Raw genomic sequence first — 144179 nt, 5'->3', positions numbered from 1 at the left:
GCGCAAATAGTTTGTGGAAAAATGGCATCGCCACTAGTGTCAAAAACTGTCAAATGCCGCGTACGATTCAACAATAAATCGTCGAGTTTATTTGAAGTGTTTATTGAATCCGTGACAGCTGTTTTTTCGCACTTTTTTCATTTACAACGGCTGCTTGCCTTCGCTCGCGTGCAATATAGCGCCTTTCGCTCAATTTCGTTGGTTGTCTGTCGTTGACAGTCGATTTTTGTTTGTCGTTTCCCATTTGGTGTGCGAATCTATTAGCCGTGGTGCCATGGCGTTTGACGTCGCGCGCAATGTCGCTGTGCAAATGTTTGTACAACGCGTATGCCTTGCTCTTCTCACGCTGAGCGCGCGCGCTGGCTGCTAGTTCTAGCCTTAATGTTGACTCTTCATTGAATGCATTGTGACAATTCATCTTTTTACTGGTGTCAACACGTTTGGACAACGAAGAGTGAGGGTCATGAAATTGCTGCAATGCGAGCAGGTGATATGGCGAAGACTTTGATATTCATAGTTTTTAAGAATGATGTTCGATCTTTTTTTTTATTGTGAATGAAAATTTCAGCAATTTTTCTTATATGTTCAGTAACGATTTTTAAAAGGTCTTGAGGCTTAATTAGCGAATATAACATTTACGAGGTTATAGCAGAGTTTACAACCGCGGAGGCTCTTTTCTTATTTTCATTGGGTGCTTTTTACGTGGCGGGTTCCAAATCCTGCGCATAACCCTGCGGAGAGATGTTTCGCCTTCTGATTTTAGCTCGCTTTCAAAGTGATGTTTTTTGGCTACCCAAACGATACTTGGTCTAAGAACCGAAGTCGTGAGCTGCTTGAGCCATATGTACAAGTAAAAAAAAATCGATTCTAAGCACTCCCAAGTGAATGGCGCTCATAGCACTTTCCTCACTTGCGTGAACTTCAACACATGATTCTATCATCACTTTGAGATAAATATACAAGTATTATGTTCGATTAATGAAATTAATATGGGTTCGTTTTTTATTAAACTTGATTTTAATATTTAAAGTTTATTTTTTACAAAATTGTTCAATAATTTATTTTACCAAAAGTTTGAATTTAACCTGCTCAGTGCTCGTCCGCTTGTCGACTGATTGTGTTTTTTCAATAGTCTTCCCTACATGTTGTGTTTTTTTCTCGCTATTCGATGTTTTTCTAAAGTCAGTACTGCATGCCACTGTCCGTACGTAGGTTCACTTCTCTTATGTCCCATTTTCGTTCCCACATTAAGTATAAAGATCATCAGGATGACGAAACGATTTTAGTTCCGGATGTCTGTCCGTCCATTCCTCCGTGGTAAAACTGGATGGAACTTCGTGTCTTGGTGCTCTGAAAAGCTTTCGGTTGCACCGAACCTAAAATATCCTTCACAAATACAAAATATTCTTTCTAAGAACTTAATGCCTATCAATTACTTTGTATGTCAGATATATACTATAATGGTCTGAGGTTTGGGATTCTTGGGGAGAAAAGGATATCAAAAAAACTGTGGCTGCTCAGCAAACTCAAACGACCGGTGCGGGGAAACCGTTTTGAGTCAATAGAAGACTTTAAACGTGAATCGCTACGCATATTGAAGGCTATTCCGGAAATCGATTTGAATAACAGTTTCGAGAATTGGAGAAAACGTCGGTCATGTGGTTGGGCCAAGAAGGGATTATTTTAAAGAGAACGACATAGATTTTGAAGAATAAATTATGAATGTTAAAATTATGAACAAAGTCTCACTATTTTTTGCTCTAGCAGTACATATATATGTATTTTAGCTCCTGAGACCTTTATAATAGGTTTATTGTTAACTCATAAACCACTAAAGCTATATCAACCAACTACACTAAGAAAAGACCATGCTCATACAATGGTTATGTCGAAAACTTCAAAATTTGCGTTAAGACGATGAAGTACAATATCAGAAGCATTAAATTTTACAGCCAAGTTCGGAAGAGCTTCATTGGAATCGATAATGCGTGTGATACCGCCAATTTCTGAGTGACAAATTTCGTGCGTAACATTATGTTAATATCCATGGGAGAAATCACCAAATCACCAGGCTTATAGCCCAAATAACATAATTTTGATTTACATATGATCTTAATCACGCACAAATGAAAATATCGAAGGAAAAATGTCTAAATAACCTCCACCATATTATATCCCACTACCAAAAATGCCTGAAATCTGATTATAACTTCTTAAACCTTCAGCGATTTTGTGAACCTCAGTGCATATTGTTTTGTTTTCAGCAAAAATAGCGATCAGTCGCTGAAATGTATGGTATATGTAAAATTCAGAGAGCTCATTTCCAGACAAAAAAGAGAACTTGCGTCAAAAATGGATAAATAGGGAAAATAGTTCTCCTAGCCTCCAAATACTCTCAATAGACATAGATATTGTCGAATTTCTCGTTATCTATGGTATACACCGTATATAAGCATAAGTCAAGTTGTACCAAATTCCAAAGAATCAGCAAGATTTGGATTTGGTATCCTTTAATTTCGAGAACAGGAGATTTTTCATTACACATTGTCATGATTAGAAAGTCTGTTTGCGCAACAAATTCCTAATAAATTAGCCAAACTTATTTACCTATCAGATGGTTCTCTTAAAAATTACGGTATTAAATAAACCAATATTACTATAATTTTTTTAATATATACAGCAACAAAAAAGAAGACTTTCGTACATTTTTCTTAAGGCTCTGATTTAAACTTACTTTAAAAGAGCCAGCACTACATAATTTCCATTTGTTACCAATTGATGGCAGGCGTGTAAACAGGGAGCAAATGAAACAGCTGCTACATTAAAGCGCTAGGTTGATCAAGGTCGAAGGCGTTGGTGCACAAAAACATTTAAAATCAAAAAGAAATACAAGTAGATTTATCTAGGCATTTGTACATAATAAATTTTGGTTCCTTTAAAATTGGCACAGAGTTGCCACATTCTATCAAATAGGCTAACAGTAATTTAATTTATTTTTCTATAATATATGTAGTTAATTATAAATATTTTTTTCGAATTACGAAACTTAGAAAATATGATGACTGGTGAGCTACATAGTTCGTAGGCTAACATAAAAAATGTTTTGATACAATTTAATTTTGTCATTTATTATAGTTAACTTTAAGGGTAATACAACGATTATAGCGGTTAAAAAGATAATAAAATTTGCCTTTAGCCTCAAAACAAGCTTAAAGGTGAGTGCCCTCGGCTGTCTGTCTGAATCAGCTGTGAAATGAATGGAGCTTTGTTTCATCCAATGTCATACACGAGGTTTGACAATTAAGTAGTGAGACTGATTTTATTGCCACGCTTGTGGTAAACCTGTGATCTTGAAATATGTACCATCGCTCTAGCTTATTTATTTCGCCTGCTGCGTCAAGTTGAGTAGACGTGTGTTTGTAGCGCTCGTCACGAAAATGAAAAAATGAAATCAAAGCAACGCCTCGCGATAAAATTTTGCGCTCGATTGGGGAAAACAGCTTCGGAAACGTACGCTAAAATTGTAAGAGTGTATGGTGATATTGCTCTTAGACCCGGAAACCAAACGGCAAAGCTCACAATGGTTGTCCACCGGGGAAAACTGTGAATCAAGTCTACTACTGCCAAGTACTCCAAAGATTACGAAAATGAGTCAACAGCGTGCGCCCAGACATCGCTCGTAACTGGATCCTTCATCACGACAACGCGCCGTACCACACCGCCCTCAGCGTGTCCCAGTATTTTGGCCTCTAAAGGGATAGCCGTGTTGCAACAGCCACCTTATTCGCCTGACATGTCACCCTGTGACTTTTTTTGTTTCCTAAAACAAAATCGGTAGTCAAAAGAACTCATTTTGAGTCGGTTACGGACATCCAGGCGGCCGTGACGAGGGTTCCAGAAATGTTATGAAGCATGGAAAACGCGCTGGAATCGCTGTATAGCTGCCCAAGGGGAATACTTTGAAGGGGATGGCAGAGTTGTAGAATAATTTTCAAATATACGGTTTTTATGGAATCAGTCTCATTACTTAATTGTCATACCTCGTATCCACGCATGAATTAAAATTAAGTTTTTTTAAGGATATTTTTTTTATTTGACAAGATATTTGGGCGAAATTTGGCGCTATAATATTCGGACAGGTTTTTGGAAACGAACTCTATAGCAAATAGCTTTTATACAAACTGAACGATCAAAATCATATCCTGGTATGGAAAACGTTTTAATTTGACAATATATATTCAGAAAACGAATTTCAGTTTCCAAAGAAACGATTTAATCTCCGAAGAAATTGACCACTATAGCATTTGGCTACAATACAAACTAATTAATCAAAGTTCAAGTTTTTGTATGGAAACCTTTGAATTTGTGAAGGGAGGAGCTATAATATTGTGTAACCGAGGTTAACGGTTTTCTTGTCTTACCTCTCTTTTGTATAGGTGTGTTCTTGATCTCCACGTTAGACAATTGAAACTATTTTATTCTTCATAATAATGAAAAGTATGTGTGAAATTGAAGAACGATGTTGTATTATATTCAAGGTCGTTTTGAGAAATTCAATAACAAATATATTGCTGTATATAGTGTATTCGATGCAGCTCGTATTAAATACATTGTGACCCGAAAATTTATGTGATGGCCTTCAGCGAATTTTGTTTTACCTCTTCGATCGACTGAAAATGGATTCTACGGAGCTACAATTTCAGTTTGGGAACAAGAAAAAATCACAGAGAGCATACGGTTGTTCATCGATGTTATTCTTTACGTACTTTAAATTCTGGTCAATCGCACTGTTTTTGAAATAAATTCAGCTTTATCGGGAGGAGTCGAGCAAGTACCCGTTTCATACCCAAAATATCCACCGAAACCATTCGAATGGGCTCACGGAAGGTGTCGAGCCCATTTGCCATTTCTCTAATACTTTCCTGACGATTTTCAAGGACAAAGCTATATCAAGCAACTAGGGTTCTTACTGAGTATTTCAGTCCTCAATCAGAATAGTTTACACTTTTAGCCACCTTTGTTTGATTGTCAAACATTACTTAATTTGAATTGCTTTTTGACATGAGATTTGCGACATCACTCCTGGCTTTCGGGAGTAGCCACGTAGAGTTTTCATTAAATTATAAAAAAACATTTTTTTTGTTTTAAATAAAATTTTTGCAAGTTGGCAACACACTTTCAAAGGACTTTCTTTTGAATGTCTATGCTTTCGGACACCTTCGTAGTGCCGACATTATCTTTAAATGATTTGCTTACTTGCACCAAATAACGTACACAAATGCGACGGACAGACGTTGTAAGCTTTCGGAACACACTAGACCGTGGCAAAAAAGTAAAGAGTAAACAAGTGCAAAAAGAGAAAAAAGAGAAGCGGCGTGCTAAATTATCGCAAATCAATTGCACGTACTGGCAAGTAGCAGGAATGTACAAGAATTGGGAAGGAGTTGAGGGTAGAGTTATGAGTTCGAAGCAGTTAGGCAAACGACCCTTTACAACAATAAGTGTAGCATCTGTTTTCGTTTTTACGACGAGCCCAACTTTTTCTTTCATTATACTATTTTTGTTGTACGCCGTTTTTATCGCTTGCCAAAGCGAAAACACAACAAAAGTGGCAACAAGGAGGATGGTTGGGTGCAATGCAAAAATTTTCTTGAGGCTTGTTGTTCATATCGATGCTGAGTGTAGGCACAAACCTACAAATGTTTGTTGGATTGAAATCGTGTGGCTGTGGCAAGGCTTTGCCATTTACTGCCACGTTTCATCTTCATTTTTTCGCAATTTAAGTTCCTTATTGCTGTTGTTTTTATTGTTGTTGCAATTTGTTGCTATTGTTGCTCCTCAAGTTACATTGTTTTGCTTTCCCCAGCGCCCATAAAGCAAATTTTATTGAGTTGTCGAATATGGGTTGCAAGCCCACTCATATACACAAAGACCTACACGTTGCAGACACAAATGTTGCACGAGTGAGGCAAGTTTTCTGGAAACACAAGGGGTTTAAGTACGCGCCTCAACATCTATACATGTGTGTGTGTGTTGGGTGCAAGTAAAATTAGCTAGAATGCCAACTTACAGTCAGCAAGGTGCTGCTGCCACTGCCTCAATGTTGCCGCAGTTGTCACTGCTGCCAATGCCACTGCTCTTGATGATAAAATATTTTCACTGTATTTCCCACGATTCGCCAACCGGCTTGCATAGAAGCTAGAGCAAACAAAACTCATCGTTGTTATTGCAAATTCTATTTGCCTCTCTGCACTTTACTGGGGCACACATGCCACCCCTTGCTGTCTCTGCCTTAGATGCCGCGCTTCGCTGCCTTTTTGAACCCCACCCCCCTTGATACCGCCCTAGTATTTTGGGGTATTGAGTAATCGTTTACAGCTGCTCGAATGCGCAAATAATTTGGGGCAAAACGAGTGTTGTTGCCACAGTTGCAACTACGCTGTATCTAGCGCCAATAACAGCTATGCTAGTGCAATAACAATATTATGGCTATGAAAAAACACTAAAATTTCATTTAGCAGCGGTTATATGTTTGTATGTATTTTAACCCATATATGTACGCTTGTGTGTGCGAACTTTGTGTACTCGCCGTTGCTGTGGCCGGTCACCGTTGTGTTGCCAGCAAGCACAAGAAATCACTACTGACGTAATTGTGAGGATGCAAGCAAACCTTCGTAGAGACAGCATCCTCATAAGCTATTTGAGTCACTGCTAACAAAGAAACAAAAACAGTAAAGCTAGTTAAAGCGAAGCAACGCTTACTACAGGAGCGTTTCAAGAAATACTGTAAGCCTTGGATATACATACATATAAAACCTATTTTTTTTTTTGACTCTGGGAACGGGGGGCGCTCTGTTGTATGATGTTGTATTGCTTGAACTGTGCTTGCTAAGTCCCTTTGGCTCTAAAAAAATTGCAAGAGCTATATAAAGCATTTTAATCTCAGCAAAGATCATCTTAAGTTATGTAGTTACTTGGGTTCTACCAATCTGAGCAAATTATACTGGATGCCTTTTTTATAGTATGGGAAAGCATCGAAAGCCGGATTGTTGCACTTAAACCCTTTAAACCTAACTTACTCCCAAATTAAGACTCTTCAACGACTATTTCATGAGCGTTAGACGTATTTGATCTTTTTTCATCTATTGTGCGGACTAACGAACGCTTAATCTTTTGAAAATATCTCAACTTTGTCATTATCAAAGCTGATGCAGTTCTCCATTTCTCAGTGGACTGACATATGAGTGTCAACAAATTTTCGATCGTAAAACTATTTACAATTGATAGATGTTCAGAGTATTGTATATATGTACTCTATACACGCTATTCAGCTCGGACTAATGTCACTGTGGAATCTGCAGAGCTAGCTTGCAACCATGTCGGATGGAAATCCAGGTCCCCATGTTTTCATCTATTCATCATTGGGTATCCGGTATCAGTCTGCGAGTCTAGCCAACTTTGGATGAGGATTGTCAGCGCTGCTGACACATTTAGGTGTTCTTGATAAGTATCAGATGCATGCCCCATTATATGCCGCCATATTTGAATAACTCGGCCGGCAATCCATTGGTCCTCGCTGCTTTATTGTTTTTTCAGACAGATAATTGCTTTTCGAATTTCTTCATGGTTGGGCAATGGAACGTCTGTTCACCGATTGGGGAATCGGGCTCAGTATCACCTGGCGTTATGATTTCGCGCCCATTCAGCAGGCTAGAGTAGTGTTCTCTCCGTAATTTTATAATGCTTTGGGCATCAGTCACTAGATCACCTTTGAGGGTTCTCCAAGAGTATACTTCGGTTTTGAAACTTTCTGTTAGTCGCCCATCTTTTCGTATTCAAGCATTTCGGTCTCTGTCTTTTTTTGTCTGCAAATGAGTATTGCTTTCCTCTTCAACTCTCGGTATCTATCCCATCCCGCACGAGTGGTGAACGATTGCAACACTGCGAGGTAGACAGTCTGTTTTCTCTCAAATGTCACACGGTACTCCTCTTCGTACCAGCTGTTCTTTTGCATTTTCCGAAAACCAATGGTTTCGGCTGTAGCTGTACGTAAGGAGTTTCAAATGCCGTTCCACAGTTCCCTTATACCGAGTTGTTGATGAGTGCTCTCAGATAGCAGGAGTGCAAGTCGGGCAGAAAATCGTTCGGCTATCTGTTGTGATTGCAGTTTCTCGACGCCGAATATTCCTTGTTTTTGTTGACCTGCGTTTTTCGCTGCACAAAGGAAAGTGGTCCGAGTCAATGCTAGGAACTCGGAGTGGAACGATCCGAAGGCAGCCAGATGGCTTGATGAATTTTCCAACGCAGAAATCTTGTACCACATTTCGGTCCTCGCCGAAGTCGATCAGCTTCAACACTAGGGTGATTCAAAAAAATTTTTTTTTTTTTTTTTTAAATTGGTACTCGCAAAAATAGGTTCCTAGACACCTCTAAGAAAGCCTCTCCAAATATGAGATTTTAATTGTAACGGGAAGGTCCTCCGCCTAACGGTTTTGTATTTTTTCTTATTATCAGATAGAAAAATTTATATCTCGCTTCCAACTACTTGAAAAAATATCTTGTTAATTAGGTTTTGTAGGAAATTGAATGCTCTAAAATATTAGTTTATTTCTTATTAATTTTATAACTCAATGAAAAAAAATTATTATGAATGATGAAACTCATAGTTTTGTAGGAAATTTACTGCTCTATAAAAATGGTCTAAAGTAATTTTTCAATAAAGTTAAGCGTTTACGAGATATTCATCGTCAAAAATCAGTGCATATTAGGGTGGATCAAAAAAAATAATTTTTTTTTTTCGTTTGGTACTCTGAAAAATAGGGTCCTAAGCACCTCTAAGTTAGCCTCTCCAAAAACTTATTCGTAATAATTTTTTTTCATTGAGTTATAAAATTATTAAGAAATAAAAAATTTTCCCAAAAATCATCAAATTTTAACTGTTAATATCTTTTAAACGGTTGGGTTTACGAAAAAATCATAAGAAACCATATTTTAGAGCATTCAATTTCCTACAAAACCTAATTAACAAGATATTTTTTCAAGTAGTTGGAAGCGAGATATAAATTTTTCTATCTGATAATAAGAAAAAATAGAAAACCGTTAGGCGGAGGACCTTCCCGTTACAATTAAAATCTCATATTTGGAGAGGCTTTCTTAGAGGTGTCTAGGAACCTATTTTTGCGAGTACCAATTGAAAAAAAATAAAAAAAATTTTTTGAATCACCCTATTCAACACATTTGAGGATGTTTCATCATGGAGGCTGAAATTGTCGACAATTGTGCCAAAAATGCCATTTTTGCCCACAGTGGCGTTAAAGTCGCCAAGCACGATTTTGGCGTAGCGGGGCAGACAATATATGACAAATTCGGTCTCAGCGTCATTCACTTCCATTGGGGCGTAGGCGCAAAGCAGCGATAGGTTGAAGAACTTCGGTTTGACGCAGATTGTTGCTAGACGTTTATCCACCGGCATTTGGCGACGATGCTGGCAGCCTTTACTCTTATGAGGACAGCAACCAGCTGGGCAGCAGCACATTCCAGGTGCATGCCCTTAAATCGTAATCCTTAAAACGTTTGCAGGGGTCGTTATCAAAAGAGGTATCTCTCATCTAAGGCCTTTTTATTGGGGTGCTGGTTTACGATCCTGAATGCTCTTTAGCTATCCAGAGGATATATGATCTAGGACCGAAGGTAGTGAGCTGGTTGGCGCTCAGAAACATCCTTCGTTGAGAAGTACATAAAGCACTTTTGGGCAACGAAAGATTTTTATAAAATTTTGTTAATCGCTTTGAGTCTAAAATTTCGGCATTTTATAACGAGCAATGTTTACAAAAATATATTTTTTTAGGTTAAAATTTCATCCAGAACGTTATTTGCAAGGAATTCGCCTCTTTCGAGCCTTAAACACAGAAGTCGGCGAGATATGTAGTAACCCTTAGGTCTACGCTATCTAGCGCCCTTCGCCGTCCGAAATTGCCATCAACAAGCGAATACACCCCTGTCTTCGTAATTGCACCACTCCAATCATATTCACTTGCACCGCAATCAATCCCCTGCTGCTTGCCCCAATTTAGACTCATTAGAGTGAATCATTATGAGCTTCCTTTCCTCACACACCGCATCCAAGCACTGCTGGCATCGAAGGAACAAATGTAATAAACGCGAATGCGTCGACTCCAATACAAACAAAGGACGGAGAAGAGATTGCTCCACTCGAAGACGGCAGCAGCTTGTGAGGGTGACTACATATATGCATGTGTGTGTGTGTGTTCATTGCACACTTGTCTGCCTGCTTGTCGATGAGTTTGTAATGTTTAAAAAGGGATTTATTTTTTGTTGCCGCTCGTAAGCTTCTAATAATTTACTCGTATTTATTGCTTATGCCGTTATGAGGTACGCAGGCTCCACAGCTCCACCCTGGCCCGACAACCCAGCACAGCTGCCAATTGCCAACTGCTAACATTAGCCAGGATTGTTATTGTTGCTGTTGCTTGCTATGAGCGCGCTTTATTTTCCTGCTGCTGTTATTGAGGCGGCCCGTTACTACATTACCGTTATATGCCATATGTGCTGCGCGCGTTTTCTTTTGTGCTTTCATACGCACCCATTTGTCTTAGGCGGCAATAAGTCGTGTTTCCGCGTTCTCATTACAACAACGTCCCCCTCCCACGATCATTTTGCCGTCTTTTTAGCTCGTCCTAATGAAATAATTTCACCCACGCAAAGTCCATTGCTCCCGTTGGCTTTAATTTGTAAATAATTACGCACGCATTTTAAACTTCGCCCGGTGATTTGTGAGGGAGCGCAAATGCGCGAAGAAGAATCACCAATTCGCCAAACTCCGGCAAACTTGAATATAGTTTTTGGCAGTATGCGAGCATTCGCATAGTTAACGGTGCTGCAACTTTTAAGTGGCAAGGTTGTGTCCTGTCAAAGTTTGCCCCTGGCATCTGTTTGCTCTTTTTTTGCTAGAAACTAACACCTTTCTAGTTTCCACTCACTTTTTTTGTTTTTGCCATGAAATTTGTGCGTTTGCTACGTGACAAAAATGTGTCAGTTTTCGCATTTTGACTGCAATCGTTGCTGATAAAAAGTACTTCGAAGGTGTTATTTGTGGCACTAAGCATGAGCATAAGTCTCGTGTAAGCTTAGACTGTTATGAAAGCTAACAAATTCATAGCTAACTTTGAAGTGAATTAAAGTTTAAATTCAAAATGGTACTCAAATGGTTTTTGTCGTTCTTGCAAAATTAAATTGACAAATATTGTGAGGATTGTCAAATATTTCCATTAAATATAGCTTCAGGTTATTAGTCTATATAAAGGCATGAAATGAAATTATTTTTCAAATCGAGTCAAGTTGGCACTATGAAATCTATTATGGAATATCCAGACCCGTGTTCACACTGAAAGCTAAAAGTTTAAGTAACCAATTATCATCATGTTCATGTTCCGATCTTGAAACCTTTTGTTAGATGTGGCGATTAATTAGCCCTATCGGTCAGCTTGTCAAGCTCTTCGTACTCATGCAACTCGGCCTCTCCCCTCTTTTGCATGCAAATGAGTCTCGCTTCCTTTTTCAACTTTCGGTATCTATCCCATCCCGCACGAGTCGTGATCGGTCTCAGCTTGAAATATACTCTAGTGGTAGGGCAACTTAAAAGGCTGCCTTATGTCTAACCCTGGACAGTATACCCCCGCACCAACTTCATCGTTCATTTTCGAGCCATCCGTCTGAATGTTTGGTTTGTTGCACGTAGCTAACATACCTTTACGACAATCATTTCTTTCTATGTTTACTTTTAATCTGCTTTCCCAGTAGAAAATTGGGATCATATAGCCGATGTTTGCGAAACTGCCTTTACCCACCGAGCTCTGCCCAAATATTCTATATGTAAATTCTCCTGCAGCGATCAGTCGTCTCATTTGCTGCGCACTTTTCAGCGAATAGGTCTATAAGTGGCAGGTTTAGTAACAGTTCAAGAGCCGCCGTTGAAGCTGTTCTTAAAGCTCTCGTTATGCACTGCATCTCTGAACCATTTTAATTGGTTTCCGGCAGGTGGATTTCGGCACGCCAGTCCACCATACTACTGCACCGTAGAGCAGAATTGATCTAACCATAGCTGTGTAGCACCAGTGCATGGGAAAGGGAGAGACGTTGTGCCGAGCATCTGCTTACACGCATATAAAGCATTGCTAGCCTTTCTTACTCTTTCCACAGCAGTTTTCTGTCCAAGTCTACCTAAAGGTACTTGACGCGGTCTTTGCGAGAGAGTAGTATCCCATTTTCTATGGGTTCAACCCAGACCCGTTTGCGATGTCCAATTCTGAACTGTATTGAGAGTGGTGGTCATAATACTGCTAATGGTCTGTAGATACCTACCCGTTATTAAGATGACAATGTCGTCTGCATATGCCACCACCTTAGGAGCTTTGCGTCCACGTTCCTTAGCAGTTTACGTTCCTTGCCTATATAAGCAGAGATAATACTCCACCTCGCGGAGTACCTCTACAGACTTCCTTGGTCATTCTAGTGTCGTTCCATTTTTCTTTTATCCGTCTAGAGGTCAAAAGACTTCTTCTACATTGTTGTGTAGCAGAATAAATACCTATTGACTCTATGCTATTCAGAATAGATTGCGTAGAGACGTTGTTGAATGCTCCAGAAATGTTCAGGAATGCTACAAGAACTTATTTCATATATTCAAGAACTCTTTCGATATTAAATACCAGTCTGTGGAGTGAAATCTCTACTAATCTACCTTCGTATGCGCTTGCTGTGCTGCGCCTTGGAATATTAGTCATCTACTGCCCCCAAGAAAAGGCAAATTTCGATTTTATCAAGAGCGATACATAGATCTGCCAAGTTTTTGTATAAGTTTTGAGAAAATTTTTGCCTCTATGCAAAAGAGGGCTCAGTAAAAACGATTATACATTTATTGTCACTAAATTTCTTTTCGGCGATCATTATTTTCAACTCTGAGGATGAGGGATTAGATTTGGAAAACACAGAGTATTTCCGGAAAGTAATAGGACTGAGTCCGTTTAAAAAAATTTATTCAACCAATACTTACAATTCTTTAAAAACTTTCTAAATAGGCCCCTTCTGCGTTGATGTAGCGCTGCCAAAGCGATTTCCAAGCATAGAAAGCATTATGGAAGGCATTCTCCGGAATAGCCTTGAGATCCGAGGGGTATGGTGCTTGGACCCCTCTGTCGTCTCAAAGGAAAAGGAAGATTGCCTCTTTGTCTCGGGATCATACTAAAAAATTGCTGACTCGTCACCAAAGTACAGTCGTGGAGGAAGAAAATCACTCCTATTACTTTCCGAACAAACCATGTATAGTCATCTTCAGCGAACTCGTCCAAAGATCTTTAACATCTTTTAACAATGTTTTCTTATCCGAGGATATTATCACTTCACTTGATTCCGCTTACAACTATTTATTTCAATTTGGCTAGTATTCCATTCCATGCTTTAAACTGAAATTTAATCCACTCAAGCTCAGAGATGCCTCTCCTAGGTCAATAATATCAACATTTGCGCCAATATTGACAAGCGAAAGCCGAATGCAATTCCGATCTCTAATAGACATGTAAACACGAATGCTGCACTTAAACTGCCTGCTACACCGCAACGGTCAATGTTGCAACAACATGGCGCGTCATGTTGTTATTACAATACGCGGCGAACATACAACGCTGCTGCCGGCGCAACTTTGCATTGCTATATAGCTAAGTGTGCAGCACACATTTGTGGCATGCAACCCGCATTTGGAAAATGCACGAATGGTGACCCAGAGAAGCTAGTATTTAGCTGGAGTGCCACCAAAATATTAAACAGCAGTGAATGCACTGGCAGCAGCATCAACAGCACCGGCAACAAAACAATAGCGGCAGCAGTAAAAATACATGACCAGAAACAACAGTTGCGGCGCTGTCCTTAAACACATACAAGTGCATATACAGTACAAACTTATGTTGCAGGTATGTGCATGGAAAGTGTAAATGTTGCAAGGCCATGAGCGCAGGGCGGTAGGCAGCTTGTTTACGCCAAATATTGCTGTGCTGGTTGCTGAAGACGGCGGGAGTGCGAGTGCAGTGTTGCACCAACAGATTGAGCTGTTCGCCTCGCCACAATGCCGTTACATATAGTTCGTGTATGTGTGTGTGGCGCATTGAACAATTAAATAACAGCTGCTACCTGTGCACGTTGTTGATAAATATCCCGGCAAGTGTGTGTGTGTGTAGTTGTTAACATGCCACAGCGGCAATGTGGCCAACCAGTGTGCCGTGACGATAATTCACCCATTTTGCCGGTGGCAACGCTGCCGTTGGCGCAGCTCTCCCTGAGCGCTGAGCCCACCAAACTTATATTGTGTGCGCCGTCGTGTTGCCGTTGCTGCCACACCGAGTGGCGCTGATAAAGTAAATTAAATGCAACACACTGCTGAATGACCCAGGCTCCCTTAACCGCTGCTATTGTTTTAATTTTTTCTTCTTTGCTCATTGGCCATTTGAGTTTTTTTTTTGCTTTGGTATACCCGATTTTCTCACTTCCTCCTTCCACGGGATTTGTACCCAATTCAAAAACAGTTTCAGGTATTCTTGTATTATGAAAGAATGTTCAGTAAGCTATAATAATGTGAAATTTTTTCGAGATTTCCTACTTTTTTAATAAAAAAACACAGAAACACAGAAGAACTTCAAATTTAATGGAAATGATCATTCGAAAGAACATTCTTTGGCATTTATTTTTGAACATTATCTCTTTCAAATGTTGGCCGCGGATACGTCTGAAATGGTACATCCTTTGAGTGCAACAGGTGAATGACACTAGATATGTTTGCCTGAATCGAAGCGGGATTGTCCGCATAGACTTCGGATTTTACATATGTATCCCTACAGGAAAAATGTTTACGGTGTGATATCACACTATCTTGGTGACCAATCGACCGGCCCAAAACGTGAAATTATCTGCTCACCGAAGTGTTCTCTCAATAAATCCATTGATTGGTGCGATGTGTTGAAACCAAATGTAATCGAGATTCCGAGCTTCAATATCAAGCATTAAATAGTCGGTTATCATGACGCGATAACGGTCGACATTGACGATTACGTTCTCAACAGCATCATTTTTGAAGAAATATGGACCAATGATTCTCCCGACCCACTAACTACATCAAACCATTATTTTTTTGAATGGAATGGCAGCTCGTCATATTGCTCTTTGTCTCAAAATGGGACTCATCGCTGAACAAAATTTTGTTCGCAAATGTCGAATCTTCTTGGACTCTTTCAAGAGCCCATAGAGCGAAGTGATGTCACTTGGGAAGGTCGAGCGGCTTCAAATTTTGTGCAAGCTGTATTTTGTACACTTTCAATTTAAGATCTTGCCGTTAAATGCGCAAAGTTATTCCATAGGTCAGTCCGAGTTGCTGTGAACGGCCTCGGATCGAGTCCTCACGGTCGTCGTGTTTACTGCCAGCTACGGCTGTTATATTTTCTTCACTGCGTGCTGGACGTTGTTTATCTATTGGAAAAATAGGTTAAATATCTTCTATTTTTAAGTGAAAATCAATAGTTTCTTAACTTTTCGTCCATAATATGCCGAAGTGAAATGTCTTGCATTTCAATTATGGCACAATAGTAGATTTTGTAATCTGGGTACTCGACAAAATTTATTGCCAAACATAAAGGCCGCAGATTCTGTGAGAGGCAGTCAAGCAGCCATTCAAAACATTCAAAAGCAGCCGGGTACATTCGTAAGCAAGGAAATCGGGTGTCATATGAAACGAAATGTCTTGAAAGGCTCCTTAATACCACAAAAAGGAGTCATTTTTATCGTTTTGTGACTGTTGATGAAAAATGGGTCTATTACTAAAAACATAAACATAAAAAATCATATGTTAAACCTGGCCAACAAGCCAAATCATTGATAGGATCAAAAATAGGTGAACCATTAATAGGGAATGCTTTCGATGACAGCTTGTCAAATTGAGATGAGTGATTGCTGAGAAAAGTTCGGTAGTCCGACTAAACACGAGGCAAAAAAACTGTATTGTACATTGATGTTCCATCATAACAACGTTCGGTCTCATCTTTCAAGACCAATTATAAGGTATTGCGAGAACAACAGCTGGAGATTATGGCTCACCCGCATTAAAGTCCAATTCTTTTACGTTCTGACTACCATTTGTTCCAATCGATGCTGAAAACCTTAACGTATCAGCAATTGTTTTGATTCATTCTTGACTTCATTCGAAGTGGTCAGTTTGGGATGGAATTTACAAATTGCCAGAAAGAATGCAAATCGTTACAGCTTGCGATAAATTATACTTTGAATAATACTATTGTACACATTTTTCTTAATTAAATGGTTAAATTTTCTTTTTTCCGTAGAACGCAATTTTCAGGTTCGCTTCTATTCAAACGTGTTTGATACCATTAGAATATCGAAACAAGGTTTTCCTTGCCCAAAAATGGATGGAGTTGGAAAAGACCTTCACTTTTCAATGGTACATTCAATAAAGCTAAACATTATTTGATTCCAATCATGCTTTATATCACTCCATACCCATTGGTGATATACGTACTACTATTTTTCTTGTTTTCCTTGATGTCTTTACTTTATTTGCATAAAAATTATCAGCTTTCATTAAAAATATCCAAGGCAGTATAGATTACTTTTAGCGATAATTAAATTTTTTTATACCTTAAACTGGGTATTTTAAGTTTTCATAGTGGTTTTATATTATTTTAACTCCGTTTCGGTATATGGGTTCTAGAATCATTGAGTAGTAGTTGCCACCATGAATTACTGTTTGACAATCTGTCCTAATATTACACGTTACCTCTCCTTCATCGGGATAATCGAGTAATGGAATAAGAATTCCTATATTCCAATAGGAGTTCCGGTTCCTCATCTTTTCTGCAAATAAATCAAGGGTGGTTGAATCCGTGGACTGTATGTTGTTATTTCAACTTTCAAGATTGGCTATTGAGTAATCTGAATGAAAGACAAGCCGAAGTCTTTGCGGGCAATTAATATATACCTCAGTAACAATTAAAGCAATAATCTCACATGACATTGCCTCAAAGAATAACCTTAGCAGCTGGAAATCTGCGTATAAAGTGGCTGCTGGAAAGCGACTGTATTTGTACGGAACCGCAAAGGCGGTCCAGGAAATGAATAGCTGATGAGATTGGCAAAAGTGTCATCCGCTTGACTACTGGATCATTTCAGAAAGGGCAAGTCGCTAAAACCGATACATAACGAAATTTCCGAAAGGCTGACAGATGGAACTGGCTGAGATAGACTTCCTTAGGGGCATGCACAATCGACAAGATCATGTATAATACAAGGGAGCGGAAAACGCAAGTTTTCTACTCAAATGGTCTCGAAAAGACTGCAGGACAATTTTTGGCTTAGTCACAGGTCATAATTTACTGGCAGCTTCTCGGCTTACGTCTGGCCTTATCTAGAACTCGTCTATCTCGATATCTAAGAGCTTCGCAGTTCAAGGGGCTGAATGAAGTACAAGAACTCGATAAGAAGTCTATATTAAACTTTGCAAAAGGCGTTGACGTCTTGCACGACGTAAGCTTCAGTCCAGTTTTCAGTATTAATAAATCTCCATATAATATTACAAGGAACCTGTATGTCCATTGTATTTCTTCCGTCACGTTGATTCCTTTGCCTTCTCGTGGACATTTATGAAACGGACATCTTTAAAACTCGAACGCTTAAGGTTTATTCTATTTCTTTACCGGCGTAGGCACTCCTCTTTTCGCAATTTGTCGCCAATTCGAAGTTCCAAGTGCACTCATGTCCTCCTCTGCCTGATCTCTCCAAAGGAGTGGATGTCTTCATCTACTTCCTCTGTAGAGTACTTTATCTAATACTTTCTAAGCTGGAGTGCTTTCATTCTTACAAATGATTTGACTTCTAGATTTCTACCATCTGCAAAAAATGTTGACATTTCTCACCTTCAAAAGAAAAGTCTCATCGACGACATTGGTACATAACTGAGATGGTGTGTTGGTTGTAAAAAGTTCGATTTCACTCGAACTTGATATTTTACATCTTTACTGTTAACACGTTCAGCTTTCGCCGATTACCGGCATTCCGACTTGCTGTAGCTTCCATGCCACTGCAGGGTTCGAATCAAATCAAAGGATAAAAACAGGAGTGTCGGATGAAGTCTATTAAATAATCGAGTAAACCGGCGCAGCGTTCTCCCTGCAGTTGTTGTTCCAGTGTTGTTGTTGTTCTTGGTAGTGCTATTTTTGTGCCTTGTGTACGTTGTCGTTGTTTTTGTTGTATAAATTAAATGATTCCGCACAACAGGCATTTCAGCAGGTTGCCCACCTCACCTCGGCCCGCACAGCCGCGACAGTGCTCCGCTCGCTTTGAAATATGCTCGTGTTATTGTTTACTACTCGTTCCATTCACTTTACTCCGCCGTTTTGTTTATTCACACCATGTAATTCGGCTGTTTGTTTGTTTTGTTTGTGTGTTTCCTTCTTACACCTTATTTTTACAATGGCACTGCCGTGTGCGGCGTTCGGCGCTGCGTTCATGTTTCAACGGTAATTCGTGGTGGCTATTTGTTTGCCCTTTATCCGCCGCCAACTTTATCGCCCACAGTTTCTTCCTTCGCTTTTAAAATGAAAATTTTCCGCATTCATTTAATGCGTGCGAATTTTCCGACACTAAGTGGCCACATTAGGGTAAAGTGTGAAAAAATCTCCTCGAGCTTTGCCGTACTTTGGCGCTTACACTTGAGGGTTTAGTAAATAATTTCGGTTAATCCAGTTCAGCCAACCGCTGTGTGCGGAAGTGCGGATTTAAGCACTGCTCTTACTGCGTTGATGTTTCCTTTTACTTGCTTACTGTTGTTTATTGTTTTTGTTGTTTAAAATGCTATGCTCACAAGGGAGGGAGCTTACAGCTTTTCAGTTAGCTTTCACCGCTAAGTAGCGCTAAATAGGCGAAAGTTGAAGCTAATGAAATTGTTCTGGCGTATTTGATGTGATTTTCGCGCTTACTTTTAATTAATATACATACACACGTAATAAAATGTATATGGTGTTTGTTCTGGTACTTATTTATCAATTTTTGAGCCATGCAACGAGTTCGACTTTAATTATGTTATTATTATTATTAGAATTTCCAGTTAGGTTATGTTAGGGATTCACATTTATGCAGTTGAAAACCAATTCTGCCGACGCAACTATATCTATCAAAATAAATAGAAAACTTTGTTTTACCATCGTATTTCGCCCTTGCCTTCAAAACAAAAAAAGTGGTCCTCTCCTCTTCTTTGGCACTACAACTGTTAGTCGAGCTGAGTCGAGCACATTAAACTTCGCCAACTGTCTCTATGCTTTGTGAGGTTATGCCAATTGATTGATAGACGCGATCTTAGGTCTATTGTGCCCTCTTATAAATCATGAATACTCACCTAGCCTCAGCATATTGTTAAAGTCAATATACTGCTGGGTGCCAGCGAATCGATGTGATCCCTATTTGGAAAAATTAATCCAAGGGCTTTTAACCTGCGTCCGCAGACTGCTATGCAATCAATTAGCAGGTGTTCTGGTGTTTCAGACTTCCTGTTATAAAATCGATAACTTATGCAAGAAACTAAGCCCATGTAGAATACGGCCAGTATAGTCTGAATTTTTCCCTATGGAGGTTGATTACATATTTAAACCTGCTGCGGTTGTAACCCCCATTAGCAACTTGGCATGATTCACGCCTTGCCAATACCTCTGTTGCCAATACCTCTCTCTGCCTACTCCTTCATCTTTGCGGAGCAGCTCCTTTATAGTATGGGGACTCACCGCAATAAGCGCCTTGGTCCTACCAGGTTAATGGATGCTGCGGAGCGGGGGAGCTCATCAGTCTGTTCATACTCGGCTATACTTTTTTAACCGGGCACCCAGATTGCGTTCCTTTATGTTATACTGCTGCTACAGTAGCGATTTGATTTCACAGCAGTAGCTCCATAGTGGAATAATTTTATTTAGCCTTGCTGCTAAGGGTAACCTTGAACTTAACCTTTTGGTAATGCTGTCCCTTGGGGGAAGGCCAATGGTATGACCCCACTTAATTCTTTCATCCGCTGAACCTTACCTTACCCCTGATACACCCTTATGCTATCATTTGTAGCAGTGTGTGTCATTGCGAGTCATTGCAGCTTTGATAGTTGGAAGCCTAAGCCAAGGTTGGACGATCATGGTGTACAACCACCCAACGAGGTCAGGTTTGAACCCCTTTGTATTAAGTCGATGTGAGTCGAATTTGCCACTGGTTAAGTGTAATAACAATGTCTTCCGCGTAACCTTGACAGCGGATCCCATTGTCAGTTAGCGAAAATAATAGGTCGTCCATGACAAGGCTCCATAACAGGGAGGATAGTACATTGTATTGATTGTAGTGTCGAGAGGAATCCTTGTATCTCCTACAGTTGTTTCAGTTATACTGGTGCACAGTACGTCCTCTATCCATCTGCGCACCAGTGCTGCCACATTCCTGTTTTCCAGTGTCCTGGCTATGCTCTTATGAGACGTGTTGTCAAACTCATCTCGATGTCTAGGAAGGCACAAATCATCACTTCCAATCCTTCCAGCGAACTCTCTATCTCCGACATTAGCTGGTATAGATCAGTATTGGTTGATCTGCCTGCTCTGTAAGCATGCTGATTCACATGAAGGCGTACGCCAATTATAAAGGGTGGGTCATCTAATGCTTTAAATTTGAATTATTTAATATTTCGACATTGGAAACATCAAATACCATTCGGAAAGTGACAGATATTCAGTAAAACATCCAAAATTTACGAAATGGGTCGCTCACTATTCTACAGTTCGCAGATTTTGCAGAAGATCGTTTGACCGAGGATGGTTAATTTTACCGAAAAATCATCTTTTCGGACTAGGCTCATTTCCACCTCGATGGTTACGTTAACAAGCAGAATTGTCGCATTTGTGGCACAGAAAACCCGTCGAGAAGCCAATGCACCCAGCACGAATCACTGTATGGTGCAGATTTTGGTCTGGTGTAATCATCGGCCTATTTCTCTTGGAAAATGTAGAAGGAACCGCCGTAACCATCAATAGTGAGCGATATCGCGAACCGAACCTAATTTTTCTTCAAGCAAATTGAAGACGAAGACTTGGTCAACATTTGGTTCCAGCAGGACGGTGCTACGTGCCATACAGCAAACGCTAAACTCAATCTTTTACGCCCTATTTTTAAATTTAAAATTTTATATGGCCCACCCGTTACGACCTAAATGCCACTATGCACTTGGTCCTTCAATTGGATGCGTGGGCGCTCCTGTTTCCGTTGTTCACTGTTGTCTGGAATGAAAGAGTTGTTCCTTCATTGCAGCAACAAATATAGGCGGAGTCCAACCATGCCCATTTCTCATAAAACTTCATTCCCTCCTACTTAATGTCTTTTATGCCAGATTATTTCACTTGAGAATATAGTAATTTAATGTCCTAAATACATAAATCAGTTCAAATCTTCTTACAGTTGCTATATGATGAATAAACCGATTTCAACTTTCGCTTGGCTTTCATACACATTTTTATATACTCACTGACGGTCTTTTCTCCTTGTGAACCCTGGAGAATCTTTTAAACAACAGGTATATTTAAAAGATTATTCGTATTTTTAAATCGCTCTGGAATACCAATTTGAAGGAAATGTTGATAATGGAATGGAAAACGTCGCGTACAACGGTCATAAAAACACTGTTTCGGTTTCCTAGGTACAAAAAAACCGTTTCAAACGTTACGAAAAAAAGCTCGTTGATATGCGTTATAGAAATTAGCGCAAAAATGCCTCATAAACCAAATTGTCATGTGCTAATCGCTCCCAAGTCGTAATAAAATCATACCATTTATGAAGGGGATTCTTGGTGTTGAAAAGTGGGCCACTTACAATAGCGTTAAGTCAAAACGGTCGTGGAGGAATCACAGTGAATGCGCTCAAATGGGCCAAGACAATATTGACGGTAAGGAAGAGATTTTGCTTGAAGCGATTAACAAATAGTCCTCTACTATGATCTGCTCCATTTGCACTGCCTAAACACCAAAATCCCTATGAACCGACCAGATTGGCCAATAGGAAAGGATATATGTTCCACTCTATGTAGGTCAGCAGAAGTTCCAGGGGTTTGGATGAAAAGTTCTAATGCACACACCTCAGAGTCCGAACCTGCCATCAAAGGAGGGAATATTACTTGTGTTTTTCTATTGCGAATGATTGCTAAAGAAAAACCTATTCAAATCAACAATCCCAGTTTTTTCCCAATAGTGATAAGGATTTCCAAGAAAGTGCCATTAAAATATCGCTGAGTATTTTTTTTTAAATATCTGACATTTTTCTACACATTTCATGACGAAATAAAATGCAAAAATTTAAACCATTTCGAATTAATATCCATTCCAAGTTTCAGACCAGAGTTCCAATTTTCGACAATTTCTTGAAGCAATTTGAGCCGTATGAGGGCGAAATTCAAGGCACACTTAAAGTTTATTTCCATAAATTAGTTAATTTCATTGCCTGTATGCCATGTTGCGAGTTCTTTTTGGAACCGGAGGTCATCCGTATCAACATCCTCTATTTCAGTTGCGAAGAAGTAATTAGTCATGGCCCTCTCCCTATTGACTGTCACATTACGACCGGCTTTACTTTTGAAGAAGTAGGAACCAATGTTTGGCCCATAGAACACACCAAAAACTGAGTTTTAGAGGATATATTGGCATCCCAAAAATGGCTTGTGAATTATCATCTCTCCCAATAGGTTAATTTTGATTATTATGGGTACGTTAAGTTAGCAAAAAATAAGCTCCACGGCAGTATTTAAATTTTTTGCTGAAATCGGTACCATTGGCCATTTCGTTTTGGGCCCACTCATCGTACGTACGATTCGCTTGATGATCGTTTGGTTACAATTCTTGTTTGAAATGCAATTTACAAGCCCGCAAGCCAAGATCCTTCCGCAAATTTTTCTATAAAGCTGTTAGGAACAACTCCAATTGCTGCGCGGAATTGCGGATGCACTCATTCGGGTATTCTTGATTACTCTGTTCTACAGCTGCATAGCGTCTTCGGTGCGCACTGTGCGACAGCTCTGAGAATGCGCATTATCCTTTAGAGTAAACGTGAGACTATACCGATTAATGGTTGCCCGAATTACCGCTGGGCGATTATGCCTGATATCATTGTTTTGAAGTAAATCTGTTTATTATGAAATGGCAAACCAAATTGTGTATAATGCAATAAACAGCTGTCGGAAAACAACTCAGAAAAAGTTATGCCTCATTGGAAACCAGGCGTCGAAAAAGAACCCCCTTATATTCTATAGCGGTCCGATTTCGATGATTACGACAATTGAGCAGTTTCTTGGTACAAAAAAACGTGTTCACATTCTAGTATAAGAAAAAATGTTTAACTGAACTGAAATCTTATCTTTTAGTATACTTCAAATCAAAATGTATACCATATTTAAGTTTTATTTACAAAATTACAAAAAGTCAAGCGTATTCTGCCATCAACGCAACGCTTAAGTTTAAGCGCCGCTATTTCACCAGTTCTAACTGCAATCCGTCATAAGAATAACTGCATACATTTGAAGCAACAAATTGTTGAAGCAAAGCATACAGCACATGTTGCAACAACATACAAGCATACATGCAACCTGAATATCTGTTTGCAGCCACGCACACGAATGCATTAAAAGTGTGCGGGATAAGGCGTGTGCGGCGAGTATGCATAAAAACTTTAAAATTGCTGTGGCATGCTACGCATATGCGAAATTCCCTGAAGGGTAACCAACAGGACACATTGTTGTGTGCGGCAAGCACGGCAGCACAGTCAAGAGACTGATGTAACGGCAAGCAGGTACAAACGCGCAGAAAAGTGGAAACATTAAAAAAATTTGCAACAAAAATTATTTGTGTGGCAAGGTGTCAACCACCTGCCATTTGGCATACTGTGTAGCCACTTGACGCGCAGCAACAACAACAAAGCACAGCAAGGCTACACAATAACTAAGCGGCTGTTGAAAAAGCTGAGGAAGCCATGCGGTGAAGCGTGGGAGTGGAAGAAGGAGGAAATGTCGTTTGTTGACAATAAAGGCAATAACAAAAACTAACAATAAAAGTAGTGAATGGTAATAGGGATGCCAAGATGAATGAATAAAACGACGTGCGCGTCCGTAGCGGCGACTTGAAAGGATAACGGTGCAAACTAAAAAATGCGGCAATGACAAAAAACACAACACTTTACTAAGCAGGCGGCGCAGCAGGGAGTGGTGGTGGGGCGTTGGTTGAGTCAGTGATGTGGTCTTATCAGCATTTCCTGTTGAAAGTTTTCATATTTTCACACTAAGCGCACTTACATACATATTTACACATATCCAAGCCACAGCCACTTCCGTTTCGTTTTTCTGTTTTCGTTTTTTGTCAAATAACGGCGTACGACGTGGCGTATGCGCAACAATGGCTGCAGCTACAACAGGTTGTCGGGTGAAAGTGTTGTGATTTTTCTTGCCGTTTTTGCCACTTTTGCTGTCACAATTTTTTCGAAATCAACTGGGTGTATGCGAAAAAATATTGTTGCTTTTTATTGCCGTTACCTTTGCGTCGCTGTGTGCAGGCGTGTGTATGTGTGGTGGCAGCACAATAATGCAGCGGAAATATTTAAACATTTTTCTTGTTGATCTGAATGGCGCAGCGAATGACTCTATCTGTATTTTTAACGTGCGCTTTTGTGTTACTGCCAGTGATTTTCTGCTGAAGATATTTCGCAAAGTTAAATACAGTTTTTTGTTGACACAGAAAGAGGTCTGTAAACACAATCTGGCAGAGCGTTTGTCAATATTATTCTATACAATATATTCTTAAACATAAATATAAAGAAAAAAAGTTCCACAATCCTAAATGTAAAGAGAAAACAGGACAACATATATGAAATATTCAACTTGAGAATGTTTTGCACTGAAACCAAGTTCGTAAGCACAAAAGTTAAAATTTTGAAAATTTTTAATTTGACACGAAGTGATTGATATAATTTAAGGGGAGTATATGTGTGGAATAAAACATAGAATTACGGTTGTTAGATTAAACTAAAGTTTCCTTTGTCGATTTTTCAATCACCTATTAACTTGGAACTACTGTGCTCCAAATTAATCAAGCCACTGATTTTTTGAGGTTTGGAAACAACTGTCTGTTTCTTGAACTGTGGTTCCAGAAAGTTTTATGGGACCTTTTTTTGGTGGAGAACACCAAGAAAGACCATACCAGCTAAGCAGCTGCAGCGTGCTCAAAGAACGGCCCGGTTGTTGCTGAGTCGACAGTCCTAGGTAGGATAAAAGTTCGAGTTCGTTCCAGTTACGTAGATCCGACTGTCGTGGGAACAGCAAAAAATCGCTCTCATCGGGACTGAGGTGTACTAAGGAAAGTACCAGCATTTACACTTAACGACATTTTACACATATCTGGAAGGTCATTGGCGGCGAAGGCCGCTGCACCGCAGAACATTCTCCTGATGGTTCCTTGCCGGTGTGCATACCTGCGTGGGATTTGTGTTCGCTGCGAAGCCGTTGGAAAAGGGGTGCATATAGCTTTGGATAGATTGAAGTTAAGAGGGAGAGTACTGAATGAAGTTTTCTGTCGCATGCACTCCATCATCTCTAGTGTCAGGCTACCGGAGCACTGTAACGTAAGAAAGCACTGCGTTAACCGAGTGACTCGCTGAATGTGTGCTCAAAATGAGTCAAGGAGTACAAGTTAGTACACCATATTTGCATGGTTGCCCGGTCACAGTGGAATCGCCGAAAGCTACTAAGCCGATGAGCTTGTTAGGGAGGACACAGTTTCCTCATGTTTATTCGATTAAAAGCGAGTAAGTTTTCATCTACACTGATCCTCCAGTGAGCTTAATAACCAAAACATATGCTACTGTGAGCTCCTTCCGGCACACAGTGCACCGTAAGAACTCCTCCTACTGAGTTGCTCTTACCAAAATTACTAAAAAAGAAAATATGTAAACTTCGGTAGCTGAAGCTATTATAACTTCCTCCACAAATATAAAAGATGCATGGCAAGCACAAGGTTCCGAATTTATAACATGCAATATTGATCGAACAATTTCTTTGAAGATTGCATATTTGGAGATTAGGTTACTTTAGGTTAATCTGGTAGGCAAATGAGTCAAGCATAGACAAGTTTTGATCCTTTGTGATACCAGATGAAATTCAGTTACTATTTAGTTCATTAGGAATAGTCATCCTATATGATATCTGCACTTGACGCGAACTTTAACAGACTCTGCGGTTTCACTAGCGATATTTCTTCCCGTGGAGGCATTTCCTGCAGTCTTCTCGATCTATTAGATCCATTCTGCGGACGTGTGTCATCACCAGACACTGACCATTTAGTATTTCGATCATGTACCTACATTCTTTTCTATCGAGGTCCAATAGGAATTTTGTGATTTTTTTAGTTTTGTACATCGGAGCAGAATTTTTTGTCCCATCGGAGCAGAATTGGTCTACAACAGTTGTGTAGCCAAAGCATGAGAGAGGGAGAGCCCACAGGTTCTGCTGAACATCTACGTACACGCATATAAACCATTGCCAGCTTCTCTCACTCTTTCTTCTACGTTGTGTTTTAATTCTGTATTGAGGGTGGTGGTCATAATACTGTTAATGGTCTGTATAAACCTATATATTATGAATGTTGCCGTCCAAGTTCGTTAGCAGTTTATTCGCCACTACTGCCCATAGAATTGAAATTCCATAGAAGCGAAGATAGCACTCCACCTACAGCTACCTCTACAGACTTCCATGGCCATTCTAGCGTGGTTCCATTCTACTCATACCTAGTGTTGTGTAACAGGATCAACATATATTGACTGGATATACTCAGAATAGATTTCGTATAAACATTGTTGAACGCTCCAGAAATGTCCAGGAATGCTCCAAAAGCGTATTCCTTACATTGAAGAGCCTTTTCGATATTAAATACCAGTCGTATATGCGTCCAAGGTTTTCTCTAACATTTTCAGCAGGAAGGAAGTTAAGCTTATAGGCCTAAGCCCTTTTGAGTACGTTTGGTTGTTTCTACCTGCCTTCGGTATGAAAACTACAACTGATTTAAATCCTCATGCCTTGTGATCCTTTCAATCATGCGGTAAGAGTGTCTTAAAGATATTTCATTGCATTTCTAAAACTGGCCGAAATCGAACCATAACTTTTCAAGTACGCAGATATAGAATGTGTGAATCTCAGTGCTTAAAACTGTATTGGTTTTTATCGAAAATAATAGCAATATCTGTTTATATTATGGACAATCAAGGATCAATAAAAAAAAAAAATACTTCATCTATGAATTGTATCTCAAAGGCCTGTGTAAAATTTTAAGGATATCGGTTTAGTAGCTTTTTGAGAAATCTTTTCAACCAACTTCAGAAACACAGTGCGTTTAAAGATGGCGCACTTAGCCTAGCTAGCCTCGAGCACACAAGTTCTCAAGGCTGTACCTCCGAAAACACCCAGAAGGAAGCGTCGGAGACACTATAAAGTATATATATAAATGATCAGTATGTTGAGCTGAGTCGATTTAGCCATGTCCGTCTGTCTGTCCGTCTGTCTGTATATATACGAACTAGTCCCTCAGTTTTTAAGATATCGTTTTGAAATTTTGTAAACGTCATTTTCTCTTCAAGAAGCTGCTCATTTGTCGGAACTGAGCTGAATAAAGCTGCCATACAAAATGAACGATTGGAGTCAAGGGCTTGTATGGAAAACTTTGATGTGGTATCTTCACGAAATTTAACATGGAATACTGCTTAAGGTTACAATATAATCTCCGAAAAAATTGTTCAGATCGGTTAAGTATAGGATATAGCTGCCATACAATCAGAACACATAGTTACTAAAAGAAATGCACCTGTGGAGGGTATATTAGCTTCGGTTCAGCCGAAGTTAACGTTTTTTCTTGAGTTAATCTCGAAAAGTTTTGCTTTAAAAACTCACTTTTACCTGAAAGTGATATTCGCTTTCATGTTTAATTGGCAGTGGCATTGAAAAGCAATGCAATTTATGTTCGCAGTGACACCAAAGCACCGTCGTATCACCAGTGCCCACCAAAACAACTCGGCTTCGCGTATTTTGCGCGGATACGGACGATTTGATTTTCAGCCGCCAACGAGAAGCGATTACACACCTTGTCACACGTACAACTCGAAAACAACAACAATGCATATACGCACGAGGTGATATGGGCAACTTTGAATTGTCAAATAAATATTCCATATGTAACCACACACACACACACGCAAGCAGGTGAACATTTCAATTAATGAAACCTGGCGGTATGTTTTCCAAGGACATTGAGCTCTAATTCCTCGCTCACACCACTGATTTCGGCTGTACATGAGTTTGGTAACAATTTTGGATTGAGTTTTTGTTGTTACAACATTTGTGCTGGTTATAGTTTCAAAACGCCGCCATTGTGAATTCACACCGTGGGGTGATTTTAATTTTCAGCGTGCAACAAACTTTCTAATACAACGAAATATGGTTAGAGGCCGCCGTCGAACATGAACCGCAAATGCGAAACTTGTTGTTGTTGTTCAGCCATTAGCAAATGTTTTATTGCACGTCTACGTTTACATCGGTGCCACATGTGACCTGCCATTTCGAGGACAATTTTGGTGTTCAATCAATTGTATTTCCATTTTATTGCAATTTTTTTTTTAATTTTGTTATGGAAAAATTTGAATTTAATTAGTTTTATTCGGAAATTTTTAAAGATTCTTATTTTCTCAAAAATTTTTTAAATGCGTTGCTTATGTTGGAGAGGAGTTACTATAAGAAGTTTCGTGGGTTCCTGGGTTAAAAAAAAATCGATTTTTGAATTATTTGAATTATCTTCAGAACTTTAGCGCTCGAGGCTAACTAGACTAATTGCGCCGTTTTCCACGAAACAGTGTTTTTGATGTCGGTTGGCAAGATTTCGCAAGAACTTATTAACCGTTTTCATTCTAATAAAATTATTTACGTAAAGGCTAGTAAAATTTTTGCGCCGATTTCAGTTCCTTTGTTACACAGAAGCACATTAGAGTCAGAAATTTTTTTTTTTCGGAATTACAATAGGAGTCCTCACAGGCAGCCATAGGGCACAGTCCACATGTTGGGTTCCTGGGAAGGTACTATTTTTGGACAGTTTTAATAGAATAACGTTATTGACACTCGTTTTATAAACTGAAAAATTAAGAAATTAGATTGAATTTATATAGGGTGATTTTTTAAGAGCTTGATAACTTTTTAAAAAAAAAAAACGCATAAAATTTGCAAAATCTCATCGGTTCTTTATTTGAAACGTTAGATTGGTTCATGACATTTACTTTTTGAAGATAATTTCATTTAAATGTTGACCGCGGCTGCGTTTTAGGTGGTCCATTCGGAAAGTCCAATTTTGGGCAACTTTTTCGAGCATTTCGGCCGGAATAGCCCGAATTTCTTCGGAAATGTTGTCTTCCAAAGCTGGAATAGTTGCTGGCTTATTTCTGTAGACTTTAGACTTGACGTAGCCCCACAAAAAATAGTCTAAAGGCGTTAAATCGCATGATCTTGGTGGCCAACTTACGGGTCCATTTCTTGAGATGAATTGTTGTCCGAAGTTTTCCCTCAAAATGGCCATAGAATCGCGAGCTGTGTGGCATGTAGCGCTATCTTGTTGAAACCACATGTCAACCAAGTTCAGTTCTTCCATTTTTGGCAACAAAAAGTTTGTTAGCATCGAACGATAGCGATCGCCATTCACCGTAACGTTGCGTCCAACAGCATCTTTGAAAAAATACGGTCCAATGATTCCACCAGCGTACAAACCACACCAAACAGTGCATTTTTCGGGATGCATGGGCAGTTCTTGAACGGCTTCTGGTTGCTCTTCACCCCAAATGCGGCAATTTTGCTTATTTACGTAGCCATTCAACCAGAAATGAGCCTCATCGCTGAACAAAATTTGTCGATAAACACATTTCGAACCGAACACTGATTTTGGTAATAAAATTCAATGATTTGCAAGCGTTGCTCGTTAGTAAGTCTATTCATGATGAAATGTCAAAGCACACTGAGCATCTTTCTCTTTGACACCATGTCTGAAATCCCACGTGATCTGTCAAATACTAATGCATGAAAATCCTAACCTCAAAAAAATCACCCGTTAATTGTTATATAAGGGAAGTAGGCTTCGGGCTATAACGATTTTCATTCCACAACTTAACATAACTATGGACGGATAATGTACACCAAGTTTGGTTAAATGTGGTCCAGCAGTTCTTGAGATAAAGGTGAAAACCTAGGGGAGGAGGGTGCCACGCTCGCTTTATATTAGCTAGTGCCAATTTTGATACCGACTCCTATGAAGCCCTTCTCCATCATCTTGATTGTAAAATTTAATGCTAGTGAAAATCCTTCATACATTGAGTTATCGCACTTTTACTAGGTGCCCACTTATCGCAACACCCGGTTTTTATTTGTTTTGACCGTGTGAAAATATTTGTCCTTAGCAAATTCGGTTAATATACCTTTAGTCATCATTTATAGTACTGTGACCAAATTGAAAGTTTTTTTTTATTTATACTTCGGGTGTTTATCGAATCGTTAAATTTTTTTTTGTAAGTTGATGGTACTGTTAGTGACATCTGTGCTTAATTTCATGTCAAAATATTAGGGGTACTCACACGTGTCGTAAAGCATCGTAAAATCATAAAATTATACATTTTTATACTAGTTAAAAAAATTTGGTGTTGGATTGCATACTAAAAATATAACTCTGAACGCTATGTTTTCGGATCGTTCTAACTTATATATGTGAAATCCCTAAATAAATTGGTATTTGAGATAAGCGTCGTTCTGTGAGGCTCCAAAAGTGAATTCTTCGATTTTTACTATGTCTGAATTTACTGAATTATTGAACAAAGAGGTGCGATAATGCACCATCTCACACTGCATTGGTTATTCGTGATCATTTTGCCACATTTTCAACGAATATCGTGCCGCAACCACCGCATTTACCTGATTTACCCTCGTCTAACTTCTGGCTATTCAGCAAATTCACATGACCACTCCTAGGACATCGTTTTAACTCAATTGAGGATGTAAAAGCTGAATCGAAGAAGGCTCTGAGGACCATCAAGACGTAATATTTTTCAAAGTGCTGTGATGACTGGAAAGTTTATTTGCGTAAGTGTTTTGAAGTGGGGGGTGGTGATTCAATGAGATGAAATGGACAAAATTTACCTTTCAATTTGACCACAGTAGTGTATATATATATTGTAATTATATAATCTGTAGCAAAAAAAAATAGTTCTCCTTAGAGTTTGCGAAAGAAAATATATATAATAATTCGTACAAAAAGAGACACGGTTTTGTGAAATGTAATAATGGGTATCACGCTGTCATACGTTAAAAAAATTATGGTTTGCAAATAAATTTCGAAGAGGGTTGTCACCTACTAAAACAGTTTCGTCCAAAAAAGAATGAAGAGAAGTACTAAGATATTGTTTCAAAGCATAAACCAAGATATTTTGCATTTTAACATATTTTTAACCAAGGTTACCACATTTAATAAAAAAAAAATATTTTCGATAAAATTTAATATATATATATAATATTAGAATGTGAACTAACTTAATCAGTTTAAGCAGGATTTTTGTCGGAGATAATTTTGAGAAAGATTGCCATCTATTTCAAAACTTTTAAGACCACCAAATTGACAACATAAACAAACTACTAAAAGATTTACGAATTTCAAGCCAAAATGAAAAAAAAGAAAACTAACATTTACAAATATTTCTGAGTAGACTTGCCACCTGTTCAGTTTTTACTTATTTAATGTACTAAATAAGCAATTGATTAATAGGATATAGCTATGTGAGTATCAAGCCGCTACCGCTTTAAGCATGATTTGCGTCGGATACGATTTTCAGAAGGTTTGCCAACTGTCTGTTAGTTCAAATAAATTGATAAAATTAATCTTATTACAAGGTTTGATGGATGAAAGATATTTAGAGAACTTTTGACAAGCAATAATAAAATCTGATGGGATCATAAATAAGCTTCAATGATACCAATTCATCAGCTATACAATTAAAACTGGTCATTAAGTACAGAAGAAACGAAAAGTGTATACTTAAAATATAAAACTCGAGAATTTTCAGAGAGCTTGGTATTTTTACTTGATTTCTGCAACACGTAGATACTATATTGAGTTGCTACGAATAAGATATGTACATGTGATCCTATTTTGAATATGTTGTAAGCAACAAATTCTTCACTTCCCTTCACTGCCTTTTTGTATAACATGAAATGCATCAAAGCGCATACATATCCTTATTAAGGGACAAATTGCTAGGGTGTATGTGTTCACATGTAAATTGAACATGAGTTTAGAAACAAACTTCATCGTTACCGCTCAACACCTTCATTTGCACCCTTGTGCAACAGCTAAAGTTGTGCTCGTACAATGCTTACTTCCTTTCCATTGTTTGTCTGTGCCTTTGCCACCTGCTCGGTTTTGTTCTGCAACTTTCGCGATATTCTTGAGCAGCTGCGGTAACACTTTTCTCCTGCAAAGACAAATTCAAATGTGAGCAACCAAACGGCGGCGAAGGCAACGGAAAGTCTTATAAAGGGATTGGTGGTAAAGTAAGTGTTAGTAGGAGTAGTACTACTTCCTTTGAGTGTAAGGAAGCTTAGAACCTTAAGAAAATTTGACTAGTTTCCCAGTTTTGGAGACATCAATCTGAAAATTTCAACACATTATTTTCTTCCAAAGAAGTTACACCTTTGTCGCAACAGTAGATATCCGTTCATTATAACATATAGCTGCCAAACTGAACGATAGCAATCAACTTTCTCATTTGGGAATATTTCTTTAAGCAATAATCATGGCCCCAGGCAATTGTACAATATGCGTAGAAATTTTTCTGCTCTACAAACTGAGCGATCAAATCAAGTTCTTGTATCGAATATTTTGTATCTGTGAATCCGATTTCCAATTTTTACCGCGCTTCATGTCATTTTACTACAGGGTTAAGCTAGCAAGCTCGTATCCTTTTATCCATACTCACATATGCAGCTGAGAAGGCGCAACTTTTCTTTGCTAGAAGCTCTTCTTCTGCCGTCGTATGCTAATTGCGTCGTTGAGCTTGCCAAACTTTTACTTAACACCAATTTTATTCGTGATGATACCTTCCTATTGCCTTTACCTGCCTCTTCTTCGTTCTCTACTGTTACTATATTTCTCAAATAGCTAGCTTTTAATCAGTTTAACACTTTCTATTTAAAACGCACATAAATTACGTCTCACTACTTAGTGCTTTTCGATTTTATTTAACTGTCTAAGACATTCTTATTTACATATGTCAACTATTCACCAGCTATACATATGACAGAGCCTAAGCTTAATTAATATTCAATTAAAAACTAGTTTCGCAGTTAATTTACTGCCTACTGTTCGAAAGTGAATGATAAGTGAAGGATTTAAAACATACCACGTTGTTCAAAAAGTTTCATCGTTTGATAAGAAAAACACACTTTTATGATTCAATTCAAAATAAACATTATTATTCAGTATAATCTCCATGAACATTAACACACTTGCTCCAACGATCCTTCAATCTGTGGATCACATTTTTGAAGTGAGAATCCCGAAGTTTTGAAAAATGTGCTTTGACAGCCATTATGATCTCTTCATTTGATGAAAAACGCTTGCCACGCATACATTTTTTGAATTCTGGAAACAAATGGAAGTCGCTGGGGACCAAATCTGGTGAATACGGTGGCTGCTCCAACAATTCGAACTTTAATTCATGGATTTTAGCCATTGTTCACAAATGCTCTTGTGACACGGTGCATTGTCCTGATAAAAAACGATTTTTTTCTTCTGCAAACCGGGTATTTTTTCATGATTTTTTCCCTCAACTGGTCGAAAGGTTTGCCATATTAATCAGAATTAATTGTTTAACTAGCTTGTAAGTAATCCACAAACAAAATTCCTCTCCCATCAAAAAAAAAACTGATGCCATAACCTTTTTGACCGATGACAAACTCGTTTCGAAGCTGAACAACCAGGTTCACACCACTCTTTAGCCTCTTGTTTTGATTCAAAATCATAGTGATAGACCTAAGTCTGATCCAATTCACTTTATCTTTTTAAAAAATGCTCCAAATGTTGCTGAGAAAGTCGCATTCCAATGTGTTTTTGTTCCATTGTTAGCGAATGCGGCACCCATTGTGCACACGACTTTCTAAAACCCAAAACTTAACTTGAAATACTCACACTGCTTAAGGAAATACATATGTAGAGTCTCTACTAAATCTTTCTCTGTCAATCGAATCTTCCAAAACCATATCCTGTATTTTGGCTATGATTTCTGGTGTTGATGCGCTTGTTGGACATCCTTCACGTTTAAATTCAGCAACCCATGTTTCTATAATGCTATTCTAATTGTAGCTGAACAATTATTATATACTATTAACATTCGTTCGTGAATTTCTTTTGGTACTGCACCTTCCAGAAATAAGAATTTTATCACTGCACGATATTAAATTCTTTTAAGGTATATTTAAGGTATACAATTCAGAGAGAATATTTTCTTGATAATGATAAGCCTGTATATCAAAAATAGTTTAAATCGGGTCAATAGTTTCCTGAATAATTAACACAACGATTTTCGAACTTCCTGGTGATTTTATACTGTATCTTTCTGCCAATATGTGAGTTATCCCAATAAAAATAACAATGTGTATTTGTGCCTAAATTTTATAAAATTGGGCGAGAACTTGACCTAACGCCCATATAACTAATATCAAGATTTTCGAACATCCCGCTGACTTTTCTAACAAACCTTATATCAATTGCACCCGAACTTACCTTAACTTACCTATGTCTTGGGTTTTTTGCTTAAAGAGAAATATTTCTGATTGTTTGATACATATTTGGAGCAAGCGAATCCAAAATTTTCTCAAAATGAATCGTCGCTTATTAAAGTACAGTTCTGTAAATGTAGACTAGTTTTATTTATTTGTTCAATAAAATGCTTCTTCAAATACAAAATCACGGAAAAATGTGGTTTTTCCGATTTGAACTTGGATATAACCATGTTTTGAAGTATATCAGTAGAGATCTGAATTTTTATCTCGTCAAATATTATTTATGAAGTTTAAGTTATAAAATCAGATCTTAATATTCTCTATTAAGCATGGCTTTTTATAAATGTAGTAATATATTGTATAAGCTCATAATTGTAACATTTTCATTTAAGAAATTTTACATACTACGATTCGTATTTTCATTGCAGGAACTGATCAACACCGTGATATGCACCCTTCTGTACTTCAACGCGTTCCTCATGCAATTGGCCCAATGGTGTCGGCCGGCGTTTACGGTGTATTCAACTTTTTGGCTGATTTCTCTCATCAAAAAACCGCCGAATAAGGCTGATCTATCACCATGTGACTATTTTCTACTTTCGGAAGTGAGAACCAATATAAAAGTAGTAACTCAAGTAGCCATAACCACATTACAAAAAATTACATAAAATATCTGTGCATGCACTAGTTGATAACGAAACACTGTACTGGGTCTAATGGAACTTATTTTGAATAAATAGTAACCTCAAAATTGGTTTAATGTGTATTTTATTTCGTACTCAAAAATTATGGTTTTATTTAGTTTCTTCCAGTTTTCCGAAAATCCTCTCAAATCCCTTTGATTTGACACCAAAATCATCAAAATCGGTTAAGAATTGGCGATTTTACGAAGAATCGCTATTTTTCATCATTTCTTCCAATTATCCAAAACTCCTCTTCAGCCCCGTCAATTTGACACCAAAACCATCAAAATCGGTTAAGATTTGCCGAAATTACGAAAAATTACTATTTTCCCCAATTTCTATCAATTTTTCAAAACTCCTCTCAAATCCCTTTAATTTGACACCAAAATCATCAAAATCGGTTAAGATTTGCCGAAATTACGAAAAAATAGCTATTTTCCCCTATTTCTTTCAATTTTCCAAAACTCCTCTCAAATCCCTTTCATTTGACACCAAAATCATCAAAATCGGTTAAGATTTGCCGAAATTACGAAGAAAAACCACATCTGGTCCACTTCTGGTTACTTTGGGCACGTTTCCTCAATTTTTCGCAGATTCATAAACATCAAATTCTACCAGGCCACCATAAGTGCCAAGTAGGTGACCGCGGCAAAAAATTTAACTTTTCTGTAGCATACCTCAAAGGCGCAAGATGAACTACGTGACCGGCACATGCAAAACAGCCGGATGTGAAGCATGATACAACGTTTAAGCGAATAACTTCCATAATTCTGCACCAATTTCGACCATTCAAGCACCAGATAAAAGGGCAAGCGTGCAGCAATACAATCGCGTAAAAACAAACATTAAAAAATCACAATGAGGGAATTTTTTTGAAAGAATACGCGAGCAAGCAACACTGTGATGAAAAACTCTAATTCTGCATTTACTAAACAAGATGAAACAATCTTTGTGCTACTAATGGCTTGCGACACCTCTATACGTATAATATGCAAAATCACATCGTTTCATATTCACTCCATCAACTGTAGTGCTTGGTTTTATAACCGCTTCTTTCGCACTGAATTGCAGTGTTTGCGTACAAGATGAAATAAAGTGCACTATAAAATTATATTCTCAAAGCGATTACCTTTCGTTTGCCACAAAAATCATTGAAATCGGTTCAGTTTTACTAAAGATATAGCGAATATGCCGACGGCATTGCACTAGTGCTGCATTATCCACCATTTCCTGTAGATGCGTGGGCGCCTTTGGGGTATGCTACAAAAAATAAATTTTTTTTCGCGCGGCTGCCTACTGGCTGGTTATGGTTGCCTGGTAGAAATCGAGGTTTGTGAATCTGCAAAAAATTGAGGTAAAGTGCCCAAAGTAACCAGAAGTGGACCAGATGTGGTTTTTTTGCGTAATTTCGGCAATTCTTAACCGATTTTAATGATTTTGGTGTCAAATTAAAGGGATTTGAGAGGAGTTTCGGAAAATTGGTAGAAATTGGGGAAAAATAGCGATTATTCGCAATTTCGGCAATTATTGGCCGATTTTGGTGTCAAAATGACGGGGCTGAAGAGAAGTTTTGGATAATTGGAAGAAATGATGAAAAATAGCGATTCTTCGTAAAATCGGCAAATCTTAACCGATTTTGATGATTTTGGTGTCAAAGTAAAGGGCTTTGAGAGGAGATTTGAAAAATTTGAAGAAAATTATGATTTTTCGTAATTTCGGCAATTCTAACCGATTTCGATGATTTTTTTTGTCAAATTTAAGTGATTTAAGAAGAGTATTATTTAATAAAGAAGAAAGCATTGTAAAAATAAAATTATATGCCTAGAAACTGTTAAATAAAGAAAAAAGTACACATTTTTTCTATAAACTTTATTTTGACAAACCATATACTACAATAATTTGGTTATTTTAGGTTATGTTTAGTAAAATTATGTATGTCTTTCTTCTTCTTTTTCAATTTTTATTTTTTTATTGTTTATTTAAACAAAAAAAGTATTAATTGCAACTAAATATAGAGATGTATGTACAAAAGCAATGAATAGTGAAGCGCAGCTTCTCCGCATGCGCCTTGATTCGCGTGTAATTTTTTAGGCAATCAGCGTGCTGCATTACTTATGTATAAGTTAACGTAACGTGTAGCAGCGTGCTATAGAAGGTGCTGTTCCTCTTTTGTGGTGCGTTGGGTTAAACCACCGACGCAATCGGTGCATCCATACCTGCATACATACATACATACCAACGCACCACACAAGAGGAACAGCACCTTCTATAGCACGCTGCTACACGTTACGTTAACTTATATAAGCGAGTGTGAAGAGTTAGTGAATCCGGGTAAGTGATGACGAAACGTTGAGCAGAATGCTCATATTTCAATGCCGGAACATGGTTTACGCGGACGTCAACTCAACGTGCAATGAAACCTTGTGAGCGCATGTGTGGAAAGCTCGTCCAAATCACTTTCATGATTGTCTTCCATCGGCCCGCCTAATATACATTTGACATCCAATTTTGGTATAATTAATTGTGCTGGGGGGGCTCTCGTTTGTCAATACAGTATTCTTCACTTTCTACTGTTCCACGAAAGTGTTGATGGAATCGCACATAACTTTGAAACCGTCAGCGCCAAAGCCTGCGAAGTTACCTGGAATATGTGAAAAAAAAGTCAATCAGTTGTAAAAAAGGATATTATATATGCATATACATAAATAAAGTATATACTCGTATGAAATATATCTATAATAAATACTTTTTATGGCTCAAAAAATCCTAAACGGCTGGAAGGGTATTATCGATAATTTGGGGGTTCTACCGAAAGGAAAATGTTTAGTGCAAGAAACCTGTAATGTGTTTCTTGTGTAATTTGTACCTGTTTCTTACGAATTTCACAGCAATTCTTAAACCCATAAAGTATGGAATATCGACTTCTAGTGACTGCTAGCAGGTTACCACTGAAATCTCACAATTTTAAGAGGTATTCTAGTCTAAGAATAAAAAAAAAACTCGCTTTTTTTATATTATCAAAAAGCAACTATTCTTGTAGACATGTCGACTTTTCAATACTCAAAATATTTTCAGAAGATTTGCTGAACCGACATCCAAAATAGTTAGGCTTTTCTCGAAACTTAAAGCCTTGCGCTTAAACGCGTTTCCCTCGAAGCTGTCTATTTCTCACTATTTCTCTGGTTTTACTGTACCGATTTACCTAAAAATTTTAGAGACTTTCTTTATAGACTTTCTATATATATATATCCCGAAATCTCAATTTGTAATTTTGCAATATTTTTAAAAAATTCGAAACAGACAAAGGGGTAGAAAAATTGTAATTTTTTTCAAGCAGTTGCCATATCGTGAAAAATGTCAACTTTTCCGTGGAAGTTGGAATGATTACCTTTTTTGCGACACTTCTGAAATTACCTGAGAATTCTTACTTCTAGATCAAATAGAAAATACCTTTAAGCATAAATTCGGAGTGTCTACCTGGCCCGCATAAACGGGTAGTTGTGGTATTATCGAGCATTTTCATCTACAACTCTTCTATTTAGAGCCCGATCGTGATCGTTGAGGGCTGTATCAACATGGGGAACGCTGGGTACAAGTACCCTATAATGTTAGATACGATTCGATTATTTGTTATTTTTTTATTTAAAAAATAAAATTCAAATGAAAACATTTGGTGCAAGTGTCCAATAATTTTGGACCCGAATTGACCTTTAAGTATTCGATTTTTATACTCTTGCAACATTTTGCTACAGAGTACGAGTTTGTATATGAGCGCAATTGGACCACTGCCACGCCTACAAATCGCCATTAATCGAACATGTATAAAGTGCCATAACTATGCATTAAAATAATACTCTAATACCCCATATAACTAACAAGCCTTATGTACTTGAAGGTACTTCCCTGGCTTTAATCCTTACAAGTTGCGTGAGTGTAAAAAGTTCGATTATACCCGAACATAGCGCTTCCTTACTTATTTTAATTTAATTTAAATATACATATAGACAACTAAAAGGTAAGAAACTAGGTAATTTATATCGTATTTAATTGGTTGACATATTATTGATTATATTTATATATAATACAAGTATTAATGTTATATTCCCCACTCAATGATATGGGATGATGGGCATAATAGTAGTAGAGCATAATAGTTTTGAAATTAACAGCGATAAACCCTCTGACCATCAATTCAATAATATTTTTAATGCGATCGGTTTTCAATTCAAAGCTACTTTCTTTGATTCAAATAAAGGTCTGTTGAATTAAAACTTGGAAAGGTAAAACTTGTGTCGCAGGCATGTTGGAAACAAAATAAGTGTATAGCTACTTTTCATACTTTCATGCCGAATATAAAAGTATTTGACGATCTGGAAATATTATTTTATAAAATCAGTCAACATGTAAAATATGTTGGCAAAAATAAATGAAAATATAATTTAAAACAAGTAAGGAAGTGCTAAGTTCGGGTGCAAACGAATACTTTATACTCTTGCAACTTGCAAGGGAAGTATTGGCCTGATTCAATTCATTTTTGACATACAGACATACCATTGCCATAGAAGTACTATCCCTGAATTCCAATTATATTATATGACCGAAATTTTCGAATAAAAGTCAACTATAGATACTGGGGACCAAATATTCTGTATCTAGGGGCTTGCAAAGTCTTTATTGGATTTAAAAAAAATTTGGTCATAAGGTAGCACACATTAAATACATTATTCGTTCAAAGTTCTATCCCGTTATACGAGATTTAATCGCTCCTTGATTTGCGTACAAGAAAGTAAAAGAATCGTGTGGAATTTAAAATTGTGCTACATGGGAAGTAGGCGTGGTTGTCATCCGATTTCGTCCATTTTCGTAAGGAAAATATATAGGTTTTCGGTTAATAAGGTTTTGTGGGCGTGGCAGTGGTCCGATTCGCCCATCTGTGAACTCCTAATTATTTTTGTCGTGGAACGTGTATACAAAATTCTTCAAAATATCTCAATTTCTACTGAATATATCGCTTGCATAGACGGGCGGACAGACATACAGACAGGCGGACACTCAGAATTCACCTCATTTTGTTATACTGATATATACGTACATAGAGGCTTTGTCTGAAAAATACTAAGATTGGGTCGATTTAAAAAATGTATTGAACTAATCGTTGCAATTCTTTAAGAACTTAATCAAAATAGGCTTCTTCTGCTTCGATGCAGCGCTGCCAGTCACAATGTCATGAACCACAGATTTTGATAAATTTAACATCTAGCAATTAAATGAATACTCAGGCGACTGTCCGAGTTCAAAGTTTTGCGCATACGAGTCACATTCTTGTTGTCAAAGTCGCAGGTCTCTCAGCACGTTCTTCATCAGCGCCTTCTTCCCGGCCCTACAAAAAGGCCTAGTGCCACCGAAAATTATCACTTCCTGCTAAAGCAACATTTGGGTAAGCCTGCTTGACCATATCAAACGTCTCTGTTGCAGATTTATTGAGTTTCTCAAAGAATTTACTGGGGTACCTCTACTCTGACGAACGCTGCATTTTCGGCTTGAACCACTGACAGAAACACGTTTCGCGAAAATGTTTGTCCTGACTCTCCAGGTGCTCGAAGACAACTGACCAGCTGGTTCGTTAGCTAAGAACACCCTCTACCGAATCCAGTCGGGGCGCGACAGCAGCGGAAGAAAATCAGTCCTATTACTTTTCGAACAAACCCAGTACATAACTCAGTACCTATTCCGGTTAGATTTAGGGGATACGTACAAACGTTAGGTGAACAAAACTATAATACCCGATAATGATATAAGTGATCATGATTATAAAGCATACGCGATTAGAAGAGGGAGGAAGTTTTTCTTAAATAGTTGGAATAACGAATGAAAAAAGATTTCGAGATTACCATTAATCTATGTCGGTAGTCATAAAAAATAAGATCTGTTACACAGACTAACTATGCTTCATTATTGTCTTAAACTGAAAATTATATTAACAGTGTAGCATATTTGCCTCGGAATGGCAATGTAGGTCAATCTAAACAGTGTATTTCTGCCAAAAAAAAATCGACAAATCTTCGCGAAAAATACATCACAAAAAGAAGGCCAAACGTCAAGCAAAACTCCGCTTCAACATCCACATACGCAAATATGCACATAAACTGCCAATTGCACTACTTTTGCCAATTAATAAAGCTCACAATTAGTAGATAGCTCGCAGACCACATTCGACTAACTGCATGCACACTGTTATTTGGCACTTTGTGGACAGTTGTAATCAGCGATTAGACAAAGAATTAGAACTTGACGGTGAAAAATGTGGCAAGTAGCCGGAATACGTTGAACAAGGTTGTCACACTTATGACAAATGGTCAGAGTTTCATAAAATGTAATTTAATTTAGGAAGTTTGTGTGCTTCGAGGTCATCGGGTATATAAGGTCCGAAAGTAAAATCAATCAAATCACAGCTTTACAAATAGAAAAATATGTTTGTAGATGATTACTTGACAGAAGGAGCTGATTTTCCACATATCGTCAGCTAAAATGCAAAATAACGTAACATCACTTTTCATTAGTTTACTGCAAAAGAAAAAACGTTATAATAGAAACCACTCATATTGAAACAAAATTTAAGTTTTGGTTATAAAATGGTTATATAGTGGTTATATATTGGTTATATATTGGTTATGTAATGGTTATATATAGGTTATGCATAGGTTATATATTGGTTATACATTGGTTATATATCGGTTATATAGGACATCGAAAGCTTAAAATTTGATGTTGTGAATCATAAGCAATAAAAGACTCAATTTCGATTTTTTGATGATATATTTTTTAAGTTTTAGTAATGTCTGCTAGATAGGAAATTGATTTTTGAGTTCTGGCAAACTCTGCGTTTTTTGCAAATTTATGTGGCTGCGTATACGCACCGTATACCCCAATCGATTTTACATATCAGGCAGAGAAGCTGTAATGCCCAGTAGAGTTGCTAATTTTTGTTACACACTTTTGTGCATGTATTAAAACTTTTCTTATAATTATTTTGTAGTGAAATAGATCTCACTGGTATCGACCACCGCTTTAGCATTGGGACCTACTTTCGCAGCCATTTTTCAACCACTAAAGCCATCATCAAGCATTTGATGTAAGCAGACCCATCAGCAAGCTAGCATATTTGCCGCACACAAATCCAAACACACACTCAACCGCGAACGCATACCCAAACCAACACAAATAAATATTGAAGGTATGATATGTTGCCACCCACTCTTGCCACAACAGCAGCATTACACAGCCACAACCACAGCATGAATATACCCAACATACATTCACCTCGTACACCGACTAAGTCCCCCTGCCAAAGGCACACCGTCTTTGTCGGCATTCAAACGCATAAGCCACCAAATGCCACCACAGCTTGTAGCAGTTGTCATACCATTTGTCAAAACAGCCGCTTATACTCCTCCTTCATGGCGGCACTGCGCATGTGCTACGCTGCTGTTCACATTTAAAATTACATTTTTGCTGCCCTATTGCAAATTAGCAGAAAAAATAAAGTCCACCACGTGCTAAATAAGCTGCTTGCCACGCAACACGTGGTGGAATGCATGAAGCCGCCAAAATAGTGGTCTCCCCAAAATATGTTCCACAAATTTCGAACTTCGAAGCGTGTTAGTTGCAGCAACGAGGTTCGCGGTATGTTGTACATTCGGCGCTCCAAGTCGAGTATTTTCACTCTCTTCGGCAGCTGTGTACGAGCCGAATGCGCTGCCGAAATGCTAGCCAACGCGTCGTGCGGCATTCGAATTGGTCCAGTCATTGCTGCTGGGCCAATGCGAATCGGATTAGGAAGCTGTGACTTTAGTTTCTGTGCAACGCTGCTGTAAATTGGACGCGTGAAAAGACCAAGGCGGGCGCGTGTGACAAGGCTTAGTGGCATTTTGTGAGATAATTTTGAAGAAATTAGAAAAAAGTGATTAACACTGGTGTGCAAAATATTCGTAATAAATAATATTACATTAAATAAATAAATAATTATAAAAACATAATATTTGAAAGCGAATACCTAAAATGCTGTTAAGATCGCAAAGTTACTTGCCACATTTTGTCATCCGAGTTTTTGAAAACAAATCTCAAACAGTATTGGGAAATGGCAGTGTTCAAAAATCATATACAATATTGTGTTGAAGTAAATATTGCACGAAAGAAATAACACAATTTGTTGGAAGTGTTCAATGACGCCAGTGAAAGCAGTGAAATAAATTTTTAAAATAAAAAGCAAAAGCATTAAAATGAAACTTATTTTGAAAGCTCATACATTTTACTCTCTTGTGCGGTTGATCTGCTATAATGAAAAGATGTCCATCGTGCTACTGCTGATCATTTCGCTAATCAGAGGTAAATAGTGAGCGCTGTGTGTTCCAAATAAATTAAAATACTTCCCAACTTCAGTTTATGAGTAAATCTAAGGCAAATAAAATTTTAGTTCAGACCAAGTGATACACTGCTGTTTTTTGTCAAGCAGACTCTTGACTATCATAAATTCAAAACTTCATAATGATAAAAATAAGTTATTTCTTTAAAGGTAACGATAAAGTGAAAACAAGTTGATTCCGAAGTAACTTTCTTCTAATAACGAAAAAGGAAAAGCTTAAAATTTCTTTTTGTTAATCATAAAATTCATAAAACTCGAGTACTTGTAAACTAAGCTGTTTTCAAAAAGAGTTGTAGTTATGTTCTTAAACTATAAAGTTTAATCCAACAATAACTTATTCGCCAATTGTGGCAAATCTTTAGTATTATAAGTTAATCAATTTTTTTTATATACCAAGTTTATAACGGATTCATTTAGGGGTTTCATAAAGTCTCACAAAATGATAAGTTATAACAAACTCAAAACAAAGCGTTGAGGATTGTAATTTTTGTATCCAACAACAATGTTTTTAAACAAATGTAAAAAGTTATGATTTTATGATGCGTTATGACAAGTTGTGAATCCCCTTATTAGTTTATCGATTCTTAAAGTAATTAATAAAGTTGTTAAGTTGTTTGAAACAACGCTTAAGTACTTAAGTGTTTGATTTTATTTTCAATTCTGTCTCGTTTCGATATAATTCTAACTTTGCCATTTGACATATTCAATAATCTTGTATAAAGATAGAAAATACGATACTCAAGTCCTTGGTGAGTTAGCAAAGGATAACCGTCGTATGCTATAAATTATGATTATAACTTATAATAAAGGTGTTTCTTTTAAGATGTGTCTCATATGAACCTGTTCACTTAAAACAAAAGTTTTGAAAAAAAAAAATTAAATTTTATCGTTGAAAAAGGTCCAAATTGTCGTGGTTGATAATTAAAAAAAAAAAAACAGAAAACAAGTGCAACCGCATATTTTACATATACTCTTGCAACATATGCAGTATATATATGACGAATATCGACCCGATTTTATCTATTAATGCCACAACCTAAAAACATGTTCCGTGGATTTCATTTAAGGTACCTCACATACAATCACACAAGATGTCAAAAGTCAACTATAGATAACCAGGTTCACATATTCGGTACCTTGGGGTTTGAACATTTTTGGTTGAATTTCGGCAAGTTTTGGTCATAAGGCGGGATATTTTAGAGCTCGAATAACTAGCAAAATAGTATCTGGTAATATTAATTGCTTCTTGATTTGTATACTGGAAAGTGAACGAATCAAATGGAATTAAAAAGATTAAAAAGAGAAAGGCGTGGTTGTAGTTCATTTTTGAACTGTGACATAGAAGTATGTTAAGAATCCTACGTACTAAATGTATTCGAAATCGGTCGGTCGAATCCCGAGGTATGTATGTCATTTCCCCAGAGGAGGGCAGTGCCACTCGCATCGTACAATTTTCACACTGGTTCCATAAGCACTCTCCATATCGATGGTAAAATTTAATGTCTATTACTATTGAGTTGATTTATTGCGTTTTTTGTAGTTTTGAACACTACCATTATATGGGGAGTGAGCGGGGTTATATTCCGATTTCATACATTTTCTCACTGTGTGGAAACTTCAATAAGATTCGTACTCAGCAAATTTGGTTGTTGTAGCTTATGTGGTTTAAGAGACATGTTCATTAAACGCTGCCGCGCCCACTTTTAAAAATTTTTGGTCAGTAGTCACCTCTTGCTACTGCGATACCCTGTGCCAAATAATAGTTTTATATCTTATTTTAGTGCTTAATTATGGCACTTTATAAGTTTTCCGTTAATGACGTTTTATGGGCGTGTGAGTGGATCGATTACTCCCACCTATGAACTCGTAATTTTTTTTCCAAGGAATGCGCGTACCAAGTTTCATCAAGACATAACAAGTTTCCTCGATCGAAAATATCGGTATTGTGTAAGATATATAATTGAAATTCAGACAGAATCCTTTGCTGATAATAATTTATCTGTGTGTCAAAAAATTGCTTGAATTTCCTAAATGCTTTTCTGAATAAAATAAGGCGAAAACTCACCCTAGACCCCATATAAACTAACAAGCCTCATGTACAAAAAGATACTTTTCTGGATTTGATCCTTGCAAATTGCAAAGGGATGAATATGTCCTTTCCCACTACGACCTTTCCCTTAAAACCGTATGTTTCATTTTAGTTTAAAATGATTCTGCCATATGAAAGTATCTTCAAGCGGAAGCTGGAGTGAAAATTTAGATACGAAAGAAAATTGTTAATACTGTTAAAGATCTATAATAGGAAATATGTTAATGTGTGCATTAGAAAAAAACAACCGAAAAATATTGAAAATATTATTTAAGAAAATATTTTGTGAACCAGCATCTCAGTACACATGTTCTATAAAATTTAAAGCAACTGTGCGCTTACAGTTTTCCTGTTTAACCAAATTTTATATCTTAAGTGGATATCTCATTAAAGTAGAGAAACTGCGCGCTTTCCATCTCTTATAAACAGATGTAAAATAATATAATTAAAACTTAAATAGTACTTAGCAACAGATATGTTTACTTGTTTTTCTTTCGATAACTCTACGATATTGAAGCTGTTTTTGTAGACTGAAAGTGATTAAATGAATTCAATTAAGCGGAATTCAAATAAAACGGGGCTTAAGGGGGTATTCTGGTCTAGGATTTTGAAAAAATCGATTTTGCAAAATATTTTGAAAGTGTAGACTTTCAAAAATATAACTTTGGAAGGATTTTTCAAAATTCGACTTATTTTCGGAGATACAGCCGATTTTGTGACGTGGCGTCTGTGTTCACTAGACTTGTCTCCTAAACCTTAAACGGGTTTTTCTCGAAACTACTTTTTTTGAGGTGGTTGACATGATATCTCAAGTTCTATAGAACCGCTTGCTTTGAAATTTGGTATATATCTTCTTTATACAATGCTCTATCGTGTCTGCTTTGGATTTTCAAAAATTGTGATTTGAAGTATTTTTAAAAAAGGTCGAAAACATCGGGTCAAACAAAAATTTTTTTCAAGTTAACGCCATTTTGTTATTTTTTTTGAGAATGGTCAACCCGATAACGACATCCTTACTAATGAAGAATCTTCTTGTTTTTTTGTGTTTTAGATCTCTACAAGGGTTGAAATCACGTCAACCAGGACGCACCGTTTTTTTTGAAGCTCCCACTCCACCGGCCCGTATCTCGACGAATTTTGGTTTTTTTTCTTGCAATTTTTTTTTATATTATTAAAATGTCAATAAAAACATATAAAAAATTGGATAGTAAAAATGTTTTTCATTTTTTTTATCCTTGTTTAAAAAATGCCTAAAATTCACGCGTCTAGACCAGAATACCCCCTTAAGATGTGGGAAGCCCATTTTAGTCATATGAAAAACGTATACAATTTCGTATATATTGCGTAACTTATTAGAGGATTTCATAGACTAAACCGAAATTTTCTCCATATATACTTGTAGAAAGTCGACTTTTCTTCGAAGCGCATGGACCCGGTTTGGTTAAGATATCTCAAATAACTATAAAATTTTGAATGCAAAAATTAGCTCCAATTGTTAAAAACCTATGATAATATTTATGTATTTTCATTATTTTAATTTGCTTTATTAAAGAACTTGTTATATAAACAAATTTGTTAGTGTATAATTAATTCTACTGACATTTTTTATACCCTCTTCAGTGTAACTTCAAAGTGATATATGAGATTTTCATATATATTTCAATTAATAGTAGAAAGTATTGCATTCATTAATTACAATTACAAGCAAGAAGATACACTGTTGTGAAAAAAAGTTTCAGTCTGAATTTAATTAATTACTTATTGATCGATAGATGCGGTTTAAAAACAACCGGAATTTCGAAAATTTATTAGGGGTTAAGGAAGATATTAGCACAACTCCCCAAAAGTTAATACTAGAGTTCCCAGACTGATGGATATGTTAGGTTAAAAATAAACCAAAGTCACTGGGATAAAGGTAATTGGTGCCTGGGTCCTTGCAAAATAAAATCCCGATTTCAACAATTCTTGGGCAAAATATCTTAAGGACAAAATTTGTGTACAGTTTTACATTTATTCATTAATATTGTGTTAAACGAGAAGCAGGCGAGGTTATTTTTTACTCATTTGCACAGTATGTGATAGGAATGGTTGGGTAATCTCCAATATAAAAATTGGTAAAGTAATTAATTAGATATAGGACTAAACCTAAAGACCCATTATCTAAAAATTTCCAACCTGCTCGTATAAAGCTGTTCCTATCATTTGTTTTTGAAATTATACCGTTTTAGCGGTATATGAAGAAGTGGTAAAAAGATATCTTCTCAGCAATTTGGGTTGTGTCAGATTCGCGTTTTGGATGACATGTCAGAGGCACGAAAAAATGAGAATTTTCAGTATTTTTTTTGCTATTAAATCATGTTATCTTACAAGAGTAGTAATATGGCATTATTGAAGAAGTTAACACGACTTGAAGTCACGAAAATTTCCAAAAAAAAAAATAATTTCCAAAGTTATAGTTGTTTTTGTTGACCCAGTTCTAAAAAAAGGTACTTGCGGTGGCAACCATAAGTCCTTGGAGCTTCATCTAAAATCTGTCGGACAAAAAAACTTAGTTTTATAAATAGATTATCCTGGGCCTGATCAAAGGATTTTTTTCAAAATTAACAAAATGGCGGCCTCAGGAAATTTTTTTCTAAATTTTTGCGAATAAATCAACAGTTAATTGGTCTTAAAAATCGAAATTTTTGAAAAACAAAAAATCCTTAGATCAGGCCCCAGTTTATTACGTCTACTGAGCGGTTTTCGAGTTACAATTGTCATCAGTTCAAAAATAATAGTTTTGAGAAAAACGCGTTTAAAGTTTCACACTAGCGCTTTGAAGTGCCCGAACTCTCTTTTGTTTTTTGTCGAATAACTCAAAAACCAATTATCGGTTCAACGTGAAATTTTCAGAGAATATTTTTAAAATATTACACTTAACGAATAGGTAAAACAAAAAATGTTTTGAAAATTCTGACTACCCCTAACCCCTTAAACCACATAGTTTGCGGGGCTATGTCAACTTAAAAAAAAAATAGGTTTAAAGGTTACTTAAACATGCCCTAGACACCATATAACTAGTACAAGGTTTTCAAACATCCAGTCAACTTTATTAATTTTATATTGCTGATGGTATGTGAAATACCTTAATGAAACTCAGAAAGCAGAGATACAATGAATATGGTATATGTATTAAGTTTGTCATGAAGTTTCTATATATCAACGAACTAGGCCCTCAGCTTTCGAGTGATTAGTCTGAAATTTTGCTCACGTCTTTTTCACACCAAACATTTTTAATTTGCCCAGCTATCTTCATAAAATTGACCCTTCTAGACTTGACCGAAAGGTTTTTTTTTTTAACTATACGCTGTTAAAAAAACGTAAAAACAGATTTATTTTGTTGTTTTTCCCTTTTTTTCTTGAGAGTTTTGATTTTTATAAAAAGTTATGTATACAAATATTGACTTAACTTCGCAAAAATACCAGCTGCCATTATTCAACCGAAACACAACTGTACTTAAAATAATTAAACTTAAAAAAAAAAACCATAAAAATATTAATAAACTTTAATTATTGCTTTTAATTTCATGGAAAGCGCTCTTATAAATATTTGCATCAAATTCCATAAAAGTATTTTCTACAAAGTGGTTCAAATAAAATAAACATCATTAAAGTGTTTACAGCAAATAACTTATTAACCGTCACACAGCAGTTAAAGCAGCAGTTCGTGGATTGTTGTTTTTGTAAAATAGTTAAAATTTGTGAAATTGATACGCAAACACTTGAACATATTTCACATGCATTGCCAATAATAAATAAATACTCGATTATCTGCTTGTGGATTTGCACTTGCGCATGTGTGGGTATGTGAGTTGCTATGTGTATGAATGCGTGGGTATGTGAGTGTGCGTTGATTATCGCCGATCGGCTGCGCGATGGCGGCTGCGGTTTGACGGCTGCACACGCTGTGGCGACGCCGCAGTTTGCACGTGGCAAGTTGCAATTGGCGTGCACTTGAAATACACACACGCACACACTTGTGTATGGGCGGGAGTGAGAGACAAATAAATAATATGCATGCTTATGAAAGCAATGGCACGCACACTCATGCACACGCACGCACATATTAATGACGCAAATTATTTTATTGCGGCTTAATTGACTGCCATTTAAAATTTTAATACTTTTGTTTATTTATGGAAGTCAAGCGCTTACACGCGCACTCATGCACACACACACACACAAACCTGTAAATGTATTTCTGTGGCTTTGCGGTCGGCGGCAAAACAATTGGCCTGCCCACTGTTAACACATTGTTTTTATTGGTTTTGGTGGTGTTTTTTGTTTTTTTTTTTTTTGAAACGATAATTGTTTATAAAAACCGAGTATTTGATTATACTGATTTTTCATAGCAATAAATTTGATATTTAATTATGCCGATTATTTATACTTTTTTCTGCGGCGTTTTTTATAAATTATGGAAATTTCACAAGCCATTTGTACTGAGGCGTGTATGTTTTCATGGCTAACGCTGTTTACATTGGCGAGTATTTATTACTTTTATATGTTGTTGTTGTCGTTTTGAAGCGCAATATGCGGTAACTTAAACAGCGATTAAATATTTAAACTTTCAACTAATAATTGCCAATTTGTTATCGTTAATTACTCCGTTTGAAATTTCTGCATTTAAATTCACGCAGCAGATAAACTTTATTTAATATACATATATAAATATTTTTGTTGCTATTATTATGCGTTTAAATAATCCTACTTTTGCGCTTGAAAAGTATCAAATATGTTGTTATTGTACTTATATTCATTACTGTATTGGCGAAATGTTGCAATAAAGAAACTATTACTTAGGGAATTGTATGTAATGGGAAGAAAAAAAGCCTTATCTTTTGAATAAGGTTAGGCTGCTTCGACTGGTCATGAATCAGATTACACTTCCACCTGGTCAAATCTGGACTTTATGATATCTATTTTTTATAATGGGTGGGCCATCTAACGTTTTAAATTTGAATTATCTATATTTCAACATTGGAAACATCAAATACCATTTGGAAAGTGACAGATATTCAGTAAAACGTCTAAAATTTACGAAATGGGTCGCTATTCCCTAGAAGAAAGCCGTATACAGTTCGCAGATTGGGCAGAAGATCCTTTGGCCGAGGATGGTCAATTTTACCGAAGAATCATCTTTTCGGACGAGGCCCATTTCCACCTCGATGGTTATGTTAACAAACAGAATTGTCGCATTTGGGGCACAGGAAACCCGCACGAAATCGTCGAGAAGCCAATGCACCCAGCACGAATCACTGTATGGTACGGACTTTGGTCTGGTGGAATCATCGGCCCATTTTTCTTCGAAAATGAAGAAGGAACCATCAATGGTGAGCGATATCGCGCAATGTTAACTGAATTTTTCTTCAAGCAAATCTCAGAGGAAGACTTGGACAACATTTGGTTCCAGCAGGACGGCGCTACGTGCCATACAGCAAACGCTACACTCAATCTTTTACGCCCTATCTTCGAAATTTAAAATTTTATATGTTCCACCCTATATATTACTCAATATATATTGGGTACTCGAACTTTACTTTTCGTATTTCTAATTAAACTCTAACTTATTTTTTTTTATATTTATAACAAACTTTGATGAACCAAATATGTCGCAATTTGGTCGACCACTTTTTGCCCTTTTTCCTCCAGAAACATTATTCCATCAGTGCGAAACTGAACTGGTTTCTAGGCGAAAAACTGCGGCAAGTGATTTCCACAGGCTTCTCTTGAAACCAACTTTATTATATTAAGGGAGTTCTGCATTGACCGAAGTTAATGGTAGTCCCATGGTGCAATATCAAGGCTATATGGTGGATGCAGAAAACTTTACAGCCAAATTCTCCCAGTTTTTGCCGAGTCATCAAAAATGTGTGCGATCTAGCTTTGTTCTGAAGGAAAACAAAGACCTTTCTGTTCATCAGTTCTGGTCATTTTTTTCGATTGCTTGCTTCATTCTCATCAGTTGCTGACAGTAAAATGTATAATAAATCGTTCAACCAGGCTGTAGCAGCTCATAGTGGATGATTCCTTTCCATTCCCACCAAACACTGAGCAAAGGCTTTCGGGACGTCAATCATGGCTTTGCGACCATTATTTGAGCTTCACCACGCTTGAACCATGATCTTTTTTGCACATTACTGCTTTATTTGATCTACTTTTCGTCACCTGATATCATTCGCTTCAGAAATGGCTCGATTTCATTTCGTTGCAGCAAAGAGTCATAGATGTTAATACGGTCCATTAAAGTTTTCACAAATAGTTCATGTGGTACCCAAAGCCTTTTTAAATGCTTCAAAACCGTTTGCTGAAGAATGTCAAGTTCCTAAGCGATGTCATGGCTGCTTTTGTGACGGTCCTCCATAATTCCATCGACTTTTTCAACGATAGGTCGACCAGAGCGAGATGCAACTTTCACATTGAAATTTGCAGAACGGAAGCGAGCTAACCATTGTTGTGCTACACGAACTGATATAGCATCGTCTCGGAAAACTTCACAAATTGCGTTGGAGGCTTGCGTGGCATTCTTTCCTTTTTATACATAAATTTCAAATTATCGCGAGTTTCATTTTTGAACAAATGTAACTTTTTTTCAAAATTTCCGAATTTATTTTTTTTTTGATGAAATGAAGCTTAAGCTACAGCATTTCTCGTAAAAAGGGAACAGAGTGGGGAACGGAACGAGAAAATCTTTAATCGTAAAAATTAGTGATTTTTCGAAGGGTCATACTGAGACGATCTCTTTAGTGAGAGTATATTCTTGAAAGTAAAAATGAATTGCTTGGGTCATAACTGGCTCAATAATACGACTATATTATTAGTGGCTAAAAATGCAGAAGTTAACTTAATTAATTAACATTAACAGTTGTTCTCAGGGAACGGAATGTATTTTGATTCATTCGATACCGTTATTGATAAAAATTAAATCGAAGATTATCTAGATTATACCGGAATGATATCACATAATCATCCTTTGAGAATTGTTCAACTATTATTATTCTCTGAAATTTCAATTCACTCAATTACGGTCCACGTTTGGTAATCAATTTAATTACAGGAAATATTATTGTAGCAGCCAATTTGATTGGAAATTTTAATGGAGAAGTGAACCTCTCGCCTCTTTCAAATTTAAATTGGAATTGAAAATGTTTGTTATTAAAAAACAATAAATATTATTGTTAAAATTTAAGATTGATCTACCAACTTTCATTATCACAAGTATTATCAATATAAAATATGAATATAAATTTAATAGATTCAAAAATCAATATGTGGTAACATATATATGTTGATGCGTGCTTAGTAACAAATCGCAGAAAATTAATGTAAACTATTTTAAAATTTGGAAATAATCAACAGGGCTATTCTTACACCAGGAATAACCTTTTCGTTTTTATTTATAAAAATCGCTCATATTATCAGCATTTAAAATCGGACATGAAAATATGTTACATTAATTTTTTCGTTTTAAGAAGCTGTTTTCAGCTCGAAAAGTACATTTGCATACTTACTCCCTATAAAAGTATTAAAGTACCACATATCGTATGAGTAATTTTTATTTAGTGTAAATAGGTGGCTTTAAATTTGTTACGTATACGCCTCCACGCCATCTATTCGAAATTGATGTGCGTCCCCATGAAAATATATTCTATAACTTCTATACATGTACCGCAAACGTATATATAGCCAAATCATTTAAAAATATTATGGTTGCAGACAATGGAGTCTTTACACCCTTTTAAGAAAAAGAGCCTAGTTATAATTAAAGCGAAGACATGAAAATTAAGTATTTTTCGAATTCTTATATCTTTATATGCGTAATTGTGCATTTTCTCCGAAAATTCGAAGTTGATCCGGCAAATACTTTCATAGAAATTTTCTCAGAGAAGGCTTGAAATTTTCACACGACCTTCGGGTGTCGGGTAATGTTCGAAGGAAAAAATTTTTGATAATAATTTTGATTTTTCAGGCCACTCTGAAGTGTAATTCCATATAACAACCATTTCTACAAATTTTTCGATCATTTTCTGTTTTCATGCCTAGTAATAATATACTTTTTTGATCCAAAATTAAGCAGAATAATCCTTCTCACCGCCAGACAACTTTTTATACTTTTACTTGTACATAGTAAAAATCCGAGAATTCACTTTTAGAGTCTCACAAAACGGACCTTATCTCAAATACTAATGAATATTTTGACGTGAAATTTAGCATAGATATCACTAACAGTACTACAAACTTACAGAAAAAAAGTTACCGATTTGAAAAATACGCGAAATATAAATTAAAAAACTTTTCACTTTGATCACAGTGCATTATATTCCATTATTTAGCGAGTTAAGTCTTGTACTTGCGATTTTTAAGATAAACTACTCTCAGTAATACTCTTTGCTTATTGCTTCTTTTGACACTGATCACAGCCTGTTGGTCTGATTGGGTCACTTGTGGCTCCCGCAGGAAGTCATTTTAATTTCGATTTATTTTTTTTCCTTGATAGGGAGGTTGTCTGATATGCGGACGATCTAGCTGTTAATACGGAGAAAACAAAATGAAAACTTCTATCTTCCTTCATTAAAGGACAGAACTATTTCATTCTCAAGTTCGATTAAATATCTCGGTGCCATCCTAGACAGAAAAACTAAGCTCAAGAAGACACATTGAGAGCATATTTTCCAAAGCCCTTAGAATCTTGAACTCCTGTAGAAAATCCATTGCCCCAAAGTTGACTTTACGACCCCACATGGTTTCATCCGCTCCATACTAACATAACACTGTAGTGATGGATGGCACTATCGAAAATGTGCCATATTAAACTCCTGGGACAATTACAACGGGCTTGCTTGCTGTGGAATACGGGCGCATTGAAAACTACTTCAACATAGGCTTGTATCCTTGCATCTTTTTCGACCTTGTTAATGACCCATGAGGAACTAAACACATCGTTTTCATTTCCCAGTAAAGAAGATCTACATATTCACTGACGGGTCAAAGGATGAAATAGGATCTGAAGCGGGCTTTTTCCGTAGTTATCGATACATGGAATACAGCTTAACAGAAGGTGCCAAGTGAGCTTCTGCTTTAAGCAGCAAGTCCCTAAACATTCTAGTGGATAACCAAGCGGCAATTAAAGATATATGTAGTGCTAATACAAAGGTTCTTTGCAGCAGTAAACACAATTCATATTATCTGGGTACCTGGTCATATAGGAATAGCAGAAAATGAAAATGTAGAAGAGTTGGCCCGTTTGGTTGCAGTCCGGATGACAAAGGACATTTTCCAAGGCTCCCAATAATCGAACTGAAGAAACATTGGGCAGTGGAAAATAATCAAGACTTTTACCTAATCTAAAGTGTTGCTGGATAAGGCTTAAATTGGTTCTCTCCCGGGGGTAGCATGGGCCTAATGTTGGCCTAAGTGCGGGCGCCTGCTGTCCGGCGTATATACGGTTCCCTATTCATTCAACCAAGCTTATAATATAAAAAATTTCATACAAAATCTAGATTTTGGTCTGATATTTTATATAAAATTATGGTCTGATCTTTCTACAGATATTGTACCGTGGTTTTTGGCAAAAATCTCTGTCAAATGTGAAGATCTTCAAATAAAAAAGCAAATGAGTAGCTATGTATTTGGAGAGAAGAGGACGTCAGCAAAAGTTTAGAACAATACCTCAAACATTGAGGAAATAGTTCACATATATAGACAGATGAGCAGTCCTATGGACATACAATCTAAAAGAATAATATAATACGCTATAAGAATGAAAGAAATCGAAATTTGACAACCTCAAATATTTGTGGAGAATCTTGTTATAAGAGTCGTGGAGAGTCTTGTTATTATTCCCCATGATACAACGATTTTTTCATTATATCATTTTTATTCATATAACTAACCTGCAAGGCATTTCAACAAAAATTTCAAAATTTATTCATTAACACACAAAGTAGTAGTAAAATTTAGTTTATGTCGAGTTAAAGTTCTTAAATACTGAGCCGCTATTTGGATATTTGAATTAATTAAAAGTGCTAAGCAAATATATTTTAATAGCGAGTGTGGCAACGTTTTAAAGGCTCATTAAATCTAGCGGCACTAATTTCGCACATTCACTCGCCAATAGCAATGCGCCACAAGGCAAACCGCCACCACATCATAAAATAAACTGGGCTCATTAAAAATTTAACTGCCCTATGCGGTAAACGCGAATTTTTCACATAAATTTCATTTTTTCTTTTTAATTTTTTTAATTTTTTTTTATTCTTCGGTCTTTTTCTCGGCAAGGTGTGCAAAAAGAAGTGAACAATGAGTTGACTGCATTCTATGCGCACAGGCGTTAATGTTTAATTACAAAACAGCAATATGTTGCGAATCACAGCCAAGTCATTACCTGGACCATAAAGGAGATAAACATTTATATTTATTAAGCACGCCGAATAACTCGAAAATAACCCAGCGGACGTAACATCACTTTTCATAAGTTTACAGGCGGTTGAAAAGAGAGAAATCTTTTAAATTGAAAAAAATTGTAGTTTCGGTTATAAAATGGTTATATATTGGTTATGCATTGGTTATATATCGGTTATATCTGACAGCTTTAGCTGAAAATTTTATGTAAATATACATATATATGTATACAATATAAGGCTTTGAGTTTAGATTTAGTATGGATTTATTAAACAATACATGTCTGTGAGTGTGTGGTCTACCTATTCAATCATACATTCAAGGTCCAAATATTTTTACAGCGGATTTTGACCAACCTCTAAAACACACCTACACACACACGCAAGCAACATTATTTGGCTATGGTTGCATCACCAAGTGTTTAATGGTTAGCAACAGACCAGCATTGCATACTTTTGTGCGCAATGCGGGATTGTCGAGCACATACACTCGTACATATTGTTAACTGTACTCACTCATTTGTAGGCATATTTGCATTTTTTCAAACGACAAGCCGCCGACAAAGCTCATAGTGGATATGTGGTCGCTAAATCTGCGCGATCCGCTAACAACGCTTAATAGCCGTCAGCAGAACTGTGCAGTTATATGTGTGTGCATAAGTGTGTACATGCAACTGAATCCACACAGCAATTATAAATGCAGGAATATTTTTCGTTTCGAAAAGCTTTTAATAGTGTCCTTAAACTTGCAAATAAATATTGCTACATTTACCGTTATGTATTTTCAATTCAATTTCTACATAATTTAGTGCTAAATTTGAAAAACATAGACACATTTATCAATAATTCATACAAACACAGTCACAAACAATTAATCATTTAATCGAATTCACAACAAAAGTTCCAAATTGACGCTTAATTATACTAGCTACGTCACTATTTAGCCATAATTAATTTCACACACACATACATACATACATACATACAAAGAAATTTATTTGAAATTATCACAGCTTAATTATTAGTGATAATATTTGTCATAATTGAAAATTATTACATTTCAAACACTTTTCACACACACACGCACACAAACACAAATTTCCGTTAGATCTGCAATTATGTGTCCAAATTTGTTTTAAAACATTGCGTCCGCTGCTAAACATGCATTTGTGCAAATTCCCATTTGAATGGTGGCCTAATGAATGTCGAGCCGATGCCACACGCGGCAGCATTTATTCGACCGCTTAATTTATCTAGTCGCGCTTTTGTTGTTGCTTTATTGCGCATTTCAATGCTTGTATTTGCTGCTTTTAATCATTTTGATGCAATATTTACTGTTTTTATAAATAATAACCTTGTCCCAAGGGTAGCGGCATATTAAATAATATGCGCGAAAAATATAATTTCACAAAATATTTTGCATATCAATTATGAGCCCGTTGGTGTTAGTTTTTCCGGTCATACCGTGCAAAATGCATAAATAACTTATTGACTGTATTCAAACTAGGACCACATGAAGCAGAAATCGAGCTAGTTAGCCGTCTATCTTTTTCTATACAAACAACTGGTGTTTTTAGATGCTGATATACTATGAGATGGCCGCTGTTAGATTTCGGTCAGAAACTAATTTAAAAGAAGTAAAAAGAAAGCGTTGGTCGCTCCTACCTACAATACTCTTCACCTATAATACCTTACACGGGTTTTTGTAGCACAGAAGGCTAAAAAAAGCTCTTTATCCTGATTTTGATCCGCCAGTTTTAATGACAGCTTTTTATTCCAGTATTCCGTTCCAAAAAATATGCTCGCTGCCTTGGTCGATAAATAATCTGTGTTAAATTTTGTGGATATATCTTATCAAATAAATTTAATTCTGCACGTTTATTCTATAGTAGTCTGATATCGCCGGTTCCGATAAATGCGCAAATTTTTTGAATATTAGTAATTGAACTCAAGGGTAAATGATAGTTTAAAAAAATGTAGGCTGGAAAGATTGTCCTGTCCTTTGTCCCAAATTTTGTATTTTAACCAAATTTCACGTTCGGAATCATTTAATTCGGGGTCGAGGTTATCTCTTGGCTATCGAGTGCTATCGGAATGTCACTTTCGTGACTAAAATAACTTGAATATACCCTTTAATCACTAATCGATACAATAAAAATTGAGGCATATATGTATAAGTGAAACAAAAGAAAAAAAGTTACTTACTTGTCGTCTTCTTGCCCTTCTTTCCTTTAGCCTTTTTCGGCGGCTGAAATTAAGCAAGGAAGAATTATATTAATTATATTAACGTGAATTATAATTGGGATTTTTTGTAGGTTGCCTTCAACACCAATATAATATGTACAGTAAAACCCCACTTAAGTATACCCTGCTTGCATAACCAAAATTTTTGGGCTTAGTTCTCGCATGGAAGGATTAAGCGGGTTCTTTTAACATATCAACTGAAAAGTCCCTGACCTGACATATAGACATTGTAGGTAAACTACCATTCAGGCGGACCTAGAATTAAATTTTCAGTTTGTCCTAATCTTCAACAGGCGCGTGTTTAAATTTCACAGCTGTCGGTTGATTAGTTTGTGAATTATGTCATTTTAAGTAAGGCAACTTCTGTTATTGTGAAAAAAGATAAAGAGGAATTTCTCGTGTTGATAAAATATTGCTTTTTGAAGGAGAAAATAAGTTGAAGCAAAAACTTGGCTTCATGACGAGTTTCTGGATACTGCCGTAGGAAAATCAACCATCAAGGATTGGTATGAAAAGTTTAGACGTGGTGAAATGAGCACAGAAGTCGTTCGTAATAGACGCCCAAAATAGTGTTGTTACCGAAGAAAACGTCAGAAAAGTTCACAAAATAATTTTGAATAATTCTAAGTGAAATTTCTAGAGGTAGTAAGCACTCTAAAAATATTAAGTGAACGTATACATCATTTCATTCATGAATATTTGGGTATGAGGAAGCTCTGTGAGCGGTGAGTGCCGCGCGAGCCCACCTTTTATCAAAAACAACGACGAGTTGATGATTCAGAGCATTATTTGGAGATGTTCAGGCATAAAAAATATGAGAGTTTGCACACTATAAACCCCCACCAAACCGTGCAAAATCGCGACAGTTGGCTCTCAAAGTTATAACGTCTATATTTTGGGATGCGCATGAAAACGAAAGGCGACTATTGCAAAGCATTATTGAATCATTTAAAGGACGAATTCGCTGAAAAAACGACGGCAAAAAGAAAGTGCTATTTCACCAAGACAATGCACCGTGTCACAAGTCAGTGACAAAGATTAAAAACACCCATGAATTGGGCTTCGAATTGCTTCTGCATCCAACGTATTCCCAGGATCTGGATCCAGCGACTTTTGCTCGTTTATTGAGCTCAAAGGAATGGTCAAACATTTGTTTTTTGAGAGACTAGTACTATGATGGCAAAAACGAATTATATTAAGAAGGTAAAAATCATGAAAAGTGTAAAATGACTGCAAATACTAAAATTCAAAACGTCGCTGTCTTTTAGATTTAATTTTTGCCGCATCTGTCAGACAAGAATTTCATGTTACTGTCGACTAGTATTATCGGAAGGAAATTAATTTGGAATAATTTGTTGGTTATTGGTATTATAATCATGACTTTTTCAAATAGAGAAATCCTTGAGCAAATAAGTGTGGGGACACTTCGTATTATATTGTATATTTAATGAACTACTATGAGCAAAAATTAGTAGAACTTTGTTCATAACTTTAAAAATCTTAATTTGTTATTCGAAATCTATGTCGCCCCCCTCAAAATAATCCCATCTTGGCTTCAATACACTTATGTCTACAATTTTTCCAATCCTCGAGACAGTTGGTACAATCAATTTCCGGAATAACGTCAATGGCTCCACTTGACTCAAAACAATTTCCTCGCAGCGGTTATTTGAGTTCGCTGAATAGCCAGAAATCACACGGAGCTAAATCAATCAAAATATTTACTTATGGAAAATTTGGTGAAAAACTCCCATCGAAGCAAAAGAGTATGCGCCAGTGCGTGGCGCAAAAACCAAGGGTTGTTGGCCTGCAATTCTGGCCTCTTTTACCGAATAGCTTCGCGCAAACTATACATAACACTATTTGGACGGTCGGAAGAAATTCGGAGTACACCACACTTTGATAATCGAAGAATACTGTCAATATAAACTTGATTTTGGATCTGCTTTGACATGTTTTTTTCGACAAAGATCGCAAGCATAGATCCAAGACTCATCGCCAGTAAAAATACATTTCGAGAACACTTGCTAGTTTGGAAAGTAATGTTGTATGTACACCTATTACGCACAATTAATAGAAGGAGTGTACAGGGTTTGCCCAGAAAGTAATAGGACTGAGTCGATTTAAAAAAATTTGTTGAACCAATCGTTACAGTTCTTTAAAAACTTTCCATCTGCGTCAGTGCAGCGCTACCAACTCCGGAATAGCCTTGAGAGCCAAGGTGCACGCTGCTTGGATCCCCTTCGCTGTCGGAAGATTGCCTCTTTGTCTCGGGATCATACTCAAAGATTCACGACTCGCCCCTGTGAATACATGTTCAAATTTTCTTGGCACACTTCCACTCGCCGCAATTTCTGGTCGTCGGTAAGAACTTTTGGGAACGAACGCTGAAACACCACAGATAAAAAATGCTGCTAACTAAGTTTAGCGACAGAAAGAAGTTTAACAATTTAACCTAAACTACTAACCAATTTACAAAACCATTTCAAAAATAAAACACGCTTAGTTTTCAAAAAAAAAAACCAAAGTTGCTTTGGAAACGACGAGTGCAACTCTTTCAAAACTTCCTGCAATGAAACAAACTGCTAAGCTCACCCAAACAGGAAGTGCTTGAAAAGTGTAAGAAAATCTAAAGCAAAAACGAAATATTTTACACAAATTGAAAATTACACAGAAATTAATTGTGTGTCGTTTGTTAGAAAAAAAGAAATGCCCAATTGAATGAAATTTGTATGCGCGCCACAAATGGCAAACGGCGTACGCCAAATGGCGAATGGTGTAAAGCGAATGTTGTTGCACGACTGTCTAACGGCTGCAAGCAAGCATTACCATAAGGATTTCGGGCGCGAATAATTTGTACCGAGGGGTGGCAGCAGCTGCGCTTGATGTCTTCCGGCGCTTCAACGCGCACGATAGTCAATAGTAATGTGGGCAATAGCTCCCTCTCTCTCTCTTTCGCTTTATATGTATATATATGTATGTATTTATGTGTGTGTGCCAAAATTTAAATTATATTGTCGTACAATTCTCTAACTCTTGCCACGGTATCTACACTTTCAAAGACTTCTGTACGCGCCGAAAGTCATTTCCCACAGTTGCTGTCTGCCGCCGCAATCTACAAATGACTTCGCAGTTTCGCTATTTTAAGACCACGCTGTTGCTTAAAACGAAAAAAAAAGGAATCAAGTGCACTCTACTCATTTACGCAAATTATTGCCGACAAGCATTTTCGCGCAGTATTTATGGCGCTCTTGAAGACATCTTCATTTATGCTTATAAACTCTTCGTGTGTTGCGGTTCAACTTGTATCAAATTTAACGTCTTTCGCGAAACCTTCGCACTTCCAGTTCTTAGTAGCTTTGCTGGTCGAACTCACTCACTCACCTTTGCCAATTTTTCCATTATCACATATCATTGCGGATTTGCACGGCGCACCCACTCCAGCCTCTAATCCGCAATCCGCCATCACCAGTCTATATACAGCTGCAGCTCTCGCTGGTGCCGCAAATTTCATCTCATCTGATATTTATCGCCATAAAAAGGTGTCATGCAGATTTGTATCTCCAACTTACTTATGACCTTAACAAACGAACCACCACCTCCACCTATCGCCCAGCCCCGTGTACTTCCTTCTTCTTATGACCCATTCTACTGCCGACTGCTGTGTCTTATTTTGCGTTTTTATTAACTAACACACCAGTGCAATGCCTCGTTTTAACCTCGACTTTTGCTGCCTATTTCTTTCACTCGCAGATAAATTTCATTTTCCAAATCCCACTTGTCATTCTGTGATTTAAAGTTTGATCCGCTTTTCCACCAACAGTCTGTATTGTTTTTGTAAGTCGTATTTGTATACAGCTTGTTATGTTCCTTTGTTTGTGTTAGTATTTCTAGTTTGATTCCGCAGTGGTAATTTGCCCTTCGACATTTTTCATTTGCCCAAAAAATTGACATTGGCCTTAAGCAGACAATAATAAAACCCAAAGGTGCTCAGGATTTGTAATTCTTGAAATGTTCTTTGGACTTTAGCAAGAAAATTGAAAGATATTCCTTCAATATTACTTTAACCGTATAATGTTTTTGAGTTGATGAAAATAAGAAAAGATGTTGGCTTATGGGGTATAAGGAAACAGATCCTTACTTGCTCATTTTAACTTTGAAATATCCTATCACAAAGAAAGTCATTAGTGAATTGAATCTTGAAATCTCTGTCGAATAACAAACGCACTTACAGGGGGTTCAAAGGGTGACACTCACAACGAAGTCGTAAAGTATTTAAATGCATTTTTCAAAACAAGTTGATCTTAAAGGGTTATATGGGTTTTCTCGGGTAAAAAACAGCCTTTTAAAAAAAATTTTTTTCTCATATAAAAAAAGAAATATTTTACTAGAATTGTTAGAAACATGCAATAATAACAAACAAAATGCTGAATTAAAAAAAAAAAAAAACATGTTAAACTCGGCCATTGCGACGCTATTTCCAGTGACTCTTCGGAAAAAAAACTTACTTAGAACTTGGACGACATAAAAAACTGAAAATTGAATTTTTCAGAGATTTTTACAAAAAATTAAAATTTCGCAACATTTTTTTCAAATAGTTGTATTCGAAAAAAAACCTGCATCCAAGTTTTAAAGAATTGTGTCTAAAAGATGTGTGTAAAATTCCATGAAGATCGATTCAGTAGTTCTCGAGAAATCATGCCAAGCAACTTCAAAAATACAGTTTCGAGAAAAACGTGTTTAAAGACGACGCACTTAGCCCAGCTAGCTTCGAGCGCACAAGTTCTGAAGGCTGTATTTCCGAAACTATTACTCGGATCAACTTGAAAATTTAGGACAATATTTTAAAGGTGTTGTAAAATTTAATAAGATATTAAAATAAATTTGATTTCGTGAAACCCGTAAACCCATGTAATCTCTTAAGACGACAATTATATACAAGTACATCTACATCTTTTTCTAAAGCAACACGTCGAAATTCTCCGGTTCTACGAATTCCATCGACTAACTCTGTTGTTTTCTTAGTTGTGCTATTGAAGTGTTATTTATTACAAGCTTAATAGAGCTAGATAGATAGTAGATAAATATTAATTGAGGTTTTACAGTGGCACCTATGCTCTATTGTGCCCTCCCCTATATCGCATATTTGATCTCATAAGTTGAGATCGGCACTAACCGCTTAACTATCGCTGAGTATAGTTGCATTGGAGATTTATTTCTGCAAACTGACTTACAGGGTTTGTTCGGAAGGAATTGGACTGATTTTCTTTCGCCGCGACGGTATTTCAGAGCGTGCGCGCACCGACTGGATTTGGTAGAGGGTGTTCCTAGCTAACGAACGAGCGAGAACGAACTAGAGTCCGGACAAACATTTTCGAGCGACGTGTTTCTGTGAGTGGGTGCAAACTAAAAATGCAGCATTTTTTGGAGCACAGGTACCCGACTAAATTCTGTGTGAAACTGGGTAAATCTGCGACAGAGATGTTTGATATGATCAAGCCGGCTTACTCAGATGTTGCTTTAGCAATAAATAATGTATTTCAGGTGGAACCAGACCTTTTTGGAGACCCAGGAAGAGGTCGCTGATGAAGACCGTGCTGGGAGAAACACCGACAATGTGACTAGTGTGCGCAAAGTTTTGAACTCACACCATCAACTAAGTATTACTATCGTTTAATTGCCTGGATGTTAAATCTATCAAAATCTGTGGTTCTTGATATTGTTACGGAGCACTTCAACATGCACGAAGAAGATACCAAAAATGCTTACCGACGACCAGAAATTGCGGCGAGTGGAAGTATGCCAAGAAAAGTTGAACATGTGTGAAAATGACCCCCAAGTTTTGAATAACTTAGTCACAGGTGACGAGTCATGGATCTTTGAGTTTGATGCCGAGCAAAAGAGCCAAACTTCCGAGTGGCACTCGTCGGTGAAGGGTATCCAAGCAGCATGCACATCGGCTCTTAAGTCTACTCCGGAGAATGCCTTCCCTGCTGCCATCAGTGCTTGTAAATCGCTCTGACAGCGCTGTGTCGACGCAGAGGGATTCTGTTTTGAAAGTTTTTAAAGAATTGTAACGATTGGTTCAATACATTTTTTAAATCGACTCATTCCTATTACTTTCTGGGCAAATCCTGTCAAGCCGTCTTTTTCTTGTCATAGCCACTGGTACCGCCCCATTTTAAGGCATAACTGCCATATAAACTGATTGATCCAAATTAAGTCCTTTTATGGAAAAAAATTATTTACTAGAGTGTAGGTATATTAGATATATTTACGAAATTTGGAATGAAATATCGTCAAAAATAGCGCTATAAATTCCGAAAAATTCGTTCAGATATGTATTATATAACTGCCATTACGATTTACAAATCAACATCAAGATAAAGATCATCTACAAATACGTTTTCTTTATAACGTAGATTGGCTGCTGGTACTTGTCCAATGACGCATCTAGGCCTTTAGGAGCCCATTGATAAACTACAGAGACTTGTTTACTGTTGCCCCCAAGCCATAGTCAAGAAACCACCAAGATCTTGTTTGCATGGCTATTTGTATGATATCTATCAATGATTTCAATATATTTCTGGTTGTGACCACACTGTATATCAAAACAAGTCGGCGTTCTTTTGGAAGGCTAATGTCTAATTTTGCTGAAACAACATATCCTTCTCGAAAGTTTAAAGCAATTTAATGTATTAATCGACTTTAATTCGATTTGAAATTTTCTTTTTATGAAACAACTATCATAATGTTTTCCGCTAGTTGCAAGCCGTTGGTCGATTACACTTTCAGACTTAGCTATGCATATAATCTCAGAGAATGGTATTATAGCTTCGGTGCAGCCGAAGTTAACGTGTTTCCTTGTTTTGTGGTATCTATTAAACAAAGGAGATTTTGTGACCTATACGTGCATGCTTTTCTGTGACATCTTTATTTTTATTTAATTGGAATTAAATATAAATTTATTTTTATTGAAAAAAAATTAAATATTTTATTAAAATTTTTCAAAAACATGCACTATTCGCAAAGAAACTTTGAAATTTTTGGAAAAAAATATTTTAAACTCGATCTTTGCGACGCCAGTTCCGGTGACCTCTAGTAAAAAGATGCACACCTTGGCAGGATAACCCCTTACAAGATCATCTAAAGTGGAAAATATGTGTTTTAGTTAAAACCTTATGTGGGTATTCTGGTCTAGACGCATAAATTTTAGGCATTTTTCAAACTAAGATAAAAAAATTAAAAACATTTTTACTATCAATTTTTATATATGTATGTTTTTATTTACATTTTAATAACATAAAAAAAATTGCAAGAAAAAAACCAAAATTCGTCGAGATACGGGCCGGTGGAGTGGGGCCTTCAAAACAAACAGTGCGCCCTGGTTGACGTGATTTCAACCCTTGTAGAGATCTAAAACACAAGAATCTTCTTCATTAGTAAAGATGTCGTTATCGGGGTGACCATTTAAAAAAAAAAAAATAACTTACAAAAACAATGTTTACCCTACTTTTCGATCTTTTCGAATTTTACTACTTTTTAAATTTTACTTTTAATCAAGATTTTTGGAAATCCAAGGCAAACACGATGGAGTATTGTATAAAGAAGATATATACCAAATTTCAAAGGAATCGGTTTAGTAGAACTTAAAATATCATGTCAACCACCTCAAAAAAGTAGTTTCGAGAAAAACTCGTTTAAAGTTTAGGAGACAATTCTAGTGAACACGGACGCCACGTCACAAAATCGGTTGTATCTCCGAAAATGAGTCGAATTTTGAAAAACCCTTCTAAGATCATAATTTTGAAAGTCTAAACTTTCAGAATATGCAAAAAAAAATCGATTTTTTCAAAATCCTAGACCAGAATACACCCTTAACTGAGAACTTGAACAAAGGAAAAAAACTGAAAAATTGGATTTTGGCAGACACTTTTACAAAAAAATTTAAATTTCAGTGAAAAATTCGTAAAATATCTTTTTTCAAATAGTTTTAATTGAATTTAATTGAATCTTTAAGTGTTGTATCTCAAAGACCTGTGTAAAATTTCATGAAGATCGGTTGAGTAGTTCTCGAGAAATCTTGCCGACTTCTAATACACAGTTTCGATAAAAACGCGTTTAAAGACGGCGCAATTAGCCTAGCTAGCATCGAGCACAAAAGTTATCAATGCTGTATCTCCGAAACTATTACTTGGGTCAACTTGAAAACTTAGGACAATATTCTAGAGAGTTGTGGAATTTAATATTATGAAAAAAATAAATAATAAAAATTCGATTTTTTGAAACCGGTAAATCCATATAACCCCTCAATTTTTTTAACTGATTTCAGGCTTTCAGTATATTGTCCGCAACAATTAAACCGCCTTCCTAACACTTTTAAACAATACCATTGGGCTCTTCAGTATCAACTACTCAAATTATTCCTACCATTGCAACCAAACCTTCGTCGATTTATGTTACTTCTCTTCTGTTCACGATTTAATCGTTAATAGTAATGTGACTACACAAACAAATAGTTCACAAAAAACACAAACATGTAACTTTCACCACCATCTCATATAAATTCAGATGATTACACCGAAAACCCCTGTGGGTCATTGCCAGCAGTTGTAAACCCGCCGAAATAAAAAGCTGATGCCGGCTAGTATTTATGGCAAAAAGTTGGCAGTCGCAGTTTTACAAATAGTTCGCATACCCAAAACACAAACACATACATACTCACATTCGGACGAACATCAGGCGCACATGTGTTAACTCGAAGACATAAATAATTGAGTGAATCAACGAAATCAACACAATCAACGAGGCGGCACTTCATTTGCAAATGCTGCCGGAGAATCAAGCAAAAAACTCCGATAGAAAATAGAATCGAAAACCCAGTCGAATATTTTCCCCACTTTTTTGCTGAAATGCTTTTCATTGCCGCGGCAGAGAGGATTGCAAAAACGCAGAGAAAAATAGCAAAGAATTATAGAAATTCGCAAAAGCAACTAAAAAAACTTTAAAATATAGAGAAAAAAAAATACAAAAAAAGAATATGAAAACGAACAAAAAGCAGTGATGATATGCGAATCGATTTCATTGGCAACGCATGAATAAAATATATGCGCAGACAACTTTCGCTGGCGCTGCCACCGGCTGCCGCTCGCACACGCCGCACGAAATTCAATATTTAAATATTTATAGAACTTCATGCAAGTTTACATTCGGCAAAACTGAAAAGCGCTGCAACCAAAAGCAGGAAGCAAGCGAAAAAAATCACTACTTCGGTAAGCAAATGTTGAACGCCAATACGCAGCTGATGGCTGAAAAAGTTAAGAATGCAGAAAGGAGTAGCGTAAAGTGTTTAAAACTGTCGGCGTTTTGTAAGGAATTGTTATGCGAAATACACATACATGCTTACATATGTAAAGATGCGTAAGTGCTGAGAGGCGAACAGCGAAAGGGTCTTGGTAAAATAGTGCAAAAAAGCGCTGAATCGACACAATTGACCGAGAATATGATTTATTGTAAATTTGTGTGCGCCTTAAGTGCAAGCGCCGACAACACAGAAAAAGTACAAGGAGCAGCATACCAATCCGACGTCTCATGCACAGAAACCGACTGTAATTTTACAGCGATTGAGTGAGACTTTGGTGTGGGTAGTGGTAGGTTCGAAACTTAATGGGCGCCAGCAATGAAATAAAACAATTGGATGTCTATATTTCTAGTCCACATGCAAAGTAAATACATTTGTAGTTAAGCAGTTAGAACATTAATATACATTATGACAAAAAAGTGTATGGGAAAAAGGTAATTAAAACGAAAAATATTTAATTATTCATCAATATTTATTTTGTCGTCTTCAAAGTAACCACCAGATGTAATACACTTACGCCAAGGATTTTTCCAGTTCTCAAAGCACTTTTCATAAGCACTTTTTGGGATAGCCTTCAGTTTCTTCATCGAATTTTGTTTTATTTCTTCGATTGACTGAAAACCGGTCTCATCGGCATTATAATGTTCTCAATGAATGTGGGATTGGAATTCGCCTGATCAAGCACGTAAAATAAGACCTGTTCATGGTACTTTTTTTGAAAAAAATTCAGCTATATCGGTACGAGTCGAGCAATAACACCTTTCATACCCATAATATCAACTAAAATCAGTCGAACGAATCGCGAAAAATGTCGAGCTCTCTTTCCATTCTGACGATTTTCCAGCACTATATCCTTCACTGTTTTTAATATTTTCATCAGTTGAAAAAGTCGAAAGTCGTTCAGAATAATGCATGTCTTCAACGATCTCTCGACCGTCCTTGAAAGTTGGTAGGCTTATATTTTTGATAAAACTGAATCACGGTAAGCCTTTCCAACATTCGAACCGACTCCGTACACGAAATTTGGTTAGATATATAAAATGTGAAACAATTCATTGTCTTCATTCATTCTTCGATATTTTTATCCATTGTAAACATCGCAACGCACTGCTGAGGTGTGTCGCCTTAAGCAGCTGCTGTAAACAAACTGGTTGACAGATTGCGCTCTGACTTGGCATAGTAATTAAGAACGGTCCTACCAATTTAGCAAAATACATTTGAATTATCATTTAACCGAGGAATTACAATTTTTTCTCAATGTAATTACTTAATATGGCGATAAAGCAATAATGGCCTGCTATCAATTTTTCCATATAATTATTGAAGTACAACTGATCAGCTACTTCAAAACATGCTTAAGATTGAACACTTTCCTTCATACGATCATTTTCTTGAAGTAGAGAACAGAGAAAAGTCACTGCTGTTCCGAAACGTCGTACAGTACGCACTGAAGACGCTATGCTACTGCGAAGCAGAGTATTCAAAAACACCCGAATAAGTTCATCCACCATCGCGCCGAACAATTGGAGCTAGGCCCAGCCACTTTATGGAAGGTTTTGCGGATAGATATTGGTTCGCGAGCTTACAAATGCAGCTTGTGCAGGAATTGGAGCCGAACGACCATCAAGCGCTTTGCACGTTCGGTGAATGGGCCAAAAAGGCGGTGGCCACCAATCCCGATTTTCACAAAAAAATTTTCTTCTGCAATGAAGCTCACATTTGGTTAAATTTGGGCATAATAATGAACAAAATTGTCCCATTTGTGATCATTATTCCTAATCCAATGTTGAGACGTCGTTACATCCTTTAAAAAGTCACTGTTTCTTCATAATTAAGCTAAATTCTTGGCCATAGCATTATATAAAATGCGTTGTATTACTTCTTGAAGAGCACATGTCGCTCTTTGTAATGTTTGTTTAGTATAATTGTATTTATAAAATCTCTGGTTTTTAATTATCTCTACCCTTCTCTATAAATCCCTCATCATCCCCGTCCGGATATATAATGTGGAGGCATGGTCAATTACATTATCTGATGAGTCGGCCTTAGTAGTGTTCGAGTGAAAGGTTTTGCGTAAGATTTATGGTCCCTTCCACATTGCCAATGGCGAGTACCGCATTCGATGAAACGATGAGCTACAAAAAATATACGAACACACTGATAAAGTGCAGCGAATCAAGGGACAGCGGCTGTGCTGGTTAGGTCGTGGTGTCCGAATGGATGAAAATACTACAGCTTTGAAGGTAGAAAGTAGAGAAATAGAAAAACCTCCACTCTGTTGAAAAGACCAGTTGGAGAAGAACCTGGCTGCAATTGGCATCTCGAATTAACTCTAAATTGCGAAAAGATGAAACGGCCGGCCTGTTGTTAAAGGGTTACATGGGTTTACGGGTTTCAAGAAATCGATTGTTTTTTTATTTTCCTTCTAAGTGCTACAATACATCTAAAATATTTCAAGCTGATTCGAGTAATATTTTCGGAGATACAGCCTTGAGAACTTGTGCCCTCGAGGCTAGCCAGGCTAAGTGCGCCGTCTTTGAACGCGTTTTACTCGAAACTGTTTTGAAGTCGGTTGGAAAAAGATTTCTCGAGAACTCCTCAACCGAACTTCATGAAATTTTACACAGATCTTTGACAGACATTTTTTAATGACTTGGACGAAGAATGTTTTTTTTTGATTACAACTGCTATTTGAAAAAGTATAGTGAAATTTTCATTTTTTTGTATAAATGTCTGCAAAGAATACATTTTTCAGTTTTTTTTCGTCCAAGTGCTAAGCTAAAGTTTTAACTAAAACACGTTTTTTTCACTTTAGATGATCCTGTAAGGAGCTATCCAGCCAGCGCGGGCGCATCTTTTTTCCGAGGGGTCACCGGTAATAGCGTCGCAATGGCGGAGATTAAAATATTTTTTCCAAAAATTTCTGAATTTCTAATTAATAGTGTATGTTTGTAACAATAAATCATTGTAATAAAATATGTAATTTTTTTAAGAGAAAAAAATTGTTAAAAGGGCTGTTTTTACCCGTGGAAACCCGTGTAACCCCTGAAAGAAAAAGAATATCCAAGGCAGTTGTTACCAAAAACCCCGTTTTCACTGGACTTTCATGGAACAATTATTTGCAGAAGCTCATATTTCGGGATCCTTATTATATATCCTAGTTATGCTGACTAACTCCTCCTTATTGCCTTTAATAACTCCGTTTTTTGGTTCATGCTTTCCAAAACATCATAGTTGGTGACTCTATCTGCCATTCCATCGTTCTAGGTTCCTTCTGAAGAGCCTTAGCTCAAGAAACTCTAGATTAGAGACATTTGCTATTTTCAGAGTGCCGATTTCTGTGGCATAGAAATGTACTGACCAAACATAACATTAAAAAGAACATATTTTGATTATGCTGTTAAGATCATGGCCACATAGTAAGTATTCGTATTTAAAGAGAAAGCTTTCGCTTACCAAAAATTTGTTAAAGCCTATATGTTCGTTGCCTTCGATTACTGACGAAATCTTTTGTTCGGATCACATTAAACTGTTGGGACCTATGATTATATCTATTTTATAAAATATTCTTAAAAAGCTTTCTAAAGAAATTATGTCAAAGCAAAAAGGTTTTACCGAGTGTATCTAATGTCAAAATAGTTTCCTTACTTATTGAATTCCCGTATATTTTTGTCCTAATTTTTGCCCTAATTTTACTTACTAACTGTTTCGTTCAGTTACTCCGAATTATGGTTTACATACTCAAAGTTATATCACTGGTCAATGCTCCTATATGAAACCAAGGCCTAGGCGTGAAGTAAAAGCAATGAAGACCAATCAGCTAGTTAAATGTCATAAGCTAGCAATTATATTGCAGCTACAAGCATTGAAAGTTAAAAAAAAGTCTTTACGAATATGATTCGTATATTCCAATTCCACATAAAGCCTGATGACAGTGCGAATTTTACATATTTTCTGTGTGTCCTGAGCACTTACATATATGCTGAATTTAAAAGAGGCATGCTCTATTTTTACTTAAGAACTTTTTGCGACTTATCTTTAAACCCAAGAGTGTCTTGAAAATAAGGAAAACAGAAATTGCGATTTTTAATATTTTTTACGAATTTATCACATCGCAGTTGTAAGAATTACTCAACGAATTTCCGGAAATTATTAATGACTTTAAGCGTTCACGAATGTGAATGTGCATTTACATACATAAATATGCATTTGCGTGTGTGTGTGTATGTAAGCGATGATCGGCATATGCTGGTGTGCGTAAGTGACCGTCAACAAGTTCGTGAATGGGCAATGCATTTCAAGGATCTGGTCGGTGCGGCCACTGTCATGCGGATGGAGAGAAATTACAAACGGATTGGAGGCCGTGGCCGCCGGCTGGCAGCAGCAGCTGCAGCTGTAGCAGCAGAGGCAGCAAAGAATGCCAAGTGCGAGCAAGAATAAACGCAAATGCATTTATTTATTTCGTGCCAAACCATAGTGCATTTGTATGTGTGCATATGTGTGTGTGAAAGTGAATATTAAAATTAATATGGTCAGATGTGCGAATCTTTTTGTATGGATGCACGAATGTTTGTGGCTACAATTAATATTGCCGACATGTTTTTCGTGTTGCTCATGTCTGTATTAACAGATGTCGGCAATTTTATATGTATAACGTATATGGTGCCTATGTATCAGGAGCATAAATACATATCTAGCAATATGCATTGACTTCGGCTTTTGGTACTACAATTTCGCTTATAATCTACAAAATTTTACTAAATGATTGAGTTCTTAAATTTTATGGTATTTTTATTATTAAATAAATTATTAATTCATAAAAAATACTCTCGTGCTTAATAAATCTACCGATTGGCCGAATTCCACTATTCTTTGAGAGAAAAGTTCAAAAATAAATCATTCTTGTCCCCATCGAAAGGAATGATGAGACAAAATAAACGCTGGCTCGTATTGTTGAAGATTGCAAGACGTTTGCAAAATTTCAAATCGAAGGCTGAGAAACTAACGGACTAGTTCATTTATATACAGACAGACAGACATGGCTTATTCGACTCAACTCGTCATGCCGATCATTTATATATGATGCTTCATTTTGGGTGTTACATATAATATGTTGCCTTTTATATTTCGTAATTTGGCAAACCTAGTGTTGCAATTAGGCAACTCACATTTTTATCGTAAAGTTTGACACTTTTGACATAAGCGCTCAGAACGTTTTGACATACGAGCTCTATTTGTGATGTGTTGTTTACAGTGACTTAAAATATCCATCTCAGCCAGAAAATGCAAATTAATCGCGGTTATTTTCGCAATCAATTTATACAACTCTCTTAGTGACTGAAATCAATTTTTGGCGATGAAGCTCCGTCAATGACCAATGTTTATCGATGGAAAAGTGTATATATTCGAGGTCGTAGATCACACACGGGGTGTAATGGGTATAGACATGCTTTAGGGTAAACAGTTTCAGTCGCAAGGTTATACTTAATTCTGTTGCATTTTTGACGCGTACTCTGGAAACGTTAGTAACTCTTGTCATGGCTAAAAGAGAGCACGTTTCACCGGAGTCACTTCGAAATTATTTGTTTAAGGGTTCGCTGAATACTAATTGCAGCGCCTCGCTAAAAATGTGTATGGAACACTATACTACTCGCCTAGCGAGGTTGCGCGAAACAATAGTATCAAATGATGACCCCACTTTTGATGACGGCCACAGCAAACATAATTAAGAGCATGTACCAGGAATGTCCGATTAAATTGGGAATGTGCCGATTCCCAGTTGGTTGATGTCTTCGTAAAGTAATAGCTAACGCCACCGCCGCCCAGTAAATGAGATGGACGGAGCAAATAGCACAAATTCGGTGTGTGATTATGCCTTTCAACATACACAGGGAATGTTCGACGTCGAGAAGCTACTGTCAAAACTGACAGCGAAACGGTTTTCTACTCGACTTGCCATTCTACTCGGTAGGCATTTCAAGCTCCTTACGTACAGCTGCAACCGAAACCATTGGTTTTCATAAAGACCGAAGGAACAGGAACAGGAAGGTACGACGGTTTTCGTGCGATTGGTCGAGAAAAATGTAAACTTGTGAGAGAAATTCTTCAAAGTACGCCGATGATATCATTGTATAATGAGCTCGAAAGTAAACACCAGAAAACTGTATGGGTATTTTCAGGTCAGCCGATTCTATCAAAAGATGTTCGTGCACGAAACAGTTCCAAGCAAATGGTTGCCTGTTGTTTGGAAAAACTGGACATAACGCAACCATTCCACTAGAACAACGAAAAACCTTAAATTGTAAGTGGTGCACAATCATTTGTTTGGTATTTGTCTTTTAAGAAATTAAGAAAACCAACCGCCGAAGACGGATCACTCTTCGCTACGCCAATGCGAGCTCTCACACTTCAACTGAAACATTTCGGAGCTCTCAAAGCATCAATTTGATGAGTAATCCACCGTATAGTCCCGACTTGGCACCGAATGACTTCGTTTTATTCCAGTACGTGAACCCGTTGACCTCTTGTCAACGTTTTTCAAAACAAGAACAGGCGATTGATGCGTTCAGAACGCATGATTAGGATTCGGCATGCATGCAAAGGTGTATGGGATCTTAATGAAGAATATTATGGAAACCAATATTTGTTTTTATTTTATAACCCCGAAATATAAAAACCCACAACCGTACTTCCAAAAACAACTTTAATGTATTTTCTTAACAGAAAAATTAAGGACTCTTCTAACAAATGTAAACATGTAAAGAGATAGCTACCTATAAAATGAATGCTAACTAATACGCCGCTTCTACATAATTAATGTTTTTTGGTAACTCATACGCCCTGTAGGCGAAACCTTATTTTAAATGCGGCTTGCAATTTTTTCGCAATTAATTTAGCTCCACTTGAATTGTGTAAACATGCATGCAGAAAGCATGTGCAAACACCAACAACTGTATATTTGTTGTTTGTGGTCATGTTTGCATTGTTTGGCCTGCTGACGTCATTCGTCGACACCATTCCTGTGCGCTTCGCATCATTCAAACGCACTTCCTTTGCCACACGCTTCCGCTACTGAATTACTTGAGGTATGTTTCTTGTTATTGCCGCTTTGCACTCCATTGTTTAGTTTGCTTGTTATGGCTGCGTCGCTTGCCGCAACCCTGCACACCGTCCTGCCAACTGACCTCTCGTCCTTTTTACCCCCAGCAACACTGAGGTTGAGACTTGTTTGTCAATCTGTTTATCCACTTGCCATAATCCGTAGCTCAACACTTGTGGCATTTTCAGCAGGAGTTGTAGTCGCAATTGCTACTTGCAACGTCTGTCGCAGCATAACTTGCAACAAAGTTAAATGCATATACTTGTTCATACATACATACATATATATGTATATACATAACGACACAAATTGCATGCGAATGTGCGCGTAGCTTTGCGGTCTCTGTGTTGCAGCTGAGTAAATGATGTGAGGTCGTCGCTGCTGACACGAGCTGTTGCAACATCGCTCAAGCATAGCTTTCTCCGCTGCAGCTCGAGCAATTTGTGCCATTTTATTGCCGGCTACTGTTTATTTACTTAGCAGTTGTCGGCAGTAATAAGGATTTGCAAATCACGAGGCAGTGCGGGGTGAGTTTAGAGGAAAAGTAAAATTCACTTACCCTTACTGTAGTTTGGAGCTTATTTTCCGTGGTTTTTATTTTAATCCAGACTGAGTTTGGTTTAATTTTTATCTCTAATTTCAATTTTTTTAAAACAAGTAATAAACCTAACCATTATCCTTTCAACCGCCACAAGGAATGCCTCCGAATCAGCAATTTAGGCTGAGCTGCTCCAGAGAAAATGCAGATTAAATTATTGGGGCTCGTAGACTAGCTTCGTATACTAAGGGTCCCAGACAGGGACATTCCGAAATCCTCTCTCAGTTCGACTATATCCATGAATACTTTGATCACTGCGCCGCGGAGCCTACTTTTAGTGGCATCTTCTCCAGGCATATACATACCTCCGAGAGATGTGTGAATGGAGCAGAGTCGCTGAAGAAGGGCTTCATATCAGTTCTCCGAAGTGCTTCTTCTTTTAGGGAATAATGTACCCATTTCTATAGCAGAGGTTCTATACAGGTCGTGAGCTCGCTGACAACGTCCGGTGTGTAACGTAGGCACCTGTTGACGATAGCCTCACCCCACGGCGCTAAAAAGCACAGCGTGTCAAATCAATGCGTTGATCAGCACCCTAAAACGCCAGGCATTTTTTAGTACCAATTGGTAGTGTGAAATGGACACACTAACGACCTTAGTAAGGTTCGAGGCACATCTAAAACTGTTGCTGTACTTTACAACTTGCTGACAGTAAGCTCAAGCTACTTCCATATTACACTTGTCTGGGTGCCTCGCCACTGTATATTCAACGGAAACTGCAAAACTGATGAGCTTTCAAGAAAGGCACCCTTTCCCAATCATCACGATAGAAACGAGCAGATGTTCCGCTGTATTCGAACATTAAGCGTGCTCAGCAAACGTCGGTCGGCAATGTAAAGTTAGCAAAGAATAAGATGAATTTTCTCCTTCACTGCCCAGATTTTGCTAGACTAAGATTAAGGCATATCGGTTGCCATACTTTCCACGAACCCGGCGATTTAGCTGGAATTGACATTGGTCGGCTAAAATAAGTAAATTTGTGGTAGGCTTTAAGCGATTCATTCTTAGAAGTTCTGCGCATCACAATGGATAGACGATTCTGGCTATGCAAGGGGGATTATTCACGGCCTCACGAAAAATTAGCCTGTTTATCAAACCTAACCTTACTTTGCATGTTTTTTTGCTTAAGCGAAATATTGCTTCCCAAATTAAATAAGAAATTTCGAAGACCGAGACATCAAAAAAAAAGAACTCAGAAACTTCAAGTATAATGAGAAATCATTATTATCATTCGAAAGAACATTCTTTGGCATTTATTTTTGGAAGACTATCTCTTCAAAATGTTGTCTGCGACTACATCTTAGATGATCTATTCGTTGAGTCTAATTTTCGATGATTTGTTGGAGCATTTCGATTGGTAACTGCCGAATAACATGTGTGAACTTTTGCTCCAAGGCCTGAATCGAAGCGGATTCCCCAAAGCAAAACGTCCAGCGATGTGATATCACACGATCTTAATGGTCAATCGACCGTGCCAAAACGTGAAACTATCTGCTTACCGAAGTTTTCTTTCAATAAATCGATAGATTGATGCGATATGTGGGAATTGGAGCCGTTATGTTGGAACCAAATGTCGCCGAGATCACAAGCTTCAATTTCAGGCATCAAAAAGTCGGTTATCATGACGTTATAACAGTCGTCATTGATAGTTACGTTCGCACCAACATAATTTTTGAAGAAATATGGACCGATGATTCCATTGGTTCACAAACCACACCAAATCATGGATGAAATGCAGCGCTTTAATCTCTTCAGTCTTTTACATACCAATTGAGCCAGAAATGGGCCTCATGGCTGAAACAAAATTTTGTTAGAAATCGTCGGATCTTCTTCAAACTTTTCAAGAGCGCATAGAGCGAAGTGATGTCGCTTGAGGAGGTCGAGTGGCTTGAGAAGTTCTTGCAGAAGCTGTATTTTGTACGCTTTCAACTTAAGATCTCGTCGTAAAATGCGCCAAGTTGTGCAATACGTTAGTCCGAGTTGCTGCAAACGTTGCCGAATCGACTCTCCACGGTCTTTGTGTTCACTCTCAGCTACGACTGCTATATTTTCTTCAGTGCGGTCTAATATTATCCAATTATGAATGCTAACTCTCAAGATGGGTGATAGTGTTGCGATTAGAACGCTTAGTAGGCCGATTAAGTTGAGCATAAATTGAGCGAAGTGCGCGAAATATATTCGTAATTATTAAAGATGTAGTTTCGAATATTGAAGGCAAATATTTTTCTTTCGCAGGCATATTTCGAAAAGCGAAGAAAATACTTTTTTATTTACGAGTCAAAAAAAGTGTTTGGTTCAATACCCAGCCATGTGTTGTACGGACGGTGTAATATAAAACGGTATTCAATAACGAATAATTGAATATAAGAATGAAATATGTATATAATTATCTCGATTGCATCCCATATTTACATATATATGGGTAATTATGCATTTAATGTTTATAATATGTATATTGTTTGTCACTTTGCAGAAACTCTCACTTTTCAACCGGAATTTGTGGAAAGCATATCAAATGTGTCAGTTGCTGTGGGCCGAGATGCTACCTTCACATGTCACGTGCGGCATTTAGGCGGTTATAGAGTAAGTAATTGAACAATAAATTGTATATTTATATAATATACTTTTGGGTATAATACACCTTTACTAACATTATAATATACGTAAAATAGGCTATTTGTATTCATTATTTTTGCTAACTTTTCTTTAAATTATTGAATTAACTTTAAATATTACACCAAAATTTATTCTTCTTTTTATCTTGTGAAAGCTTAAATATATTCGGAGATAAATTTATAAATCCATCATACATTTCAATACATTTACCAAATCAATTTCTGACTTTATTTCATGGTCTGTTATACTCTCTATCTATCTCCTCCTTTTCGACATCGTCGCATCACTTCTGATCTACCTGTGGCCATCACAACCGTTATTAAACAACTACAATCGCTGTCGACTGCTAATATTGCCCACTTTACCGCTATTTTCGCTGTCATTTCGACTATGAACGCTGTTGCCGGCGCTAACTGACGGCACTTGTCGCCGCGACACCACTATCAGGTTGGCTGGCTAAAAGCGGATACAAAAGCCATTCAGGCGATACACGAGAATGTCATCACACACAATCCACGTGTCAGTGTTAGTCACTTGGATCAGAATACATGGAATTTACATATAAAAGCAGTGTCGGAAGAGGATCGCGGTGGCTATATGTGTCAGCTGAATACGGATCCAATGAAAAGTCAGGTGAGTGCGTGCAACTGCTAAGTGTGAAATGAAAATCGAATGCAATTAAATTTGGTTATAAACAGTTGACGTGGCATGGGAATTTAAAGCTTAGTATTCGCTTAACTGAAATGATAAACTCAATCTTTTTTTATGATTTCAATACGCAACTAAGTACTACAAAAAAAGTCTATTAAAGTCTTCTCATTAGCATACTGTCCTTTTCTCCGCACAAAGAACTGGTACTTTTTACCTTCTTTGGTGTTCTACTCTTTAATATATATTGCCAGATATACATATCTCAGAAACCTAAATAGTTCTTACTAGCACCAAGGTTTGCCATCTTGTAGAAAAGTATATTTATCCTGCTTTTTCTAGTTTTATCAATATATGACAGAAATATTTATTTTACAACGTCCAGTGGACCTATACGTTAGGCACTGATGGCTTTCCAAATAATGGAGTTCGTTGTTAAATGCACTCACGTAGCCACTTGGAAAGAAGTGAACAAAAAAGTCAAAAAAGACTGGTTATGTTATGACATCCCGGGTACATATATCGGGTGATCCAAGTAAAGGCACTTTTTCAATAGTCTTTTATTGACAGATCACCCATGAGTCGTGTAAAGTTGTCATGTTATTTATGTTCAGTATTTTTTGGTATTTCATTATCGTTCTACTTTATTACGAAAATTCACGTTCCATAAAAAATGTGTTTCGCTTGCTTCGCTCAATTTATCAGCAAGCAGAGAAGAATAGCTGAGAAAGTACACGAAAACCGTGGAGAGTCGATTTGATGCGGTCCGCAGCAACTCGAGCTGACGTCTGGAACGACTTGACTTACGTCGGGATATTAAATTGAAAGGGTACAAAACACAGCCTGTGCCGAACTGAAGCCGTTCGTCCTACCCAAGCGACATCGTTCCGCTCTATGGACTCTTGAAACGTTCCAAGAAAATCCGATGTTTTCGAGAGAAAATATTGCCCAGAGATGAGGGCAATTTCTGGCTCAATGGGTATGTACTATAAACAAGCAAAATTGCCGGATTTGGGACGAACAGCAACCTGAAGAGATTCAAGAGCTGCCATTTCATCCAGAAACAACAACGGTTTAGTGTGGTTTGTGGCCGGTGGAATAATCAGTCCATATTTATTAAAAAATTATGCCGGTGAGAACGTAACCGTCAATGGTGAGCCTAAAATTGAGGCTCGTGACCTCGCCGTCATTTGATTTCAACAGGACCAACTTACCGTTGACTTTATACAACACATATTGGTCAATATTTAAAATATCTTAATGAAATTCAGGGAGTATATTTCTATGATAATGAAATATTGTAATTACAAAAATGAATAACATTTTTTCAATACTACCGGTGGGCCCCACTTATCTACTATAAGACTTTCAAAACTCCTGTTGGCTCTATACCGCATAAATCTGCCAATATGTAAGATATCGTAGCAAACATATGCAAGGGATATATAGGATATACTATAGTTTAACGCCGAAAATGTCCCTTAGCTTGCGCGTTGTCTTCATAAAATTGCGAACTAGTTATATTTATGTTTCACACCTTCAACCGTTTATACATATTAAGTCCGCCGCAAAGTTTACAATACTCATCAGAAGCATCGAATCGTGAATAGATCACTGAATTCTTGAGATATCGATATGAAGTTTTGCATTTTTTTACATTTGTTGGAACCGCTGACATCGAACCAATGAACGATACATCTACTATACAAGCTAGTCAATCACACGCAAGTTGTTGTATGGAAAATTTTTTTATTTGAAAACATATCTTCATGAAATTTTGCACAGATTATTGCCTATACTAATATAATAATGCCCAAACATATTTTTGGAATCGAAAGACTATAGCAAATAGCTTTCATACAATCCCATCGATACAAATCAAGACAAAGCTCTTTTTATGAAAATACCATAAGGTCAACGTTTGAAGACAATAATAAAAGAATAAAAAAATATATAGGTACGAGGCATTATAGCTGCTGATAGTTGGAAAAGAGATAATTCAAAAAGGGGTTAAGTATTTTCGGATTATTTTGCCGAAATACTCTCCAAGAAGATTATTCAAGTTGCGCAAACAGTCGGCTAAGTGAGGAAAGCCTGAAAAATGATTACTACCTGATTACTGCCGAGATGATAAAACAGCTTCCTCCAATAAGTATAGTAAATACATTATTAACGCGTCTTTTCATCTTAAATACGTGCCAACTTAGTGGAAAATTGATGAAGTTATCATGATTCAAAAGCCAGAATATGATGTATCTTCTTATAGGCCCATATCACTTCCACCGATAATATGGAAGTTTGTTGAGAAAATTCTCATAAAACGTTTGAAAAAATCGTAAAACGAAAAACTATAATCAGCGCATCAGTTTGGGTTGCGAGGTTATCATTCCATGATTCATCAAATCCGCAGAATTACACACATTATTGAAAAAGGCTTTGAGGAAAAAAAAATTCTGTTCTGCCATGTTTTTGGATGTTGCAAAAGCATTCGATAAAGTTTGTTACAAAGGACCGATCAGCATTATGATCTCATGAAATCATATATATCAGGTCGTTACTTCCGCGTTAAACAAGATGACAAGTATTCTATTTTTAGAGAAGTAAAAACAATAGTTCCACAAAGTAGTGTGTTGGGCACTCTTCTCTATATTTTATTCACACATGACCTGTCAGTAGACTGCAATTATGCAACAGCCACATTTGCAAATGATACCGCGTTGCTTGCTGTTGGTAGTAGTGAACACGAGTCCACTAATAATCCCCAAAAGCTTTAAATAAAGGTTAGATGTGTACTTGGCAATTTTCACTTAGTAAAAAAACATATCAAAGAATTTTTTCGTGGATTCTTGGCCAAAAATAATACTCTAACGATTCCCCAGCCTCCATATGCGCCAGAAATGGCTCCGCGTGATTTTTTCCAATTTTCACAATTAATGATTTCGAAGAACGACAAAGAAAAATAGATGAAATTCACTGAAAGTGCTAAAGACTAAACCACAAATAGAGTTTGAGGATTTTTTTCGATGATTGAAAGAAGCGCTGGCATAAGTACATAACATCTAATGGGGCTCTTTTGAAGGCGACAACATTAATGTAGACAAATGAATAATGTGTTTATTTCAAAAATCGAAAATTCTCGTTCTCTTTTGAACACAGCTCATATATAATATATTCAAAAACTTTCTCTACAGCTTACTTACAAATATCATTTCATAATTTGTCTAATTCTAATATGCTTAAAAATTCGTACATACCTACATGGCGTATGAGTAATATTCAGTGCCCATAAAACCTATAAAATATCGCTCATACGCCACTTAGATATCCATAATTTAAACATTTTTACTTTGTAACAGCAAGAAAAAGTTTGATTTTATACCAAAGCAATTTGCAAAGTGTCGAACTCTGTCGAACGCTGTGTGTACACACCGCAAACACAATAAACCAATATTGTCATGCAGCTGAATATTGTGGTGGCATCGAACTGAAAACCTTTAAATGCACAAGAAACAAAAACTTAACAGACGAACACACTTTAGTGAGTGCACACACGACTGAGTGCGCAGTAAACACACACACACACACACATATGTATACAAATAAGACGAATAAGCAAACAAATACTAAAACAATGAGTATTATAGAGCTTGCGGTTGCTGGTTGGGGTTAAGTAGGAATAATGTTTGCAAGCAAAGACAAACGCTCGCAACACACCCCTGTCCTAGCAGGTCGCAGCAGTGCCAAGCTTCCCAACCAGGCAGCGCACACTTCAATGTCCAACCAAGTGAAGTTTATGGCGCCAATAAAATGTATTTCATGCTTCCTTAATTTTTATTTCACTTCTTCGTCGGCGCTTTCACCGCGCGGTGGCTCGGCTCGCTTGCCTTGCTGCTACGAAATGTGGCATGTGAATTTTCGTATTTTCACATTTTTGTGGCTGGACATGAGGCGAAAATGCACGACTGAATGGATTCCTTTAGGTGTTTGCATTTTCTATTATTTCTCTTATTTCTGTTTTGTATATTTTTAATGTTATTGTGCAGATATACAAACAAATATTTACTGGAAAAATAGATGAGTGTTGTTGCCAGTAAAAAATCCCACAAACTATTGTAAAATATTGCCACAACAAATACACTGGAATAGTTTCTCTTCTTCTAGTTTCTGATAGTTCCAGATAAATAAGTAGCTAGTTGTTTGCCTTGAGTAAATATATAATAATCTCTGTCAATACTTGGCGACTGTGCGCCGCAATAAAGTAGCCGGCCTCTACCTTTTTGCCAGCTGTCAGCATTTGCCCATTTTACCTTGTGTCGCTCGTAAATGCATGCTCTACACTCCCATTTATGTGTTCTTCGCTCATTTGTAGCTGCTTATTTATGTGGCCATAAGTTGTTGTTGTTGTTTTTGTTGGCTACTGTTTATTAAAAGGTGATTTTTATGCGCACATCAAGGTGTTCGGCGTGTGAGATTTTTTATAACCATTGCTCTGTGGTTGTTTGACAGCTCTGGCAGGAAGTTAGCGTCCAGACATGAAAGTCGGACGTGGCGGCGCTGATGACAGCTTTGATTATAATAAAACTACAAATGCACGGAATTCACTTAGCGCAATCAAGTTAATTGAGATTAAAGCACACGCTGTAAATGTTTCTGCGATTGTGCCTGTTGAGTAGATTTCTGAGATTTGTAGTCTTCCGCATATGTGTTGTTGCCAACCAATTCAATAGTCAAACAAGCAAGGACAAAGTTATGGAAGAAGGATCGCACTCAGGAAAAAATTTATGTAAAAATTTTCTATTAAAATTTAAAAAAAAATGTTCATGCATAGTTATATACAGTAGTCGAAAAAGTCTTTTCGTATTTTGTCAATAGATGTCGTTGCAGTCGTATATCTCCAGTGCTACCAATCACATTGTGTCATACCATACAGTGTTGGAAAGATAAGATTTAGACTTCAATTAACCAAAATAAAGTTAAGAAATTAAATTCGGAGAAGTTTAAAAAAGCCACAGCTGTTCAAAAATGAGTGAAAATTCTCAGAAATTCGCTATTATTTCAAAATTTGAACAAAAAAGGGAAGAATGCCATGCAAGCCACCAATGAATTTTGTAAAATTTACGGAGACGATGCGGTATCAGTTCGTGTGAATTGCTCGCTCCGTTTTGGAAATTTCGATGTGACAGATGCACCTCGCTCTGCTCGACGTTTCGTTGAAAAAGACGGGGAAATTATGGAAGAGACTGACCAGGACCGTCATATAAGCAGCCACGACATTGCTAAGGAATTTAAAAATTATCGTCAAACAGTTTTAAATCATTTAAGAAAGGCTGTTAACAAAAAGATGCGCGATGTTTGGGTACCACATGAATTGTGTATGAAAATAAATGGATCGAATTAACGTCGGTCATTCTTTGCTGAAACGAAATGAAATCGAACCATTTCTGAAGCGAATGGTAACAGGAGACAAAAAGTGAATCGAATACGACAATAATGTGCGAAAAAGATCATGGCCCTAGAGTAGGGAACCTCAACCAATGGTCGCAAAGCCACGATTGACGTTATGAGGTTATGCTGAGTGTTTGGTGGGATTGGAAGGGAATCATCCACTATGAGCTGCTCCATCCTGGTAGATTGATTCTACTTTTTACAGTCAACAATTGATGATATTGAAGCAAGCAATAGAAAAAAAAGTAAGAACTGATCAACAGAAAGGGCTTCGTCTTCCTTCCGGACAACGCTAGACCACACACATATATGATGGCTCGGCAAAAACTGGGAGAGCTAGGCTGAGAAGTTTTGATGCATCCACCATATAGCCCTGACCTTGCGCCATCGGACTACCATTTGTCGCGATCAATGCAGAACTACCTTGATGGAGTAAAGTTGGCTTCAAAAGAAGCCTATTAAAATTACTTGTCGCACTTTTTCGCCGAGAAACCAGAAAAGTTTTACACTAATGGAATACTCGTAATGTCTCTAGCGGAAAAATGGCAAAAATAGTGAATAGTGAGCATTACAAAACGATTCTGAACGACTTTTTCCGGGATTATGTTTCTGATATTTCCAGCATGATGGTGCATCGGCTTGAGTTTTATGTCTAAACATGGACAAATTGCATTCAAAGTTTGATAGCTCGTTCATTTCGAGAAAGGGCCCAGCCAAATGGCCGCCAAGATGATGTGATTAAACACCTCTCGAATATTTTCTCTGGGCATATATTAAATCAAAGGAATACGTCAATAAACCAGCAGCGTTTAAGGAGCTCGAAGACAACAAAGCTCAACAAGCCATAATTTGTATTATTTTTTCAATATTATTAACATTAGTTCAAACTAAAAATCAGGAAGCAGCACTATAGCTGTCTAGCTAATGCAATTTTTTTTAAAAACTTAAAATTCTGGTATTTATGACTAAATATTTGTATTTTAGTCGTAGTTGGTATATTAATAACGAATTTTCAGAAATATGCATTTCATAAATAAAACTAATTATTTTTCTTTATAACCATAATTAAAAAAAAATAAATTTACTATAATTTCTCTCTTTATAGATTGGCTTTCTTGATGTCGTAATACCACCAGACTTTGTTGCGGAAGATACCTCCTCTGATGTGATCGTACCTGAAGGCAGTTCGGTCAAATTGACATGTCGGTGAGTGTATTAGAAAATATGTACCAAAAATAACAATAAAAAAATCTTTAAATATAAAAATTAAGTGTCACGTTGTTTAACCGCGATGGGCTCCTAACCTATTGAACCGATTTTAGTAACATTTAGCACACTGTGTTCAGTTCGAACCAACTTAGAAGATAGGATAGTAAAAACCATTCATAAATGAAAAAGCTTGTGCCAGAACTGAAGCCGATAAACTTTCCCAAGCGAAATCGGTTCGCTCTATGGGCTCTTGAAAAGATCCGAGAAGATCCGACGTTTTCGAGTCAAATTCAAATTTTGCTCAGCGTTAAGGCCCATTTCTGGCTCACTGGGACATTCTTTAAGGTATAAAACCAATCATATAGAGTAAAGTCAGCCATATGTTCGAAAAACCTGATATTAGTTATATAGGGGCTAGGGCAAATTTTCGCTCAAATTTATCTATTTTAACACAAACACACCGTGATGAGTAAAACACGCTCTCCCACTTTTATTAAAATAACTCATATATTGGGGAGTCAAGGGAAGTTTTGATCCGATTGAACCCATTTTTAGTTGAGCGACATCTGTACAAAATTTGGCTTTAAGCTTTACTTTTTAGTTTGAATAGTTTTAGAAGCATGTTTTTAGCTTAATTAAAGTATATTTATGACTTCATCCTCGCTTGGAATCTCCAATTGGCACCACCTTGTTAACTAGGCTATAACCGCGTAAGCGGTTTCTATGCCAGTAAAGAAGAAGAACAAAGCATACTTATTTTACTTGCAAGTGAATATAACCCCTTAAAGCATAAATTAATATAAATTTGCCTAAATTCATAAAGTCAGTAAACAATTTATTTTATAACACTTTCCAAATAATTCAGCAAAAAGAATTTTTTGAAATTTACTTTAAGTAAAATTTTCAATCTATATATATAAAAATCAATGCCACTTTCTTTGTAAGATCATCACTCATAAACGGCTGAACCGATTTGGCTGATTTTTTTTTTGTTGTATTTGTTATTATAAGGAGAAGGTTCTTATGTAAGAAAAAATTACGAAAGTTGCCGGAAAGCCCCTAAAAACAGCCCTTTTCTTTTTCCCATACAAACGTTTTATTTTGTATATACATACATACATACATACATATGTACATATTTACATATGTAAGTAAAAATGATTGTTTGTTTGTTAGTAACGCTAACGCTCAAAAACGGCGGAACCAATCTTCATGAAATCAGAAGTTGCTCGCTGTGGATCTGGAAAGGGTTAGATATAAAAAAAACCATATACTTTTCATAAGGAAAAGTCGAAAAATTGGAAATTTCCAAAAAGTGACTTTTCATACAATTCTTTTTTGTTTTGTTTTTCAATATTTTGATTTGTAAATTATTTGAATCGTTCAATTTCGGTCGCTTACTTTTTTATTCCGGAAAAATTATTGAAAATTATTCAGTGAAAACTTTATGTGTGTTTCAAACGAAGTGAAATTTGTTACGAAGCAACGAAGACATCGCGCTAATATCGATCGGCGTTCTTTTTGCCATCAACATATGGCAGCCCAAGAAACATGAACTGAAACTCCCAGGATGCGATGACATATGTGTGGAATTATGGATCGCTGTCAATCAGCAAGACTTTTCGAACAACAGCTACGGTGTTTGATGGACTTTGCGGACACCACAATCCCACTTGCAATAAATGCACGAAACACTATCCACGTGCTTTTCTTTCGGAACCGCAAACTGGAAATGATGGATATCCACTCTATCGTCGTAGCTCATCAGACGACAATGGCAGGACATTTACCATTCAACTTAGAGTAGTGAATATCGATGTCGACAACATATGGATCGTACCATATTCGCCACTATCGTCCAGTTCACATTCAAAACTCATGCCAATGTTTGATATTGTAGTTTGGTTAAATCGACTTTTCCGACAGTTGTGCGTTTCGCAGTTCATTTGGAGAATGGCTAAAGAGTGTTTTTCAACCCAGAGAATACAGTACAGCCAGCGGAAACACTTCCAACAACATTGACATTGACATTGACGAATTTTTTCTCAAATTGCGTCAGTGATTCGTTTGCGAGAACATTGCTCTATTCGGAAATGCCTTGATATTATATGTACATGGAATGCATCGTCGAATAGTTACACAGAAATCAAGGCCAACCAGTAGATTGACATCCAGGTGTCTTATTAACTAATGCATTAGGACGAATTTACACAATCCACGCGAAAAACGACGATTGGTTCTACCTTCGGTTGCTATTGATTAATGTACGTGGTTCAACTTTATTTGAGTCATTGCTTACTGTGAATGGTTCGATGTGTGCAAGTTTTGAAGAAGTAAGGCAGCAATTACAAATACTGGAACACGTTAATCACTGGAATGAAAATGAAGTTCGCATACTTTTCGATATAAGCATCGACTATGAAGACGACGCCGTGAATTATCAGTGGTATTCCTAAATTCTTTGGACAGGCTTGGTATGCCACCGCATCATTTGCGTCTCAAAGTAGGATCCGTCGTTATTATGTTTCCCATTTTCATGCGCCGAAACTGTGTAATAGAACCCGACTGATTGTGACGCACCTATCAAATACAAGGGGACAGAATGCTTGATCCTGCGAATTCCTTTGAGTTCTAACGATTTCCCATTTCAGTTCAAACGTACTCAGTTTCCAGGTAAATTGCATTTGAAATGACAATCAACAGGACACAAGGATAGTAGCTAGAAGAGTGTGGGATAAATCTGGAAATGTGTTTTTTCACACGGCCCGATATACGTGGCGTGTTCACGAGTTCGAAACCCGATTGCTAATACCTTCGGTTGCTATTGATAAATGTACGTGGTTCAATTTCATTTGAGTCATTGCACACTGTGAATGGTAGAGTGTGTGTAACTTTTTGAGAAGCATGCAAGCAATTACAATTGCTGGAACATGATAATAAATGTAATCAAACAATGGACGATTCGATAACTACTTCGCATACCACTGAAGTTCGCACACTTTTCGCGATGGTCATTTCGACATATCAGCCTTCAAATTCGCGTCAATTACGGGATTTGAAAAAAATTACATCGCCGATGAGATTTTAAATTCTATTCGTTAAGAATTGGAAGTGGGCAAATTCCGATCGTCTTGACAATGACACGAAGTTGTGAATTATCCAGTGGAATTTCTAAATTTTTTGGAGAGGCTTGGTATGCTGCAGCATCATTTGCGTCTCAAAGTTGGATCTGTCATTATTATGTTTCGCAATCTTCATGCGCCGAAACTGTGCAATGGAACCCGACTGATTGTGACGCAGCTATCGAATACAGGGGGGCAGAATGCTTGATTCTACGAATTCTTTTGAGTTCCAACGATTTGCCATTTCAGTTCAAACCTATTCAGTTTCCAGGTAAATTGCATTTGAAATGACAATCAACAGGCCACAAGGATAGTAGATAGAAGAGTGTGGGATAAATTTGGAAATGCGTTTTTCACACGGCCAGATATACGTGGCGTGTTCACGAGTTCAAAACCTATCTTCTCTGAACATTTACGCACCAGAAAAGAAACCAAAAAAATTTTGTTCATCAAGCTGCGCTACGTTAAAAAAAAATTAGAAAAATCCCAAATAAATGATTTTCAACACAATATAAATTCAACTTTCTTTTCATTTCAAAACATATAATTTCACGCAGGAAAACGGCTGCGGGGTCAGCTAGTTATATTCTAATTTTTTCAGCAATTTCGAAATTAAAAATGAAATTTTTAAAAATATACATATAATTAATTTTTGAAACGTATTTCATTTTTTTTTTTAATATAAAGTAATTTTTATACAAACATCCTGTACTTACCTTTAAATTTATTACTTTTCTGAACTGACATTATTTGTTTGTTGTTTTATACGAACGACGTTGTTGGTTAAATAGAAAAGGACGATAGACGAACATCGAAAAAACGAACGCTTGACTTCACATTTTTTGAAACATATTTAAGCAGAAATTATTTCACTCTTTCACTACACCACTATTTATGAAGAAATAAAATATTCGATTTGCACTCACTTCGGTATTAACATGCATAAACATGTCATAAACATGTCATAAGAAACAAACTTGCATATGCACACTATGTTATTTCACTTTACGCACATTTTTTGCTTTTACTAGAACACTTACAACTTTTCACTTAATTTTTGTTTTCATTTAATTTGCACAACTCTGACTCAAAATTTTAAATCAAATAAAATAATTGAAAAAACCACTTTTACTATTAAGTTACTTATAACGCGTTTGTTACTATTTATCTCGCTTCACGAACCGACGTGCAATTTGACCATTGACCGATCGCAATTGAGAAATTCCCATTGACTAACTCTGAGAAAATGTGAAGTGAGTGTGTAGAGTTCCCCACGATAGCGGTATAGCTGATGTGTTTGTTGTATGTGGTGTAGTCTGAATGTGGCGAAGGAGTGCATTGTTTGTGTTCATTCTCCTTTGAGGTAGCACATCGCAGCATACGGAAAGGGTAATGCACTCCCAAATTAAGGCAGTTGTTGCTTCTCCTTAAAATCTTGTTTGTGAAATAGCAGCAATTTAGCGATTGAGGTGTCAAATAAAAAAACTCGCATGAAGTTTTTTATATTTTCTGAAAATATAATATTTTAACATGCTTAACGAATATAAAGTGGAATATTTAATTACATATACATATGTACTTACATATGTATATAGGAGGTCTGAAGCTGCTTTGAAAAAGGATTAAATTAAACAATATTGATTAAAAGAACATTGTGTTTCAAAAGTATAATATAAAAAGAGACATTTGCATTTCAATTATATATCTCACACATTGACCCACATTTTCGTGGTAGAATGGCATACTTTAAAGGAATTATAATTGCAAAATCCCGTTATATTAATTACTTCTTGATTTATCAAATGGTATTTAAAATTGTGTTATACTACATATATGGGAAGCTAGACGTGCTTGTAGTCCGATTTCACCCATTTTCACATCGTGACATAGGAAAATTAGAGGAATTCCACGTGCCAAATTTAGACCCGATTGAATCTTCGTTTGAGTCTCTTGAGGACTTCCACGTAAAACTTGGCGCTGACGGTTTGTTCAGCAGGAACAGATTCATGAGGGACAATGCCTTTAATATAAAAAAGACAATGAACATCGTTTTCACTTTGGACTTGCTCATCTTCCGGTCTTCACCAGCGACCTCGTCCCGGCCCTCCAAAAAAGCTTGGTGCCATCGCAACACACCATTTTTTACTAAAGCGCATACCTCTGCCCTAACGAACGCTGCATTTTCTGAAATAGAGTCTACGCGGAAGAAAATGATTCCTATTACTTTCCGGACAAAAATTGGTTTTCGTTGATAATTTTATCCGAAAAGAAATCTTTAAATTTTACTAAACTTTGTATATAATAAAGTAATGGCGATATCCAAAAATATCACAAATATTTTTAGTACTGAGAAATTTTTATGAAATTTATTCGATTATAGTAGAAATTCTTTCCGAAATAATTCGTGCAAAATTTCATGAAGATATCTTGACAAATAAGAAAGTTTTCCAACATATCCACACACGCAAATTATTTTCGTTTTTATTTTGCGCTGTTTAACCTGCTTTAACGTAGTGTGCTCATTAAAATCTACTAAAATCCTCAAAACCACCAGCGGTTACAACAAAAACAGCGTAGAAAACTGGCTCAAAGTCATTTGTGATAATTTTTGGCCAATAAAAAATTACTTTTGCCCAACAGTAATAAAACCACAACAAATAATACAACAAAGTCTTGCTACCCCAACGTTTAGGGCGGGTGTGAGGTGTGTCCACCACCGCCATTAAGTAATAATGTCAACAAATTAAGCGACACTTCATTCTTCTTGATTTAGTGGACAGAACTTTGCCATTTCGCTGGCCGCCACACTTGCTCCGCCGTACCCCAGCTGCACGGAATCAAGCAGAGTCAAGCACATAGTTACTAAATGTACCACAAAGTAGCAAAATTTCTGCCACATTTGCCACAATAATGAATGGCTGAGTGTTGCAGCAAAGTAGAGCGAACGCAACAAAGGAGCATAGACATGTGGAAGGATATCGAGTGCAGTAAGGATGTGAGGAGGACTCAAAGCATTTGGTCAGTTTGTATTTGCTGCTTACTTTGTTGGTGATTTATTGACCCAAAGAACACATATACACACACATGTGAAAGTGTGTGTGGAGACAAGCAAAAAGGTTGCAGCAAGTCATCAGGCGAGTGAATTTCACTTAATATTTAACTTAAGTACATTGCTAAATTTCCACTTTGTTGGGATTCGAAAATTTTCGCAAAATATGTTTTATCTTTTGCTCAATTTTTGCAACAGCCAGTCTCGTCTTGTTAGACATTGAACTTAAATGGAATGCTAAATAATTTCCGACCGACAAATGAATTAATTAATGCACTGCACTTTATGATGCTGCCACTGCCGAACTTTTCGACGAAAGTTTTCAACACTGCTGCAGCGTTTTTATTATTTATTTTTGTTGTTTTGCCTCAGTTTGTTAGCCTGTTGTCGCTTACTAGCCGGCAGCTTGTTCACACTTATGTTTAAACGCCCAAAAGTATGCAAACATGCTTTGAAAGTCTAAGCCAGTCACTGACACTGTGTAAATGGACCTAACCGAGTTGGCTGCAGTTCAGCCAAGCGCCATTGTTTACACTTCTGCAGCTGCCGGCTTTTGTTCGGTAGACATTTGCCTGCAAGTAATGCAATCATCAAAAGTGTTGCATACATTACGGGTGCGCGCTAAACAAAGCCAGTGTCTCGGTGTGAGCTGGAGTAGACGCTCTCATACCGCTGACTTATTTTTCTGTGTAAGTTTTTATTTACATATAATGTTGTGTATGTGTGCTGTTGCTTCGGGGTCCAAAGAAATTTAAGTTCTCTGGCAATGACATCTGCTTTTGTGCGATAAGAAACAATAAAAAGTTGGTAGAATTTAAAAATTATAGCGGTGACCTTTTTAATGCGACTTTAAGTGCAAGATTCACATATTTTTTATTTATTTTTTATAGTAACTTAAAGAACTCAGGGTTCTACACTGGACAACTTATTTTTATACTCTCGCAACAAAGTTGCTAAAGAGAGTATTATAGTTTTGTTCACAAAACGGTTGTTTGTAAGTCCTAAAACTAAAAGAGTCAGATATAGGGTTATGTATACCAAAGTGATCAGGGTGACGAGTAGATTTGAAATCCGGATGTCTGTCTGTCCGTCCGTCCGTCCGTCTGTCCGTCCGTCTGTCCGTGCAAGCTGTAACTTGAGTAAAAATTGAGATATCATGATGAAACTTGGTACACGTATTTCTTGGCTCCATAAGAAGGTTAAGTTCGAAGATGGGCAAAATCGGCCCACTGCCACGCCCACAAAATGGCGGAAACCGAAATCCTATAAAGTGTCATAACTAAGCCATAAATAAAGATATTAAAGTGAAATTTGGCACAAAGGATCGTATTAGGGAGGAGCATATTTGGACGTAATTTTTTTGGAAAAGTGGGCGTGGCCCCGCCCCTATTAAGTTTTTTGTACATATCTCGGAAACTACTATAGCTATGTCAACCAAACTCTATAGAGTCGTTTTCTTCAGACATTTCCACATACAGTTCAAAAATGGAATGGAAATCGGATAATAACCACGCCCACCTCCCATACAAAGGTTATGTTAAAAATCACTAAAAGTGCGTTAACCGACTAACAAAAAACGTCAGAAACACAAAATTTTACGGAAGAAATGGCAGAAGGAAGCTGCACCCAGGATTTTTTTAAAAATTGAAAATGGGCGTGGCGTCGCCCACTAATGGACCAAAAACCATATCTCAGGAACTACTGGACCGATTTCAATGAAATTCGGTATATAATATTTTCTTAGCACCCTGATGACATGTACGAAATATGGGTGAAATCGGTTCACAACCACGCCTTCTTCCAATATAACGCTATTTTGAATTCCATCTGATGCCTTCTTTGTATAATACAATATATACATTAGGAACCAAAATAAAAAAATATGTAAATGACGGATAATGAAATCTTGATTATCGCCTTATCATGCGAGAGTATAAAATGTTCGGTGACACCCGAATTTAGCCCTTCCTTACTTGTTAATATTGAAATAATTATTAATTATTCGAGACAACTAAGTATTAAAATTGAATTGTATGAGACTACAAAAACATATGAATTGAAAGTGAGTTTTCATATACGAGGTTTGACAATTAAGTAATGAGACTGATTTTATTGCCGCGCTTGTGGTAAACCTGTGACCTTGATATTCCCTTTCTGGCATCCCTCCCCTCTCCCCTGATATACGAGTATGTATCGCTCTAGCTTGTTTAGTTCGCCTGTTGCGTCATGTTGAGTAGACGTGTGTTTGTAGTGCTCGTCACCAAAATAGAAAAACGAAATCAAGAGCAACGTGTCGCGGTAAAATTTTGCGCCAGATTGGGCGAAACAGCTTCGGAAACGTACGCTAAAATTGTAAGAGCGTATGGCGATAGTGCTCTTAGTCGTGCCCAAGTTCACAGTGGTTGTCTCCGCGCGCCCCCCACCCGAAAAAAGCTCGCATGAGCAAGTCGAAGGTGAAAAGGATGATTATTGCCTTTTTTGATAGTCGTGGTATCGTCCACAAAGAACTCGTTCCACCGGGAAAAACTGTGAATCAAGTCTACTACTCGTATTGCCAAGTACTCGAAAGATTGCGAAAACGAGTCAATAGTTCATCACGACAACGCGCCGAGCCACACCGTCCTCAGCGTGTCCCAGTATTTTGTTTCCAAAAACAAAATCGGTGGTCAAAGGAACCCATTTTGAGTCGATTACGGACATCCAGGCGGCCGTGACGAGGGTACTCGCGGACATCTCAGTCGAAGCGTTCCAGAAATGTTACGAAGCATGGAAAACGCGCTGGAATCGCTGTATAGATGCCCAAGGGGACTACTTTGAAGGGGATGGCAGAGTTGTAGGATAATTTTCAAATATACGGTTTTTATGGAATCAGTTGCCATACCTCGTATGCCTACGTGCTCAAACGGGCTTTTTAATAGGGACGCTGCGAAGACTGATACGGGCAGCAAACGATGCCATATTTTTCCCGCTCTTTTGACATTTTTCTTTATTAAGGTTTGCCATTTCATCGTGGAACAATCCATCAATCCAACAACGAGTCGTAATTATTAAAATTCACCGCCGAAATTCGGAGTCAGTAGCCTCAACTTTAAAGCACTACGTCCAAATTATGGTCGTCATAATCATCCTGTCAAATATTGAGCGTCTAGTGGAAAAATTTGAATCCACAGGCACAGCACAAAATGTTCCCGTGCCAGTGAGACAAAGAAGTCCCCTTAGTGTCAAAAATATTTCTGCCACTAGTGTATCTATTGAGAAAGACCCAAATCAGTCTCTTACACATCGTTCTTACACATCGTTCTTAAGCGTTAGGTATCTCTCATTTGACCTAGATTCCTTCAAGATCAAACCTATGCAAGAACTGAAGCCGCTGGACCACAAGAATCGTTGTATGTGCGTGAATTGGGTCGAGAAGCAACTTGATCCGGATTTTCATCGAAAAATGGTCTTCACCGATGAGGCTCATTTCTGGCTGAAAGGCTTCGTCAATAAGCATAATATGCATTAGACAGCAATCAACACGTACTCCATGAGTCACCATTGCATCCCGAAAAATTACGGTTTGTTGCGGTTTATGGGCCGGCGGCCTCATTGGGTCATACTTCTTCCGTGATCATCAAGATCGGCACGTTACTGCGAATGGGAATTGCTACCGCTCAATGATAACCGAATATTTTTGGCCCGAATTGGATGATATAGACTTGGGCAATATGATGACAAGCCATACAGTAAATGTCACGATCAATTTAATGAAAACCAAGTTTATTGAACGTGTTATATCACGAAATGGACGTCAATTGACCGCTTCGGTCGTACTTTTTAATGCCCTTGGACTATTTCCTGTGAAACTACGTCAAGTCTATGGTCTACTTCGTATGATTATCGAATATGAAATTGCAGCAGTATCGGCAGATTTGTGTTTGAAAAATGTTGAATATTGGGTTCAGTGTCTTGAATTTTGCAATATTATTATTTCTTGGCTGTAGACTGAAATCAGCTTTTGCATAAGAAAAATTTGGTTACAGTGTATGTACATTTTAGTTAAAACTGGTATTAAGCCGAATCCCTCCCTACATGTAGCGAGATAAGCAAACGGGCCATATTTGAGTTATGCTGCCCATTTTAAAGTGATATCTATTCCAACCCTTGTGGAAAAGGAGTCTACGTTACTATGACAGTGACCATTGTAATAGTGAGAAGTCCGTATGTAATTTTCCTGGACCTGATTGGATTTTCATGGATTTATTAAGTCCGTAGTTCTTGTCTTGCCATATTTTGTTGGTTTGCAAATATTCTAAGATATTTGTTCAAATTGAGTAGTGAGCTCTGCTTCTGTTTCATCTAGAAAGTCTACGCTGCTGACTAAGCACACTCGTCTGATTTTTCGTTATCGCATGTGTTTCAGTGACCGGAAACTTAAATTATGGACAAGTGCAGTTGATCTGACAGTGAGTTAACAGCTGTCCTACACTTGTTTACTACGCTGGAATTGATCTTTTCTGACAACAAAGCTACTCGTAATAATGCCGCTTTTCTATATGTGCAATTGATCGCTTTCAGTATTCTCCCACAGTTGTTCAAAAGAACTCCACAAGCCTTCTCTGTGTCTATCACTTCCATTTGCAAGATGCTGTTGATGTTGTTGTTATGTTCATATATTTTACTCCCCCAACCACCAATCTCCTTAATTCTTGCAGCAGAAAACTTTGGCTTTCTCCCTATGAAAATATATGACAGTTGATGCAGGAGCGTATTAAGCGCATCACTTGTATATGCCTCAATCAAAACTCTATCGAAGAGCCAAAATTTTGTATTGAGAGGATGTTGAAATCCAAGGGCTGGGAATATACTACATTAAGGATATAATGTTTAAACCACGATCAACACCAATTTCTTTAATATTAAGCATTCAATCCCAATTAGTTTTTAAGAAACCTTGTTACTTATGCTCACTAAAATGTAACATATTTTGCACAGCATAAATGGTTTAAAGAGATGTGGAAAGTCAGAAAATACTACAGAGGATATATAGGGGTCGAAGGAAATCTAGGCTGATTGCACAAACTTTTGACATTGCTTAGGTATACTCGATGCGATGGTACATTAACATCGCATAAAATCCATGAATTTTTCTTACACAATTCCAGCCGTTTTCGACGGATATTCTCACATAAAATACGGCCAAATATACTCCTCAAAACGAAGAATGTCGAATAAGCCAACGAGCATCACTTTGATGTTTGAGCGGTTTTGGCGCGAATAGAATCGGAATTCGTCAAGCATATCTAAAGAGATATGTTTATGGTACTCTTTTTGAAAAAATCAACTTTATCGGAACGAGTTGAGCAAGAACGCGTTTTATACTCAAACTATCCGCCAAAATCATTCGAACAGACTCGCGAAAGATGTCGAGCTCTCTTTCCATCTCTTTAACACTTGCCTGACAATTTTCACGCCCTTCACCTTCCTTCACATTTTTAATATTTTCATCAGTTGAAGAGGTCGAAGGTTGTCCAGAACGACTCATGTCTTCAACGATCTCACGACCGTCTTTAAAGGCTTTGTACCACTCGTAGGCTTGTGTTTTTGATAAAACTGAATGACCGAAAGCCTCTTTCAACATTCGCAATGATAGCGCCTACGAAATTTGTTGGAAATAAAAAATTTCAGACAAATTCTTTTTTCAATATTTTTATCCATTGTAAAAATCGCAACGCACTCAGGTGAACCGACTTAAGCAGCTCATATTTGGCATCATACATATTTAAGGATAGTTCTACCAACTTAGCAGAATATATTGTTTTGAAATATCATTTACCCGGAGAACTTAATAACAATTTCATGGTAATCTTTTGTCGCAATGTATTTTAACCATGCCCTTTACATTCCTCTTCCAGACCACAGATCGCCCGTAAGTTATTTTTTCTTTCATTTTCAAAAATACATAAGCCGCAAATTATATAAAGGGATCAAATTCGGTGTTCTTATACTTGAATATTTTATATACATACATATATTTTAAAGCTGGTGAAGTAATTTAAATACAAACAATTTGAATAGCTATAGATCAAAAACTAACAATCCTTCTAAAAAATTAACACAGATATAATTTTTAACAGAATATTTTACTACAGTCTTATCAAAATTTTGATTATGAAATTATAAATAATAATATTATTTGCATTTAGGGCACGCGGCTATCCGGAACCAATCGTCACATGGCGTCGGGAGGACGGCAACGAGATTGTGCTCAAAGACAACATCGGCACAAAGACCATGGGTGAGCAAATATTGACAACAAATTTCTTAAAACTAGCACTCAAATAAAGGATTTAACATTATCTACCTCCTAACTATCTTCTTTTCTGCTTTGTCTTCCACATAGTGTCTTCATTTCGCGGCGAAGTGTTGAAGCTGACGAAAATCTCACGCAACGAAATGGGCTCATACCTCTGCATTGCATCAAACGGTGTGCCGCCGTCGGTTTCAAAGCGCATTTCGCTCAATATACATTGTAAGTACATAGACCCCAACCAGCATGGTTGCATTCAAATATAGCATATACATAAGTACACACGTCAAATTCGCATGAAAAGGTGCCGGTGAGTGTTTGTTGGCGAGTATGTCACAACGGTTTGCCTAAAATAAAAGAGCACATTGTCGGTTGTCAGCGCAGCTGCTCATTAATTACCGCAGTCTCATGTTGCAACAGCTCCCCAACCAACCCCAACTCTTACTGCTCATTGACTTCAAAAAGGTACTCTGTCGGCCAGTTTACCACACAAACCAACCATCATTGTGCGAAGCTCTTTTTTTGAGTTTTTTGCATTTCGGCAACTTATCACCGAGCTGCAGCTCGTTGGCGCACAAGTGGCTCTTTTTGGCAAGTTGCCTTTTGGTGGCAGTCAAAAGTATGAATACAAAGGTCTACCTGCAGCTTAACGGACTATGCCCACAATGACCAACTGACCAGCGCAATCTCCATTATGGCTCACAAGTGAATCGCCTGTGGCTTTAGCCTGCAGCATGTACTTATTACCTGTCTTCTCGCCAATTTCGTTCGTTTTACTTTCGAAACCACTATTTTGTCTTTATTTATTTGGGCACTTTTTGCACCCTTTTTGGCATTCCTTAAAACGTGTGTTATCCCGTATTTAGTCATCACTACAAACTTCACTTTGTCAAAGAGAAGGGGGAGTGTTTTAGAAAACTCTTTAGTTCAACCCATTCTACGTGTAACCTCTTTCTTCTTTGCCACCTTCTCTCCTTGCTTTCTTATTTCTTTTTTGTTCGTTCATTTTCTGTTGGCCATTGGCTTAAGTTTTTTGTCAAACTGTCGCCAGCACGTGCTTTATTCAGTGCGCTCAACTGCATCCACCAACAGTTCACTCAATCAAGTGGCATGCAGCAGCAGCAGCGCAATTTTCCCGTCATCTTGTGTGAATCCACGAACGTTTTTCAGTTTGCGACACAACACGAATCACTGCAGCTATAAAGCTGGCATGTGGAGCAAATGTGACTAAACGACGTGCTTCACTTAACTGGGGATTCTCCTTTGTGTTTTTTTATCACGTGGACTGTGTGCGCACTTCATTTGTTTAAATTCATAAATATGTTTTGGCGCATTTATGCGCGTCTAAGATACCTGGGATACTAAAAAAATTCCATATGGTAGAGTAAATGAAAGGAAGCGGTCCAAAATACCTTACAAGACAGGGGCCCCGCTGATTAGGTCACGCCGTTCGGAAGGTTAAAAACACTCCAGCTCTGGGAGTATTGGATGTAGTACCCGCCAGGGGGGAGAATTTTTTCGCAACGGCCACCGCTAAAAATGTTGTTTAAGGACTAACAATGTGGTCGCACGTTGATTTCTGGTGAGACTTTGTCCAACTGAAGGTGCGCAAGATAACTGACGGTCATCTAATGTGTGAAATACTGGGCATAAGGAAGCTGTCTGCGTAGGATTACCTCTAAAAGTTCAATAATTAACACATTTAACCATGTGACAAGGATCCACTAACTCGCCTCAAGAAGAAACAGCGGAAAAACTGAACTTCCTTCGCCGAACCTGTCACAAAGGATCTGAAATATGTCCTATTGTCGCCAATACACGTTTTCTGGGATTCACAAAGTATGATCAACATCCACAACTTTTACAGAACTCTACTATGCCGAATTACATACATAATAGAATTAGAGAAAAAAAAACGGTTCTATTTGACAAAATCAACTCAAACCTTGGCCTGTGCCTTGGCCACAGGCTACGAACTGCTACCTCATTCACTGTATTCTCCAGATTTGAAACTGTGCAAAATCTTATTGTTTCCGAATGCGAAAAAGACACTCGCCGAACAGAAATTGAATCAAGTGGTTATCGTTGGGTCAAGGTATCGAACTAACAAGAGACTTTCATGAGAAATAAATTGTAATTTTTCTAAAATTTTGATTAATTAAGAGTTAACACAGAACTTTACAAGTTCTTGATTTTGTATTTCACAATGATTAGACTACGTTTAGTGGATAAAGCGGGTTTTCAGAGATGCTGTAGAGTGTGTACCGAAACGCTATTGCTGCTGTGCTCCATTGTTTCTCTGGTGCCTTGCTGTAGACATTTGCTGGAGTCTTCTCGATCTATCAGCTTCATTACACGGGCGTATGTCGCCACCAGAAAAGGAAATTTTACGTACTTCCGATTCTCCGTTTTGCACATGACTACACACCCAAGTAGCTTGTTACATCGAGTTTTGATTTTATTTACCATGTTTCTGTCCAGATTCTCGTTTTCGGGTGTTAGCCGTACACCACTCTTGGCAATCTCGTCCACTATTTCATTGCCCTCGATGCGTCTGTGACCTGGCACCCAGACGCCAACTCAGCGGCTTTTGCAATAGCAAAGATCTTAGCTTTAAATATACTGCAGTGGTCCGGCAGCTTAACACATTGAGTGCCAAGGGGTTTTGACGAAAACCTTCCCCGGGTGCCAAGCACATTTTTTGCTATAAGCTGGTGTAAAAGTAGAAAATATTCAGTTCTGCGCCAATCCCGGATGATTTTGTGGTTTATTTTGGATTTTATAACGGTTTTTTTTTGTCGCACGTTTCCTTACGACGTGGGACTGCACGACGGAATTGCAATCGTAAAAATCGATGTCATACGAAAATGTGCGACGCAATTTTTTTTGCTATTTCTTATTTTTTTTCGTTTTACGCATTTTCCTTTAAGTTTACATGCCCCGATAATGGTATCCAAAACAGATGGAGCACATAATCCTGCGGAGCCTTCAACTAGTCAAGGAGCGAGACGTAAAAGACGAGCAACAGAAAAGCTACTGGCTGTGGTAGAATATAATAAGGGGAAATCAGGCATTGATCTTTCCGACCAAATGGCTTCATACGAAAATACCCTTCGCAAAGGGTTAAAATGGTACCGAAAGCTGGGAATTGAACTTTTACTTGGACTTTCCGTGGTAAATACCTATACTGTGTATAAAGCAGCTACGAATAGAAACATTAATATACGGGCCTACTATACATAGATCTCACATCCCCGCAGCCTATATCGCAATCAAATCATATTATCACAAAAAGAGTAGATGAAAATAATAAAACCATCCGACGTGCTTGTGTTTTATGCTACGCTGAAGCAAAAAGAAAATTTAGTCGAAAGGAAGCAAGAAAGAATATCAAAAGGACAACTTCGTACTGTCCGCAATGCCCCAACACTCCCCAATTGTGCATTGATTGCTTTCCAAAATATACACATCTAAAAAATTAATGTAAAAAATCCATGTAATTGGAGTTATCATATCCTAATTTTAATTTTCCAATATCTTTTTTATACTTTTTTTTTCCGAAATATCGAATGAATTCCAATAAATTTTCAAAATTAAAAAGAACCTCCGAGTTTTTATTATAAAAACCGCAAAAATGAAGATATCTCTATGAAACTCGGACCAAAATTTAGGGCAAACATTAGGCTACTAGAAATACATTTAAAAAACCCTGTAGCGTCAACCAAAAACACATGACAATACCTAAGGCCAGACAATGCCTGTCGCACGAAAACGTGTAGCCATGGCACCCCAGGAAGTTTTTGGTGTCGCACGAAAACGTGTAGCCATGGCACTCAATGTGTTAAAAGGCTGCCTTATGCCTAATTCTTAACAGTTTATACCCGCTCCAACTTCATTTTCCATCCGTATAAATGTTTCGAGTTCTGCGCGCAGATAACATACCTACATATACGTCATACCATACTTTTCTATATTTACTTTGAACCGTCTTTCCCACTTCAAAAAGTTATATAGTTGGACTTGCAAAACCGCCATTACCTACCGAGCAATACCCGAAGGTTTTATATGTCCCGCTGATTTTGCTGCAAAGTTCCTAAAACTGCCATACTACTGTACCGTAAGGCAGACCCAGAATGTACCGAGCAACTGCCTACATTCATATATATCATTACTAGCCTTCGTCACTCTTTCTTCAACATTGTGCTTCGACAACAGTTTGCTGTTCAAGACTACCCCAAGATACTTGGTACGGTTCTTAAGAGAGAGTTGTGTCCCATTTATCGTGCGATATAACAACGATGTATTATTTTTGGGGAATTATGTGAAGTCATTTGCCTAGGTAGATAAGTTCGAAACCATTAACGCCCTGGAAGAAAATATTCGGCTAATTATTGCTGACATACGAACCCAATTGCTGCAAAAAGTGGTTGAACGAAAGCAATATTCTTTTGTTTTTCGTAAAAGAATAGAGTTAGCACTTTGTTTTCAAAAAACCAAGCTATTTTCACTTTTTCCCGTTGATTTCACTTCTTGCACTCACTAACACAATTCTTCTGAGTAGGTTATACTAAAAGGAGGGTTAAAAATAACCGTTACACTTTACATTGCGCTTTCGCCCTTGCTCCAAAGCACTTTCCCTTGCGCTAGTGCCGGCGTGGCCAAGATTTGCATGCAAATAAGACTGATTAATTGCCGCATGCGAACATGTAATGCATTTCCGGCTGCCATTTATGGCCACACAATGCATATGCACATGTGAGCTTGCCACATACATAAACTTGTTGTTGCGTACAACCCATGAAGTGAGAATATAAATTAAGAAATATGTAAATATTTTTGTTGTTTTTTTATTTTTCTTAACCATATACACTTACAAGAGGCTAACTTGCAGGCTGTGCTGCAACATTTTGTGGCATTTATTTTACTTTGTAAAGAAATTCTCCGAGCGCAGGTGTATAATGCATTTCCGTCTAGGCATTTTGCGAAGGAAATAATTAAGAGAATTTTCTTGCAAAACCACAATGCTACATGCAATTTGCCGCATTAAATTTGTTTCAAAAATCTCCTCCTACACGCTGTGCTCGAAGTAAGCTGCCCTGCAAATGATAAATGCCAACGCAAAGCTTTGGCTTAGACATCCGATTTACTAACACAGACAACGGCTTTGCAGGATGTTTAAACGTAAACAGCAACAATACACATACCAAATATACACATATATGTATGTGTATGTGTTGTGAGTGCGTTTGTAAACGCTCACAGTGAGCGAATGTCACGCAAATCATGAAAAATCACGTAGCAAGTGGAAGTAAAAATACGTTTCACATTCATTATGTCGGTTACTATTTGACATTTCATCAATGTGCAAAAACCTAACTGTTCATACAGTTGCACAGCATTTTACATACAAGTATGTCCGTATGGAATTGAAAGTAGAACTGCAGTAGAAACTGGAAAAGCTGTATAAGAAAATTAATACTAAGCACCATCTTTAAACTGGTACAAAATGTACAAAGAGCAAATAGTGATCCAACTTAATTTCAGAAACATATTTGCTATTGGCTTGGCTTGTGTACTTTAAGGTTTAAAACAAGGCATATTTTAGTCATTTTTTTATGAGTCGGTATTTAACAAACCATAGTACGTTATACATTTAAAGAAATTTCAATTTTCATTAAGAGATATTATACAAGTAAGGAAAGGCCGATTTATGTAGATCTAAAACGTCAATCGGAAGATCAGAATCCAAGCAATTTTATATATGTATGTATATTAGGGTGTTTTTTTGAACTATTAATTTTTTTGAGTCCCGTCACGAAATTTTCTTTGGAAATACCCTAAAAAAAATTCCCTGAATATTTTAGCCCTTAATATTAACATTAAGAACTGGACCAAGGCCTGTAAAAATTTTCCATAGAAAAAACACTAAAATCGTGAGTTTTTATCTTTTTAGTTTATAGCATCGCTTTGACTTTAGACGCATATTTCTCGGAATTATTCACTCTACAAAAGTTCCCATTGCGAAAAAGTCGAAACTCATGCCGGCGAGGTAGTACAGTGCTCTAAACCTGATTTTTCCAAGAATTTTGCATTTTTTTGGGTATATCTCGTAAATGACGGCAGCTATAGGAAAAATGTGCATGACAAATTTGTAGAAAATTTTATTTGCTATAAAGGAGTTTCGAGGTCAAAATCGCTATCATTAATACTTCTCGAGATATACGGCTTTTTAAGTAAGGCTTTATATATATATTTTTATAGATGGTATTAAAATGCAAACTTAAAAAGCTGAATATCTCGAGAAGTATTAATAATAGTGATTTTGACCTCGGACCTTTTTTCATTTAAATTTTTTCTATAGCTCTTGTCATTTGTGAGATAAATACAAAAAAAGTGTGAATTTCATGGAAAAATCATAGGGTTCAACCCCTGTTCACCAGTTCCACCACCAGAACCGTATGGAAGTTCAACTGGTAGTAGTTTCGGCTGCATGGTCTGACCGGAGACCTAATCTGGTATCACGGGGAGCAGGAGTCCTGGACTTCGCTCCAACCTGCTCATGGGGACTATCACCTCGGGGAGTATCTTAGTGGTTGCGGCTAAAACCAGAATGCGGGAAGAATTGACTTTTTGTCCGTTGAATGTGGAGTTGTATTGCAATCGGGTGCCGCACTAAAAGTACGGTAAAGGTTTTAGATGGGCCTCGAATCCTAGTGTGTCCATTGCGAACCGATCACTGAACTCTTGAGCTCCATGGAGTAAAGCTGTCGTCAGTCAACAGGTACCCGCAAAACACACCGACAACATCCGAAATATTTAGTCTTTGGTTTATCGCCTTTTTAGTAGTTTTTAACAGCACCGTTATATGGGCAGTGGATGGGATTATCTTCCGATTTCAACAATTTTTACAATGTCGATAGGGGATTTGTAGGATTCTTTTCGAAACTGTTTCTTATCCCAAGTCAATGTCAATATCTTTTAAGTACTAACTGTGTGAAATATCACTTTGTTGCGTCATACTTTTGCTGATCATATCTCATGTGGTTTGTCTCCGATATAAGAGTTTTTGTTGAGGTGAAATCTTTAAAATCCCTAAAATCTACATTTGGAGCGTTATTTGCTAAAATACCAATCTGTTGAAAAAAGTAATACTAAAGTGGAAATTTGGACCTACATGATAGAAAAATTGGGGATTGGATAAAAACAGATACCGATGTAGTCTTGTCGAACATCTTCCCGATATTCTATCCATACAAACTATTAACCGTTTCATTAATATTCTTGTTCCACAACGCTAAAGGAGTTCAAAAAGATGAATTCTCTAAATAGCAGTTAAACAGTGGTTATTACTGACTTTACGAATCGCTAATTCTATACGTTTTCTTGATCTGGAAATTCTCATATTCTCTGTTTTTCAATTTACTTTCGAACTCTATACAAACCGTCTCACCAGATGACGTTTTCATTAATTTTTTGATTTTCAGTCTACGAGGTGTGTTCAAAAAGTATCGCGAATTTTTTGTTTTTCCAAAATTTATTTATTTATTCATGAATATCTATTTTTTCCCCTTCAAAGTAATCCTCATGAGATATTATACACTTGTGCCAACGGTTTTTCCAATCTTCGAAGCACTTCAAAAAATCAGTTTTTTTATCTTCTTCAGCTCCTCGCTTCTCTTGACGAGATAAAGACGGCATCGAAGTCTTTATCTCGTCAAGAGAAGCGTAGAGTCGTCCTTTCATGGGCCTCTTCAGTTTAGGGAACAAGAAAAAGTCACAGGGGGCCAGATCTGAGGAATACGGTGGCTGCGGCATCATTAGTGTGTTGTTTTTGGCCAAAAAGTCGCGCACAAGCAACGATGTGTGAGCAGGGGCGTTATCGTGGTGCAAAAGCCAATTTTTGTTCTTCCACAAATCCGGGCGTTTCTGGCGGATTGCTTCGCGCAAATTGCGCATAACTTGCAGGTAATATTCCTTATTGACCGTTCTTCCCTGTGGCAAGAACTCATGATGCACCACGCCCCTGCAATCGAAGAAAACTGTCAGTTATGATTCGCGACACATTTTGAACACACCTCGTATTAGGAAATTATAAAGATTGTTTTGAGTTCGTAGGGGTAAAATAATATTAAAATAATTAGAGGCGGCAGACGGGTAATTACTAGTTGAACTTCTTCATGGTCAGGTAATGGAACGTTCGCTGTTATTCTTTTACTGCCATTCAACAGTTTGTAGAAGTGTTTCAGACATAATTTCTGTTCTGGGGGTTTAGTATGCTCCGGTTTGAAACCTTCTGTTAGTCACCGCATCTTTTCGTAGAATTTAGAATTTAGAATCGAGCATTATCCCTACCGGCCAGCTTGCCAAGCTCTTCGAACTCACCAATTTCGGCCTCTCTCTGTTTTTTGTCTGCAAATGCTTGTCGCTTCCCTCTTCAACTCTCGGTATCTATCCCTCTCTGCGTTGTGGTCGATTGTAGCGTTGCGAGGTAAGCCAACTGTTTTCTCCACACTGCGGCACGGCACTCCTCATACTTAGTACTAGCTCATATTTTGCATTTTTCGAAAACCAATGGTTTAGTTTGCAGTTTGAAATACCGTCCCACACTTTCCCTATAACGAGTTGGTGATGAATGCTCTCAGAAAGCAGGAGTGCAAGTGGAGTAGAGAATTGTTCGGCTGTCTGCTGAGATTGCAGCTTCTCGACATCGTACCTTCTTTGTGTTTGTTGACGTGCATTTTTTACTGCACAGAGGCGCGTGCGTATCTTGGCTTCAAAAAGACAGTGGTCCAAGGCGATGTTAGGACCTTGGAGCGTACGCACGTCTAAAATACTGGAGACGTGACTTCTGTCTATCACAACATTATCAATCTGGTTGGTAGCTTTTCGATCCGGAAACAGCCAAGCAGCTTGATGAGTTTTCTTAAGACGGAATCTTAGACAACCGTATTTCCGACCCCGGCTAAATCGATAAGACAATTGTGGAAGTTTCATCATGGAAGTTGAATTTACCGATCCGTTGTTTCAAGGATATCTTATTTGGCCACTCTCGCGTTAAAGGCGTCAAGCACCATTTCACATCGTGGCGGGGGCAGCTCTCATAGGTGCACTCCAAGCACTCATAAAAGGCATCTTTGGTCACATCGTCCTTCTCTTTCGTCGCGGAGTGGGCGCAAATCAGCGATATGTTAAACAGCCTTGCTTTGATGCGGATTATGGCTAGACGTCCATCCAACGAGGGGAAATGCTAGGACTCGGCATCTGAATCTGCGGCACTGTACTACTCGGCTCAGTACTTATCTTTGTCGGTGATGTCTTACAAGGACATCAAGGCCAGTTACTACAGCCACAGCTACCTATATGCTTTAGTGCTCCGATATCGGCGGTTCCTTCGTGTGTAAAATTTCAGATCTATATCTCAAAAACTGTAAGCGTTATTTAGTGGCAGCGTGCTGTATCTCAATCATTTATTCATATACTTCTTCATAAAATGGGATTACAACACCAACTCTACCAAACAGTGGCTTTCTAACAATTGTGCAGCAATAAAATGACGCAACGCGCAAAATGCGACCATGAAATATGTCCGAATACTCACACATGCACACCTGAATAATCAGTATTTTACTTTCTACTCATGAAATTTTTTGACGCAAGTAAATGTATGTGAGTGTACATATCCAAATACATATGCTTGTATGTCAATATGTAAGTTATCCACATACTCACTATCCTGATTAATGTTGCAACACTCCAACCGGCAATGAGCTACACTCAGTAAACACTTCGCCATACGCACACTCACACACACGCACACATGCCCAGTTAGAGTAGACATAATGCTCTATGTTGGCCAGCATTCAGTATTGTCAACGTTTGCCAGTGCAGTAATCACTGGTCCAGTCTGTGCCTAATACATACCTAAATACACTCTATGTCTCACATCATTTTCATCATCAGCACAGGCGGCGCAGCAGCTTCATCAATGTCCCGCATCCATCAGAAAAACACACATACACACAGACAGTTGGTTGGTTGTGTTGCAGTTTAATTTTTGCCAACGCCGCTCACGTACGGCCCCATACCGCTCGCACCGCTCACACCACCAAGTGTTGTCACCAAGGTTATACTTGTATGGACATACTTAACGCGACTTTTATTTGTAATCAACTTAGCTGGCAGGTAGGCACGACCGTTGCCTTAATACATATGCTTATGTATGCCTCACTGTGCGTGTTGCAGTTAGGACTGACCTATGGCTCCTTCCCTACCTCCGCACATATTTCAATGCGTTTTTGTTGGTCAACGGCAAATGTTGAATTTCGCATTTCCACGGCATTAGTTCGAGTGACCATGAAAATGTGTCAGTCTGCGGCATAGAATTTGTGGCTCTTTTAAATTTCTCCAAAATTTTGCTTGCTCTTGGTTTGTGGAGCCTACGCTGTGTGCTATTATACTGATATGAGCTTGTGTTTCCCTGTCCATGTTTTGCAAAGAATTTAGTCGACAATGTAGACCGCAGAGCTTCTTGATTGGACAGTAGACTCACTCACATTTATCATAATATTTTGTAAAGAATTCAGCGACAAGAATTGCTTACTACCATTGAGTAAAAAAACCCTAAAATAATATGTATTATAGTACAATACTGACACTGGGAAGAAAGCAGTGGATTCAGACCAGACTTCCACTAGCTCTAATATAACCAATATAGTGATTTTGGGCCATTCAGTCGACTTATGTCGTATATATGTATCCGCAATCTCTGCCTATGAGATCAAATCGCTAGTGGTGCAGGAATGTAGCGAACGGCTGAACAGTCTATCGGAACGTAACCAAGAGCACCTTACCTGGGTTTCCGGCCACAAAGGTATTGCCGAGAATGAACTGGCTGATGAGCTCGCCCGCTCCGCAGCACCCACTAAAATGGTAGGACCTGTACCCTTCATAGCGGTAGGTCATCACACCATAAAGGAGCAGGCAGGGAGAGACATTGGCAACAACTGCCCAAGACATGCACCATGCCAAGTTGCTAATCACCTTATTCGCACCTAATAATATAATGGAACTTATCAATTGGCTGGGAATGGCCGGCCAAATCTGGAGCTTAATGATCTAGTCAAATTCATCCGTTATAATATACAGGGTTTTTCCGGAAAATATTAAGATTGAGTCGAATTGCATAAAAAAAATTTATTGAACCAATCGTTAAAATTCTTTAAAAACTTTCAAAATAGGCCCTTTCTGCATAGATGCAGCGCTGTCAGCGCGATTTCCAAGCATTGAAGGCGTCACGGAAGGCATTCTCCGGAATAGCCTTGAGAGCCGAGGTGCATGCTGCTTGGATCCCCTCTGTCGTCTCAAAATGCTTGCCTTTCATCGGCCTTTTCAGATAAGGAAACAAAAAAGTCCGGGGGCCCACATCTGGGCTGTAGGGTAGCTGCGGAAGCGTTGAGATGCTGGCATTGGTTAGGTAGCTGCTTACAAGAAAGGCGGTGTGAGCCAGGGCGTTGTCGTGGTGCAACTTTCAATCGGCTGCGATGTCTTGTCGGACCCGATTGACCCTTCGTTTGAGTCTATTGCGGACTTCCACGTAAAACTTGGCCTTGGTTTGTTCAGGAGGAATATATTCATGGTGGACGATGCCTTTGATGTCAAAAAAGCTTGCACCACGCTAGGAACGCTCTCTACCGAATCTAGTCGGTGCGCGCACGCTCCAAAGTATAGTCGCGGCGGAAGAAAATCAGTCCTATTACTTTCCGGACAAACAACAGTTCAAAAACAAACTTAATTGAAATGAAATTTCAACCACAAATGGACTACATGTTATTATGTCCAAGTTATCCTAGTTTCTTGTGCTAGTTAGAGACGCTTGGACGCTAATGACAACCTTGAGGAATAGTATTATAAACGAGATAGGCCTGATCTAGTTCCGTTTTTATGGATTCGGTCGATTTTTGCTGAAAAATCTGGAGTAACCGCTTACAGCATCAGTCATATTTGCATGACCGATAGAGATTCGAAGGTAGATATTATGACTTTGGAGGCTAACTTCTAAAATCGTAGTAATTACTTTTCTAACTACTTAAGGAAAATGCGAATCATTAAGGCTACTGAAAGTTGATCGAAATTACCAAGATCTTTCATAAGATCGACTCAACACATGTTGATTAATATTTTAAATTTTAAGGGTGTGAACGCAAAATTCGTACCCAAGAACTGGTCTTCCCTTTCCTATACTTCCCCTGACGGGTACTGCAAAGTTAGAGTCATGTGTAGAAGTTCACGCAAGTGTAGAAAGTTCTCTGAACGTCATTCCCTTGAGAGTGGCCAGAAACGATTCTTTTGCATATGGGTCAAGCAGCTCACTACTTATTGTCCTAGACCAAGTATCCTCTGGGTAGACAAAAAAATCCGTTTTAATAGACCGAATTAACATCTGCGATTTTTTGATAAAACGAAATGAAATCGAACCATTTCTGAAGCGAATGGTAGCAGTAGACGAAAAGTGAACCAAATACGACAATAATGTGTGAAAAAGATCATGGTCCAAGTATGGTAAAACTCAACAAATGGTCGCAAAGCCAGGGTTGACGCATCGAAAGGTTATGCTGAGTGTTTGGTGAGATTAGAAAGTAATCATCCACTATGAGCTGCTCTAGCTTGGTGGAACGATTGATTTTACATTTTACTGTCAACAACTGATGAGATTGAAGCATGCAATCGAAAAACGGCCAAAACCGATCAACGGAAACGGCTTCGCCTTCTATCAGGACAACGCTAGACCACACACATCTTTGATGACTCAGCAAAAACTGAGAGAGCTTGGCTGGGAAGTTTCGATGCATCCACCATATAACCCTTACCTTGCATCAACGAACTACTATTTGGTCTGGTCAATGCAGAACTTCCTTAATAGAGTAAAGTTGGCTTCAAAGAAGCCTGTGAAAATTATTTGTAGCAGTTTTCTATCCAAGTTAAAATTTTTAATTGAAATTAATTTTTCATAAATCAATTTTATTTGTTAAATTGCGTTTGCCGCACATGGTTCACCCTGCATTTAGTGTCAAGCTAACCACAAATATTTTTGCTTTCACGCCTGCTAAACTTTTGTAGTATTTTTTTTTGAATGCCTGTGTTAATTTGATTTAAAATTTTTACACTTTTGAATTAAGAGCAGATTTCCTTTTCATCAAGGTTGCAAAGCAGAAAGTTATACACGACATGCAACACTGTTGGCTGCTTTGTTTCCACTAACAATAAACGCATAGAATTTCTTGTGAATGTATGTCAACATATTTGTGATATTCTGAAAACTACCGAAGCAAATCCAATTTTAAATTTAAAATAGCTTTTGAGAATTGCTGCCTTTGGAATTTCAATTAAATCGACTTCAATAGATTATCACCTAATAGCATATATGCACGTATATATGTTGCAAGTTGCATGTATTATCTGTACACCTTTGGAGACACGTTTCGCCTGCTGCAATATCGTCAACTGCCACTTTTCAGCCGCAAGTGGCACGCATTCTTGTGCGAAAATCAATTAAAATCTCAAAATCTGCAAATCAATGTGAAAATGCACACACACACCAACAGCAGCAGGAACATACATACGTGCTCGTACAAAGCTTGTCCAAAAATTGAGACATCTACACAAAAGCTCAGCACTAATAGCTGAAGTGCCCATGCATGCTTGTATATGCACGAGTTTAACATTAATTGTGTATACTCATGTTGCATGCAGCATATGCACATCGGTATGTGTGTGTGTTGGTTTGCAATCAACTGTCATTTTGACTTTGCCCTGGCGAGCGTGGCTGACCACAATTTCCAAAGTTTTTATCTCTACTCCTACCCTCTTTGCATGGCCTTAGTATTGTTGCATTTTTTTGTTGTTGCTATCGCAAAAAATGATATTGCTATGATTTTGTACTCTCGCAACATGTTGCTTGGAGTATAGAGATTGTTATTCAGATCAAATTCATCTTTATGTAGATCAAAAAGTTTCAAGGACGAGCCGAATTGATTCACTAATATGGAGAATTTTGATAAAATTTAGAAACTAAAGCTTATAGACATGTTTCCTAACAAACTCTCGAAACTATTTATAGAATTTGGTAAAGGGATTCACACAATAGCACCGAACACATGTGGACCTCCACCCGCGGATCCAGAGTAGAATTTTGAGGGAGGGAATTTATAATTTTGTTCGCGCAACTCAAAGTCCCTTTCTTCGCGGAATGTCACTTTTGGCGGAGGAACTCTCCGCAGTTCAACCAACACCAACATTCTACCTTGAAGTTTTGAAGCGTTTGTTGCGCCGTATTCAACGTGTTCGGCCCGAATATCGCGAAGATTAAAGTTGGCGTTCATTGCACGATAATGCGCCGTCTCATCGATCGGTGCTTGTGACCGATTATTTGAACAAAAATCACATTTTAATCATTAACCACTCCCCGTATTCACCTGATATGGCGCCATGCGACTTCTTTCTTTTCGGAAAAATGCATTTGCCCATGGAAGGAAAACGTTATGCAGAGGCCATTCAAAAGGCTTGCACCGGCACTCTGTCGACCATACCGGCCAACGAGCTAAAACACCCGTTCGACATGCTTTTGGTCCGTGTAAAAAGCTGTATTGAAGCAGAAGGCGACTATTTTGAATAAAATAAATTGTTTTTGCGGAAAAAAAACATTTTTCTGCTTTTTTTAAAGTCCTGTTTACTTTGGAACACACATTGTATGTTTATGATCCGGAAAAAGTTGAGCATTCGGCTGAATATCGTGGCATAAGTGAGCCGAAGCCTAAAAACTACGTCACAACAAGTCAAAAATCAAGGTTATGTTCATAGTTTTCTTTGATTTCCGAGGTGTGGTGTGCTCCGAATTCCTTCCGACCGGTCAAGTTGTCTATAAGGAACTCTATTTGAGTGCTATACACGAAGCTGTTCGTAAACAGAGGTCGGAATTATGAGCCGACAATTCGTGGTTTTTTCGCCACGATAATGCACCTGCGCATACTGCATTGAATCTTCGTGAGTTTTCTGCCAAATTTTTATCCAATATCGTGCCGTAACCTCCGTATTCGCCTGTTTTACGTTCGTGTAACTTCTGCCTAATCAGCAAACTTAAACGTGAATCGCTACGCACATTTAAGACTATTCTGGAAAATGATTTTAACAACTGTTTTGAGGATTGGAAAAATCGTTGATACAATTTGGGCCAAGAGAGATTACTTAGAGGTGGGCGACATAGATTTTGAAGAATAAATTAAAAATTATAAAATTATGAACAAAGTCTCACTGTACATATGTGAAAACTGATTTTAGGCATCTGGTTTGTCTTGAGTTAAATTTGACTTAATGGAGCTTGTATGCCTAGCGCATGTTCTCGTGCTCAAATAAGGAAAACACTTCCTATAATAAATATTTCACTAACCTGGGTTTATTATAGATGTACGAAAGAGGAAGTAGATGTACTCAGAAATCGCTGAAGGTATTCTGGATAAGTGTTATACTGCATAGAGCATCAGTTACAGTTTTAAACCTGAAAACAAAAACTTAGTTGAAATTTGAAGAGTTTTCATGATTTATATGAAATATTAAGAATATTACTATTATACCTATCAAAACTTATAATATTTGTATACGAAAATTTTAAAACAAAAAAAAAAACGGTCTAGATGGTATCAACATCAACTTCTTCCAATTGCGGCCATAAAAACTTGGTTATCATCGATATATACAGTTCTCCATTAACAGTAACGGTTCTAAGAGCTTCATTTAGAAAATAGTACGAATCGATGATTCCAACATACCACAAACCACACCAAACTGTCAATGTAGGTGAATGTAATGGTTGTTCATTAATAATTTTTGGATTTTCTTCACACAAGAATAGACAGATTTGTTTATCTAGGACACCACTGGAATAAAAGTGACCCTCATCGAAGAGATGATTTTCTTAAAAAAAAAAATCAAAGGCAAAATCATGACGTTAATGGTGGTCCTGTAGCTTCAGCTATTGAGTGAGAATAATTATATACGGATGCAAGCAAGAAGTAATTTGAGACAACCCAAATTCCTAAGAACGTCTTGGAAGCGACAAATTGCGGTATTCAGCAACACTTGCCTGAAAGGCAGCAATACAGGGTTCGTCAGGAAAGTAATAGGACTAATTTTCTTCCGCCGCGACTGTACTTCGGAGCGTGCACGCATCGACTGGTTTCGGTAGAGGGCGTTACTGACAAACGAACAAGCGAGAACGAACGAGAGTTCGGACAAAAATTTTCGCGCTACGTGTTTCTATTAGTGGTGCATGGCGAAAATGCAGCGTTCGTTAAAACAGCGGTACGCAATTAAATTCTGTATGAAAATCTGTAAATCTGCAACAGATATGTTATATATGATCAAGCAGACTGGTCCAGATGTTGCTTTAGCAAGAAGTGATGTGTTTCAGCTCTTTTTGGAGGTCCGGGAAGAGGTCGCTGATGAAGACCGGAAGAATGAGAAAATCCAAAGTGAAAACGATGTTCGCTGTCTTTTCTGACATCAAAGGCATCGTCCACTATGAAGTTGGTCCTCTTGGACAAACCATCAACGCCAAGTTTTACGCGGAAGTGCTCAAGAGACTCAAACGAAGGATCAATAAGGTCCAACAAGATATCCCAGCCGATTGCAAGTTGCTCTACGATAACGCCCCGACTCACACCGCCTTTCTTGTGAACAGCTACCTAATCAGGGCCGGCATCCAATTGCTTCCACAGCCGCCCTACAGCCCAGATGTGGCCCCTTGGACTGTTTTTTGTTCCCGATGAAAGGCAAGCATTTTGGGACGACAGAGAAGATCCAAGCATGCACCTCGGCTCTCTAGACTATTCCGAAGCAAGCCTTCCGTGATGCCTTCCATGCTTGGAAATCGCGCTGACAGCGCTGCATCTATCAGAAAGAGCCTATTTTGAAAGTTTTTAAAGAATTTTAACGATTGGTTCAATAAATTTTTTTAAATCGACTCAGTCCTAATAATTTCCAGATAAACCATGTAATGGCATCGAATTTACTTTTACAGGAACAAAGAATTTCATTGATATCCCAAAGCATTTTGTAGCGCTTTTATTGAAACCCCGTTATTTAGGAAGAGTATTATTACTTCGTGGCAACCGAAGTTTGCATCTTATCTTCGTAACACTTCAATGCAAATATTTTATATTACCGACCTTCAAACTTGGAGGATGGGGTCATGTGTAGAAGTTCACGCAAGTGAGGAAAGTTCTCTGATCGCCATTCACTTGGGAGTGGCCAGAAACGATTCTTTTACATATGGCTCAAGCAGCTCACGACTTCCGGTCTTTGGCCATGTATCCTCTGGGTAGCCTAAGAACATCCGTTTGAAGGCGAGCTAAAGTGAGAAGGCGAAACATCCTCTACATAGGGTTGTGCGCTAGGTTTGGGACCCACCACGTAAAAAAACATCATAAATGAAAGGAAACAACAGCTGTTGTTAACTCAGCTATAATCGCGTAAGCGGTGTCTACGCCAATTAAGAAGAAGAAGACCTTCAAACTTCGTATAATTGGACATTCTTAAATGGAGGCATATATTTCTCTTGATCACTACATGTCTTTAGTTAAAAGAAAGCAATTATAAAACAAATTGAATAAATTTTAATTTTTCGAATAATTTTGATTATTTTATACGTACAAAGATTTATGTAACGCAAGTAATATGAATAATTTTTTTGTTCGAACAAAGAAAGCTCAAATATGTAAGAAATTTCCAAGAAAACACATTTATGCAAAAACTCTGAGTTGTCTTACAAAGTGCGCCACACATCAAAATCCATCAAAATATCAATATATATTGAACATATGTATGAAGAGTTTCAAAAGCTACACTTGCTCTTGTATGAACATATTTGTTGTGTTAAGCTTCGTATGCTGTCTGAATGGTCTTTGCAGATTCTTCTACTGCGAATTGCATGCAACTTCCAACTCGCTTTGATTGCTCTCGCTTATTGCACGGCCCACCACACACCACTTCACTTTCCAGCGCCTTTGCTTAGAAACACACTCGTGTACGTACATTTATAGCTATGTGTGAGTGCACCTACACATAAGTATATGCAATGCTCTGGCCATTCTTCATTGGAATAATAACAAAATGTCACTCGCTTCGGTTGCTCTGTGGTTTCTGCTTCACTACAGCATTTTGCAACAAAATATTTTCCAAATTGCATTGACTTCAATACCTTTTGAACTGAACTCTCGAACTCGAGCTCAAATTGATGAACTGATTTTTAATGTTTTTCTTGCTTTTGTTGTTATTTGTTGCTATTTGTTCTTGATTTCAGCATTTGTATCAGTGTATCAGTATACTAGGATACTAGCATACCAGACCATTGCTGATTTGCCCTTTCAACGCAGGTATGTTGTTGTTATTGCAATTGCTAAAATGTCCAACAAAACCACACAATTCGGCAGTTCGGTAGTTGCAGAGCGCCGCAATCGATTTAGATACAAAAAGTGCTGGCTTCACTCACTCCACCACTGCTCCGACTATTTGCATATGAGTTAGTTAGCAACTTTAAATGTTGTCTCTGGTCACTTCGTGATTTGCCTAGAAGCACGTAAAGTTTTCCTAATCAATAGGTGTTGCATGTTGCACCATTGAATGTTGATTTACAGCGTTGCAGCATGAGGCAAGCATGCTTCGTTGTAGCACCTTTTTGGGCGAGGAAAAGCAAAACTTATTTGGTAATGCTGAAAATTTCGTATGATTGATTGGGCTACTTAAAGAGAAGCGTATCTGCAACTTTGATCATGTTTTAAGTGTAGCAATCTTTAGATAATTTAAGCAAATTAAATTAATTTTGAAAACACTCTGATCTCGCTGTACCTCAGCGCCGAATTTAGAAGAGTATTGCTTTGAATAGTTCAATACTATCTTTAAACTACTACAAAATTGCAACATGCAAACATGATGATAATCAAATAATGCATTTTCCCCCACTCCAAAAATCTAATGGATTATTACCGCAAGTAACACTAAGCTTTTCGGCTGATCCCACTTATATCTTTTTGAAATAGCTTACAATTGAATGGATCTGTTTTATTACCCATTTGATTAGTAATTTTCTTTAAGGGATTATATGAGTTTCCTCGGAAAAACACAACCTTTTTCAGCATTTTTTTCGCATATAAAAAAATTAAATATTTTATAAGAATTTTTTATTGTTAAAAATATACACTATTAACAAAATTCTGCATTTTTTGGTAAAAAATATTTTAAAATCGGGCATTGCGTCGCCATTTCCGGTGACCACTCGGAAAAAAAGTGCTCCCTCGTTTGCAGGATAACTCCTTACAGAATTATCTAAATTGAAAAAATACTTGCTTTAGAGAAAACCTGAACTTAGAGCTTGAGCTAAGGAAAAAAGTAGAAATTAGAGTTTTGGCAGACAGTTTTACAAAAAAATTAACATTTCAGTGGAAATTTCGAGACATTTTTATTCAAATAATAATACATCCAAGTCTTTAAGAATTGTATCGCAAAGAGATGTGTAAAATTTCGTGAAACTCGGTAGAGTAGTTCTCGAGAAATCTTTCCAAACCGACTTTAAAAACACAGTTTCGAGAAAAACGCGTTTAAAGACGATGCACTTAGCCTAGCTAGCCTTGACCGCACAAGTTCTCAAACTGTATCTCCGAAACTATTACTCGGATCAACTTGAAAGTTTAGGACAATATTCCAGAAATATTGTAGAACTAAAAAAAGTAATAAAAAAACGATTTTTGAAAACCATAAACTCATGTAACCCTTAAAAATTATAGAAATCAACTCGGTTCGTGCATAGTTAGTTTTGTATGTTAAAAAATTTGCTGCGAAAAACTTTGCATATTATATATTATCAGTGATATCCTTAATCCATATATGACTGATTCTCCTAACCACATTTTAGAATCCTTTTTTTACCTGTATATAAATCGAATGGAAATAGATATCTTGTTTTAAACTCCGTGCTTATTCCATATAATTGGCTTCATTATATTATGGGCTTTGAATTTGATAATATGCAGATCAACAGACTTAGTTTTTGAACAAAATGAGATGCATCAAGGTGTCTTGGGAGCCATGCCGAGGATCAGCGTGGCTGGGTTCCAGGACAAAGTGATATTCCTAGTAATTGTGAAGCACATGTTTTTTAAAGACCAGGCACCACCTAACAATCAGAGTCCGAAAAAGAGGAAGTTTGTAAGCCGCGAGATATGTATAATGGATTAAATGGATCATTACTTGTAATATCAAATTGATAAACACGTTGTAGATTTAGCTGAGATTCGATGGAGTCAATCACTAACTTGCTCAGTAAGCACTCAAACTTGGAATAAATGGAACACGAACCAAGCATTTCGTCTAATAAAATCAAAATAAATGTCACAAAAACTCTAGTAGGAATATTAACAGACCACAGTATAATTTCTAAATTGGGTACGCCATACAATGGCTATTAGAAATGCCAGCAGACTATAGAACATTCTCTATGCGAATGCAAAATTTTGTATAGAAAAATAATTGAAAACTATTGGTCAAGGGTTTCTCGACGGTATCTCGGATGTTGCGCAGATAAAACTTTTCATACTAACGAGCTTCATCAGAAGCATAGGGTGCTTCAGAAAGAACACAATAGAATGAGAGGATTGTAATCAAAGGGGTTTTTCAATAGGGACGGAAGTAGACCCATAGGGACAGCAAACGACGACATATTTTTTTCCGCTCTTTTGACATTTCTCTTCAGTAAGGGTTGCCATTTCATCATGGAAATATGTACGATCCAACTTTTGAATTCACAGGAACAATACAAAATGTTCCCGTGGCAGTAAGAATTGCCCGTATTGTCGAGATTATTGCTGCTGCTAGCGCATCAATTGAGGAAGACCCAAATCAGTCACTCACACGTCTTTCTCAAATGTTCCACAGCAATGCACACGTACTCTATGAGTCACCATTGCATCCCGAAAAAGTTACGGTTTGGTGTTGTTTATGGGCTGGTGGCGTCAGTGGGCCGTAATTCTACTGGGAATGGAAATCACTGTCGCTTAATGATAACCAAATTTATTTAGCCCAAATTGATGATTTGGACCTAGACAATATGTGGTTCCAACAGAACGGCGCCAAGAGCCACACAGCGAATGTCACAATCGATTTATTTGAAATTGGTGAACGTGTTATCTCACGAAATGGCCCAGTCAATTGGCCGCCTCGGTCGTGTGATTTGACGCCGTTAGACTATTTTCTGTGGGGCTACGTCAAGTCTATGGTCTGTGCCAACAAGCCAGCGACGATTGATGAACTTCGTACGAATATCGAATGGGAAGTTGCAGCAGTATCAGCTTATGCTCGAAACCCGTCGAAAACTGCATTCAGTGAATGCAAATATTTTTAAAGCAAAGATTTTATCGTATTGCTTATTTATTATCGAAAAAAATATTAATCAGATGTTAATGTATATAATAGACAAAGATTTATTCAGTTGTTCCATCCCCAAAGTAACACAAGTCTAATGTAAAGGCATCATAACAGCCCAGCAAGTCACCGCTATCGGAACTCCAATACACTAAACGGAAACTAACGTCTATGTGTTAGTACAACTACAACGCCTAAGGCCTTTGTGTAAGGAAGGAATGAACGATGCCCGTACACATAAGTCTCGGTTAGATATGTCAAATGGGTCTTAAGAAACTCATGGATACTGCAGCAGAAATCTCTGGTAGCGCTGCTCGGTAATTATTTTGATTTAGAATGTTTCCAGTAAGAAAAGCAATCGAAGCTAGAAGATTTTGAAGACCTATATTAACTGTTGCTGCAACTTTCTTCAGAAGGTTGTGAATATTAACCCTAGAGTAAAATCAACAGATTATAGCAACATTACGAGTAAACGGAAATTTTCCACATTAAATATTCATGGAATAGTATTTTTCATAGCGTTGCCAAAATTTAGAAAAAATTAGCTCAAATGTGACACACTTTTAAAACGATCGCTGGTAGTCATTACTCACAGAGACTTTTTCCGTTCACAAACCACAAATTTATCCTCAAAGGCGGCATACTTTGTGAGCACATAAATATGTTAGTTGCTCACATGAATTCATTTGCCAAACTCGAGCGCCAAACTTTAAAAATTACCATAAAATTACAGCAGTCAAGTACCCCTTAATTGACCTAACCACATATGTTGCTCGTACCAACACTAACAACATCACCAACACCACCACCAGCACCGGCACTACCAGCGCTGGCAGCAACATGAAAATATACCCACTACATGCACATTGTAGGTAATTTGCTACTGCTGCTGCTGCCCCACCACCACCACATAGACTAACACTTTGTTGGCATTCTTTTTGATTTATGGTCTTTGTCTTTGCAGTTCATCCTGTCATTCAAGTACCGAATCAATTAGTTGGCGCACCGCTTGGCACTGATGTGCAGATCGAGTGTCACGTCGAGGCCTCACCAAAATCAATTAACTACTGGATTAAGGACACTGGTAAGTTTGTTAGAACACTCTACTGTAATAAATGTATGCGTGTGTGTGTGTGTTTGTATGGGAATGTAGTGTGGCCTACTGGATATGATGTAGTGTGATGTGGTGTGTGGCCTTATGGTCACTACGCTGCTGGCACACACAGTGGGTAATGGTGAGTCATTATTTTTGCATTTTATAGACATTTCGTACACATGCTGCCCTTACATAATGACACTGCCACATGCATGCATACAAATGTGCCTAGTATGTCGGTACGCACATTAGTACTGGCCCAATTAAACAGTTAATGGCTATAAAGTCAACTATTGAACCGAGCTAAGGTCAAATAGCCAACAAACGAGAGTTGAACTGACCAAGGGTCATATAGGCAGTTTACTGAACGATTCAAATATAGTGTTGGTATGAGTTTTAAGCCAACGGTTACCTCTGTAGGTATATAACTGTAAATTGTAGTAAAAGTTCATTTGAGTTCATAACTGAGTACAGATTTTAATGTATATTCGAGAAGCAGAGGAATGTCTTGTTTATTAATTATAATTAATATTAATAATTGTCATTAACCAGTACCTTTCGCTTACGCAACACTCTAAACATTTCTAAGTATGGCTCGAAAATGGAGGATGAAGTTGGTGCAGGGATATACTGTCTAGAGTTAGGCATACGGCAGTCTTTTAAGTTGCCGGACAGTATATTTCAAGTTGAGATCTTTGCTATTGCGAATGCCACGAAGCTGGCCTTTAATGCACCTGCTGACAGTTCCAGATTCAAAATCTACATAGACAACCAAGCGGCAATCAAGGCAGTAACCTCGCATCGCAGATCAGCCAAAAGTGTCATGGGAAGCAGGACAGTAGCAGAAAGTGTTGACAGTAGCAAGCAACTTCACTGCTACTAGATGCCAGGCCTCAAAGGCATCGAAGTCAGTGAAACAGTGGATCAGATTGCCAAGAATGATGTACGGCTAACATTTAAAAACGTAATCAACAGTGGGAAACCCATGCTTGTCTCTACGACGATCTAGACCGGAGCATGTTGAAGAAAATTGAAATCCAATGGAACGAGCTAACTGAGGGCGAAACTGCAAAAGTCATATGTAAAATGGTATATCGGAATCACACAAAATTCCTATCGGCACTCGATAAAATAGAGCTGTCAGATCGAAAAGGCTGTAGGAAATGTCTAGAGCTAGGCACCAGAGAAACAATTGGCAGGACTACGCTGTAAGCAATCTGTGATCCTTACGGTATGATACGAGGTATGACAATTAAGTAATGAGACTGATTCCATACAAAACCATATATTTGAAAATTTTTCTACATACTCTGCCATCCCCTTCAAAGTAGTCCCCTTGGGCAGCTATACAGCGATTCTAGCGCGTTTTTCATGCTTCATAAAATTTCTGGAACGCTTCGACTGAGATGTCCGCGAGTACCCTCGTCACGGCCGCCTGAATGTCCGTAATCGACTCGACACCGATTTTGCTTTAGGAAAAAAAAAAGTCACAGGGTGACATGTTGACTCGTTTTCGCAATCTTTCGAGTACTTGGCAATAATCATCGTTTTCACCTTCGACTTGCTAATGCGAGCTTTTTTCGGGCGGGGGGGGCGCGCGAACTAAACAAGCTAGAGCGATGGTTCATATAGCAATAGAGAGGGAAGGGATGTCGATGGTCACAGGTTTACCACAAGCGCGACAATAAAATCAGTCTCATTACTTAATTGTCAAACCTCGTACACTGAAAACGCCACAGAGACTGTTGAAGTTCGGGTCAAGCGCAGGCAACCTAAAGGATGACTTCTCATGAACCTTGTAATTGAACTCTATCTGGTATCGCAAAGAATCAAAACTGATCTATGCGTGACTCATTGGCCTACCTGACAAACCTGACCTAACCTAACCCGCTTAATAAAATATAAATAAAAATTAGAAATAAAAATTTGAGGCATAACTTAGAGTCACCGATTGGAAGAATGTGAATAATGTTTTATTTATAAATCTTCAAATATTTTTCAAAGTTGTAAATAAACTAATTTCAATATTTTTTCCCCATAATTTAGTAAATAATATATAAGAAAATGATTGTTAGTTAGTTGGAAGCTTGAGTAGTTAAAGACAAGTTTATGTTATGCTAAAAAGCATCCTAAAAGGAATATAAGCCCTCATATATCGATCTTAAACTGAGTTCGCAGATGCACCGCGTCAAGATTGAAGTACAGAGCAATTCCATCTTATTTTAACAAATTTCGGAATTTGCATCCGCAAAAAGGTATACCCTCGCTATAGAAACGTCCATTGGACAGTGCTCGGCTATAAGCCTCTTATGCCTAGTTGAGGACGAAAAACTTACTAAACCGCTTTTGTTTTATAGTACTATGAGCCAAAATGGCATTGCTGAGCCAAACGGGCGTTGCTAAAGGTTGGCCATCGGATACCAAAAAGTTGTTTAGATCACCAGATGACTACGGAACTCTAAATGGTCGCCAGTTTATGAGTAATCCCCTTTGGATAACGATGTAGTTCGACTATTTCAACAATTCATACGAACTATGATTCACGTTTAGCATATAATAGGGTTACTTGACTTTATTCTATCTCTCTGCACGACTATTGAATATTATTTTCCAAATTCTATCGACAATTTCTAAGCTAAAGTGAGATGAATGACATCCTTTTGTTTTGGAAGACATGAAAGATAACTTTTAACTCAATACGAGTATATAGAAACGTATTTTGTGTATATAACCAACTATATTATTTATATATATAATAAATAAGTAAGGGTTAATGCTTTTCTAATGAAAACTAAATAGAATATTGTAGACAAAGTGTTTCATACACTTTCCCCATACATTTCCAAATAGAGTACTTGCTGTTGTTATTGTTAAAACGAGTAAGACATGTTATTACAAGTAAATAATGTTTATTTATTTTATTCAACATTGTGTTGCTAGTACATACGCATCACATATTACATTGTCTACTTAGAATCCAATATTTTCATTGCTGGAATTGTGAAAAGTGGATGTAAGGTTCTATTGTCGGAAAATTAATTAAATTTTAAATGGAAATTGCTATTAAATATAAGCACTGAAGAAATATTGTTTGATAGTTTTAACACGATATTAGTACGAATAATTTGTCGCTTATATCATGTCTACAGTTTTGTTGTGCTATGTCTGAGAAAGTCTAAAAAATATCTGATGTAATAGAAGAAGCACCAACTGAATGGCTTGTGATTTCCATACATCATATCTTAAATGGCTGATTCACATTAATCACGTTATATTAACTATTCCAAAGTGGATATTTAAGAATATTCTGCAATTTAAGAATAGCTTTAAAAGCATTCAACTGTAAAATTAAGTTTAATCGATCTCCGGTATTGCGTTGCGATTTTTACAATCGATAAAAACGTTGAACAAAGAATTTATCTCAAAATTTGTATTTCTAACCAAATTTCGTGTGCGGGGTCGTTGTAACTGTTGGAAAAGGCTTACTGTGATTGAAAAACACAAGCCTACGAGTGATACAAAGCTGTTCAGAACTGGTTCAGAAGTGACGAATATGGTGCTTGAAAATTATCAGACAATCGATAAAGAGAGATGGCAAAAGATCTCGACATCTCTCGCGGGTATCGAACGCGTTCTTGCTTATTTTATAATAATATTTTGTAATGCATTGATTGACTGTTTGTCAATAGGGTTTGAGCGTATTAGAAATAGCATCCATGGCATCCGTTTTTTATGACTTTCAATTGAAATAGATTATTTGATACTTTTACGGTTTCGAACTTACGCTTATAGCTTTGTCGAATTATATCGGACCTCTAAAAATAAGGTTACGTTATGGTGGAAGTAACATACTAAAACTGTTATACCTGTGTACAGTTCTTAGTTGTGAGTAGGATATTAGCTATCAACAAAGTGAATGAGATCCGCAATGTTTTTGCCCTCTTCTGGCAACAGCGGGATAATCGAGGAGGAAGTGTTGAGAGGTTTCTAGCTCATCTTCTTTCAAACAGCTGATGCAGCTGGCATTCGGTAAGATGTTCAATCTTCCTGCTCCTGTCTGCTCTCATTCCGTAGTTCTTAAGACTGAAGTACCTGTGCCAGCAAGCTCATCAGCTTTAACGTTTCATGCAATATCGCCGTGGCCACGCACCAAAACCAGTGTAAATAAAGTAACTTGATGTTAGAGATAAGGAGTCTACATACCCCTTCACTAGTCTTGAGCGCACAGTCAGCGAACTTATGCACATATCGTTACACTACTATCGAATAGGTACCGCCTTGAAGGAGGCTGCGCTCTGGAGCAGTAGATTTATTGCTACCTTTATGGAAGCTATCTCCGCTTGGAAGACGTTGCAGTGTCGGAAAGCCTAAAACTATCTTTCCCGATCCACCCACTCATGCCACCCTCTTAAATATATAAGCATAAAAACAACAACAATGTCTAGGTTCGACGACCTGGTAATTCCAGTATTTTGGAATGAAATCATATTCCATAATCTCTACGTCTGAGGACAGTTTTAACGACCATACATACACCTTGCAGTCATGTTCTTCGATGCTATATGCAGCATGGTATTTAGTGTGATAGTTGATGTGGTTACCAGTACATCACAAATACTAATGAGAGAAATCAATTGAACACTCCACAATTTCTTCGCGAGTGTAGTCTTTTCCAGCGAATTACGACTTAACTATTGTTTCATAAAGTCAAAAAACGTCTGACATCCTTTAATGTAAGTATACATATAAATTTTCAGCGTAATAAATCCTTATTTATCAATCTATACGACGACATTGCAATATTTAGGCGAATTAAGAGACAGCGGCTACGCTGGCTAAGTCATGTCGAATGGATGAAAACACTCCAGCTCTGAGAGTATTCGACGCAGTACCTGCCTGGGTAAGCAGAGGAAGAGGAAGAGCTCCACTCCATTGGAAAGACCAGTTGGAAAAAGACCTAGCTACACTTGAAATATCCAATCAGCGCCAAACAATGAAAGGAAGAACGACTGGAGCGTTGCTGTAAACGTCAATAAAGAAGAAGAAGAAGAAGAACGAATGAATCTCTCATCTTTTTCAGTATTCTCAGCCTGATTCAGCCGAAGAACTGTTTATATTTTTACAATAGTAAAATGTAATACTTTAGTCTAGCAAAACGAAATATTACACACATCTCTCCAAAACTCCACTTTTTTCATAGCCAGATAAGACGAGCAAATCTTCATGACTTATGTACCTCTAATGCTAATACTCTCTAAGCACTCGTTAATCTTCAACTGCGATTTCCATGAGACTTTTTTAAAATGCTTATGGTAGTAATCAAATTACAAGAAATCACTGTTTTTTGATAAGCAAGCTTAAAAAGTAAATGAGTTTTTATATCCAAAACAAATGAAACCAAGGACAAGGTTATTAATTTGCCTTTCTCATCAACAGGTGAAATGATTGTGTCCTCGCTGAAGTATCATGTACAGGAATCCTCTAAATCCCTCTACGAAACGAAGATGACAATGATTGTGCGTAAATTCCAGAAAGACGACGTTGGTTCTTACCGCTGCATAGCGAAGAACTCGCTTGGTGAGGTGGACAGCAGCATAAGACTTTATGGTGAGTTTAAAATACACTTTTCCGTCATTACTCGCGGTTTTTACGCGCTGCCAGTTAGTATTAACAGTTAGTTTCTCAACATGTAGCGCAGCTTTATTGGCTTTTTTTATTATTATTATTTCATTTCTTTGCACTTTTTGCTTGTGTCTTCGTCTTTATTTCAATTACGCTGAGCAATTTGCTGCCAACACTGATGGCCATAAAATGAATCCTGGAGCTGTGCTCAGGCTCTGTTTAACATGTGGGCAGCTTTGCTTACTTTCCTTAACGCGTTGTTTTGTTTCTGTTTTTTGTCCATTTTTTGCATTTTCCCAACATTTCGTAGCATTTATTTACACTTTTATTTTATATACATACATATTTTGTCTCACTGCAGAAATACCCGGTCCGAATCGTAAAAACCCAGCTGGCAAACACGGCATTGGCGGCAACAACGACGCGGACACCAATGACGTACTGAAAATGAAACAAGTCAAAGTCACATATCAGCCAGACGACGAGGACCTATACGGCTCAGCCGAGGATTTCGATGACAGCGAATTGCCCTTGCCACCATTAACGCCGAACATCTATTACGCCAACGGACAGAAACAGCCGACACATAGACCGGCCATGTCCGGCGCTGGCATGGGCGGTGGCAGTGGTGCCACAAATGGCGGTGGCAATGGTGGTGGTGGTGCCGCTGATGGTCGCCATCATCACCACAACTCAGCTGGCGGCGCTGGTGGTGGTGGTGGCATTGGTGGCAGTGTCGGCGGCATTGGCAATCTGGACTTCGGTAACTTGGGCGCCAGCAGTGGCGGCCTCAGCATTGCTAGCGGTTTCGCGGTAACTCTTTTTGGTGTCATAACGCGCGAGCCTACATTTCAACGTGGCGCTACCGACATATTTGTACACAACACTACGGACAATAAGGTGCAGACAGCGCCCACCACAGGTGCACAACATGGGCGCTTGGCGTCACTTTGGTCATGTGTGTGGTGTTGGTGGCAACAGCAGCTGGACAGCAGCTATTACTGTTGGCGTGGCCAGTGGCAGCAAGCGCTGCTTGCCTTGCTTGTTCCCAGTTTAATCACTTCGTTCTGCTGGCATTTATTATAATACGCGGTTGTCGTTAAATGCCAATGCGTGGCGGCTCCAGCGCGGCGTGCCGCTACTCCAGCAAAATCGCGCGTCAGCGCTAACCGTACACTGGAGGTTGGCAACGTGGCGCGCGTTGTGTGTGACGCAGAAGTGCGACAATGCTCGGCGGATGCTGTCAATGTGTCGAAAATGTCGAAGTCGGATGTGGCGTCTCCTGTTGCGGTTACCAGTTGAATTTTACGTTGCGTTGCGTTGCGTTCAAACTGAATTTAGAGACAGGTTAGTATGAAAATATAAAAAATAAAAAACTAAAAAAAAAACTTAAATTGAATTAAATCAAATAATGAGAGACATACATATATATATTCACAAAAAATCCTAAAACGCATTACTATAAAATACTAGTCTAATTGAAAATTGAAATTTACAAAAATAAAGAGAAGAACAGAGTCAGTTAATAACCGATTTTTCATTCGCTATATCAAATATTATTGTGAAATTGAAGAAGCCACAAAAATGTTAAGCTGTTAAATAAGTTATCTAGAAATTGAAGTTGGCAAAAGTTAAATGTTATAAAGGCGAAAAATGAGGTTATAATAATAAAATAGGATTTTGTACATACCAGTTTATATATATATACTAGTTTATATTACATATGTATAACCATTGACTCACTTTAATTATTTAAGCTAGTGAGTAAGGCAAACAATCATGTAATGATTAAGCTAATCGGAGAAAATTATATAGTAAATGTTTATGTTTGTAAATATTAGTATCAATGTAAAATAAGTGTAGCATAACATATTACATAATTATATATATATCGTATACACATATACTTGCTTGGTATACTTTTTTGGCTTTAAAATCCTAATTTGAAGTCATGAAACTGAATTTAGTTGGGTTGGGTTAGGTTAGGTTATGTTATACTGGCCGACTGTCGCGCTATAGATATACTAGTCTTTGCTGATGTCAGATGGAGGGTCAGCTTACTACAACTTAAAGTCTAAGCCATGCAGGACGTCACCCTTTTTGCGAAATTTAGTAGAGACTTGATAACTAATTCTAGTACTTCATCCAGCCCTTTGAACTGAGAAGCTACTAGATATCTAAGATGAGTTCTAGCTAAGGTCGCACAGAAGCAGAGAGCTATTTCAGCGTCTTTCACATTCATTCCATCCAGTCGTTCTTCAGTCAATTCAAGATCGTGTGAGTAGACAGCACGCATCTCTTTTTTCGAGCTCCTGAAATGTCTTTAAGGCATCCAGATGCATCTGTCAACCGCTTTGCAAACTTCATACATAGACCCGCGGATCCTTTGCTGATGTCACAAATAGGCTCAGCTTGCCAAAAGTTGAAGTTTTCGCCGTACAGCACGTCAATGCGTTTTGCGAACTTTAATAGAGACTTGATATCTAAGACGAGTTCTAGATAAGGCTGGTTAGAAGCAGGGAGCTGTTTCAGCGTCTATCTAATTTCTACATCCTTGCACTTTCTACATGTATCGTAGTTATTTATGCCTATTCGGCTCGCATGTGATGCCAATAGGTTGTGACCATCAATAGTCCTACAACCGTTCTTCAGTCCTTTCAAGGCCGTGTAAGTAAACAGCACATTTTCTTCGGGCTCCTGTACTTGATCTTGGCGATTATGCATGTCCTTAACCCACCCACATCATCCTGATCCAGCTGTCAGTCATTTTGGAAACTTCATGTGTATCGTTTTTAGATAATAAAAATTGAGGTACTATTGTGTCCTCTCCTATATCACATATGGTAAACAAGGTCCAGCACCCTGAACAAAACCAGGAGTCTGCTGCGCGCGTCTGAAGTGATGTGATCCCTGACCACGTAGATGGAACCTAGAGCCTTTAGTTTCTGGAAATTACTGGGTAATCTAGAATCAATTATTCTGAGGTTTCCTGTTCCATGCCACAGAACCGGCAGTTTGCGCAAGAGACTATGTGGTGGTTCCTGAGCCTGCAGTGCCTTGTGTAGCACGCGACGAGGAGGCGGAATTAATCCTTGCATTGTTTTACCCTCTCAGAAGCAGCTTGGCATAACGGCTTCCTGTGGCCTGATGCCAATGCTGTTCTCTTCCCACTCTCTCCTTTGTGCGGATCAGCTCCTCAAGAGTGTGGGACCCCACTGCAATGCATGGTTCTGGCCCCATCATCTTGGACGCTGCCGCAGTGCAGCCTAGTTCGTTGTTTTTTGTGACATACATATTTTCTGTAATGGTTTGATAGCCAGACGGATTTCATCAGCTATGTATTTCGTTTCCCGGAATTCCTTTGTAACCAGAAACTCGGTATATATGCTAGCTTCTTGCTTCAAAAGAAATTCTCTGATATAAAGCGATGTGAGATTATTGACTTAATTGCCGCCTGACTATCTTATGGTTTAATTTGTTTGTTTCCTGCCTTGTTAGTTATCTCAGCCGCTTTCCTGACTGCAAAGACTTCCACTAAGAAGATATTCATGAGCTTGTTTCGCTTTATATCCTGCTTCAATAAAAAAAATTATTATTTATTAGGGAGATCATTTTATCATCTTTACTTTTACTTAGACGCTGCTGTAATCCGGCAATTTTTAAATAGAGCTTGACAGGTATTTAATTTAATATTATGGCACTGAATTACCCTTTAAAGCCTCAAAGTTAAGATTTCTCTTATTTTGATTTTCGGGGATTTTCGGTTTCAGCTTATTTTTGGAGTGCCTTTTTCTAGATGGTTGGGCTGATTCGACGTTATATTCATAAGCCCACGTCTTGTTCTTGGTAATGATTTATTAGATGAATGTATGTTCCTCAACTACGTTGCCAACGGTAGATGCACGACTCGCATGAGAATTCTTATGTTCGTGGTTGGTTTAGTTTCGTTAATCAGAAGTCTTTGGACATTTACTTGCATAAAACAAATAGCAAGCGGTTAATTTGATGCTTTTAATAACTTTCCTTATGGTAGTTACAAGTTGTCTACTAGACAACTATTAAATTAGCAATGAAGAAATTTAGTCGATATTTTTGTAACGAATATGCAGAGTCGTTTTAGAACTCGAAAAACTTCAGAAACTACCTCGCGAAATCCTTTTTTTTGTAGATTAGTTTAACTGACAGTGGCATCTGTGCCGAAAGTCACATCAAAAAAATCATTAATCAATCTTTAGTCGATGCTTGGCTTTCTGAAGAACATAAAGTGCATTCGGCAATTTTTACGCTTAGTGAAACTATTTAACAAAGATGTTACAGTAAATTTTGTGCACGAAATCAAATTTCAGGTGCCGAAATATTTAGAATGTTGGTGATAATTGCTTGTCGCGAGCAAGAGTCAAACATGTCAGAATTATGGGCCTACAACTCTTAGTTTTTGCACAAATATTACGCACCATCGCATTCTGCATTGATTCTTCGTGATTTTTTCGGCAAATTTTCAACCAATATCGAGCTGGAACCATCATTTTTTTCGCCCCGTTTAGTTCAGTGTGACCTATGGCTGAGGATTAGAAAAATTTTGTTGTATTGTGGCCAAGGGGGACTACTTTGAGGGGGATGACAAAGATTTTGAAGAATAAATTAAGAATATTAAATTATAAAAAAGTCTCACTATTTTTTGCTCATAGTAGTACATAATTATGGAGAATTTTACATAGAGGGTAAAATAAATTATTTTAAAAAAGTGTAGTAAATTTTCGAGAGTATGAGCATGTTTATACTACACAGATTTGGTTTGTTTTTTTTTTTTAACGAATGGGTAGCCATACACTTTACCGAAACAAAGCCCAGACCCACTTATTTGGTGGCGTGTCAAAACGCACAATACGAAAATGTTGCAAAGGCAATTGATGAGGGACTACAATTTCCTATCAATGGCAAGGGTTGGAAGACAAAAATAATTCAAATGAAATTAATGAAAGTCAGTGACAGCAACATAGGAAATTTTACCTTTTTTCTACAGAAAAAAATATTTCTAGAATTTTGTTGTTTTTTATTTTTCTGTTTTAATTCACAGAATTAAATGTATATTTTCGACCTTTGATTAATAATCATTTTTTATTTGCGCGTCAAACCGGTGCATTTGGCGTTTTTGTTATCGTTGAAATGGGTTAATGAGGTTATACGATTGTTATTAACGCCTGAGCGCAGAAATGTATCATTTGTTTGTTGAATTTGTAATTTGTATCCTTGCACCTTTTCTTTGTGCGCTCAGCCACTTCATCAAATAAAAACTTTTCGATAAGCAATACTTTTTTAATTCGTTGTCAGTTATAGAAAATATTTTTTATGTAAATTAGTTTATTTTTTTTGTATTTTGTGGCATGTTTTGGTGACCCTTGATTGTTGAAATTTATTTAAAGTTTTTTGACTGTTTTTCTTTCCTCGCAACAGACCTTTATTCCATACCTTTTAGTAATTAAAAACTAAAGTCAATTTCTCTCCCACCAATTGCAACTTTATTGAGCAACTTTTTGTGTTTTGCAACCAAAAAGTATATATTCGAGTAACTTTTAGTAAGTAATTTAAATTACTTCGACAGTTGTTGCCAGGCTCCTTCTCCTCCTGCTTGCCTCGTTGCCACAGCGCTGCCACGAGCAAAGCGCAAGTAAGCGCAGCTGTCAAAAATACGACGAAATGTCAAAAAATTTATAATTTATGCAAATTAAATGTTGCGCACTAATACAATAACATGCAATGCCCTTACACACATGCAGACAAAAACACATATATGCGGATATGTGGCTTAGTTCGCGTATATGCATATATGTAAATACTTATTTACTTCTCTGTGGAGCACACTTGTCATTCAACTTGACATTTCAATGCACAACAGCATTACACGCACACTTACGCACAGTTGTGCCGCCACAGAACTTCTTAAAACTTCATATAGACACGCATACGCAAAAAGATTTGGAATCGTGTATGTTCAAGAGTATGTGTGCGTTACCATTTACGGCATGACTGCCAGTCGCTCAAGTTGCGCATTTTTCATGCAACATGACAACATGCTGAAGGATACTCTAAGTAAGTAAGATCTACATAAGACTGTGGCGCTGCAAATGTTTTTACTCAAGCGTGTGGCACAACAAGCAGCGCTGATAAAACTTCTTCCTTGCACAGCCAAAAAGGTTAAAAACTTAAGGATGCACTTCATCATATTCTCACGACAACAACGACAACAACAGCAACATTTATGAGGTAAAGCAAGCAAATGGTAGGGGAACAACACACTCAGTGGCTATGCTGACAACACAAATAGAAATAAATACAAGGTGTGTAACCGTGGTCAGAATTATTTGCGGAAATGCTTAGGAACTATCTTAAGCTTAGGGTTGTTATATAATATTATGAATAATAATTTCTTTAAATTTTAGCCAAATCTATACTTTATGAAACACTAAAATATTTATGTCGAGGAGTTTACACTTCATTTTTGGAGTTTATTTGAGGATAGTCAATACTTGGATAGATAAATAATTACATATTAGGGGTTCATGCGCTGAAACTCTACCAACCTTTCACTCACTCTTATAGAATTATTGCAGTATCAAGTTATATTATTTCTGACTTGTTAAACAGTTTTCCTACCTCTGAGAACCATCTTGCAATATATCTTTCCAGAGATGGATGTTTTAAATATGAAAATGTCGGATGTTCGAAAATCTTGATATTAGTTATATAGAGGCCTGGTCAAGTTTTCGCTCAAATTTATCTATTTTAGGCAAGAAGATGCACTGTTATGAGCAAAATACGTTCTCTCATTTTCTTTGAGATAACTCACATATTGGTTGATATATACGGTACAAAGTCACCCAAGAGTTCGAAAATCTTTACATTAGTTATATGGGGGCTAAGGGAAGAATGGGCACGTTTCAAACCATTTTTGACATATAGATCTACCATTGTCAGTGAATAATACACATTGACCGATATTTTCATCCAAAGTCAAATATAGGTACTGGTTTCCAAATATTTGATACCTTGGAGCTTGAACAGTTTTTGTTGGATTTGAACAATTTTGGGTCAAAATGCGGTATACAGGTGGCAAGACTTTAAAAATATACAGTGTGTTTGGATTTGGGAAAGTTAAAAACACAAAACCAAAAACTTTATTATTTGAAACTTTCACATAAATTTTGAGGAAACGTGGAGAAAGTCTGCGCGCAAAAGTTCTAAAACTTTTCATTTCCCACAACTTTGACATATTATATAATTCATTCCCATGTGACGCTTAGTTTTTCCGGAAGTGATATAAAACGTTTTAAACTCTTCAAAATTTAGGCGCATTTTTTCCCTCTCCCCTTCTAAATCCCGATCTCAGATCGCAACGTAAATTATATTTCCTATAATTTTTGTAATTTTTATCTCACTTTTCTAATAGATTTCATACTACAATAATTTTTTCCCAAAATTAGCGACACTGGTCTATGCTTCCAACTCGATTCCCATAGCTCAGAATTTACCTAATGTTGACTTGTTTAAAATTATCCTACCAATCTATGTTTATAAAGGAATTCATAGATATTTTTCTTATTATTTTTAAATTTTTATATTATTAAAATATTATTTAAATTATCTTTATTTACAAAATATGCGAAAATTTATTTGTGTATAATTTTTTTTTAATTATTTTAAAACTATTATTTATTTTATCTTTATTTACCCAAAATTAGGAAAATTTTAAATTATGGTTCATTTATTATTAACGCGACTGTGCAAGCTTATAATGAATTTCTATTTAGCTATAATGAAATGCATACAAGTTCTCTAGTACTCTGCTAACAAACGCTACATATACATATAACATCGAATGTACACACTCCATGTTAATTACAGAATAAAGTGAATGTTAGTAAATAGCAAAGAGCAGCAGAAGTAATGTGACTGCGCAACTGATATATAGTACATACTTTTTCTGAATTTACGCTCAGAGAACTATAATACACGTTCTCTATTACGCTCGTCTGTGCACACAACTACAGAGAAACTAAGCACAATGAAGATGGAAATTAGAAGAGGTATTCAAAGATTTTCGCTGTTAAAATTTACTACGGCATCTGTTGGTAGCTAGAAGGATTTTTATTGATACAGTGGCAACTAAATCCTTTAAATTCATATTGTATATGTTTTGGAAAGCTTTCATATGCACGTATGCATATTAATGTGCATATGTGTGTATATGCAAGATAAAACTGAAGTTTCACTCGGAAATAAATTTGCAATAACTTGCCATTAAAAGGCACATTTATGCCTAAATATACCATAAAATAATTATTTTAATATTTCATAAGCACTTACCGCACTTTATTTTACTTCATATCGCATTTTCTGAAATGAATTTATACACTTTCCTACTCTAAACTCTGTTCCCTACTTCTAACACTTTATTCACATTAACATAACATAATTAACATTAACATAACATTTTATGCACAACCACTAGCAGAGCTCTGCTTGCGTCGACGCAAAGCGCTCTGCTTTTGCTCACACTCGTTTTCACTTTTACCACACAAATAACAACGCTCGATTATTTTTTTTACTTTAAAACGATTAAATTGAAGAACTTCAACATAATTCTACTAAAAACTCCTATATTGCAGCTTTAATTCCTAAACTAATTTCACTTTTTACCCAGTTGCTGCATATGCCACGAACGAGGTGTAAGGAAACGAATGATCGAAATGGCGGATATTGAGAACGAGTGGCCTTTGTAGATATTGTAGTAGATCGCCTAAAATAACAGGGTTCACGAACATTTTTGAAGTACAGAGATATTTTTTTTAATTAAATGCCAGAAATTTGAATCTTATAGAAATAATGTCTTTTTAATTAGTTTGCCTTAAGCACATTGTTTTTAACCGAATTTATGATACTCTTCTGTCTAATGTACAAACATTAGTGGTTATCATGATCATGACGTGCCCAACAGATGGCGCAGATATTACTCGTTGAAATTATCTAATGCACAGATGATATTATATATGTTTTTTAAGAGCTAAAGCATTCAAACTTGGAAAATATTTCGCTGGCAAAAATGATTTTTAATTATCTAATAACAATTTTTAATATATAAACTTTTATTTGGCACTCCACAAAAATAATTTTCCTTTACATAATTGACAACATAAACCTGTAATTATAAGGATTTTGCGTAAGAAAGCGATGAACGACGACATAAGTACACAAGAGTTTCGGTTAGGATTGTCAATTAAGACTTAAGAAGCTCATAGAAACTTGAACAGATGTATCTAGTAGCGCTTTTAGGTAGTTAACCGGTAATTTAACTGATAGCTGGTTTGCTGGTACCTTCTTCTACAAGAAAAAGGGACGACCGATCACATATTGGTACACAATAATTTTAGTTAGAATTCGAAATTCGGCTTAAAGTAACTCACAGAAACTTTAATAAAGTGTCTGGTAGCGCTACTGGTCTGTTAACAGTTACTTTAACCGCTAGCCGGTTTGAGGTGAGCCTCTCCAATCAAACGACCAACAGAGGCTGATATTTTATATAGTAGTGTCATTTGTTGACAACAGTATATGTATTTGACAGTATATTAGCTATCAAGTCAGGTTTTAAGAAAATTCATTAGTAAAAGTAATTTCTTCAAGCTTCATCGATCACATACTCGTACGGAAGAGTTTTGGTTGAAAATGGAAACTCGGTTTTAAGAAACTGATAAAAATATCAACAGAAATAACCGGTAGTATTGATGGGTAACTAACCGGTAGTTTAACTGAGAACTGATTTGTGACGATCCTTCTTCAATCAGACTACTAACATAGGGTGACATTTCACAGCATATAGCGCCACATACTTAATGAAGCGTATCTAGCCGTTATAAAAGAAAGAGCATAAGACGCTATTAGCTTCATTAAGTCTAAATACAAAGCCAAGCATAAGAAACCACTTGAAATTATTTTATTTAACACATCCATTTTTTTAGAAATACTTTAAAATTTATGCTACCCTGTGCTAGTTACTGAAGTGCTTCAGTGTCTGGCAGATGTCGCTTCCGCTTTTATCAGCTGGTTGTCATTGGTCGTTCTTGATTTCCGACGCCATTTCAAATATACATTTCCTAGTTTCTCGCTTGCGTCGGTGCAATTTGCTGCAGCTCGGTGAAAAGCGCAATTATTTAAGGTATTAAAGCTGCAATTTATAGTGTTTTTAGTAAAATTTGGTGGTAGTTAGAATAGTGCGGGATTTTAATCGTTTAACAGTGAAAAGTGTGATCGGGCGTTATTAAATGTGCATTATATGTGTCTATAGTGATTTGTGGTAGTAGGAGCAAGCGACGGACTGCCGGAATATTAATATAAAAGTGTTTTAGAAGTAGATACGGCTACCAATTTGGAGAGCAGCGTGCGCTTTAGAGCAGTCAGTGAGGTAAGTCCTGTTGAAAATACTAAAATTGATCAAACTATATTAAAATACGGCATAGGCTCTGCTCTCATGAATTACATGTATCTGTGTAAGAATGTGCGACATTTACATAGCTACGCATATAACTACTTGAGCTTGCAAAAGTTTAACAGTTGCGCAGCCACATTATCTCTGTTGTTCTCCACTCTACGTTAACATTCTATATCTTGTAGGAATCAAGAGTTTTTTTTTCATATTTTAGAAAATTTTTATATAATACTTTGTATATGTATGTCATATTCTTCATTTAAAATATTGTTAGTACTCATACTCGATGTACATCCATATATGTATGTATGAAAATAACAAACAAGTTCAGTGGCCACTGGATAGTTCTAAGATACTTCTAGCTGCCAATAGAGGTCGTTGGTATTCTCAAGAGCGAATATCATCACTTGCCTCCTCCTATTTCCGCCGCCATTGTTTATAGTTCCTTTTGGCTAAGCGTTCGCGAAAATGGAATATACAATAGCAGAGTACGGCATATTCTCTCAAAATTGTAGCTGAGAGCGCGTGCACATTGTTAAAGCGGCGCGGTTACATTATTGCTGTTAGTATCACTGTTGATTAACATATTCTGTTATTTTCATTTTCTATCACTGTTGATTAATATTTTCTGTTAGACTATTGTGCTTAGCATTGTCCTTACTTACGAGACATAACAGTAGTGACCATTATATTAGGAAACCCCCAAAAAAATTAACAATGAGTAAAAATTAAAATTAAAAAATAAATAAAATAATTCGAATGAAAAAATGAAGTAATTTTGTAAATTATTTTTATTTATGTAAACAAAAAAATTAATAACAAATATAAAAAGTTCGATTTCGTCTATTTTGTCATCATGTTATACAAATACAAAATGAATGTCACATATCTAATTTAATTGAAACCGATCAACCAGGTCCCGAGGTTTGAGATTTCACCTAAAACATGAGTAACTAAATACGCCACAGACATTAAATTTTTCTCCCCATATAGCAGGTGGAGGTTTTTTAGGAGTCTTGATCAAAACTATATAATGGCCGTGGTAGTTCTTCAATGAGCGTGATCCAGTTTTGATTCCGACTCCTATATTGACCATTGCTATCTTGAAACTCCCCTCATTTATTCCCCCGGTACTATACTCGACGCTGCGTTTCAATTTTAACCCTATTCAGGTGACTTGGCAGCATTTGATATCATATTTCATTTAATATAGTAGTAATTGATAATTATTGTATATACATGTGAGATTTTCCTTTATTTTACATAGTTATTATTTTAGAAATGAACCTTGAAGGAGTAGAAACAATAAGGATTTGAGAAACAATATTAGAAATCTTTGTTTCTTTTTTGTTGAACGATTTAAGATAAGAAAAATATAATTCTCAGACAAGCGCTTTTCATTTTCACAACTCTATCTCTATTAATGTACACCCCATATACTTTCAGTTAGGAAATTAACACACAGCGTGAAAGTAATTAATTTGTAATAATAATAATACACTCTCATAGATACATATACATATGTAGCCTACAAACATATGTATGTATGCGCTTAAACTCTTAACTAAATGATAAATGCACCGCGTGCAACTCGTATGAAGCGACGAGTCAGTGGGAGACTGACGGTTCAAGGATAATCTACCCAACGAAACTTTATCCTCTTAATCAACTTCGCACAGTGTCTGTATATTTCTTGTTGTTTTGTAAATAATTTATAAAGAGAACTCTTTTTAAACCGCCCTTGTTATTTTTGGTGCAATTTAGGTAGACTGCAGACTTTAGATACTACTCTGATGAGTTTATTTCTACACATATCCAAAGAAAGGGAAAATTTTCAAAATTTAATAGAGTATAATTATTGACAGAGAGAGAAAAATATAAAATAAATATCAATAGTAATCTTCAGTCTTATTCCAGCCCTTCGCGGATTTTCAAGTAACTTTTGCACCTGTTTTGCATTTTTCTCGTGTTCCGAGGCATGTTGTTTACTTCATGAGCTGCTTTCGAAAATATATTATTAAAAGTTAGTTAATTTTCTTCTTTACTGGCTTAGACATCGCTTACGCCCTTATAGCCGAGTTAATAACAGTGGGCCAGCCGTTTCTTCTTTTTACTATTTGGCGCCAATTTGAGATTCGAAGTGCAGCCTGGTGAAGGACCTGATCTTCTAAAGAGTGTAGGTCTTCCTCTTCATTTGCTTCCACCGGCGGATACTAAATCGAAAACCTTCATCTGGAGTGTTCTCTGTTATTCGTCAACTATGTCAATGTGCCCGTATATCTCGTCCATCTCATTGTTTCAACAACTGAGGTATTCGCCGTTGTCAATGCGCATAGGACCGTAAATCTTCCGCAAAACCTATATCTCGAACATTCCAAAGGCCGACTAATTTGATGTCGTTATCGTTCATGCGTGATTTATAGAGTTTGGTTTTTGTTCGTCGAGAGAAGACTTTACTTCTCAATTGTCTACTCAGTTTGAAGTAGCACCTGTTGGCAAAAGTTATTCTGCATTGGATTTCGAGGCTGACGTTGTTGTTGGTGTTGACGATGGTCCCAAGATAGACGAAATTACCTGCGACTTCGAAGTTACGACTGTCAAAAGTTACGTGAGAGCCATATTGCGAGTGCGATGACTGTTTGTTTGATAGCAGGAGATATTTCATCTTGCCCTCTTTCCCTACCAAGCTCATTTGCTTCGCTTCTTCATCCATTCTGGAGAAAGTCGAACTAACGGCGCGGTTATTGAGACAGATATCCACTCTTATAGAGTTTTATCTTCTCTTTTCTATTCTTGTCTGAAAACTCCCTTAAGACAAGAAAAAATACTTTATCTTATCTTTACCTTGCTTGGTATCGAAAGGCTCAGAGAGGTCCTTCTCGATCCTCATGGAGCTTTTGGTGTTTCTCAACGTTACTAAGTTCAGATATAGTGGTATAGAGGCAGGTTTATAATCGGGGTATCGGGGTATTAAAAAATCCCAATTTTTTTGTGAGCAACATACACACTTTAGTCTAAACATCAATCCTTTTATCTTAGAGTCTTATCTTCTTAAACACGCTAAAGAAACGGCGAAACATGAAACTCAAAATTTCTTAAAATTTAAAATTTTTCCGCAGTTTTTTTAAGTTGGTTATAAAAAGACAAACAAGCAAAAAATAAAATAAAATAAATAAGGCGATAAATACATCGTGATTACAATCTTAGAACTACACTAAAAATTATAAAAAAAATATAAAAAATTAATGCCTTGAACCTTATAAAATTCGACAAGCAAACAAAACAAATTACAACTACAAAAACAAGATAATGCTCTTAAAACTCCACTAATAACAGCAGCGTCAAGGAAGTTGTAATACTCCCTCAAACATGTGTACACACACGCATAGAAAATAAACTTAACATATGCTTGTAGTGGCACCACATCCTCCCCGAAAACACCAAATTGGCGACACACGCCCACAAAAATTTCGAACAAAGCATAGCATAAATGAAACAACCAAAAAGATGCCGCATAATGATGATGAAAAGGCAACGCTGATAATGATGCTGATGACAGTAGAGTACAAGACCAATAGAAGTAGTCCATGGAAGAACGTACGAGTATGCAGCTTCCACGGCAGCAGCATAAAACAAGTAACAAAGAAATATGTTGAACAATAGACAGAATTACCCAAAAATATGCACAAAGCAGCATATGCCTACATATGGAGGTGGTGTTTGTATGTGTGTAAATATGTACTTGACGGCTCATTCAAACTGCGACCGATAACAAGTACAAATTACAAATTACTATAGTACAAGAGAAAAAGTATAGTGCATAAAAGTAACAACCATAAGCGTGCATCAGCAAGCGAGTCTTTTACAAACTCTTCAATGATACGCCTGCCGACGGTATGCGAGCACATGCCGCATGTATAAGGATATGTTACCACGTCTCTTCGCTTTTTAGCTCTCCTTCCAGAGACTACTGGCTTATTTCGCTAACAAACTTCTTGAAGACACAGAAGTTGTTCAAAGAGTAATGCGCTAGTGAAGACAGTTTTACATTTTGTGGAAGATTCCTGAGTTTTGGGCAGTTTTTTGCATTGATTGTACTAAAATAAATTCGACTGGAATTTCTAGAAAGCAAATTGAAGACAGAACAAAATGCCGACTCCACATGAGCAAAACTCTAACTTTTATATAAGTTACACATATTTAACCGTTTCAATTCATGTTCCAAAATTTGCTGGACATGGGTTTACTAAGCGTTATGTTTATCACATGTTATACCTTATGTTAAAATCCGAAAAATGGGAGATATTTCCTGTGTGGTTGCGTCGATGTTAATCAAAAAATGAGGCAGCCTCGCATAAACCAGTTTTGGTCCTTTGCGATGATGGTGAAGTTCAGTTACTAGGTCCATGAGGAGTAGTCATTCTTTAGGATGCCTGCGCTTTACGCGAATATTAACAGATTCTGTGGTCTCACTATCGATACCTTTTCCAATGTATCATACCGTGGGGAATCCAGATGCTAACAGCATAATCTTAACACAAGAGATGCTTCATTGTTTTCGTAGCGCCTTGCTCTAGACATTTCCTGCAGTCTTCTCGATCTGTCAGTCTCATTCCTCCGCCGTATGTCGCTCCCAGACAGTGACCAGTTAGTATTTCCATTATGTTCCGACAGTCTCTTCTATTGAGTGCCAATAGGAATTTTTTGTACTTCCGATCCACCGTTTTGGGCATGTCTTTTATAATTTTATACACAAGTAGCTCATTCTCTCGAGTTTTGATTTCCTTTACCATCCATCCAGTCGTATAGACGATGCAAGGGTTTTCCAATGTTAGTCACGTTTTTGTTCGCTATTTCATTGCCCTCGATACCTTTGTAGCCGGGCAAGTAAAAGTGAAGTTGCTTACTTCTGCTGGCAACAATTTTCACTGCTGCTCTGCTTCCCAAGACACTTCGAGCTTATATGCGATACTGCCTTGATAACCTACAGGTGCATTAGAGGCTAAATCTTTCAGCCTTACTTCCTGCCTTTCTGTCCGGTTAATAGACCTTTCCACTTAATAGATTGTCCTTAATGAATCCAATGCTGCTAATTATTTTTGTTCTCAAATCACGCAATATAAAGGCAACCCCCGTTAAAGTCTCATATAATTTTTATATAACATATAGCTTGATTGATTTAGCGATGTAAGGCTGTTCTTTTTTATAGTAGGGGTAAGTACCGAAAGCCGGATTGTGGAGCTTTAACAAACTAAACCTAACATACTCCTAACTCAGGACTCTGCCATGGAAATACCAGATAAGATATTACTTCGGGGAGAGAAAAGATATTTCACTTCTGCTCTATAGCACGAACGGTTTGACGCCTATCTAACTGTCTTAATTTACTCATGATGAAAATTGCCGCTTCGCGAACTACTTTCCACTTATCGGAGGACTAACACATAAGTGCAGTGAATTTTTCCAACATTAAACTACCACTTAGTGCAGTTTATAACATTTCCCTTATGTTTAGAAACCGAGGACAATGCCAAAAACAGCACATGTTCAGACTCTTCTATGGACTCCGTGCACATCGAACAATACGAACTGACGTAATTTTGAAATTTTGTATAAATAGCCTCTGAAGCATCTATGGCCGCTTAATATTTGGGTCAGGAGGAAATCCAGGTCCCTATGTTGTCTAGATAACCACATATAGATATCAGGTATACGTGTGTGGATCCACTATCCTTAGGCTGAAGTTTGCCAACCTTTGCTGCCATATAATTATACTTTTCTTTCTCTAATCTCGTCTTTTGATTTCTGTAATTGGCGCTGATAGCTCATATACTCGTATACTCGCGAATTCGTCTCCCTGGATTTCTATGGGCGGCATACTAGCTACTACTTCAACTGCTTCGGATATATTTGGATTAGTTTGGAAATCGCTTGCTTATTGCTGTGAGTTTATTCACCGCATTTGTTGGTTTGGCTTACGCTTTTATATCCAGTGCATGTATCCATATTATTCTTAGCAACCCATCAGCCATGACCGGCTGTCTGTATGTCTGTCTGTTTATTCGCAAAACATTAAGCTATATAGACAACTCTTTTATTTGACATGATGTATTCCTGAAATTTGTCATAAATTATTCTTCAAAGCAGCGCTAACAGCTCCGAAGAAATTGTTCAAATTGAACCACTATAGCATATAGCTGTCATACAAACTGATCGGTCAAAATCAAGATAGAAACCTTTTCGGCTATATTATTATAGCTTCGGTGCAGAAGATCGAGTGATTTTCAGAAAACATTATTTTCAAAGTTATAGTACGTAGTTAAAGCTAAACATCAAATGACCTAAGCATTCACACATGTGATACACTCTGTGTTGCTCATACAACATGGTGCTTTATATGAATACAGTATATTTAATGTATAACTTTAGCTGCGTATAACTTTTGAAGGAATGTTTGTATGAAAGAAGTTACCAAGAGCATTTTTGTAAAGTGGCAAATTTTTTATTCGAATATCACTTTTTCAAAGTTGTTCATTAATATGCTTTGGAGATAAAAAATTTATTTAAAATCATCAAAAAATTCCATGTAAAATATATCGAAAAGCAAAGTGATTTATTCACAATAATAAGCAGCTTTCTATCAAAAGGAACTGAAAATTCAGGGGTGTTTGCAAAAAAAAAGTATTTGCTTAAAATCAGACACCCTTATGTATGTATGTAAATGCATATTATATGTATTCTCACGCTCAGATATTGAAACATATTGTTGAATACCCCACAGCATAAGCACAACTTCTCATGCTCTTTTCCAAAATATGAGAAACTTTCTGAAACACATTGCCGATGCTAGCCTGCACTCACCTATATACATACATGTGTATATGTGTATGCATGCACTTAAGTAGGCACTCGTTATTCGTTTCGTTTAACGGCTCATTTCAATTGGGTATCCTGTAATTATTATGGTTATTGTTATTGGCATTGTTGTTATTACACTTACACTTGTTTTTGTTGTTGTTGTCATAATAATTGCGGTTGTTGTTAGCGCCGTAATTGTTTTGTGCTACTTTCCCGTTTAAAGTGCAAAACACACGATTACATGCTACCGGAGGTAAATTTTACATACACCGTTAGGCGTGTGCATATGTATATGTGTATACGCCAAGTTTCATACTTGAGGAGTAACAAGTAAATTAAACAAGTGGCAGGCAAGTAATTATGTAGACATATT

The 144179-nt window shown here is 37.3% G+C and overlaps 1 protein-coding gene across 1 annotated transcript; it reads left to right on the top strand.

Moving 5' to 3' along the window:
* The first annotated feature begins 43593 nt into the window (after positions 1-43593).
* LOC105233099 (lachesin) lies at positions 43594-128202 on the top strand. The gene is made up of 9 exons (XM_049454888.1): positions 43594-44037; positions 78378-78487; positions 78968-79153; positions 85719-85819; positions 98182-98273; positions 98379-98507; positions 120715-120834; positions 126283-126453; positions 126830-128202. Exons 1-9 carry the CDS (start codon positions 43932-43934, stop codon positions 127552-127554), a joined length of 1740 nt encoding a protein of 579 aa, XP_049310845.1. The 5' UTR covers positions 43594-43931; the 3' UTR covers positions 127555-128202.
* Positions 128203-144179: the final 15977 nt, after the last annotated feature.

This window comes from Bactrocera dorsalis, chromosome 4 (genome assembly GCF_023373825.1).
Source record: "Bactrocera dorsalis isolate Fly_Bdor chromosome 4, ASM2337382v1, whole genome shotgun sequence".
Lineage (NCBI taxonomy): Eukaryota > Metazoa > Arthropoda > Insecta > Diptera > Tephritidae > Bactrocera > Bactrocera dorsalis.
This window is presented reverse-complemented; position numbering and strand designations above follow the sequence as displayed.

What these genes read in the sequence shown, in the direction of transcription:
- LOC105233099 (XM_049454888.1), top strand. Translation starts at nt 43,932, where the DNA reads ATGAAACTTATTTTGAAAGCTCATACATTTTACTCTCTTGTGCGGTTG. An exon ending in GATCATTTCGCTAATCAGAG is followed by an intron (nt 44,038 to 78,377) that starts GTAAATAGTGAG and finishes GTCACTTTGCAG; the next exon opens with AAACTCTCACTTTTCAACCG. An exon ending in CATCGGCACAAAGACCATGG is followed by an intron (nt 98,274 to 98,378) that starts GTGAGCAAATAT and finishes TCTTCCACATAG; the next exon opens with TGTCTTCATTTCGCGGCGAA.